This window comes from Amblyomma mixtum, chromosome 3 (genome assembly GCF_055824585.1).
Source record: "Amblyomma mixtum isolate Tamu chromosome 3, ASM5582458v1, whole genome shotgun sequence".
In the NCBI taxonomy this organism is placed as follows: Eukaryota; Metazoa; Arthropoda; class Arachnida; order Ixodida; family Ixodidae; genus Amblyomma; species Amblyomma mixtum.
This window is the reverse complement of record NC_143014.1, coordinates 139489465-139625054: the sequence shown is the minus strand read 5'-3', so window position 1 is coordinate 139625054 and position 135590 is coordinate 139489465. Positions and strand designations below refer to the sequence as shown.

Genomic DNA, 135590 nt, shown 5'->3' with positions numbered 1-135590 from the left:
AATGGTCAGGGCGGATGGGCGGTGGGGCAGATTGAACCGCGCGTGAAGCTTCCGTTTAGTGCGCCGAGGATGCCTCATACTTTTGGAGTGACTGGCATCGACTGGCCTCAATTGAGAATTGCGCTATCGGATTTGATATGACGCACAACGCCCTGAAGACAACCCGCGACGCGGAACCTTTGGAAATGTGGTCCCCCTTGAGTATACTCGGAAATGCCCATACGAAATAATCTTGCCTTTTGCTTATCTGATAAGGCTATATAGGACAAATGCATTGTGCACAGTCAAGTACAGGCGACACCGCCATCTTACCCCAGGGAGTGCGAAGTTGCTGAGAGGTGATCTATACGATTCTGACTTTGTAAGTTGAAGGGGCCCTGAGCCTGGATGATTGTTTATAGGCACAGAATAGTTAGAAGTGTAGTTGGTCACAGTACAGAGATTAGAAAGCAAGGAAAGGGGGCGCAATTAAAAAAAAAAATCCTGGGTGACTCATTTATAGCGCGTGCTCATATTTGTTTAACGCGCTGGGCTGCCTGTCGATCGTTGGATCCTCAAGACAAGTCAGCTAAACACTCTTACGCGAGTAGAATGCAATCAGTGAGAAATATTTGTTTTCACCGGTTATCTGGAATGAACCTAAATAGACCTTCCGAGTCAAGTTAAGGTTTTCTCTCAAGGAAAACATCACGCAAGAAAAGTAGGTTCAAATAAACTGAGGTCGTCATAAATACTTGACCCCTGCTGCAGTCTCATTCAGGAACGTCCACTGGTTACTTAATTCATTCGATGGTACATTTGACCTGAGCCCAATGAAAGCTGCACCGTTTGCCAAACGTCAAAGTACAAGGACATTTACACTTTTATGTCCAACATTCTCGGATAAAAGTTTTTAATATTGGAAAATTGTGAGATACTTTTGCTGAAATACTGAAGGTAATAGTCCATTCGTCTGTTATGTAGAAAAATCTTTTAAAGTGTTTCCATCGATCGCATCGAACAGTTAAGACTTCCATAGAAAACCAATAGAGAACGCTTCTGACTATACCAAAACGTTAATTGAAAAAAGATTCAAGATTGCCGTCGGTTGATCTGCAGTTATATTGATTGTTATAGTGAAACATTACATTAGATTTAAAAAATTGCGTCCATGAATGGTTTCTAGCACAAAAAAGCTTTTGTCCAGGATTTTCGGGTATGAAATTTGTGCACTGAAGGTAGGTTGGTATGCGCAGTTTAAAGTTCACGAGATGCATGCCGTCTTCAAGGGGCGGCGCAGTGTTGCCCTTTGAATTAATTTCGACCGGCTAGGACCCCCTAACGTGCGCTAGCATTTTACAGCTCACGGATATTTTTGATGATATCCTCCATCGAAGTGTGGCCGCCGCGTCTGAGATTCGACTCACGACATCTGGTTCGGCGTCATGATGCTTTAGCCACTCCGCCACTGTGGTGGGCAGCTTAGATGCTGAGGCGGTGAAATAATTAGAAAAAAGGGCAAGCAGTGAACGTCTCTTTCTTTCTGACGTGTTTTTCGTGCTTTTCAAACTATGGCGTTGCTGGTGCAGCGTTTGCTTGTCTTGGCATAAAGCTGGCGTAAAACCCGTAAGCAAAGAGCGCAAGGGCTAAAGGAGACAATTCTAGAAGTTGGCTCAGGCGTCGGGTTTTAATCGAGCCAAGGTAACCAGTTGCTAGGACCCCGGCTGGCTTCTTATTGCAGCCGCTTCCTTGGCATGTGCCTCAGCGTTGCAGGATTTCTTTGTTTTTTTTTTGTTCAATTCTATCTCTGTGCTCTAGTTTCACTCCTCTCTTGCCTCATGGGGTAACCAACCGGCCTGACTGAATACGGTGATCAACCGCATTGGCGCTATCAGCAAAGAAGCTGCATTTTGAACCTCGAGTCACACTCCATTGTGCAAAATTGTGAGCTCACAGGAGCACACTTGCATTTTAATGGTATAATTAAACTGAGCGAGTGCTTTGGAAACATCTTGCGCTATTTGCAGAGGTGCTTGCGAAAGCAAGTGGTAGACGCTTTCGTTTCATGCTTTCCCCCGTGCGTGACCACGAAACGCGATCGTTTGCACCTTTTCGCCATTGGCAAGGCCACTTCGCGGGCGTGCGCAGACAGGCATAGCGATATGGGTTTGCGTGGGTGTGTGTGCGTATGGGTGTACGTGTGCGTGCGTGCGTGCGTGCGTGCGTGTGGGGTGATGGGGTTAATTTTGTCCTCTGTTTGCAGTCAAAAATGGCCAAATTTTTGCGTATGTAATGTTGTTCCAAAGAAAACAAATGCTCTGGCTGTCATGTTCTAACAGTACCTTTTTAGAGAACTCAGAGAAACATTTTAATATCGTGTGGTGCTTTTGACGCTAACTGAGATCTCCTTCTGTCGTCTTTGTAGCCTTTGAGAAGAGACGAGAGAGAGTGGAAAAGCGCATAACAGCTTTAGGTGAATTGAGGCTTTAGGCACTGGACGCCTGCCTTGATGCCTTGGATGTGTCCTTAGAACAAAAACTGTTCAAAATGCAGAAGCGAGAAACAGCGCTTGAGAGAGTGCTTGGTATCGCGAGCAAACATCAGTCGCTGCCGTACGCCATTCAGTGAGAGACTCGAATGGAACGTAACAAGGCAGGCAAGTAAGGTGTTAGACAACTGTTCGCGAAACTCTTTCATAACTATGCACTTCATTTTCGTCGCCTAAATAGGGTATCGAAGAAACTGTACGACATCACAGGAAGCTTTTTTTTTTTTGCAAAACTTTGCGAGCTGAGCGAGAAAGAAGGAGCTTGATTTTAGAGGCTGGAGAGAGAGAGAGATAGAGAGAGAGAGAAAGCTTTTACTTAGCTTAGATTAATTAGCAGGAGCCAGGTGGTCGGGCCCCTAGCCCAGGGCTGCGCTGGCGGCAGCTGATTTGTGGACTAGCTGGATGATAGAAGTTGGAATAATTTGCTTGGTTAAATTCCGCAGGCTGCTTCCGGAGTTACAGGAAATGCTTGTAAATAGAAAAACAAGGAAGACAGGCAGAGAAAGAGAGAGAGGGAAATACGGAAACAAAAAACGAGTACAAGAAAATCCTATTCACTACTGATTTTGTTAAATCTGCGACAGTCACGTTTTCTTTTATACGTACTTCTTACCGCAGTAGCTTGCTGCACAGAAAATGTTCCTGATGCTTCCGCCCTTAACTAGTGTTACCGCATTTGCTTATGCCTCAGGAGCTTAACTGAAAAACAAACTTTAAGAGACGCGCTAGTCGCCTGCTATGGAGCGCAGTCCAACAAAGCATGCTCATCAACGAAAATTATTCATCCGGCGAAAGCGTGAGAATCGTGCCGCGAGCCAGATTTCAGCAACCGGTGCAAGAACTGCCGCCCCTGCCACCTATGCTCCGTCCCAGACGTTCGCGGAGGGCGGGGATTGTTCTCGAAGAGCGGTGCGTGGCGGAGCGCGTTACTCGCTTATCGCGATGCGCTACCGCCGACGCATGTAGGCGCTGCTATATAAACCCGGCGCGGCGCCCATGCGCGCCCCTCTGCATCGTCAGGTGTGCGCGTTGTTGCTTGCGCGAGCGAGAGCCGCGCTCGACTCCGACCGCCCAAAATGCCCGCGTGGCCCGGCGCGCCGCATCCGCGTCGAAACGGCCGAAGCGAATGCGTGCCAAGCGGCCGCGCCGACGTCCGGTATGAGACGCGCCGGTGTCGCCGGCCGCTCCTGACTTAGTGCGCCGGACGAAGCACGTCCGCCGCCGGTCGCAGGTGCTTGCGCCGAGTGCGCCCGGTTTCCGAGAGGATGATAACGCCTGAAGATTGCGGCAGGCATCCAGCCAGCCGTCTCGGAGGAGGTGATGAGAGGGAGAACGGGCAGGGGTTGGCTTCCAGCGTAGCGAGCACTTCGATTTCGTCATTTATGGCGTCAACCTTTCTTGAAGATAAGATGTCTGTGCACATGCAAGTGCGAAGCGCGTGAAACGACGGCTGGCCTAACGTCCGTCTCTATTTGCATACCGACCGCGTTGAGCCGAGTGTGTATGGCGAGGGACGCTCGCAAAAACTTCCGCTTCGCAGTGTTAACGTTATAAACGTCACTACGCTGCTTTGCAGCCACCGTCTTACTCTTTCACTCACCCTTGCTTCGCACAAAAGCACAAAGTGCGAGAATTCGAGGGTGGCTCGCTTCGTTTTCCTGCACTACTGCAGGTGCAGGGCCGCTGGACCAGAAAGTGGCGGAGGATGGTTTTTTAGTAGATAACACTGAACTCACAAAGTCAGGGGTCACTGTTGATAATAGCTCAGGATTACGAGCCAGGGTTCCATACAGGTTCAGTTATCATGAAAGAGAGCTTACTCCTCCTCTGTACACGCGATCCCAATGCGTCTGCACCGGGAAGGCTGAACAGTCCTGTAAAGACAACTTCACTGAAAAACAAACACTACAGGGAGGCGTCCAGCTAAAATTTATACCTGCTTTCTGGCAGCAGAAATAGAAAAGGAAAGTTCACACTGCAGTGGGGCAAATAAATAAAAAAAAAGACATTGTGCATTCGGGCACAGAAGTACAGCTATTTCAACTGTTTTTTTTTTCTCCTTACCTAACTGACTAGAGTACAGAAAAGTTTATCCTGCTTCAGAAACAGAGTAGAAACAAAAAAAAATAAATACTGAGGCTAAACGCTCGGAGAAAAGGAATAAGGACGATTGCGTTCACTCCAGTTGTCCGAACGAAACTTTCCTGAAGTTTCATGTCTGTAAGCGGGGTCAGTGCGTCCTGAAAAGCGAAGAAAAGAGAAAAAATTGGAACGCAACACACATGTTGGATACGGCGCAGTGCTTGTAGTTCATTTGCACCTGTTTCGAATTTTTTGCAATGTAATTGAACTACTCATGATGGTTTCAGGTGGGTTCATTTAGCTGTCATTCATTCTGCCCCCTCATCTGCGGGAAGAAATCACACGGAACGTTACAGCCACTGTGATCTTGGTTTGGTTTATTGGGGTTTAACGTCGCAAAGCAACTCAAGCTATGAGGGACGCCGTAGTGAAGGGCTCCGGAAATTTCGACCACTTGGGGTTCTTTAACGTGCACTGACATCGCACAGTACACGGGCCTCTAGAATTTCGCCTCCATCGAAATTCGACCACCGCGGCTGGTATCGAACCCGCGTCTTTCGGGTTAGCAGCCGAGCGCCGTAACCACTGAGCCACCGCGACGGAGCACTGTGATCTTCAGAAGAATTATGTAGCCACAGAGGTATGAACACAGTTAGCAGACAAAACAAAAGAAAACAGAGCATGGTATTTGAAGCTGTTCCTGCTGCGAGGATGCGTGTTCTAAGAGATAATATGTGAATATTTTTGCGGTTCATCGGTGAGTAAGCCTGACCCGCCCATTAATAACGCGCAACTTACGCCGCCCTTCTTCCCAGAGTTCAATTTCGTGGAATCAGGAAGCGAGGTAAACGCATCCTGCCAGGCGCAACAAATTACCCCGGCCACAGCGTTTGTACACGACCCGTTCATTTCTACTCGTGAGCTGAACTTGAAGTGTGCACCGGTCCCGTTGACTCTGGTTTAATCAGTGAGGATTACATCCACCCTTTACGAACGTGGCCGCGAGACCACTAGGCACGTAGCCCTGAATGCAGCGCCCTACATGGGTCGAAACTTTCCACTTGTTACTTGTTGCCAAGGGACTCAAACTAAACTCTTCGGCAATTTATCCGTGGCGGACTGGGCTCACTTTTTTCGGCCTCTTAAATCCACTTCGCGCTGTGCCGCGACAGCAGGTCTGTGAGCCAAGGAACTCATTGACAATTCGAGTGCAGAATGGAGATCGCCGCAATCACTGGGCCGCAATGGTTTATGCATAGCTAGTCAGCCTGCATGAATCACAGTGCCTCTCTGTTCGAGCGAGCGATTTATTGCGAATAGCGTTAATGGAGATATTTTGCTTAGCGAAGATATACTAGCGAAACGTGGAGGCTAACAAAGAGGCTTCAGCTTAAGTTAAGGACAACGCAGCGAACTATGAAAAAAAAAAAAAATGATAGGTGTAACGGTAAGAGATCGGAAGCAGGCGGAGTGGGTGAGAGAACAAACGCGCGTTAATGATATCCGCGTTGAAATCAAGAGGAAGAAGTGGGCTTGGGCAGGGCATGTAATGCGAAGGCAAGATAACCGATGGTCCTTAAGGGTAACGGAGTGGATTCCAAAAGAAGGCAAACGTAGCAGGGGGCGGCAGAAAATTAGGTGGGCGGATGAGATCAAGAAATTTGCGGGAATATGGTGGCCGCGGCTGGCGAAGGACAGGGTTAATTGGAGAGACATGGGAGAGGCCTTTGCCCTGCAGTGGGCGTAGTCAGGCTGATGATGATGATGACTAGCGAATAGTCGTATAGCGGCCCAGCCACTGCGCGTGCACAAGAAGGCGCCCGGTAATCCGCTATACGTCTACGAAAGCGTACGTTTCCGATTAGCTAAAGCTCTCTAATATCGTTAATGAGGCCCTCTGCGTGCAGCTTCGACAGTGCTAAATGTTCCGCTCTTTATCTAGTTTGAACAGCAGCGTGAATACGCCTCCCTTAAATGCAATTTTTCTTGGGCTATAGCTCGCTCAAGAACACTTACTAAATTGTGTCCCGTGAATTGTATAGCAGGACAGGCGGCCGTCTGCCCGCATAGCAAAACGTTTACTGCTACGCAAGCCCTTCCTCTGAGAGCGTGGATAATGCGAAACCGCCACTGCACGTTTAACTTGTTCCTGTGCGAGCGGAGCTAGTTAATCTAGAATGGGTATTATAGCGTCGTACAGCGCCCTGGCTTTCTTCGCCTCATCCTTGAACGACACTAAGGTTAAAATAAGATTGAAATAAGCATAACTAAGGTTATGCTAGAGCGAGTGTGTGTCAGGGGAGCACCAGCCTTCCGCCCGCGGTCGTTCGCTTCCTGCGAGCCTGCTCGCGCTATCCGAGAGAGGCCTTAGCAGTGATTTTGTCGCATTTTTTTTTTTTTTGAAAGCCCATGCATGCGACAGCGTCCACAAAAATACACAGCACCGTCGCGCTCGCACAGCGTTCGTGAGGGAACAGTTAAAGTTTCGTTTAAGGAAAAGGGAGGCGGGGGCAGCGAAACCGGAAACAGTGTATTCAGCGATTCTCGTCGTTGCGCAGGCATAAAATATCACCCTTTAGGCACTCCCGAAGTTTTCCCTCTTCAAGTACGCACTAGACAATAAAAACGAATGCATGCATGTCGTATAAGAGCGCAAAAATGAGTAGCCCGTAATAGCAGGCTAATCTTTAAAACGGTTCACCGAGGGCCTGCGACCTCTCAAGACTTTCGGGAGATTTAAGGACAGACAGTACGCGTTTACCAAACGAGCGGAGCGGACAGTAATTGCAATTACCCCTTTGAAGCTCCCCAAGGGCCCAGCCCCGCGGTAATAAAACGCCGTCCTTTTATTGCCCACGTCTTTAGAGGAAGCCAGCGCTGGAACTTTCTTCGCAGGCGAGACAGCGCTAGAAAGAGAGCGGGACAAGCACCGCGTGATCGTGCCGAACGCGCTCGGGCTACCGTTCGAATGCGCCCAGGTCTTGCCCATACGGAGCGCGGTCACTGGACCAACGACTGCCTTGCGATGAGTGAGCGTCGCGCTGCCTATCGCCGTATCGCCCTATCTTCGTGGGGAAAGGTACACGTACGGGCTCCGCGGGCATCCTCCGTGTAGCTTCCAACCCGCGCGTATACAATCCCACCCCTCTCGCCTGCCACCGCCCCCCCCCCCCCCCCCGCCTCCCCCGCATCTGTGTTTTCTGCTACAGACCGCCTTCTCCGCAAATAAATTATATTTATTTATACAAATACCTCACAGGTTCCACACTTGGAACATTGTGTGAGGGGAGGGGTTACAATATTAAGCAGACAAAAGATGGTACAAAGTGGAAAGAACAAAGGTAAACAATATTAAATACATTGGACTGCAAACAATTATTACACCGTACTTGAAAAAAAAACCGTAATATATTGACACAGAGGAAAAACAGCAGACAAATAGCGGCACTGCATGGATTTGACAACACATACGAACACAATTTATGTACAATATCATGGATGCATGAAGGTGGTCAATTCGTTTTTGAAGATTAATGGGTCACGTATGGTAGCAATGCAATCCGGAAGGCCATTCCAACACTTGATAGCACGTGGCAAAGCAGAAGAATTAAACGCGAGTGTTCGGCCGAATAGACGTTGGAAGCTAAGGTTATTATGTAGGCGACGTGAAGTGCGCATTGGGCGTGTAAGTGGCAGTGTGGACGCGTGACGACTGTATATTAGTTTCTGTAGTAAGCAAAGAAGTGCGATATCCCTTCGTGTCTGTAAACTTGTTAGCGATAAAGATAACTTGATGCTTGTTACGCTTGAATGACGGTTATAGTCGTGAGAAATAAAACGCGCTGCACGGTTCTGAATTGCTTCGAGTGAATGAATTAAATAAGCCTGATGTGGTGACCAGATGGCTGATGCATATTCTAGTTGGGGACGGACAAATGTTAAGTATGCTAGCTTGCGGGTAGAAACAGGTGCGCTATGAAGATTTCTTTTCAGGTAGCCAAGCGTGCGCGATGCTTTGGCAGTTATGCATTGAATATGTTCCGCCCAAGAAAGATTAGAAGTCAGATAAACGCCAAGGTATTTATAGGAAGACGTGCGGGATAGTGAGACACTGTTAAGGGAATAAGTGAATAGCGAGTTTGAATGCTTCCGGCTAACTGTCATGATTTTACAAATGCCCGAGAGAAACGGCCGCATTGTAAACGCGAAAAGTTTGGTCGTGATGCCAGCCGTTTGGAACGGCTAGGCGTTACTTTTAATCTTTTTTTTTTCATGAAAAGCATGAAAGATAAAGGCGGGGAAAAAAAAGACAAAAGCGAGACAGAAGAGAGACGACACGCCGGGGCTCCGTTTCGAAGCCGGCGCGACCTCATCGCGGGCTCATTCCTCGCCCTTTCCAAATCGCTTTCGATCTCGCCGCAGAGTCGCGTGGCTCGTTTCCTGGTAGCACCGATGTAGCGCTGTGCGGCTTCCAGTTATTCCCCTTCCGCAAGCAGCGAGACTTTCCAGCGGGGTCAGCCTCGGTTTTACCTCATTATTTCATCCTTGTCATCGGCGGAGAACGCAGGGGGGGGGGGGGGGGGGGGGGGGGGGTGATTGCGTGGCTTAGTGTTACAGGAGAAAAAAATAGGAAGAGAAAGAGCGCGCCGGCGACTCCTTCCTCCTCCACGTTAGTTTTCCTGTTGTTTCCGTTCGCAGGTCCCATCTTACGTGCTTTGCAAAGAACGCCCACTGTCCGTGCGTCCCTATACACCAATGCGTCACAGGCGGATGCACCCGTTATGGTGGCAGGGCGGCATATAGTGCTATCATTCTTCGCCAGTTTTAAAGTTCACTGCATTTTACTTCAGATTTTATCATTGGCTCCAGTGGCCCCATTGTCAAAAGATCGGCCAATCGATGCAGCACAAGACAGTCGATGGCAGGAAGGGTAATCGAATGAGTCGTATACTGTATATCGACTTATAGAACTTCAGGTGGTATCGATAGCTACACAGGTATCGAATCAATCACTAGATGTCCTGACGCAGGTTTCGCTGACACTTGAAAGAAATTGTGGGGAAGGCCTATCTCTGCATTTTCACCTGTAGTACGCTACAACTCAATTTCAAAAGCGGCAAACGCCATTTAAAGCAGCCCCTCCAGCCAATGGCGTTAACCTATTCTCCCCTTTGATCGATCCCCTTGGGCCTGCTAGTGTGAAATCGCGGGGGGTGGCAGATTAATGGGGAATAACCACCGGTTAATCGGATTAACCGCGGCGTCATGATAATCGGTCGACGCCATTGGCTAAAGGACCTCCTTTGAGGGCTGTTTACCGCTTCGTTCTTGAGTTGTATACTACTATAGGCACATTAAATCGCGAGAAATTCATGGCGTTTTTGTTTTGAATCGCGAATACTTCAGAATGTGCTACAATGTGCGCGCCTTAAAGAACGTTGCTGTAAAAAGATCTGCCAGGTAAATGCAATGTGACCAGACATACAGGAAACGTACTGGGATCCATACTTAAATTAATTTTGTCATATTTAAAAAGCATTTTTTTCTATTTATTCCCGTCTTTGACTTGAAGGTAAGCGAAGTTGCAGTTTACGATAAACGCCACATAAACTTTGACAACCGAGCGGTGGCAAAATTGCGGCGCTAGTATGACCTTTTGGTCTGCGTGCTAACATGTTGTGCCCTTATTGCATATCTTTTTTCAAGTTTCGTGCACTAAATTGTTTTCAGTCGCTCACGATGTCCGTATCCTATATGAAATTTCTAAGGAGACAGACACGTGTTATCTCGACAACTGCAGGTCGTCGACAATGAAACGCCGGTGTCAACAGCAGATGTCGTTGTCGCCACGCGCCTATCATCCGCGCTGACAGCGCGGAGTCAAGGAGGAGAGCTAGACGTGGTAAGTGTGGGGACAGGACGGGGCGAGAGCTGTCTGAAGTTTCCGCGGCGCGAAGTCAACGCATGCACGTGTTCAGGCCGGCAACTGGACGCTGGCGCTCTGCTTTTCGGTCTGTAATCATCGATTTTGCCTCAGGCTCGAATGGGGAAACATAGACGCTGACTTGTATCAATTTGGACCATATCGACAGCAGGCGCTGGAAACAAACAAAAAAAAAACTGTCGTGGGCTGTATTCAGTGCACAGCTGGTAGCGGTTGTCGTGACTTTAATTCAAATTCTTAGTCAACGTGTGTGTTACACAAGCGTATAGTGCCCGAACAACGCAGACAACCGGAGGGCAGGCGGCGGTAATCGCAGCTGGTGATTGGTGCGGGCGCAGTGTCCTTTTCTTTTCTTGCATAGGTATTTTTTTTTTTCAAGCGAACAGGTTGCGAGAATGAAGCGGCGCCCTTCTCATTAGGGCTACATCACGTCGCCAATCTTTGAGGTCCCCGAGGGCGGCAATTTGCAAGACAGAACGTTGACTCGTTCTACGCAGTTTTTGCTGCCCGGCGCCACAAAACACAATCAGTGGGATCGGACGAAACTGTTGATATCCACTCACGTCGCCGAGGCGGCCGTTCCCTCGGGCTTATCCATGCTGAGCAGTTGAAGGATAGCATTGACAAAGATAAGACGAATAAAATGGAATGAAACTAGAGCGATAGGAAGACCACCATAAGCCATTCTATCTTCGCGTCTGGCTATTAAGAAATCTTGCAATGTCGGCACGTATTTATCTATCGCGGCACTGACGTCCGCGCAAATGTGAACCTGCCTGCTAACCCACTTATCTGTACAGGTTCCTTCTAAGCGAAAGGAAGCACTGAAAATAAGGCAGAAAGGTGGACCGTCTGAGACATTCAAGATGATTGACTGCTTCATCCCATTTTGATTCGCTCATCTCCCCAGCCTTAATATTTGAGTACTCGCTTCCCTACCCGTACGCCGTGGTCAAGTTGATCGACGGATCATCTCTGTCTCTGTTAAAAGCTTCCAAGTGAGCCTTCACAGCTGCCTTCGCATCAGAGCATCTAGGAGAAGTAGGAATCACTTTATTTCGCTCCTATATTAAGCGTACAGGATGTCCATAGCTTCGTGCACCAAAGCTAGTTCATCGTCCCTTTGAGGCGACGCCAGCCGGCACGCCGAGAGGGAAGAGAAAGGTTGATGCGCAGAGCGCTTCTTGAGCTAGTTGTCCCCTCAGTATCAGTACGAGACATCGAACATATTTGTACCCCGCCGCGGTGTCTGAGTGGTTACGGTGCTCGGCTGCTGGCCCGAAAGACGCGGGTTGGATCCCGGCCGCGGCGGCTGAATTTCGATGGAGGCGAAATTCTGGAGGCCCGTGTACTGTGCGATGTCAGTGCACGTTAAAGAACCCCAGGAGGTCGAAATTTTCGGAGCCCTTCACTACGGCGCCTCTCATAGCCTGAGTTGCTTTGGGGCGTTAAACCCCAATAAACCAGTAACATATTTGTTCCCGCTCAAGTTGGGAGAATGCAGTCCTTGACCAGAATAATGTGCTGACTGTGACCCGAGTGCGATGCATCGGTATCTCTTTGGGTACAAATAACTCAGAGGTCAATAACACAACCAAACTCGTCTTTCGTAAGCCATCGCGGTGTTTGCGCGATATGTATGCGTACTTAGGGCGATCAGCATGATCTGAATAATCAAATCAGGCCCCAAGTTATTTCGTGTACGTTCAGGACAAGCGCAATCCGTGGATAGGCCGGTGAAATCAGACACAAAAGTTCCAACCCAAAACCTACAAAAGTTTCGACGCCGAAAAGCTTAGCACGGAAGTTGTGGAGGGAAAAGAAGCTGCCACATTCTCCGGGGTTAGTGAAGCCCACTTTCATCAAGGTATACAAGGCATCCCAGCAAGGCTATTGTGTCCTTCGTGGTGTCAGCGCTAGGCTTATGTGCGCCTCAACATTCCACGGATTGCGAACAAAACCAGCCTCCCCTGATCACCGGCACACACAAAGATTATGCTGCCTTTCCCAAATGATTGTACGTGGAAAGATTTCACATGATTGCAGACAGTTTGGTTTCCTCCACCACCTCCTTAGGAGCACGTGATCACTGTCGTAAAACTGGTCATAGTCATCTGAAAGGTTTTCACAAGGCTTCGCAGATAATTCCCAACATACCATACATCATGCCGCTGTTAATTACGGCAGGAAAGAGCCACTTTAAAATGGGCAGCCTTTGATGATTGCAACGCATCCCGATCAAAGCCATACCCTGCGTAGCCCGCCACATCCCTATAACACGGACGTCAAGAGAAATCGGCATCAGAAGTTAGAGAAATTTATCACACTGCAGTGAAAGAAGTCATGACATCAATTTCGATGGGCTTTGGGGTAAGTGCGGCATTGCCGCTAAGGACGTCGCCAATGCAACTGCTGCTGTCTCTATTACGTTGACAAGAGAGCGGTATACTGTGAGGCAGCTTCGCATGCCTGCACGGAATGCCGAGGTGGCTTGTGACACTCCGGGGTAGTGGAGACGTCGTTTATGCAGCCTTTACCTCTAAAGGACTGAAAATACAATTACTGACCGGGCCCTACCGTTGCAAGAAAAACTGTCATGTCACCTGTGACTGTGAGTATAGCGTTCATGAATTCATATTTCTTTTAGATTAGGACGGTGCAACCGCCAGCGTGCAGCACTAAGGAACCAAACATGGCCTCTGCCATTGTTCCCTCTTCCACATTTGACCCGTGTATCCTTGTGCGGCAGGGTAGAGGGCCGACACAAGATGCGGCCTTTTACTGCCGGCAACATCCCAGGATCATTTGCTTCATTATTCTTTGGCCAAGAAGGATCCCAGACCAAACAAATATCTTGAGATTTGCCCCTATCAAGGGCGTGTAGACACTCTGTGCTTGAGTTTTCTGAACACCCAACCTTGTTTTCCTTTTCTATTATTCTATATCCATACGGCTGCCGAGCAGACTTAGGCTAGTTAACCTTCGCTGCCTTACCATTACCTTCTCTGTCTGCACTCCTTAAACTGCCACTCGGCTGCTGCATTTTATTCGTTTTTCCAACCGCCCTCTTTTCATGCGCCTAGAGTCGCGGAAGTAGCAATGAAACGGGGGCGCTCCGAGAGGCATATAGCTCTTAAGTAACATCATCATCATCATCATCATCATCAGCCTGACTACACCCACTGCAGGGCAAAGGCCTCTCCCATGTCTCTCCAATTAACCCTGTCCTTTGTCATGAGTGAATATAAAAAACCTCGCCACCTTTCTTTTCATTAAATTGCTCTCTCTAATCGACCATGCCAAACGAAAGTATGACTTCTGCTCCCAAAACAAGGGCCCAAGCACCGAGAGAATTTAATTTCGGTGTTCGTTCAATTGAAGCACCCATCGTTTCACAAATCTGAGCCAACCGAGGGGATATGAGGGCACGTTAACGGTACCCACCATTTGTTGAGAATTCGCACAAAAAAAAAAATCCAATGCATTTTTTTTTGCAATTGATCGCGGAGGTCGGTAAACTCACCGCGAATAATCCAATGGCGGAATCGTAAAATAAGCAAGTAAAGCATCACGCTCAGCAAACAACACACAGGACTGCAGTTCTTTTTGTTCACTGAAAAAGTGGTAACCGTTAACGACGTCATGGAATTGCGTTCGCCGAACTTTCTGTTTCCTTTTCCCCGCCGGTGGGCCCCGTCCGGGGACGTGGCGGGGGCGGTGGCGTGCGCACCGCGGCCTGGTGCCCGTGGTTTTCCTCTCCGGGCGCGGGCCGTCTGCGCGTGGTGCGCCCGGCCCTTCGCGGGGGCTGGCCCGTCGCTTGTGCGTTTATGAGAGCGCGGGGTTGCCGCGCGCACGGGTTCCCGTTGCCCCCCCCTCGCAGCGGCGCTCTCTTAAGCGGCGACAAGGCGCGCAGAAAAGCTTGACGTCAGTGGCTTTTGCACACGGGACGCCGTTGCCCCTCGCGCCTCGCGCGCGCCGACCGTCCGGCCGGCGAGCCGCCCCGTTCAGCTCAGCGCGGCGAGGGATTGAATCCAGTCCGCAGGCGGCCGCGCTCTCTCCTCCGACGCCCCCGAGAAGCGAGTCCCCCTCCGGGAGGAGCGACGGCAGTAGCGCGCACCCGCACGCACGCACCACCGGCGGCGCGAAAAAGAAGAGCGGCGGAAACTTTTTAGGAGACCCGGCGTGCAATCGATTTGACGCCGTTCGAGTTGCGAGCGCAGCGACAACCCTTTGAAGCCACTCCTCACTCCCGAGATTAACTTATTTTCTCTCCTTGAGCGGCGGAGAGGCGCGGCGATCGAACGAGAAGGTGCGCGGTTCGGCGAAAACAAACAAGGAACAGAGTAAATACACGTCGGCCCGAGAAGTGCGGTGTAGGCAACTGACTCGCCTGCCGGACATCGAAACAAGCACAGGCGGTCCAGCACCAGGAGTCTCCGGCGAGAATAATCGACTGACAATAGAGAGCGCAAGGGCGGACTCCTAAACAAGACTCCGGAAAGAGAACAGAAAAAAAGACTTCGGCGCCATGGTCGAGTCGGTGATAACGGTGAAGCTCCAGCGTGGAGATGGCACCTCGTGGGGCTTCCGGCTCTCCGGTGGCAAAGACTTTGGATACCCGCTCTCCATTCAACGGGTAAGTGGGACTTCGCTCTCCGCGGATCCGAACATCATTCGGAGGCCGCCTTCCGGCTGACCGACGGTGCGTTCCGAGAAACCGAGGCAGTCTGTGTTGCCTGAAATCAACCAGGAGCCGAGAGGGATCCCCGCGGCCGAGCCTGGCGTTCGTCTTTCCCGCCGTGCACGGCGGACCGACCGCTTGGCTCGGACAGCGGGCGCTAAATTCGGAACGCCCTTGTGCAATTTCTCAGAGGACGCGTGTGCCCTCTGCGCGCTTAACAGACGGGAACATGAGAAAAAAAAAAAAGAAAGTACGCGAGGATGGTGTGTCCTGCTCTATGGTTCTTGGGAGCGTCGCAACACGAGTTCAAATGACGCGTCTGACATTTGAGCCTGGTTTGCGGCAATTGTTACTTTTCGTCTAGACCACGCGGAAGAATAACGTTCTGTGGTTAGAGCTACCAACCTCATGCCACCGAAAAAAGCAAAGATGTAATATGTGTGGCATCCGTATCAGATGTTAAAGCGCCAGGTTTGCTCGTTGTGTAACGATGCCTGCTGATTAGCATTCCTTTACCGAGCTTGGAGAGCAGAAAGATGTTTCGACATCGATCTACACATTGGCTACTCCCAGCTAGATTCGGACTCCGTTTCATCGAATACATTCTTGCAGTCTTTGTCACAGACATATTATGTAAACTGAATGAATGCTTCTTGTAGGAATCCATTGTCACATATTACTAAACTACCGTGGGCGAGGGCGCCTCCATTTCGGTCACTTAGCATGAAGGGCATATGTTTAGGGCTCTGAACAAAGACTGCAATGTATGGCACTCTAGATATGTCGCGACAGATCTGCTTGGCGATTTCGTTAGTCATTGAGGAACAATGAAGATATTCCACATTCAAATGGCAAGAAAAGTTGTTGCGAGGCAAGTGCTGGTGCAAAATCAGAGACTTGCACGCGAGAAGGAGCCTGCAAACGATGGTTTTGCTTTTAGAAAGTAGCAACTTATGAAGTCGACGAGCAAACACGTTCCTAATGGAGTCCGCATTGAAACCGAATGGAATTCGCATCAGGAGGCACATTCAGAGGTCAGAATATATAAAAAAAAAAATGGGATCGGAAAGAAGTGGTAAAAGAGGAGGCAGACCTGCAGCGTCACGAGCAAAACACCATGCTTAATAATCAGCAAGGTTTTCTCTGCTTCTCTTTTCTGTTAACCCATCGTAGTCGCTTCTTTTCGGTAACACTGTTGTTTGGGCCTCAGCCAGCCCATCTCGAGGAACCTTCTTATGGGCGTGTCCTCTTAATGAAGCTCCTTATTCGTCCGCTTCAAATTAGCCGGCGGAAAGCTCCCATCTTTTTGATAAGGTACACTCCAACAAGAAATGGAAGCTCCACATAGGATGATAATACATATTCTGTTATTTCAAAGATAACTCAGGCCAAATATATACATTTACGAGGAGGTTGCAGAGCAAGGCGGTCCCGCGAAAGTATTTCCTATCCGTTTGTCCTGGCGCATCGCCAAGGGGAGCTTTCCACGCCACCTTGTGAGTGATTTACGGCCGTTGAATACTGCAGTTTTCCGTCATGGAAACGCAACACGGATATGCATTCTCCCCTCAACTCGCTTTCCGCGAAATGTGCGGTACTGCACGTCAAGTGCCAAATGATTTCATCTCGCTGGTATTGGTCTTCTGAGGTTGCTGAAAATAGCGGGGATGAAAACTGCTATCGTCAACCTTGGACAGATGGCGTGGTCCAGATCTCTTCCGGAGCATAAACAGCTTCCATAAAGCAAGCCGTGGTGCACTCGGCGATGCGTGCAGGTGACGTCACGTTAATGAAAGCCACTTTATATCTGCTCGGTGCTTGAAAACTTCTGTACATAGAAATTGTCTGCTGGCTCACATTAAGCTCACATGCTTCATTCATTACCTGCAAGGACTGAAGTCCGAATTGAGTTTCGAGTTTTCTAGTTCCCAGTGACTCAGGGAGGGTGAATGCCCCGCTAAATAGAGAAAGGAGGGTCGGAGGTATGTGTTTAATCCATACCACCTCGTACCCTAGCGCATGCTGGCGCTTTCTATTTTCGCCGTCGTTGCTGAAGTCGGAATCGCATGTCGGAATCGGAATCAGAAACTTTCCAGGCCACTACGCCAGTGACTGGATCCTGTGGCGAGGCTCTTTAGTAATGCCCTTGAGATTCTAGAGGCGCACGAGAATAGAACAGAGGGACCCTCCCTTGAGAGTGGAGAACGCCGTAGCCTCCGCAGCAGCACAATCAGGCGGCTTGACGACTACTCGGTCGTGCATGCACTGGTCTGGCAGCTTATGACAACGATTCATTCATTGCTCATTTGCGCGCCTCTGAATACTTTGTGCCAGTTGGGCGAACCGACAGAATACAACTCCCACATCCGTGCCCCTGATACCACGCTGAGCACTCTGTGAAAAAAAAGAAAAAGGAATCACACGTCAGGCATGTGGGATGTGCTCGTATGAGGCGCACGGCTGGGAGAGCGGATTGACGCGCAATGTTATGGAGTACATCTGCGATATGATAAGAAAACAATTCACAGAGAACAATTAGCGCGCCGAGATATAGAGGCGCAAAGAGAAGTGGCTGGAAGGTGCAGGCGAGGCAGCTTCGATCAGGCCAGCATGTTTCTTCGCAGAATGATATTTTATGCTCCGGTGAAGATAAGGGAGCATAGCTCGAGTCCTGGGGACCGATAAAGACTGCGATTAGAGTGCTCGGAAAGGTTTGTGTGCCCTTTGGCCCAGTTTCGACGCTCTGTATCTGGGCGCTCCGCATTCGCTTGATGGACGCAATCGCCAGGAACCGAACCACCCATGCTCGACAAGAAGCTGAGGGAGGTTTTTTTACGCCGCGAGTCCGCGAAGGTGGTAGCGCTGCAGCCGAAGGACGCCAGAAGTGCGCTGTCGATTTTGCGGTTAAGCGACGTTGGCTTTGCCCATAAGATTTCCTTTTGTGTTAACGACTCTATGACACGTCAAATTAGTTCATATTGGAAGCGACCAATCAGAACTTGGCCCTATTGGGCATTGTTCCCTCGCGTCCCTTAACTTTATTCTACTGAAGACAAATCTTATTTTGTTTTTTGGGGGGACATTTAAAGCGAAAAGGAAACAAGAGTGGAACACGGAAATTTGCAGTGGTATATGTACTAAAATCGGCAGTGTTTTCAAGCCTGAATATAAATTATGCAGTGGAAAATAAAAGGCAATTGATAACTTGACTACAGCTACAGCAGCTGCCCCATTTTATGCCTACAACAGACAGTTTAGTCTTCTCTCGACATTGAAAAGTAGCGGATGCTTTCTGCCAACATCGCTGCGTGATACGCCGGGTGTAAGTGCTTGGCAGCCTCGAAGGCAGCGGGCAGTGTCAATAGGCGACTTGAAACAGGCTAACTAGGCATCTGATTTACCTCAACAAATTTACCTCAACACATCACCAGCGCAAGCCTCGCTGCAGTGGACAAACAATACTTTAGCAGTGCTTCCGAAGGAAACCAACTCAGAAAAGAGAAAAACAATAGTCAAAAGTAAAAATACATGTCGGCAATATGATAGGTTAATTTCCCCGAGCGTTATCTAACTAAGCATGATAACAACGCTGCCGACATGTAGCCTTGAATTTTTGTTTTTCTCTCGTACGCGTTATGACCAGTTCATGCCAACGAACCAGAATTCCCTTTGTTAAATAGATTTTAAGCCAGTCAGTAAAATGCCACTTTGAATTGCTATCTTCTATCATCCCCCGCCTGCAGCACGATCGTTTGGTTACTAAATAATTTATTGCTCGAAGAGCATTCCTTTTTTCTCTTTAGGTCGGCCATAGTGAGCGCCACGAGCAGGTTAGCATCATAGATCGGGTCCATGGCGTTTCGTGTAGTGGTCTGCCAACCGGCAGGACCATACGCGCTTAAAATAGCCTGTTGCGGGATGAAAGTGAAAGGACTCTCCTCTCGGTTTCTGTGTCAAGCAAAACGGGAAAGGTCGGGAAACAACCGGAGGACATGACCGTCCCCTTTCCGCTTCTGTACAACCACGCACACAACTTTGAGGCAGCGTTCGAAGTTCTTGCCGCTTATCACCGACTAGGGTCGATAAAAAAAAATAATGACGATATGCAACAGCCCTTACAATACATCGAGCTCCGTACTTATTTCAAGTGGTGTCATATCTTTTATTTTTCCCAAAGGGATGATAAAAAAAAAAGGGTTGAGAAAGAGAGCTATTACGCCGAGCAACTTAGTCACGGTTTTCGTCACGGTTTCTGCTTCGCTTAGTTCAGCATAGAGCCCAGCTGCGAGTACGGGTTTTCGAAGCTCACTGCTGTGTGTTTCTCATATTCTCTTAGCTCGTGCTTATTGTGAATCATTGGCCCCTTTATTTCATAAGTTAGAGGGCAGATGACTTCCTTGATTCTCAGATCGTACCGCAGCGGTGGCCTAGTGGTCTCAGCATACGCCTCGCATGCGGGAGGTGTGGGGCTCGATCCCCAGTGCCGCCAGGTGCCCACCGGTGATACAATGGGTGCAAGCTGATACTCCAGCCGACCTGGTATTCTCCTCTTAATCTTAACGAACAAACGTAGCGTTGATACAGGACACAGAAAGATGAGAACAGGACGGGGCTACAACTTACAACTGGTTATCGATTTCATTCAGTTGTAAGTTGTAGCCCCGTCCTGTTCTCATTTTCCTGTGTCCTGTTTCAACGCTACGTTTGTTCGTTCAGATTATGTATGACCAACTGGCCCCACAGTGTACTCTGTTATTCTCCTCTTATCTTGGGTAAAATGACTGTACAATGGGTCTCTGACCTCACCCTATGTAAAGAAAAATATCTTGTGCCATGGCGCTTTTTGGCCAAAGCTGCCCTTGTGCTATAAAAATTCCTCCTCATCATCATCATTTTCAAATCATTGGGTGCAAGTCACCGACGCAGGAGGGGCAGCAATGAAAGGGAAAGTGTAGAATGATGCCCCACTGCAGCATAGCCAAAGTCAGCCCTCATGGCGTATTCCAATCGGCGATCTGAAGCAGAACGCGGAATCCGCGAAGAAGGACAGGATCTGTCTCGTCCAATAAGGACTCTGGACTTGAATCCAAAAGCCGATTTAAACAGCACACACACATTTCCACATTTTTTCCACATTTTTCGCGTACAGTCAAAGGTCAAAGGTAAAGTACGTTTGAAAAGCAACAAATACGATGAAGGCATAATATATTGCATGTTGTCATTCGCTGCTTCTATAATAACGCTTTGTCAGGAAACTGCACGCTTAACGCAAACAATCTCGTCCTTCTTTTTGTTTCCTGACCGATGGATTCGGTGTGCGCTTTCACCGAGCTAATTCGTGGGAGAGCAAAAAAAAATAAAGATTAATTAATACACATGGGCTCTGGAGTATGTCCGGGAGTATTACTTCATCATTCGCGCTGACGGCAAAGCAGGCCGGGAGTTTTCAAGCCGGCTTAGGACCTATTGGCGCCGAAGGTTGTACGCCACTGATGACGCAGCAGCCTGTGTCGCCAGTTCGTCCTTTTGCTCGGTCCGAGGAAAACACAAGCAGTGCGCCGATAGCAATATCCATCGGCTCAGTGAGTCACAAAGAAGGAGGAAAATAAATAGTGCGCTAGCTTAAAAGCGCCGCTTTCACTCAATCCCCCCCGAGTGGAGCTTCATGGAAACCGGTTTCAAGATGCGCGAAAAAGGGAGCCCACACGCGACCACTGCACTTCACCGTACGCCTGTACATACCAAATAGGTAAAAAAAAAAAAAAGACAACGCATGACAGGCGTGGCGAAACGTTCGCGAAGTACTTGGAGGAAAGCGTTTCGCAAGAAAAATATCGCTAAGAAAAAGCAAAGAAACGGAAAAGACGACGCCGGAAAGCAATAAAGTTCGATGCAGGGAAGCAAATGAGCAAAGACAAGCTATCTGCGAGCCGCTCGCATCCGAACTGCCATGTGCATGACGTGGAAGACATTCTTAGCGCTCGGGCATACGTTGAAAGCGGTTGCAACATCACTGCGGAGTCATCACCACTGCCAGTCAGCGAACGCTTCTCGGTTAATTTGCATGCAGACTTCGCGTCGGGAAACGAGGAGCCGAAAATAAGTTGAAATCCGCGCCATTGGTGTGCAGACGTCCTGTAGTCTTCCCTTTTATTTTCTCGGAACGTAGTGAAAACGACATTATTCCGGAATGGAGGCAATCGTGTATAGGAATAACCAGGGAAAGCCTAGCGATGATACGACGATAGACACCTTCCTGACGAACGCTATCAGATTGATTTTGAGTTTATCCTTCGGCGTATCGCTATTGCTTGAGTTAGCGGAACGGCGAGCGTTCCACTGGTTTGAGTGCATTTCTCTAGCGGATGCGGCGTTTCAGTGTAAACGTGTGCGCAAACTGACCAGACCCGCGCTTTCGATTAGCTTTCGCGATTGCCGTCGAAGAAGCGATGGAAGAACTTTTCTTCTTCCAACGCGCGTTGGTTTGTGGTCAAGAAAAACGTAGTGCAGCCAATCAAGAGGCATAGCTCATTCCGCTTTCGCCGCGGTCGACTGGCGTCCGCGGAAGAATGCGCGAAGCGGCAGGAAGCCCAACCGTCAGGGCTGTGCTCGCTCGTGGCGCCGAATACGAGGGCCTCCGGGAATACAACTGCGCCATCGCGGATCTTCGCGCATTCCCCAACAGGGGTCCGCTTCCAAGTTGGCGCGGCAGCTGCGGCAGTGCAAAAGGGCACGTCGCAAAACACGGAGCGGGCGCGGGACGCCGCTGCCTCGTCCCTGTTTATTTTCGGGCGGGCCTCCGCCGAGTGGCGCGACCCTTCAACGCGGCCTTCTCCTCTGTCTCTGTCGGCTCGGCACCAGAACACACGCACAGACAAGCAAACGCAAAATAAAAGCGTGCGCTGAAGATCCCCTTCTCTCCCGCCGCGTCGCATGTGACAACGTCGTAGCGCATGCGCCACCCGCAGCCAGCGAGCACTATATCAATGTCGACTACGGGTTTGGATCCAAATGGGTGTTGGATTGTCAGCGACTCTTCAATAAGCAAGAATATTTGTTTCCGTGCCAGAGAGAGAGCGAGAGATATCAAGAGCGAGAAAAGATAACAATTAAGTTAGGAATTAATAAAAAGAGGGGGGGGGGGGGGGGGGGGCGTTGGAGAGGCAAGACAGACACGAGAAAGCTGGCAAGGGGGACGTGTAAACATAGCGGGAGAGCTTCACAAACACCCCGAAAATACCAGCAGAGTTTAGCGGCCACGCTGTGTTTTCTACTTGCGTCCGTGCGGACCTCATAAAATTTGTCTTTTTCAGAGCTGTAAGCCCAGCACAAGTCGTTGATTACAGTGTCAAAAGATAAAGGGCTGCCTGTTGAGTAAACAAAATTGTGGGCAGTCACGATTGGCGAAGCTCTGCTATATGAAGCGCTTGGCGCCGAGGAGGTACTACGTCCAGCACTTGTGTCGATTGCGCTTTGTGAAATAACGGAAAGCAGCGCTGACCTTGAATGTGTTTCCGTTGCATCGCTACGACTTGAGAGGATCCAATTATGTGGGTGTTAAAGAATAACAATTAACAGCACTGAAGATTCGCTAAATGTTGCAGTGTCATTAGGACTGAGAAATACAGCCCCGGAAATGCACCGGAGTCCGAAAACGCATATTTTGGGCTGGACTGCAGTCCTAAGCAGCAAAATGAGGGCAGAGTGCTGCAAGATCTGGTTTTTCGCCTGTGTTCGTGCGTCCCTCCGCTGTCTTATGCTTGCTTAACATTTCCCATATAGTTATATAATCCTTTCATTTTTCATATCACCGTCAAGCTTTTGATGTGCGCAGTTTGAAAACGAGAAACACCTCTAAGCAATACCGAAGGGTAAAAGATTCCGCACGTATACTTAAAGTTACCGCTTTTGACCATTTTATTTTAACATTGTCTCGATGGAACAGCCACGAAGCCCAAAAAGCGAAAAACGAAACAACATTATGAAAGAAGTGTTCGCTGTCAACTTTCATTACTAAAGGCATTAAACCGATATTTCACTCGTTAACAACGCCCGGAAATATGACGTCATTTTGCGTAGGCTATGTATCAGCTTGCTTTGCTAGTTTTGGGCCGCCTTCGCGTTGGTATACCAGCCATGTTTGCTTCGCCTGAACTCACTAAGCCTAGGCACCGACGGCGCCGCGTCCCTCAAGCGCAGGCTCCTTCCGTTCGAGGTCGCCACTTCGCACGAGGCTTAGCGCATACATGCGCGTAATGAGGCCTAATCTGCCGGCGGACGGCTCCAAATGGCCAGTGCGCGGTTCCCACAGGAGACACCCTGATGTGCGGCTATCTCTGAGCAAGGTTCGAGAAGGAAGAGAGCGGAGACTTCTTTTTTTGTTTTGGGTTCCTCAAAGTGCTGTCTCGAAAGGAACGAACCGAACAGTTTCCAGGCGTAACGTTTAGCTTTGGACGTAGTGAAGCGAAAGGCAATGTGACTTCGTGGTGGAAGTTATCCAGCTTCGCCTCTCTGCGTATGTCACAACGTGCAAGCAATACGCTCGTCCTTTGCGCAAATGCTTCGGAGTAACGAAACACTCGCACCTGGGACGCATATTAATGTTCTCTCTGCTTTCGACGTGCTTAGCAGCTACTTTTTCTCGATTTCCACGCACATACTTTTCCTCGTGATGGAAGAGACCGTGACATCAAGTACGTCGTTTCCTTTCCAAGCGTATTAGTTTCCACTGCGAGTGCCAGCCGGGATTGCGTCGTGTATCCGATAACCAGCGGAATTCCGCGCCCGTCTGTCTGAGAAGCTGCGCGCAACGTGGGTTCGGGTGTCCATCCGCGAGAACCGCGCGCACTGCCCAGTGTGGGCGCGCACGAACGGCTGCAATGCGTAACATGAGAAAACTTTCAGGGTCGCGGCAATTATTGCTAATTAGGCGGCGCTGCGCGCATTGCGATGCGCGATGCGGCGCGCGGCCACATTAATGAAGCCCGCGGCGCCAATAGGCGCTTTTGTTCGCACGATTACGCGTGCTAGGCACGGGACGCGCGGCGACGTCGGCGGCGGAGTCGTTGCGCCGCCGGGGTGGAAGCTTGGCAGAAAAAAAAAGAAAGAAAATGTTGCATTTCTTTCGCTGTTGAGGGCGCAGAGTAACGTGTGTATCAGTTGTGACTATGAAAAGAATATCATAGTTATTAAGAGAACATAAATTCAGTGGTCAGCGCGTGTCCGTTCTCCTTCCTGTATATAGTTTCGAGCAAATTAATCAAACCCGGTTCTCTGTGTGTCCTTCCGCACGCCCCAACATCAATCATTCCCGAGCATACGTCGCAGGGATATGGTTTGTCGCGCAGGGATCATTTGTCGCATACGGAGCTGGGAACTCTCAAATGGACCACAATGCCTCGTGTCGCGTGGATAAAAAATAAAGAAAAAAAATCCCACTTGTTTGTGAAAACCCGCTAACCGAATAAACCAGAAGGAGAGCTAGGTGGTTAATGTAAATTAACAGAAACCTACTGAAGCTTCCAAAGAATTCTCCCCAACTTAGCCTACACCGCGTCCGCGGATCAAGGGACTTGCAGTGGTGTGTAGTATGCAAAGCGACTGTAGCCACGGTTTTCTTTGCGCTCACTTGTTTACACACTCTGTTTATACACGAAGCCCTGATTGATTAACAAGGCGTCCCCTTTGCTTTGCTTCCCACGACGAAAGGGATGTTAAACGCCGCGGAAGGCGACCCCACCTCGCTCTACTTTCTCGCGCTTCTAAAGTTTTTCATTTTTTGCTCGCTCTTTCGGTTTTGCTGCACGCTAATCGGTCCCGTTAACACGCGTGCCCCGTATGAGCGTAGGCAGCCGTGCGCTGGTAGCGTATAAAACTGCGCAGATCGAAGAGAAAAATCGTTACGCGAGGGGGACAAAAAAAGGAAAAGATAAACGTCTCGGCTCGCGCTGAGACGTTTGCAGGGCCGGCGAGAACGTGGCTTCGAGAGGAGCTGGGAGACTATTCCGGGCGCCCCTAAATATAAGAGGGCCCCCGCGCCTTATACACAGCTGCGAGGGCACCTTTCGAGAGGGCCAGGCGTCGTCTGGGAATTTCTTGGGCTACGTGGAGACGCCCGTAGTTCACTTTATATTTCCATCCTAGAGTAAAGTGGAGATACTGGGCTAGAATTAGCGCGTGCCAAACGCACAGGCAGTGTGTGCTTGTAAAATTTGGCCTCGGTTCGTGTGTAACTTCAGTTTAAGAAGAAACGCAACTATGGCAATCGATGACGCCAAATCGCTCCTCCAGTGGTGAATAAAAGACGCGAAAAGTCCTCTGCCAATAACGAAGCAGGGGTCATCAGCGCTGGAGTGCTGCCTTCAACCTCCGATCAAGTTACGGTGTATAAACAAGGATTTGATAATATACTGAGGCAACTAATAATGTACACAGGTCTTTCAACGCATGCATTAAAGGCGACTTGTTTCATCCCCAGGACGCACCGGAAAGGAACGAAAAACGTGAGCGCGATTCCTCTCTTCGGTTTATCTGATTAAATTGGGTGGCAAAATGCGAAGGCTGTCGTCTCAAGAATTCTAACAATCTTCGTATATTCCATAATTCGGCCTTGAATGCCGAATTTAGGAATTTATTCGCGCTGCAAGAAAAAAAAAATGAAATATGGCCTTTCTAAATATGGGCCATTAGCTGAAAACCTTGATACCAGCACGAGATTCGAAATGCCTGTCGTGAGCGCTGATGTTCCGGTTCTAGCCGATATAATTACATAGCCAAGCGTGCGAAGCCCATTGCGAGACCTGCCACGCGCGTTTCACAGAGGATGACGTCCTAATAATGCGTGTGTGATATCGTATCTAAATTGGCCAGCGCTAATCGCGGTTTTCGCTGCTGGTCAGTTAAAAAAAAAACGGAAAGAAAGATAACAAAAAAGGCGAGCAGAACAAACAAGAGGGGTTGACTGGTACCTGCTTCGCTGAGACCTGCGTGCCGAGGAGGGACCCCGCGGTACGCTTCGCGTGATTAGTTTCGTAATTACGCCGACGGAACTGTGCGATTGACGAGAGATACCGCAGAGCACGTTCTCGTTTTGCCAAACGAGAAAAGAGATGGAAAAACGTGACTAGCGCTGTCAGTGTGGCGCGCCTATGCTCCCGCTTGATAATATCAGCATTTCCCCTAAAAGGTACCTTTATGAACTTAATTAAAGCATGGAAGTTAATTAGGCATTAGATGGATACAATTAACGCAGAGCTTAATCTACGGCTGGTAGAAGATAGAGCTCACTTTTTAAGACAGCTGTCACCATTCTTTAGTAAATGTGTGTACCCTGAAAAATTGAGCCAACGTTATGAACGCATCCACGTCCACGCGTATGCACACACGCACACGTTCTGGATATTGTACGATATGCAAAGAATTTCGTGCGTAGGAAGCGTTGTCCAAGTTTTTCTGAAGGCAGAGAAGGTTCACTGGAAGCCTAGTCTAAAAACGTCAAAAGAAGTGCGAAACATACAACTATAAATCGTAGCGCCCAGAAAGCCGGCTCAATACGGCACCTATATTCCCCAAAGAGATGTCCGCCACTACAGGAATGAGCCGAGCAGCGTGCCAAGTGAGAAAAGATGCCCTTGAGGGCTCTGTCGTGCCCTTGATGCAGTCATCGATGACAGGCCGTGCAGCGTTGCAGACCTACAGCGCACTGGCTGTACTGCTAGGCAAATGTCAGCGTGCACGGCCTTGGTATAGTATACGTGCACCAAAATTCTCCATGAGCCGTCACGGTGTCTCAGTGGCTGTGGCCTTCGGGTGTTGAGCACGAGTTTGCGGGAACCAATCCCGGTCACGGCAGTCGCATTTACGTGAATGCGGAAAGAAAAAAAAAACAGTTGTTTACTGATAATCTTTCTCGGGTTAAAATTGGCCCAGTGGCCGTAATTATTCCAGAACTTCCCAATACAACGTGCGTCGTAGCACAGTCTTGCTTTGGTACGTAAAAATCTATTGTCCATCAGTTAAAAAAACTCCGAGCGTTGACGACACTGACGTGCACACGTTTGATGAAAGGACACACCTCACGCACAAGAAAAATGAATTTTTGGCGAAAGAGGGGAGCACGCGTAGAGATGCTTCAAAGAGATCCTCCACGGTGATTTTCGAGGACTACTAGTGAGTAAAATACCTATACCAACAGGTTATAAGGCTGCACACGGCGCGAATGTTTCTCAACAGTAGCAATCATCACTGTTTTTATGCCTCAAGTCTCGCAGTTTATGGTTGCCCCCCGTATAGTGCAACATTGGGCGTTGGTTGCGGTTGATACTAAGTTGAGGTTGATAGTGACGTGCTCTTATCCACCTCAAAAACAAGTACAGAAAGTAAAATTGCACAATAACAGGCAGGTGTTAAACTTATGATCCAAGCGTCTGCGTATGCAACATAAATCACTTGCCATTTGCTAAAAAGATAACCTTTCAGACATGCAGACGACGCCTTTCGCCAATGCAGAGATTTCCGCGTATTCAGTGCTCGCTTCACTGCTTTCCCGTATTTCTCCGCCTGAGCAGTAGTAGTTACCTTTGAGTATTCACAGTCAATGTTTTGCGTAATGCTTTCCTTGTCACGTGGTAATCCTGCTTTGATGCTCGTGACGCCTACGATTCTTCATGCACTTTCAGGTTACTTTCTTTCGTTACCTTAATTTACTTTCTACCGAGTTTTGAGAACTTGTTTCCGCTACTTTTTCTTCTGTAAGAAATGTCAACAAAAGCACGTTTCCTTGCGATGCAAGAAAAATCATTTCCGGCAAGCGTACCTATGCCTTCGTAACCGCAAGGCAGTTAAAGGTGTCTAGCTTACAAAATTTACGAACGCAAATGTCTGCACTGTCTGACTTTTTTGTATGCATGTAGATGATTTCTACAAAGTGGTAATTGCGATCGCTGCTTCGAACATGCACTAACTGGGTTTTAACATTTCGCGAGCAGACGACAGGTGCTCTGTGATCTTTATAAGGTTCGTGGCAGATACGAGTGCGCCAGCACTTACCAGCGAAATAAGAAATTTCAAGCAGCAGTTACAGTGTGGGAGAGTGAAATGAGAGAGTAAAGGCCTCTGAGCCTGTGCAAGAAAACAAACAGATTCCGGCAGCAACAGGCGACACCTTTCTCGAGTATCCCTCATGAGTCTCGCGAGGCGTCCGATCGATTCAGCCGTTATGCTGTCAAGAAAGCTAAGAAGGCCCAGCGGTGTCCTTAGAGGCCGTGGCTGAGCTGTCACGAAGTTGCGGAAGTCGATATACCTAAGAGCAGGGGTAAAAAGGGAGCAGAAATGACAGGAAACCACGAACACGGGCCGGCTTCTTCGCTAAGCAGGCTTTCCTCCCGACTCGGCGAGCTCCGACGATATCTTACACTTCATATCCCGCTGGCTTAAACGATTATGATAGTGCCGTTTTGTTTCTTCCAAAAAGAGATCGATAAACCTGTCTGCAGGTTACGGACTTCGGTGTTTATACGGTTTAGAACAAGAAGCAATGAAAATGAAGGAGTCAACGGCAGGAGAGAAAAGGAAGGAAGATTAAAAAAATAGAAAGGAATAAAAAGCATCATCGAGAGCGTTGCCATCCGGCATCTGCCGCCGTGGCGATACAAGGCGACGGCCGCGGCGGCGTGGCGTCTGTAGGAAATGATACAGCGCGGGCCCAGGCGGAAACGCGGCCAGAATGCTTATGCGTGCCGCCGTCGCCGCCGTGTGTATGCACGCGCATACGCGAACGGTTTCAGCTGACGTCCGTCGAGCACGCGTAATGGTCTCTTCACGAGCGACAACAACTCGCCACGAGGAAACAATCTCTCACCGGCTGAAAGACGCGCCGCTTTCGCTACTGGAATGTGAATCACTGCGCGAACCCGCGCGTGCGCGTCCCAGAGAGAGACAGAAAAAAAGAAACTGAAGAAAAAGAGAAAGAAAACAAGCTCCGACTGCGAGGGCGTCTCGCGTTACGCTGCGAGGGGAGAAAGAGGATGGAAAACACGGTGGAAACACTGGTTGCACTATGGCTGTTTAGTCACAGCCCGCCGCCGCGCTGTCACGGTCTCCATTTATGGTGTTAGGAAGCGGACCCGATCCGAAGGCTTCGCGTCTTCGGATTCGGATTCACGTTCCCGCCGGAGAAGACGGGAAACGACGCGAGGCTGCGGCGGATATCCTTCGCAAAAGGGACGGGAAGGACGTGGCCGCTCGAAATGACGAAAACCTTCGGGTGATCCCTTGGTAGACGGTTTTACGCTTTGCGCTCGTTACAGACAATGAGGCACGACGGTGCATGAATTTGGTTTTTTTTTTTTTTTGGTGCCGACCATCATCCGCCTGGACCGCCGTGACAACGGTGAAGCAGAACACCCACACTGATGACACGACAAAGTGCACCTAATTATCATATCGTAAAAAAAAAAATCAATGAAGTACACTCCGCGCGCATAAACCCCGTGCATGCTTGTTAAAGGCCAGTCGCTGACTAACGAATTTCTAGTGCTAATTTCTCCTCATTTGTGTTTTTCCGAGCACGGAAATTATGTACTAAATGCAACCCAACTATATAGCCCGACATTCCGCCTATAGCTTAGCCCTTCACGGTACAAGAGTTGGAAAGAAAACACTAATAGGTGACTCGCCGTAAGTTCGCGTGGCGTTTGTGGCCAGGAGGGCCGATAAAAACATATAAAGCAAAAACACACGCGTTCGTGCACACACCGTTAAAAGCTAATGCCCTGCACGACGCAGCCAAATTCGTGCAACTGTCAAGCTGTCCGTTGCAATGCAAGCTGAACGGCCCCAACGGGCGCGTAGCCAGAATTTGTTCTCGTTAATAAATAAGCCTGTCGGCATGCGCCTCTCTCTTGCGAGTAGTAGCCAAGGAACACGTGCAAAACTAAGACGGAGAAATATCCTGTTTTTGCTGCCCTTTATAGCTTATTGGCATACTATAGAAAACCGACCCTCTAGAACTCTGCGCATCTCCTCCTTTCTCTGAGTGCATGTAAGAACTAAGAGAAAGTGACGGTTGGGATATATATGCATCCTGATCTCAGATGCACGTCCATTCTAGCAATGTGCAAAGCACTGCATTGCTGCTAATATATCACCAGCATACACTTTCGCAAATAAATCCAGGCGAAACAAGCCTGGATTTTTTTTCGTTAAATTAGTTTATGCCTAAGAGAAATTTGCGCAGTAAGTACAATAAACTTAACGGGCTCGTTATGCTCGCGTCATTTTCAAGCACCGGAGCGAAAATTCGAAGCCTGTCCCGGTTTCATGCAGACAGGTATAAAAAGATTACTAGAGTCCCGAGAGCAAGGAAAGCATGTTCGAAACAACCGCGCCCTAAAGTCGCGGCATTGAAGCAGGCCTCGTTTTTCTAAAGCTGCATTCCAAACGTTGGCACGCAGGAGTCAAGCATGTAATGACGACACACTGCGTTCGTTTCGTGCTCCAGGTTGCCAGATAAATTACCCAAGCAGTCAACTTCTCCACATCGTCACCGTCAAGTTCTAGGTATTAATACTTAAGTAATTAACGTAAGAGTTCATATACTGCAACCGGCAATTGCAAGCAGGAGATGGCTGTCATCGCAACAATATTGACACTAAGTGGCAAAATTTTTTTCAACGAAGTGAAAATAAGCGCCCATTTAACTTAAGAGGGTCGCGAACGGGAGCGTTCTTCGTTAATTGCGCACCCCGTGATAAGAACAATTTTCACGGGAGAAATCATGACCTTAGGAAAGGAATCCTCGGAACGAACCCCACTGGTTTGGCTAGAACTCGCACAGCCCTCAGTTTTATCAACTGCGCATAACAGAAGCTAAATCAGCATTTTGCAAGGAACAGGCATTCAGGACGTTCCATACCGAAATTGCGCGTAGCGCTTTGCGCCCAGGAATCCGGAAGTTAACGTTTGGCTTAGACTGCTCCTCGTAAACGTGTGTTCTCACGGTACCGACATAAACTTCGGGCATTAGTGCAGAGAATTCCCTGCGGCATTTCCATAAACCAGGCTAGGGTCGTTAAACCTGAATGTCTACCGGTATAGCTGTAACGTCTGCGTGCAACTTCAGTAATAATAATTTCAAATGACATTTCCTGGGAAACGAACACACCTGGAAACCAGAATCTGTCCTGCGAAAGGAAAAAAGAGGGTAACGAATAGCCTGCCTGTTGTCCATCTATACACTTTATCTACATTTCAAGACCATAAACTTCGTAATCTAAGCCACATAGAGTATCTCAGGTGGTCACGCGCCTCCCTATAGCCGCATCTGTATTGTGTGGTCTACAAGCTTGGCCGGCTAGGCACAGCATTTCTTTTTCTTTGTGTTCATTTTTCTGCAATAGGCGAGCGGGCTAATATCGCAGTCACTGCAAAAAACAATAATCAGCGCTCATTTTTAACGCTACGCGTCGCGTCTGGTCGTCTCGGACGGTATAGACCGCCTTCCAAGCGTCTGTCCACAGCTCATTCTTATGAGAACGTGAGGAGCCACGTACTGTGTTCCGCGCATTAATTTGGAAGTAATCATGTTCCTCCAGGGACGCAGCTCAACGACTCGAGGCAGTGCTCCGGCAGCTCGCAATGCTCGTCCAGGACGCTGACCTGACTTTATAACTACGAAAGCGAGACGCCAGAGGCGTGCCGGACACTCTCGCTGGCCGAGGCGAAACCTGGAAACACGCTACGTCGATCCAGTCTTTACTGCGCTTGCAGCAGATTTGGATGAGAGTGGAATACCGGGGCCCTGGCGTTCAAAGTTTCTTACCCCTTATTATTTTTTTTCTGGCGCCCATCACGCGAAAACAGTGAGGTGTGCCCGGACGCTCTCCTCTCTATATTGCCTCACAGAAGCCCCCCTCTCAAGACAAGTGGTGTTTACGCCTTGGCTTAAGCTTGTGAAAGCCCGCTAAAGAGAGACAGGTTGAGAAAAAAAATGCCTCTGGCCTTCAATCCCGCAAGAGCATAGGGCTCCTACAGAAGCCATGACCTCGTTAGGCCTACAGCCAATAACGTTATGAGGATTTCCAGGTGGCCACGGCAGTAGTGAACCTAAAAAAAAAAGAGAAAACCAACAGCTGTGCAAAGAAACCATCGCCGGCCACGCCTACAGGACGCACGTGCACGCGCTCCGCTCAACGCCGGGTGCGATAGGGAGAGGGCTTCGAGCATGGTTCCAGTATCGCGATTTTAAATTAACACATTACGACGTCACAGCTCGCGGGTGCAGAGCGAGGCCGCCCGACGCGGAAAGGAGCCGGCACGCTCGGATTGAGCCGCCGCACGAGCTGTCGAACGCACGCCGAAAAGGCCGCGACCTCCCGCTGCTCGGCCGATGAATGACGCCGCGCCGCAGCCAAGGCCGCCATGCAAATTAAGGCGCTGATAGGATGACGCTTGACGACGCACTCCCAGCTCCGTCGCACTGTCTCGCTGGAGACGCCATCATGAGAGCTCTTTCCCCTCTCTCTCACCTCCTCCTCCTCTATCCTTCTTTATGCTTTCCTACTCAATGTAGTGCGTCAGTCCATCTGTCGTGCCCACACAGTGCGCAAGTGAAGGTAGCGGAACTGCAGCCGTGTTACCTCTCCCGCGTTAGCGCGCCGAGGAAGGAGGTAACACAGAGAAGCCCGGTGCGCGGGCCCTATTACCAGCTCTTAGCCGCGGACGCGGCGCTCGCGTGCGGACCGAACTTAGTAAATTGGCTACGTTTATAGATGTTGGTACATGGCGCGGAACTCCAGTGGCGTGTTTCGGACAGCACTGCTTCGCTCCCACGCACGCTTGTTGATGTTCCTGTAGCTGGTTTTCTTTTTTGAGGCTTGAGTGCGAAACGCCCAGCTTTATGAGCCTTCATCGGCACAGTCGACGCAGAGCCCTGCTCTCTACTTCATTTTATCCAGGTTTCAGCCGCGGGAACCTTTGCGCCAAATCACTAACAAAGGTCAGGACCTAAGCTATACAGCCATAAACGCTTTTAAAAGAAAAAGGATGAAGAAGGGAAGGCTCAATCCTATTTAGAGAATGGGAACGTCGTGGAACGGTGCACGTCGAAAGTTCAGTAAGAACAAAGAGGGGCTCGTGGAATCAAGGCTAAAGTGCTTTTTCGACTGCTGGAGCTGTCCTAATTAGGTCTGCCCAAATTTTCTTCATTAGGTTGGGCCGAACTGTCGAAAAGTGGGCGCACCTTTACCGAAAGGAACTCGATGGGGTCAGCGCACCTCTGACCTCGTTCTTCTGACGATCGCTTTGTGTTTCCGCCTGCGGAAAAGCAAAGAGGCCGAACAGTTTTACAGAATGAATACTTCTTATGACCGGAAGCAGTCGGTGGATCGCTTAATGAGGATACCAGAGGCTGGATAGAGAGAGTAGACGGCGTCGGCAGTGCAATCGAGAGGCAGGATTAAGGAGGGAAGAAAAAAAAATGCTACAAAAATTCTGGGTATGTACAGTCTTTCAAAAAAGTATGCAGGTGTGAACGCACGTCGTCATAGCAGACTCCCTGAGTCATGGCGACTCGGCATGTGTCTTGTTATTCTCGATACTTCGAATTTCTGGCCAATGAACTAAAGAGTCGCCTTTATATTACCACGGCTCCAGAGCGCCGGAAACACCTAGTCATGACGCTTGGTCACAAGGCTTGACGACTGCTACTGTCATGCCCAATGGCCTGCATTTTTTTTGCAGACTACATATTCATTTACACTTCTAGGAACTGTTGGTTCCTCACTGCGCATACGCTGCAAAAGGAAATTTTATACGATCCAAGTCTCGGCGTAGGAAGCATGCAGCATGCATATCTGCTCCTCTCTGTTTAAGGATATCTGTAAAAGCCGACAGCTTGAGCAAATCTAGTAATGTCCCACTCATTGCGCTAAGATACATGAAGGACGTCAGCCATCCGAGCACCTACACGGACTTCTCGAGATCTTCCGTATTCGGCTACCGTTAGGTGACGTCACACAGCTAAGCAGAGGAACTCTATAGCGTCACACTAACTACAGTTTCCAGGCACACACTCACACCGGATTGACGGAGCGCCACGTCCGCTTGACTGAAAATAAGATTTGATTGCAATGCACGTAGGAGAATTGACGCTGCACAGCAAGAAATGTTGTGAGTCACTGCACCAACGCTTGACGCCCTTGCCCCTAAACAGCTCAGCATATGTGCACAGAACCCAACTGTAGAGCACGACTCCTTTCCAGCTTCCTCATCCCGGCATGACTTCCTTGTACAGCCACGCGCTTAGCAGAAAGATTCACCAGTGTTAATTTCTAAGAAATCTCACTGTTATAGTAGGCTGTGTAGGGAGGCCATGGCGGACAGTTACGTACGAACTTAGGTAACAAAAATCATTTTCGGCTACCATTTTGACTTCAATCGGAAATTCTTTATCTTCAATTTCTTAAATGTTGAAATGTTGAATGTATAGGAAATCCGGCTTCGTTTGTGCTGCGTATTGTTGTCGTTAACCGGCTACTCGCTTTTGATGGGAATCGCTCAACGTACTCATCAGGATTAGATTGAATGGTTGGTTTGGTTGGTCTATGGGGTTTAACGTCCCAAAGCGACTCAGGCTATGAGAGACGCCGTAGTGAAGGGCTCCGGAAATTTCGACCACCTGAGGTTCTTTAACGTGCACTGACATCGCATAGTACACTGGCCTCTTGAATTTTTCCTCCAAAGAAATTCAACCGCCGCGGCCGGGATCGAACCCGCGTCTTTCGGGTCAGCAGCCGAGCACCATAACCACTGAACCACCGCGGCGGCTAGATTTAATGGTCTTTCCTGAACAGGGAAACAGTGTGTTTCATTCTCTTTCTGGGTGGCATCAACAGCTAAAAATCCGAACACGCGATTTCAAGCTTACGGGAATGGATGGTGAGAAAAAAAAAACAAACGAAAACCTGCAAGAAAAGAGGTGCCGCGAAAGTGCTACAGGCGCGCAGGATAATACTGACTTTTCGAGCAAGAATGTGGATTGCGGCGAAGCGTAATCCGGCGATAAATGCCGCGGGCCTGTAGCTTTAGGTCGTCTGGAGTGCGGGGCTACGTTTTTTTCTTGCACGGGTCCCAGGCGTGGAGCGATCGCGAGAAGGGCTTTGCGGAACGTCCACTCACGGCCACTGGTGTGCGCGCGTGCCTTGTATGCACAAGGCTGACGGACCACCGGCAGAGCCTGGGAGAGTACGCCGACACCAATTAGCTCGGCCATCTGGGTCGTTCATGTCGTGCAAATCACTTCATTAGTCGAACGCGCTGCGCGCAATCCATCTCTCCTTTTCATCCTGTCTGCCTGTCTTCTTTCGCCTCAAGTTCTTAGCGGCCGGGAGGGAGAGGGAAAAAAATAAATGAGCTCGCGAGAAAGCTGAGGTCAGAATTCTCGTTCAAGAAAGTGTTGCTCTCCTAAGGCCGCAGCTTGCCCCACGTACAGAGACCGATGCAGGAAAGGTCCGCTCAACTTTTGCCTATTGCTCCTTTTTCAAACGAGTTCCGGTCCCTGATTTCATGATTTCTCTGCACGTACTCCTTGTTTCAATCAATGTATTGCATTTTATGTCCATTAAAAAAAAAAACACGGTGGAAACTGAGGTAAAAGCTGCAGTAAGCAGCTTGAAGGTCCTCAACCTCAGTGCAGTTCAACTTACTTTGTTACGTTGCAAACTGCACTCATCTTGATGGACGCTGTCTTGCAGTTATTGCACACAGTGACAACGCACAGTAGTTACGCGCTTCAAATCATGCCACATTACATAAAGGAAAGAGAGAGGGAAGTGAAGTCTTAGGAAAAAAAATATTGCTGTGCCCAAACGGATTTCTATTCTGCTAAAATCGGCACTAAATGAGACATATAAGCGAAATATACAGATCGAACAACGAATGGGAGTTCCTTGAGACCTGCACAGAGGATGATATCAGCACTGAGTGGTCTAAGCTAGCCTCATTGCGATTGTCCCAAGCTGCGAAGAGGCCTCTCTAGACCAATGCGGGGCACGTTGAAGAACGCCTGCTGTGATCGAAGTCAATACTCCGCTACGTACCCCTCTTCACCGCGTTTTGTTCCCACAGTCCGGTGACCAGAAACACATGGTCCGACGTTATATGCAGGGTCTGGTCTACTGCCAGTTTGCACGGCAACAGCCGGCCGCTCATTACGCTATTTTTTTTATCAATATACACCTCGGTCGTTAGAGGTAAACACTGAGCCAGCGCAATGAGTAATATTTGTAGCCAGCTCCAAACAAAAAAGGATCGTCGTAAAAGGAGAACACGAAGAGGAATCAAAGAAGCTCGACGCAATGCTGCGAACAAAATTCGCGGCCACATTGTGGGCTGACGATGAAAAGTTTTCCCGATCTACGTGACAGAGTGAAGGAGCTCGCCTGGGCGGCGCAGTAAAAGGGCAATCAAAGCCTTCGCGAAGGAAGAAGGAAGCTTAGCGCCACGCAAGGCCACAGCACCTGTAGCGCACAGCGCAAGCTTCGGCGCTAAGCCACACGCAGCGAACCTGTAACTAGGGCGCCATATGCATATACTGCGGCCCCGCGCGGGCAATTGGAACTTTCTTTATTCAACCTGACCCGTTGTTAGCCGTCGTAGGAGTCGAGTGGGAGCGAGCACGCGCAGTGGCCGATGGCGTCATATATCTTCCAATTAACACGTCCGTGCCGGACCCCACGACGGCGCTGCCGGCGGCCGACACCAGCGTCGCGCTGCGCGGAAAGCGCGCGGCGCTATCAGTCTGAATCAGCGCGCCATACGGTGCCGCCGCCCGCAGGAGCCTGCATTAGAGCTGGCGGCGGCCGACCGGTCCCGTTGGAAGAAAAATGCGTCTCGGGAAGGGTATAGTGCCTTTACCCGCCTGTTTCTGGCCGAGAAAACAGCATCTGGTTCTACCCGTGTTGCACAACCATTGTAGTCTGGGCTAGTAAAAAAAAAAAAAAATTACGGATTGCCTGCACTAACCAATAATGCGAATGCACATCGAGTCCTTGTCTTGTAAAAGACACCTGCAGTGGCCTTTTCTTTTCTTTGCTTTCTTCAACCTCCTAAGTTCACGCGCACTGCAATCCACAACTGCAAGTGAAGCTGGCATTATTATTTAAATATTTCTCGCGTCATTCAGTGCGCCTGGAAGTGGAAACCCTCTGCTGAACCAGATTTGTTTGGTTGATGTTGTATCGGCGACAAAAAGCGCTCGCCGTCAGGCCCACTGCAAGTTATTAAATTATTAAATTACTTATTAAATTAATTATTAAATTTAAAGTATTAAATTACTGGCCAAAAATTATGTTCCAATAACACACGGATAAGCTGCATGCATCAGCCCTGAATTAGTGTCATAAATAAGTTTCGGACACTTTCCCGAATAGGCTGAGTGAAGACACCAAACATATACATTGCGCGAAGTACGAATACGCAGCAATACAGCAGATAGGAACCATAAAAAATTCTCACCCACCTCAAGTACAGCAAACGCGGCTATAAAATCCAAGAAATGGTCAGACGAAGGTATCACACTGCGAAGCATTAAAGCCTAAGGAAGGCCAAGCACTGAAAGTATGAAAATCATCGGCGGTCATTACGTGTACGGTGTAAAACGTTAAACCGCTACACCTAGCGTATGTTTATTGACGGTTAAGTTTCTTCTCCATGTTTTGCGGCCCACGAGGGATAAAAGGGGCGAGTCTGAGCGCTTTGCACTTGAGGATTTTGTTGCGTTTGTAAAAGCGTCCTGAACAAGTTAAATTCACATGAGCAGACTTTTGGCTCTGAAATGAGCTGGCCACTTGAAATACCGACATTTGGATGAATTTTTTTTCTGCGTTTTGTAGAATCTATCTTGGGTGTTTCGTTGGTCTCTTGACACGGCACTTGGTTCTGCACAGAGTGACAAATTGCGACTTCTTTTTTGGCTTTCGCCTTCAGAGGCTCACAGTTTACGGGTTCAGCTCGACATTCCCTCTGACAACGGGGCGGAAAGTTTGGGCAGCCCCCTTTGTGCACATAAACTCAAGTGCAGATCGATCTGCAACGCAGCTGCGTGCACACGTTTTTATAACAGCCTTGTAGGCGCTGCCGCAATGGTCTCTCAGAGTTGCTAAAAATTTGTTCGTTCTGCGTCAAGATCTCAAAGCGCTTCTCTGATTGCACTCAGAACTTTAATATACGCTGCGTTACTTTCAAGTTGGTTGTAAACATCACGGATAAGGCAATATACTGTTAAATATGTCCGATATCAACAGCTTATGCGCTAAATATGCTGAAGCCCGACGCCAGAAAACCGCGCAAACGCTAGCGTTTTGAAAAGCGGGATGGAAATCTACACTCACGAGCAAAAGCTGAATACTACTCGCCGGTATAGCGCAGCTGTGCTCCTCGGTTGCTGCTCTCGTATCCTTGCGAATTTCGCTCCCGATAGTACATTAACGCAAGCAAGGAGCACTCGACCATCACCGCGGACCTCTTGTTATAAAATATTCTAAGGGCCGATTGGGGTGCACGGTAAATGTTACGCGTGCGTTCGGTGCAGCTTACTGTTTCGGCAGTGAATTCATACGACGTACCTTTTACGTGAGAAATAAAATAAACGCCATTCCCTGAAGTTTACTGTGGAAGAGCACAGCATAGGGATAAACAGCACTTTCCGCTAAGTGAATGCTTTGCTACGATATTTTTACCGCAAAGAATTGCTATCCCCTTTCTCCCCTTCCGCATCTCGATTCGATGGCTGTTCAAGAGAAAAACGTAGAAAATAGCCCCCACTTCCCGTAGAAGAATGACATATTGCAAGGGCGGCCCCGCCGATGTGGCCCGTTAGGTGCGAGGCGCCAGGTCAGTGGGCTTCAAATGCCGCGCTCGACTTCGGAGGCTGTTAGCTGCAGGGCGAGTTCGATACGCTTCCAGAGTAACGACTGCGTGATGCATGGGTCACACTCGGTTGGCAACCTTGGACTTGCAAAGCGGCGTATTACACGCGTGAGAGGATCTCTACGGCGTGCGACCACCCGTGCGCGCACGCTCCGGCTTCTGCTGCTTCAGCGGAAGAGGAACATGGCGGCGCAATGCTAATGAGTGTCACGCTTCGCATTGAAAACCTCACTTCCGACGAAGGTATGAGTCACGCGCCGCCACATCAGGAAATGAGGTGCAGTATCTGCGCTGAAACGGAGATGCTCTTTCCCTTGGCGGGGCTGTCGCAAGCTTCGATCTTGCATATCTGTCGAGGTAATGACGCCGTGGGGTAGCGCCCTTGCTTTGTTACGTGCAATTCTCCCACCTTTCTTGGCGGTTGCTAAGACGTGTTGCGCATACGCCCACGTAGCGAAGCACATGATCGTCAGAAATCAGCTGGCCTGTACTCGTACAGCTGAGCTCAATAGCGCGAAGTGTTCTAAGAACACTTCGAGCACAATTCTTTGAGCGGAGTGTATGCTGCACGCTAGGGTGATAGAGGACTCAAAGCTCGATACGTTTGCCCGACGCGTGTATAATTTTTCATTTGAAACGAGAAGACTGTACCTTACAATTGCCTCTGCCGTTCACTCGAAAACTTCGCGCACTGTACCACACATTTTCTCACTTCTTATTTTTTGCCCGCGCAGCGTCACAACCGCCGGGGGCTTTCCACCACTGGCGAAATTGCGAACAGGAGAAGGGGAGGAGAGCCCGTCAGCCAACGCGCTCTCTCCGCAGACAGTGTGTACGAATTCTCTAATCGCGGGGCATCAACAACTCGCTACAGAGCTCAGCCCAGCTCAGCTCGCTCAGTCCAAACAAGTGCGAAGCCTGGAATTGCGCAATGCACGTACGGCCGTACAAGGATCGTCGGCGCGTGTGCGGCGTCCCCGGAGGCAAGCAGTCAGGCAGCAACCGCGCGCTTTCCGGCCGGGGGCCCGCGGCGGGTGCGGCGCGTGGCCTCCTGTCCCCCCATCTCTTATCCCTCCTGTCGCTGCCGCTAGAATGTAAACCACCACAGGCGGTGGGGGAGGGGGGTGGGGGGTGTCAGCAGGGGCTGATCAAAGAAGCCCACACAGGGGCTATACACTGAAGAAGACCACGACGGACATACATAGAGGCAGGAACGAGAAACCGCAAAGGTGGGTGAGAGGAAGAGGGGGCAGTGAGCGAAGAACGCGAATCACGTCGATCCCCGCAGGAAGAAAGACTGAACTCGCGTTCCTGGCCCCCTTATCTCTCAGCCCTCTGTTTCTCTTTTTATGTTCCTTCCTTCTCCTACCGTCGGCACGGCGACACCATTCGAGGCGTTCACCAGGGCGGGAAGGCGTTGGGGCAACAACTGCTCGGCGCCGGAAAACCGCTCCAGAGAACGCTTTTCTTCGTTTTCGTTTTCTTCTTTTCGTGGCCTCCACCGAGAGGGACCCCGTCGTCCCCAGAAATTCTCCCGCGGCCTGGTTAATTTCAGCCCGTCAAAGATGACGCAATTCTCGGACGCTTTTCGAGCGTGTAACGGTGCTGAAAAAGACGCGTAAGGGCATGCCTAGAGTTTTTTTTTTTTTTTTCAGAGTCTTAACACACATAAGTCTATAGATACCGTCCATACGTCGCATTCTTCCAAGAGTGAGGGCAAAATATTTCTGCAGTGCTTCATGGCTGTAGGTAACTGGTAATATTTCAACATTTGGCGTCACAGAAATGTTGCAGTATTACAGTGGCCAAGAATAGCACAGAGCTTGCTCTCATACGTATTTTTTTCGTGTGTGTGTGATGACAGCACTCATTATGCGGGCCCGCACTACTGTGCATAGCGCGCGACAAATGGAACATGCTAAAAGTGCGCCCGCTCTTCTGGTATTATTGTCGTCTGTTGGGCAGATTCCCGCTCATCTGGTCATCTCAAAAACGCCGTAGACAAGGCTCGCCCCGTTAGCTACTCAAGAGCAATAAAAGGACGTACGGCAGGGGTCACAGCATAGCAAGTAGAGCTCAACGTCTCGTTATAAAGGGGACAAGTAGGGACCTTGTGCAGCCCTCGTTGCTGCACGATATGAAGCTCCTCCGACAGTGGCCTCAGCGATCGTCGGGTCTGATGCCCTGCCAAGCACTGCCCCGTTCCTGGAGGGCGTCGTGTCTCGACGATAGGCTATCACTTTGCCATACGCGCAGTCCTTACATCCTTACTTGACGCTTTTCAATTTTAATTCGGTTCTCTTTTTCTCTTTAAAATTTTCCTGTTTAACCTTTTCGTCTTTTCTTTTACACTCCCCCTCTGTCTTTGTTGGTGTTGACCCGGAGCGGCGTTTGCGCCAGAACCATGCCTTTAGGCGTAGGCTATCACAAATTTGTAGCGTTGTTCTGAGATAACGACGGCAGAGTGATTAACAACCTGTAGAGGACTGCTTGTATTGTGCAGAGTTTATTTCCCACGACTGTTTATTTATACGCCAAATATTCTAAATTTCTCTCAGTCACTGCTGCCGCTGGTGGAGCTGAAATGTAGAAAGGAGTTGGTAGCGGCGCGCTGATCCAGAGCTTTTTACTAGAAAAGGGGGAGAAATTGTGTCGGCCAGTATAAAGTAAGGCAGCGAACGCTACTCTGATACAACCCGTACTTATAAACAGAGGAAAGAAAAACTAAAGAAAAGAAAGAACACGTATGAAGCCGGAAATAAGGAGGACGTTATCGACTGACCCCACCGAAAGAGTCCGGAACCAGGGCTCCCAGAAACATACCTAAGCGAAATCTCATGCGTGGACGGCAAAAAGGCCTGTATCGAACGCACGGAGCCAGACCGCTAGTCGGACGGCAATGTTATTATTATCGTCGCCGACCCCTCTCTCCGGAAAGCCACACCTGGCGAGTCTTCTAGATTCGGTCAGCGTCGCGGAATGCCGCTCCCCGATGGTTTCGTCCGATGAACCTGAGTGGAAGGCTCGTCCGACCGTGCGGCGAAGGAGGGTCAGGCGGGACAGGACGGGGCTTCGGCTGCAAACAGGCAGGCAGAAATGCCGATCAGGATCTCGCTTTCTCGTGATGCCTTCTCCTTAATGCCGCGCGTCCCCAAAAGAAAGCGCGTCCGGTCTTTTCCACTCTCTTCCTTCTACTTCGTGTCGAACCACTGAACACGAGCACGTGGCTGTTCCAAGAAAAGCACTTTCTATTAGCATATACAGGTGAAAGTGAAGACGCTTCTAAAGCGGAGCCTGTAGTGAGCTCTTTAGACACAGGAATGTGGAAAGCAGAGGAAGCGAAATTGCATTGAGAGGCTGCTACCCATAGTTGAGCTCTGCGTGCTCTCTATGAGGCATCTTTTGTACTTTTGATGAAGTGTCTTCCGGAGGGCTAGTTGGTGCATTTCCTTCAGTTTCAAACGTGCGAAACAACGAGGGCACAGCAAGAGAACATGCACACACAGCGCACACAATTTCTGCGCTGTGCCTTTCCTGTATCCTCGTTGTTTCTCGCTGTTTGAAAATGTACTTGTTATGGGTGTAGCGCAGCAAAAAAAAAAAAAAAAAGCAGCCGTTCTTACAGCCGAGAAGAAAGCACGCACAAAATGTGAGCTCGACTCTTGCAGGACACTTAGGTTGATCAAACGCACACACACAAAAATATTTGAACAAGAATCTCAAGCTGGCTATTGTTGTGCGCATTTCTCATCTCTCGTTGATGAGGCTGCGTGGAGCCGACAAATCGTCTAATCGGATACAAACTGGCCTGAAAAAAAAAAAAAAGAGCCCCTGTGACACGATGATTCCCATGCCCTCGCTTTTCATACACGTATACCACGAAACCATATGAAGAAACGGGACCTTTCTTCCTTTCGAGCGACGCCATGATATCCGAGTCATATGCATAACGTAAAAAGGAGCGTTTAATATCCTAACAGTTCAAACCACATAATGCTTTCTTGTTAAACGGAGCACTGAGAACAAAAAGCCGATTCGCGCTGGCCGACGTGTCGACAGGAACGATGGGCTGCAGGCTTCTCAAACTGGCCTTGGACAAATTCCTTCTGGGCTGTAATCTCATCTTTGCCAACGGCATGCCCTGCCCGTACACGCGTGTCTCGGGTTCTTTGCTCGGCTGTTCCGGTCGACAGGGCGGGTTTCAGGGGGTGATTCACGCGCGCCCCGGTATCGCAGGAAGCTGGTGGCCGCCTGCTGACACTGCAGCCGCGCTCCTTGTTTGCTCTGCACGCCGACGCATGAGCACTTCGGGAGCTCAGCTGCCGAGGATCTCAGCGTCATCGCTTACAGGAGAACCCCCCTCATATGCGTCACTCGCTTGTACTTGCCATCGATCCGCGTGGTGCGCTACAGCCCAATATAGTGAAGACACGGGCCGTGGGGGACAGCACAACAAATAGATTAGGGATAATTTAGTCCTGAAGGCGCTTAACAGTCCCCGAAATCGCGGTTTGCAAGTGGGTGTTTATGCAGTTAAGGAACTTGGGATTGTGATGAGCACGGCTGGTAACCGAGCACCCTTTCTCATAGTGCAACGCAGAGTGTCGTCGTCTCGACGCGGTTTGGGATATTTCAAGTTCTCAGTGGAGGATTTCCTACCCAACTCGCCGCAATAATGGCATGATTAAAACAACCACTAAGGCTTGCCCGAAAAAGGTTGCAAAAAAATTACATGATTCTCCAGAAGTACTGGGGCACACTGACCTAAGTCCATGCTCAAAGAAGGAACGAACTGTGGAAAGCGTACTCATTGTTCAGCGGGGGCAGTGATATGCGCGCCAGTGATAAAAGGCGGGCCGTATAGGCAGAAACACACACACAAAAAATAACCTCCTTTTGTTGGCTTTAGTCGCTTGCTATCTGTTAAGTGAAGGAGCTGGCAAAACAGGACAAGAGGTCGGAACGTTGAAGATTTCGATGCCCCGATGAACTGTGCTATGGTGCACTCATAGACATTCGTTCATCGATGTACATGCGCTCGTATAGGTATCATATGTACCGCTGAAAAATTTGCACCGGATTTCTGGTTGCATTTATTCACGAGTGTCATAAAGGAGAAACGAGAAGAGTTGAACGCGCCAGGGTTGGAAGTGGGAATTCTGACATGGCGACTGGCGTAACTTGGTCACCTGTCAGTGCATTAGACTAGAACTTGGGCTTTTCTATTCTTTTTTTTTGTATGTGTATGAACTCGTGGCAGTTGGGGTATTTTGCCGCATGCGGTCGGCACAAACGCAGCCGACTCGAAGAAGGCTGGACGACGACTGGTTGCTTACGTGACAACCTTACAGCTTCAGGGCTCACGAGTTGAGTTACGCGGTCTAGTTTATTCTTTTTCATGGCAATCAGACGAAGCTAACGGTGGGGACGCACAAAGAACGAGACACACACGGCGCTAGCTTCAAACTTCCAACTTGGATCTGAAAGCCAGCGCCGTGTGTGCCTCTTTCTGTGTCTGTCCCCGTTCTTTGTTTTATTACTTCTTCGGAGCCTTGAATGAACGGTACATTTTTAAGGACCGCTTTGAAAGTCATGCACGGAAAGAGAATTCAAGCTGAAAAACTCTGAAGGAACAAGAGGTGTGCGGTGACGTGCTTTAAATGGTGCGGGAAATGTAAGTGATTTGAGTGCGGGTTTTATTAATCGAAAGCTCGGGAAGCGATGCTTTTACTTTGAAACTATGCCTAAATTAAGCAACCGAATGTGCAAGTGCCACTCTTGTGTATTGTTAGTTCGGGTGCTTCAGTTGCTGCCGGTGAAATTCCGTTGCGCTTGAGGTTTACGAAACAAGCGTGACAATGCGAGGGATTAACAGAGACGAGCCATTACATTTGATACGCAATGCCTCATCCTTGTTAATCCTTCCTTCATCCCACTTGCTTTGTAAACGTCAAGCGCAAAGGAATTTAAACTGCAATGACATACCGAGTAGCTCGCCATATAGCTTTCATTTAGTTGAGTCGTGAGAAACTACTGTAAAAAATGGCAGAGAATACCTTGTGGCAATCGGAGTGGCATATTGCCGTTGTCCAAGTTTTATGTTACATTTTCGCTCTTTATCTGCCCCTTCACTCTTTTCCGAAAAGCGGCACGCGCGGGCACATTGTTTTTTACATACGTTGGTCGTCGCTATAGTCAGTCTAAAGCACTTTTTCGCATTCCAAGCTGTGCATCTTCTTACGCATTGTCTGTCAGCTCCCTTCGTCCTGTGTCTCAGCTGCGCTGAGACTTTACCTGTTCATCTTGCGCATGTCGGGGATGAGCGCCTGCTAAACTGACCGTGAAGGCTCGCGCCATTGCCATAACGACATTTTGATGACAGCGCCGAGCCTAGACCCCATTTTCTCGCGACGAGCAGAAATGAGCGCGAATAATGGAAACTGGCTGTGAGAATTCGGGGAATTCCCCCGTAGCGCGACGCGACCTGTACAAATAAATGCGCCGTGTCTAGGCAAAGACAAGAGACCTTGCGCTCCGAGTGGGTATACGGGTCGTTTAAACCAACATGGCTGGCGGAACAGTTCAAGGCTCCAAATATTTGTGCAACGTTCAAGGGAGTGTCTGCACGGAGGGTTGCAGCGCTCATCGAACGCTCGAGAAAGCTCGGACGAAGCTGTGGGCAGCGTGGGCGGAAGGTGGGGGCGGGGGCTGCGGTAATTTGCGAAGAGTGTGGGAAAACAGTAAGACGTGTGGGTGTTGCCACGAACTGCGGGAACAAGGGCGAGGATCAGGGCGTGTCTGATAGACTTGCACCGGGGGTCAGCGGCGATGCCAGGTGGTGGTGGCTCAATATCCGCTCTCTTGTGTACACGTTTGCTGGTCCACTGTTCCCTCTTATTCCCAGAGCAAGGCTGCAATTGACTAGCCGTGAAGCACGAAATACGAACGGCCGCTATCGGGAGCTGCTCTCTGATCTCATATCGAGCGGACATGCCACCTGGCATCCTGGCTGTATACAACGCTCGGCGGGAATATCAGATGCTCTCCTGCGCGTCGGTTGTCGTGACGTATTACGTAGCTTGACTAAAGTTTTCGAGCCGATGCGTCGAGGCAGAGTTCTTTACTGGGCTAGAACGATTTGACGCAATCACATGTGCGTGGTGTCGCGGCACGTGTAAGAAGTGAACGAGACGACACGAAACGTTAGCAGCGCTTACAAGCTCTTGTGAGAGTTTCCGTTGCGTCACTTTCTCTTGCTGTCTCGCCTCCGCGCTGTTTTTCTTAATGGGACCTGGCCCCAACTAGCTCACCCCAAAGTGGTGTTCAGCGAACGTCACCCGCTAGACTTCAGAGCAAGTGCTCCTTGCTTCCTGAAAGTCACGGTGAACCAAGATCAGCCACGGTGTGATGAGGTGACGCTTAGTATCGTAAGTTAATATTTTGTTTGCGTAATTCTACGCCGTAACTTAGCTTATCGATCGTACACTTTCAGGGGAAAACTGCTTCGCATGCTAAACTGTGCATTATAAGCTCACATCGTTGAGGCAGGACCACATTGATTACGAACTTTGCTGCATGCGCATGTGTTGCGACCGCATCCGTTTTCTGCATTCCCCAAGCTGCGCTACTGGTGGCAATTAATCGGGTAAGAGAGGACCGAAGGTAAAAATGGGAAGTGTTACTGTTGGAACGCCTTTGGCCTTTGAATCTCGTCTTACGAGTACTGCGAGTTGCAATGACAGAAAGAAAAAGATGCTGATTCTGGACTAAACGAAAATCCTAAATTTGTAGTGCCCCGAGGAGCAAAATATTCGGTCTCTCCTCAGATCGTCCAGCTTCCGTCCAGTTAAGAATGAAAGCGCATGTTGGAGTCGCCAATGGCTGGCATCTCGGCACGTGGCACTCGCAGTGAGCAGCCCCTGACACACTTGCTCGCACCGAATGTGAATGCGCCACTCAAACATTGCATTGCTGCATGAATAGCAATCGGCCACGACAAAACGCACGGCTCTAGAATGACGAGTGTTGGTACGCTGAAACGTGGCCGTCAGTCCGTTGGATTTGGGCTTTGCGCGTTAGCACTGAGCAGGCAGTCAAGAAAAAAAATCGTGAAAACGAAAATGCTACGATAAACACTCAGTAACTTGGTAGCGATAGCGTACGGAGCCTTGGATTACGCATAGTGCAAAAGCTAGTTGATTAAAAAACATGACAAAAAAAAAAAGAGAGAACGAAACAAACTATAGAAAGGGCAGGGACATGTGAGGAATATATTCTGGCCATTTACTGCGCATGTTTGAGAAACAAATTACTGCAAAATAAATGCCGACGTAAGCCGACGTTATACGCGTGCGTGATGTACGGGGCCTACAGGCGAGCTGTCGTAACATAGGGAAGGAAACGTTGAGTACGGGAGGAAGGCGGTAAAAACTAATGACGTCAACAGACGCTGCGCTTGCCCGGAATAAAAGTGCTCAAGAGGAATATGTTGGCGACAAAACAATAAAATAAGAGAGAGAACTTTGAGTACTTGAAAAAATACGCACAATTTCAAACAAACCTCCAGACACCTTATTTTTCTACGCTACATAAACCTGCATTCATTTGACCTCGGATTTTTTTATGCTAGAGACAGCGCAGGAATGATTTCCGCCGCTGCCTGGGCAGCTCAAAAGAGACTATGCAGTTGGTAGCATGCTGGGGGCGGTGTACCTCATATATGCGGCTCTTACCTTCAACTAAAGGAAATAAAGAATCGTTGTTTGGTAACACTACTTTTCGCCTATTGCTTGCCAGGAACCTTGGTTTGGGGTTAGTACTGACAAGAATCCAAGGAAAAAAAAAGGTAAAAAATGACTTCCTGCATCACAATAAAGAGAAAAGGTGCAACATCAGTTCTTCCCATGGTTTGAAGAACGGTAGTGTAATGTCGAATCTTATCCCACGCGATGTTGGGAAAACGGTAGTTGTTATACCCCCGTTCCTTCCCCCTCTTATCTTTTCCTGTGTAACAATCGAGGAGCCCGGGCCCCACAGGAAAGGTATTTCTTTCTTTCAAACTGTCGGGTGCATTAGCACTAAAATGTTGGAGTGGCCTGTCCACATTGGGCGGGATCAGCCACTTCATTTCTAATCCAATAAACATTTATCTCTCTTAATATACCGGGTGTTTCACCTAAGACTTTCTGCAATTTTTAAAAATAAGCTATTTTGAATTAGATGCGCGCTTTTTCTGGCATAGAAATGCCAGTTGTGTAGTGCATCATAATGCAGCTAAGACGTGCTAACTAGCAGGCTTGTTAACCAATATTTAATAGTTAACTTTTAAACTATTACCGTTGGGCTCCTTAATTATTGAGAGGCATGTAGCCCACCGTAAGTAATGTCCATACCCGTTTTTAGAATTTCGAGAACGCGATTATCCTCGGCGCTGTGGCCCAACAAATTTTGGCTATTTCGACGAGTTAGGTTCACTGGAGAGGTTGCTTTGCCTGCAAGCTTATCAAACCGCATGTATTTTGGCGCGATGTAGGCGAAATTTGTTGGGCCACAGCGCCGAGGATAATCGCGTTCTCGAAATTCTAAAAACGGATATTGACATTACTTTCGATGGGCTACATGCCTCTCAATAATTAAGGAGCCCAACGATAATAGTTTAAAAGTTAACTATTAAATATTGGTTAACAAGCCTGCTAGTTAGCACGTCTTAGCTGCATTATGATGTACTACACCACTGACAATGATATGCCAGAAACGCGCGCATCTAATTCAAATAACTTATTTTTAAAAATTGCAGAAAGTCTTAGGTGAAACACCCGGTATTACACGCCGCTTTCGACCTGGCAAAGCTGTAGCCCTCCTTCAAAACATCAATACTTCGCGCTCGGTTCTGTACCCGCCTTCGTCCAGAGACAAACAAAACCCTGTGCAGCCCGGTGCGTTCTCTTTCTGAACTTGCCTCCTCGTCTCGCACTCTACCTGGCAACGGGAAGACCGCGTCGTGTTAATGGGGCGCATCCCTCCGGCCGTTTAAAGACGCCCCTAACGATTATTGCCGGCTCTCTTTCTCTGCCGGCGCTCGCCACTTCGCGAGAACCATGGGAAAGAAGCGAGAGCAGCCGTAGCGGAGCTCCTTGTCTCATTCTGCCTGGCTGGCAGCCGCACGCGGAATTCCACGCGCGCGGCCACCGGTCGCCCAGTGACGCGTGCTCTCGCCAAGGGGCGGTGCTCGTTTCGGAAATTCCGCGCCGGTGATCTCAGCCGCTCGGCGAGCCGTTCGCGGCACAGCAGGGGCAGATATCGGTCAAGTGCGCCCCCCCCCCCCCCCCCCCTCTCCTCACCCCTCCATCTGCAAAGAAGCAGTACGCGGGAGCAGTGGGCCGTAATTGATACTGTGGCGTCGTTTCTCGAGTGCGCCATATGGCTCTCCGCGGTGTGCGCGGGCGCCCCGCGACGACGCGATGTAGTGCGCCGCGAAAAGAGTGGTTCGGCGCGCAGTCCGTACTCGTCGGGTGCGGTGCCGCACGGGAGCTTTTGTTCTTTGCCTGATTTCCGCCACGCTGGGCACTTTGAAGAGCGCTTTAGTGCGTTCCACTAGCCAGGGGCTTCAGTGCTGGTTCGCCCGTCTATGCGAGATGGCGTCAGACATGTGCAGCCTGTCGGAGGACTCTCAGAGGGCCTCAAGGATGGCTGTTCAGCTAACTAGCTTATAGGAACGGGTTCCTTGTGACGCGTTACTAAACCTGCTGCACGAAAAGTTGAATATTGCCTGCCCTCTTGTAGGCTTATCGGTGGGCCCTTACTCACACGCGTCAGTGAGAAAGCCAGCCAGTGATAAGGAAGTCTCGCCACTGACGTGAAGAGGCGTGGTCATTTTTTTTCAGTGCGCCGCAACAGTGCAACGAAACTTTTCCTCGTGACCTTTGGAATATCCGTTGATCATATGGCCTGCAAGAGCCGCCATTTAATTATTTCGCCATGAATAAACATGAATTTCTATTAGCACGTTCGCCTTTCCTAGGTAATGTTGCAAAAATAATATCGGTGCTATACCATTAACGCAATGTTCGTACGATCGCTTTCTATATGCCCAACTTAGCACGGCTGGATGGTCTATTGTTAATGGTGGACATACCAAGTCCAGCTTTCTTTTACAAAAAAACTGAATGTTGGAATATTGTAAGGTACTATTATGAAAATGTTGAAGGTGATGGTCCATTCTTCCGATCCGTAACAAAATCTTTCTATTAAAGCTTTTCCATCGCTTCCATTCAGCAGTTAAGAGTGCCGTAGAAAACCAATGGGGAAGGTTTTGGACGATAGAAAAAATGTTAATAGCAAGAAAGTGCAAGTCTACCGAGGTGAGATCTGCGGATATATTGATTTTTACGGTGAAATCTTACAACAAATGAAAAAAACTGCATTCATAAACTCCCGTTCCCGTTGAAAAATCTTTTTGTCCAGAATTGCGGGGCATGCCGTGCCAAAAAACATGGCACAGAAGAACTTCGGTCGATAGATTCATGCGTGTTCAGTGGGAATGAGCAAATTGCACTCACGTAGGCGGAAGTGACTCTCACCTTTAATGACAGAAGATGATCAAAAATGCTCAGTACGATATTTAACGGGGCGTTTTAGAGCGGAACAATACTGTTTCATTGTATACACTCAAGCATGTCACGTTAAGAGCTACCATTTTTGTCGAGGTAGAGCGTCAATTACCTTGAAACGCCGCAACGAGGAAAATTAAGGCCGTAGTTGTCATCTATATTTTATGTAAAATCTGACCACATGCGCGCTGACAAGCGCAGACATTATGGGCATATCCCAACGTTGATTGAACTAGGCAATAATTCTGTAAGATGCGTGTATACATTAATGAGGATGCCTTTAGGAAACAATCTCAGTCACTCTCTCAAAGCCACGTTATTGAACCTTGAGGACATAACAATGTATGCACTTAAATGCCAGTTCTCCAGCAACCGACATAGGTGCCACGCCTGCTTAAGTTAAAGTGTGCTGCGTTATCGCGCCCAGGTCAACCCCGGCAGCTTGGCGGAGAAGGGCGGCCTGCAGACCGGCGATGCGCTCATCAGCATCCAGGGCAAGTCGACCGACCAGCTGCGTCACAAGGAGGCCCAGGACGCCATTATGCGTGCCGGGAACTACCTCGAGCTCCAAGTCACGAGGTGAGGGCGGACGCCTATCTTGATCGGGGCTCCCAGTTCGCGACGCTTCCTCAACAGTTCCTTGGTGTGCCGACAGACCACAATGAGGGAATTATTTGCAAAGCGTGGTAGTTGAGAGCTGGCAATGCCGCCGCTAATGGACCATGTGAATCCTTACTATCTAGTGCTGCACCAGTGTGAGTTCCTTACTCTTCAGTTTCAGTGGGTGTTTCCGCGCACAGTAAAGTGTGACCAGCTGGACATTATTATTGCGGTTTCTTCACGCGTTCTTGGGCCACTGGTGTGGTGCCATTTCTCCAGTAAAACCACCTGATATTCCAGTATACGTAAAGACCCCTCTGCGCCCGAACTTGTCATTACTGTAGATAGCAGTGTGTTAATTGGCAAAACTCAACTCGCATTGTCGCTATTCGACCACTCGCAGTCGCATTGTATTCGCATTCGGGAAGAGCGACAGCATTCGTCAGCAAGACGCAGCTTTTTTCAAAGGAAGAGTCGATTATAAGGATTTCCAGCCTCTTCGGCGGTACGCGTTGCATATCTGGCTAGGTAGCTCGTTTCGGCTCAGGCGAAGTGCTCACATTATTCGTGCTCAATGTATGGAGGTCTCTAATCAGGCAGAACATCGACAGAAGCTGCAACTCTGGGCCCCGTGCAGTTGGGATTCCAGAACACACCTCTTATGCCAAGTCCCTAATAATAGTATCGAGTCTTGAGACCAGGCGTGGTTGCCCGCGTACTACCTGTTACGATAAATATGAAACGACTGACAGAAATACGGCTAATATCTGGAAAAAACGCAGCGAGAGGACAAAAGGCTCCCAACCGCGCGTTCCAAAAGGTTCCCAAAAGGTTGTTGCCTGGGCCAAACTGGGAAGCGTTTACCATAGGGTCGGGAGATGGAGAGGCAGGGGTAAATGCCTTCAACGAAGAGGAGAAATTTCAACCAGCGTATCTGCTAAAATTGTGAAATTTCTGCTTTGCGTAGAGACTGAAATTGAGGAGTGAAAGTCCCTAGGAAAAGCAGGACAGGAAACGAAAGAAAAAAAAAACAGTGAGAAAAATAAAACGGCACTAATGGTTTCTTATAATCGAGTCCTTTCCAACCCGATCCCATATTACAACAATCAGTTGTCGTGCCAGTTATTTCTTGCTTTCTACACGCATAAACAACAGCGATCGTTCGTTGCGTTTTCCGCTCAGGAGAAACAGACGCGTACGCCGTGCACGACGTTCCCGTATTGTGTGCTCCGTATGCTGCTGAACCCGACATGTGCGTTTCACCGCCACGGTTTGGCGAGAGGACACGCGGATACGGCTCTGCAAATGTATCATCTGAAGGCGTGCGCCTCGTGAAGCAGCGAGAAAGAAAGTGAAAAATAATCGCATGGCAGCGGAAGACTACGCGACAGCGTGCCGAGTGTCTGGTCAATTTCTGTCCCTGTCTCTTGCGTCTGGACTGCCTCCACAGTGAGGCGTCTTCGGACGCAGCAAAATAGGCGGCCACCTAAGAACCGCATAATAAAAAGCAGAAAGCTCCGAGGAAACGGTTCATTAACGCTCCCGGAGACCGATTTTGGCGTGTGTGGGTGTGTGGGCACGCGCGCGCGAACTGGAGGGTTAGACCTCGGCTTCTAGAGTCGGAACGATGTGCCTTGAAGAGATTCATTTTAGTCTTGCAGTGCTTGGCTAAACCCCCTACTGACTTTTCATTGCAGTGCGCGTCACCCTCACGCACATTTGGAGGTTGGTAGGGATGCGTGGTATTTCAGCCAGTTCGGCTTAACAAGTCGTCATCTTGTCAGAAGGTCATGTGTACTGTTATGGCTAATTTGTCTTTTGCTGTGAGGTGGAACCAGACACGGAGAGAGAAATATTTACTGAAACGAAACTGGAGTGATAGAGCGTAAAGAATGCTTCTCGTTTCACTTTTATATACGGGTAGCCGAAGTGGCTGCGAATATAGCGTTCGTGACTCTAGAATACAGTATATGCCTATAATGGTTTATGGGGGTTTAACGTCCCAAAGCAACTCAGGCTTGATGTGTTGCGAAATATTTTGAATTACTTTGAAGAAATAAAAGCGAACATGCTACGTTAACAGTCAACGCCTGCGAAAAGCTTGCTGTTCGAACGCTACGCCAAACGCCAATACAAGCAGAGGACCGAAATTCCACACAGACTAGCGAATATTTTTCTACATTAATGCTGTACCCCTCGTTTTTGCAAATCTCTTGTTGTGGACGAGAAGAAAAGGGTGCGTAGGAGGCGCGTAGCAGCAGCACCAGTAGCTGCGTGCGAAATTGGAAAGACGCAATTAAAAATCCAATTTGAAGATACGAAAATTAAAATCATACCGCTTGTATGATCGCCTGTCAATTATTTTACCTGTCTTCTTCAGTGTCGGATCTTTATGAAATTCATTACAAAAGTAGCCCTGAAGCTGATACAAGACACCGTGGTGTCAAAAGCAATCGGCCTTTATTCGGAATACCAATCTTCAATGCTTATCGAAATGGAGCCCCAAATAAGGCGGTCTTAATTATGTATGCTTGATTAAAAATGCCTTTCAAAACGAGCTAGAACCGCACTTGTCAGCATGTGCATGGCAGAGTTTTAGTGATACGGAAGCTTTAGCGAAAGGTGACACTTGCAGGGGCGCCAGCATGACGTGGAAGCCAAAGGTGACGCCTGTGGGGTCGATGCCGAAGCCGGGACCGATGAGCAACGGTGGACCAGCCCCGGTGACGAAGACATCGCTGGCTGCCAACAAGCAGGTGAGCCCGCCGCAGGGGCCCTTGCAGTGCCGCCGTTTCTTCGAATTGGGTTGGAGAAGCGTGAAGACACAAGAGGCAATTAATCTTAGACAAGAAGTAACAAATGCAACAAATAGTGAACATGTCCCGTCTAAAGACACTGGGAAAAATGCCGAGTCATACTTGCAGCGCGAACTAAATCTGTTCACTCGAAGGTATCGAATGAATGCTACATAGAGACGCAGGGATGGATGACCCTGTGAATGAATGAATAAATGAACTACAAACGGTCTCTTCCGCTTCAGTGTCCTCCTCATTTCAGACGCCAGGAGAGACGATAGGCGTGACAAGGACAGAGAAATGCCAAACGACTACCATAGCCAAAGAATACTGGAAACGAATTAAAGGAGTATAGACACCGAATTTCTAGTTGTGTATTTTCTTCTGTCCTTCGTGGCATTCTCCTACGACCGCTAAACAATATTTAATTGAATTTCATTTCTCACACGTTTCTGTTTTATTTCAACAGCCGGGCAGTGGTTATGATGTCACAAGTGACTATAGGTCACATGGGGCATGATGAAAACTGCAATCTTATAGCTGTTTCGTCGTTTTAATTCAATACAACGCTAAAGTCAGCCTGTCTCAAAAGCCGGAATCACGAGTGTAGGAGCGCTATCATGGGTGCGAGTGCTGAATGCTAGCAAAAGAAGAAGAAAAAGGTGCCAGTCCGCCTCAGTTTCGCTGTAGTTCGAAAACGGCCAGTGGTGCTTACAAAGAGGTGTGTCAATGTTGCATCTGCGGCTTTCTCTTCTCCACGCAGCCCTACAAGCCGATAGGCACGGGACACAACACGGCTGCCAAGCCATTCGGGGGCACGATGCAAGCCGTGGTGCACAACCAGTACAATTCACCGATGCCCGTGTACTCCATGAACAACATCGCCGACACGCTGTCCGCCCAGACCGAGGTGCTCACGTCCGGCGCCGTTGGGTGAGCGCACTGTTCACGTCTTGCAGGCACCGCTGCGTCTTGTTGGACCTCGAAGGCCCCCAAGCAGAATTCTGAGCGCCTTTGAAAGGGATTTCAATACCTCGCAGGCTATGCAATCTATGTACATCACATTCTGCTGCTGACTTCACGTGACGTGTGCGCGCGTTGTGTGAACTGGATCTCATTTTCACGAGGCGTCAAGGTGCCATGTGCCAGCCTACAGTTCGATGTTAACCAAGATACCTTCAGTGTGCATTGATAAACTGGCTCATGCGTCTGAGGGGTTTTCTGCTCAGCATAAATTCCTGTCACAGACGGAACACCTGTAGTCAGTTAGCAGGGAGCTGAGACATGAGGCCTAAGGAGCGTCACGAAGGAAGACAGCGCACACATGATGCCAAACATATGCAGTCACACTTGCGCTCAATATGGCTGCACCAAATCTCCAAACCTCTAGACAGTGATATTGGTACATCATAACCGTTACTAATAGTTAAAAGCAAGAAGGATACGGCTGCTCCGAGAAGCAGCGGGAGCGTTTCTTCGCAGGCAGCAGTTAATGTTCCAAGCTGTAAATGCATTAGCAGTGTTTTATCGTTAGGCGCGATTTCGAACACTGCTGTGGTGGACATATTACCTTTGTTCAACACGTACTGCCTAATCATTAGCCGCCGATACGTAGTTGCAAAGCTGAACAATAAATGACAACCGAGCAGCAAGGTGGTGCTCACAGCGTTTGTACAACGTTGTCTCCCCCATATCTTTTGGTCCTTTATATTCTGCTCTGCGTCATTTCGGCCTGTGTCTTCTGGTGTTTTACACAACACGTGTTTGTTAGACAACAAAAATTACCGAACAACATAGTGGCGACTGAGATCCTGGCATGACATGGTCACTTCTAACGGAAAAAAAAAGGGAAATTCGTAAGGAGGCGGGCAGCCCAAGAAAAAAACTAAAAATTTCCCTGCCTGCAATGCCTATGGCACAGTGAAACGATTTTACAATGTATAACGAGGCGCAATGTATTAAGAAAGTTTCGCACATTAGACAAAAAAAAAAGGAAAGGAAAACGTGCCATACCATACCAAAAGCTGCGAAGGGAGCGCGTATCTTCAATTACACGCCTCCGCTCGCCGTACTCATTTATTCTAGCTAACGTCTTCATAATGCAGCAAGCGTGAAGATAACTTGCTCACGCGACGGTTTGCAGCGGCAACTACCCATTCCGTTGTCTACCATGGCGCTTCGCAATTATCTCCAGGAAGAAGAACGCGCTGCTTGAATTCAGTTACGCAACGAGAAAAAATCTGTGGCTAGACTCTAAAAAGCCATACTGCATGTGCCTGCCGGTGCACCACGTTGAGGGGCTCCTTGCCACCTCTCCTTCCGCTGCAGCATCAACTTCATGAAGGGAGACAAGCCGCTGAACAAGGACTCGGCCGTGTACCGCATGGTCCTGGAGGAAGACAAGCACCCAAAAGGTGATGAGAGCGACCTGGTCAGTGTGGCCGAAACGCGGACGCAATCGCTCGCCTTCCGCAAGCTGCTGGCCGCGCTCGGCGATGACGATGACTGCCTGCGCTCCTCGCATGACGTCACAGGTTTGTGCGTTCCACGCATGAATTCCCCGTCCTCTTAACATGAGCCTTGCATGCTTCTCCGGAAGGCAGGAACTCGGCACTGCCTGCTATTGAGAGTTCTCACTGGGCTTCAGTAAAAAGTAATAAGGGCTCCAGATGAGTTCCTGCTAGTTCATTCGAATACTGGAAATGCAGGCGGCAGTTGTGAAACACCCTCGTGAAGATTAGAAAACTGCCTGCCTACTTTAGAGATACGGCCACTGAGTGAAGCGCTAAAGAGCATAGTCAATACTGACACAAACTTGTGATTGAAAATTCGCGGAAAGGACAACAGCGTATTCTTCATCCTGGTAGTCGTAATTTTCTTCTTTATATTATGGTGTCCATGTTCAGTGCCATACTTAGGGGTAAGAGAGCGTAATTTTATCACGGCGGGCACCTGTGCGGCTTCAGTAGAAAGGCCTACTGGCATGAATTTTTTATTTAAAATATAGGCACTGCCGTAACACTTCTGAAACATTTACCAAAATATACATTTATGTCAGGTCCTGTCATATTTGCAGCGTTAGCGTGATGTAATGCTCACCGTAATAACGTCTCCTTTTCGTTTTCATTACGGTAGTTACACTGAGATTCATGTACATAATATTGGAAAAAGACTTATTTGCGGACCGCCACGCAAACTAAATAAGCTTTAAAACCTTGGCTAATCGCATTTGTGGGTTTCATATCGACTTGCAAGGAGTTACTAGGACAGCGCAAACGTGTTCGGATGGCTCGCAGTCTCTTATCTGCTGTATGTACCTGAGGAATAAGGAGCAGTGCAAGACTTCCTCGAACTAGCCGAAGTGCGCTGTATTATAGTCATGTCTCACTTGCGATGCTTGCTGCCTTGCGTCTTCAACGATGCTGCTTTTTCTATTCTTTATTAAGAAAAAGAAGTTCTGAAATGCAGCTTGAGCGACCGACTGACTCAAGTCCCCGGGAGAAAAATTAAAAGAGTCATCATGCGGGTAATTTTTGGTGTGGCGAGCATGTAGTTTGCTTCACCTGTACGGCTCAAAACGTATGCCCGCATGACTTGCATCTCTTTGTGCTGCATGACTTCCTTAGACTTTTATGTGTCTCTCTGGAGGCGAAAAATAACTCGGCTTGCAACGCACGCTGTTTGCAAAAGCTTCAAATCTTGAGTAAACTCCCAGACAAAACCCCACTAGTTAAAACAAAATATTAATGCAGACTGAAGCACTGCAACGGAGGCTCCGGGAAGGCTGCTCCGGGCTTTCAAAAATAAACTTTCGTTGTCCCTGTGGACCCTGCTTCCTGGATGCTTGGATGGAGAGCTTCATTCTGTAACGGCTTTGCTTCTTAGTTTGTGTGTTTCAACTGATCATAAAAAAAAAAATGGCCGTGGTGCGTTTGTGCTCATGCGTGGATGAGCGAGATTATTCACTTCTGTGTGTGGTGTTCCGTAGCTGATAACACCAGTAGAGACTGAACGTTCTTGAAAAGCCGCGTGGCAGGCCAAAGGTAAGTGGTTAATAGTTACTTTTAGAGATTAGACTTCGAAACAAGATTTTTTTTCCCACTTGCGCCCCTGTGACGTATGCAGTCTTTGCGGTTATAGTGTGTCGAACGGGAAAAGAGTGGCGAATTCTCAAACTGCTAGACGACGCACAAGAATTTGTGGTTTTATTGCCTTTACTGGTGGCAGTCTAAGTTTGTCACTTGCTGAAGTCGTTGCTGTGCAATTTTGTTTAAAGTGCGCTTTTCATTTAAGCTTATAATGGAGAGGCTGTGTGCGGTTCTCGGTGCAGCCGAGAGAATCCTAATGTAAGTAACTTGATGCTGTAATCGACAGCCGAAACGAAAAAGAAATATATAATTACGAACATCTGACGTTTAAGGTTTGAGGGACCTACGAAAAATATTTAAACTTGCACAGCCAAGCTCTTTGACCCGCCATGCGCCATTGCCATGCCACTGTACCGTTTTTACATGATGAATTGCAGCTAACCAGCCTCACAACAATGTTGCGTTGGGCTCACCGGTGTTGCAAACACGTGATGACTGAAGGCGAAACTGCTGTCAGTCTAGACGATGAAGTCAAGGCGCACAGAAACAACACCTCTCGGACAGTTCATCTGAAGGCTGCTCATTACCTCGCTTTGGCTGCGCCTCTCGGTAGCCTACTTTGGTCGGGGCTGGTTAGGAGTGGACATGGCCGTCTCTTGACGCCAGGAGTGCGCGCGAGGGGGACTATAAACTCTAACGCGGGCCAAGGTTCTGGTTTTGGTTTTATGGGGTTTAACGTCCCAAAGCGACTAAGGCTATGAGAGACGCCGTAGTGGAGGGCTCCGGAAATTTCGACCACATGGGATTCTTTAACGTGCACTGACATCGCACAGTACACGGGCCTCGAATTTCTCCTCCAAAGAAATTCAACCGCCGCGGCCGGGATCGAACCCGCGTCTTTCGGGACAGCAGCCGAGCACCATAGCCACTGAGCCACCGCGGCGGCTTGACGCGTGCTAAGGGGAGTATGTTTTAGTGTAGTCGTAACGTGCATGTTTTCTGCTCACGTCAGTAGCCGGCAGTCCGAAAGTTAAGCAGTGGCATGCATTTGATGGTGTGTTCGAGCAGCCGTTGGGAACTGAAGTCCGACTCTCACTCGCTCTTTAAGGTACCGTGCGCTAACCGAACATTTCGCATTTATGTCTTCTACCGCTGTAGTTCAAAACCAACTTTAAAAAATCCGCCCATGCAAAGTAGGCCGGTAGCAGTATAGCGCTAAGCGCGGAAGCTGAAAGGACGACGTACGCATGAACGAGCGCATGTTTAGAGTAAACCTCAGGAGTACGTGTAATTCAGGGTGCGGCGCAGGTCGCACCCTGGATTACTCTGGCACTGAGCTAAGTCAATGACCAGAAACAAAAAAAAAGGTAAGCGAGGATGAAAGGCACGTGCCCTGTTTGGATTAGCCGCATAAGCAGTCACTAGATGCGCAATAAGCGAAGCCTACAAATTGGCTTCTTCAGTGTTTAGTTGTGCTGGCGTAGCAGAAGAGCGACGCACGCACTACAGTCTGCAGTTTCGAGATTATTCTCGCTCTAGAACAAAGTGCCGACGTCAGAGAGCTAATACTGATATCTCATACTCATGAAATTGGTTCTCCCCTGCTCAGAAAGGAGCGTTGCCCCGTGATTGCTAGTTGACGTGCTCAGAACTTCCTCGGAACCACCGATGCCATCCTTGCCGATTCGGCTGAATTTTAATCTTCCTTGCACCTCCTCATTTTTTACTTCTTGTAGATACAAAGTATGTTTAATATCTTTAACAGCACTAAGCCGACCGGCTTTACAGGTGACCATCGCACCCCATAAAAGCTTGTCGGTGCCACGCGTTCGATAGGCCTAACCTACTTGTGCCTTTTGGCGTGCTGTCCTCGCTGCAGATTACGGGAGTGGCGGCAGCAGCAGCCCAGCGCTGGGTGGGCCTCCGCCCGCTGCGGTCACCGCCAGCAGCCCGACACCGGCACCGATGGTCAACCTGCGTCACGTGGAGGCCCCCAAGACGGCTCCCGCGCCACCGCCGGGGCAGCCCAACACCACCGTGGGCGCCCCCAACACGTGCGCCGACTGCGGAAGGCTCATCGTGTACGTCCTGCCTGTGTGCGAGTGCGAGCCACGCCCGCGGACGTTGTAGATACGGAACACACACACACACACACACACACACACACACACACACACACACACACACACACACACACACACACACACACACACACACACAACACACACACACACACACACACACACACACACACATATATATATATATATATATATATATCTATATATATATATATATATATATATATATATATATAAACGCACATGAATAGGCAGCGGACAAGAGCAGGGCTTCACGCGCGGCACGCATCAAACAGAGGGCGGTGGTGCCTCCTGCCGCCTTTACGCTTGTCACTCGAGGGATCGTCCTCCCGGCGCGTGTCGCTGCCCCCTCCCCTGTCTCCTGCCACGCTTCCTACTGCCGGAGCCTCTGCTTTTTCCGTCGATGCATCCCCCTCCTACCCCCCCCCCCCCACACACACACACACAGACAAACACTTACACCGACCGCGCCAGATTCATGAATTAAAGAAAGCGCGTGGTGGCCGCCGGCAAGTGATTTCGAGAGACGTCCGGCATCGAGAGCGTTTTAGAAAGGCGGCGGCTGCGCTCGCGAAATCATCGCCGCCAACTTTCGAAAAGAGAGTCGGCACCAACTCAGAGCTCGCCACGATAACGGAGAGGTTAGCACGTTGAGAGGTGCTGATAAAGGAATTAATCTGCGCCTTGGACACCGCAGGAGGCGAGGGATTGTGGAAGGCCGTCTGTTCCGCGTATCAGAGGAGACCGAACGAAACGTGCGAGACGCGGAAAGAATTAACTTCTGGTACGAGTTTTCTACTACTGATTTCGACTCCAGTAAGCGATGCCTGCGCCAGTAGTCAGTGTTCATATTGAATTTTTCGAAAACAGAGAGTGCTAAGCTTAGGAATCAATTTGAAATAACGATGAGGTATACACCTAAAAAAATCTGTCGCTGCAGCACGTTAAATTGGCCAGCGAACGTTTTGCTAGCACTTCGTTTGCCACATCTCTTCCGCAAACAGTGCTATATTGAAATATATTTAATTGTTCGCTTGAAGCAGTGTCTGTGGACGAGCACCGCGGCAGCCTGCTAAACTTAAAAAACAAACCGTTTCACTCTGATACAGTTGTGCGTAGTTTGCCATTTAGAAAGGAAATGATTGCTTTTTGAGCTTGTGAACAGAACTTAGGGTGCGTCATTGTTTTCTTCATCTTTTTTTTTTTTCAGAGGCGTCTTTGTTCGCATCAAGGATCGAGCCCTGCACGCCGAATGCTTCCGTTGCGCCACCTGCGGAACTTCTCTCAAGAACATAGGTATGCGTTAACGCTTCTCAGTAAGAATTCCTTCATATCTTTTCTCGCAGCTGCAGTTTTTTTAAGCGAGTTCTGTAGCCTTTCCTTTTAAAACAACTGTCCACTCATGAATTTAAGACGTTTCATTGCAGAAACTGTCGCAGGGCGTAACGATAAAACAAGCACTTTAAATGCAATTTCTGTTTTTCACCTCAACCTTTTCTAGTCATAAAAAGAAATGGGGCAGTTCAGAAAGACTGTGAAGTTTCCTTTTCGCCATAAAAAGCTATTATGGTCAGGATCATCATCATCAGGTTATAAAGGATGCTCCACATTCTTAAAGCGACATCTCCAGGAGAAAAAAAATAGCTTGAGTCTAAATGGCCATGGTGTGTCATGATCTTGGTGCCTAAGGAAAATAAACAAATTGTTACGCTACAGAGCTATGTTGGCATTAACATGAATGCCAAAGTGGACGGCTTCGAGCAATATTGGATCGCCTAGGCTTCTTCAATATGTACTCGAATCTTGGTACGCGGGCGTATTCCAAATAGCTTCCCCCCTTGGAATGTGATTGACATGACCTGGCATCTCACCTAGCTGCTTCCTCATGCTGAACAGTTCAATGCTGTAGTGGTAAACTTTAGCTTGCTTAATTCTGACGCTTGGACCAACCTGTTTCGAGTCGGACAAGTAGTTCGAAAATGCAGTGAGAGCCTTAGAGCTTTTGTATCATTCATAGCCACGTTGTACACAGAAGCTACACCCCAAACACACTCGTAAGCCTAGAAGATGATCTTAAAGGGACACTGAGATCAAATTGAAATCGGCCTATACTGATAGATTAATACTAAAGAAAAAGGCGCAAGTTTCGCTGAAAACAAAGCTTGTATAAGCTAGTGAAGTCCGAAAAACGAAATGCAGCCATCGTTATCGCCGGCCAATTTCGCAAGCAAACTGGGGTGCGTCGTCACCATTTTCAACGCAAATCCCAGGGGCTAGGCTACACCACCATTCTTTTCAAAACGAGGATCACGGAGTCCTGTTTGGTGTGCACCTCATGAGTTTAAATCGTGTGTCAGGAAAAAAATTAAATTCGCTTTCCTCTCCAGTAAATGCGTCTTAGGGTGATATAGAAAAGTCAACATACCCGGAAAGAGTCATGGAATCGATTTCTGCCGAGAACAAGAATTTAGTGTGCTCGTCTTCAGTGTCCTTTTAAAGGCATTGAATATAGTCAATACGCGAAAGTGAGCTTTGTAGCTGCCACCTCCGAACTGTGATTAACGGAGAGAGTGTCTCCTTAAACGTGAGTGACTGGCTTTGTCATTTGTTTGAAATCTAGGTTACTTCAACATCAAGGACAAGCTGTACTGCGACATCCACGCAAAGCAGGCGGCCCGCCACATTGCGCCTGGGAGCAACCTGGAGCCCGTGCCCGTTCCTCCGTAAGTAGTTTGCGCGAACGCAGTGCATTACGTTAACGTCGGCGACAAACTGGGTGAGATAGAAAACTGCGGGCGCTGATGGAATGGGGGCCGATAAAAAGATACGTCCAGCGCTCGCCCTAGCCGCACTCTTTTGCTTTAGAGATCACAAACAAAAAGGGCAAAAAAAAAGCTCACTGGGAGGTAAAATTGGCTTTCTTTAAATGCCCATTTTTTTTAGATTCTACCCGCTATTTTTTTCCTAGAAAACATGCCTATACCAAAACCGGAGTAGGGCGGGGCGTAAGCTGAGTGCTAACTTTCTAGTGGTTGCTACAGAATCTTTGCCCACTGCGATAGCTGGCTGCGTTGCGCCTTTGTTACGCTTGCTGGTTGTACAATTAATGCGTAGAGAGCTCTACGTGGCTTGCTTAATCGGCACACTGTATGCCTGAGAAAACCAGGTATACGAAGTTGAGAATGAATCAAGCAATTGCTCCTCCATGTCACTCCTTGCATTTTTGCGAGGTTCTTTCCTTTGTTAGCTTGAGTTCGAGAAGGATAAAGCAACAGCGCAGAATCATGGCGCAGTATGATTCGGCGCTGACTAGAGAGGCATAAATACCGACGATAATATTTATTTCCCTGCGAGGGCATGTTTGTAACGATTCCTTTTCCCCAACTATTACTCTGCCTGTTTGCCACTGGTCAGCCTCGCCTTTGGGAAAGAAGCTTACGAAAGGCGCTATGAATCATAGTTTTACTACTATTCATAGCAAAAGCACGAACCACGTCGCAAAGGCGACAGATGCGTACGGTAGAAGGAAGGAATAAAACAATAAGCTAAAGAATCGTTAGAAAATGCGGCTCCAAGGTTGACCAGTTGTGACAATACCAAGTAGGCAGAGTACCGTTAAGAAAAATGTACTATGGACGAAACGCGAATAAAAATAGAGCAAAGCAAGCGCTGACTCCCAGATAAATTTATATCTAAGGACAAGGACCGTTCAGGTTGGGAGCTTCTGTTTTATTCAAGCACAAGAAAGAGACTTCTGACGAGCTTGCGAAAACGTTTCATATCAATAGCCAATCAATATTAGTCATTCTTTCGTAGCTCTGCACAAAAAAGAATTGACTTTATAGACGCCAGCTGAACAATTATGTGAGCATGTGGCAGTGAAAGTGGGTTACCTTCTGACAGCACATTCTGTTGTGCGCGTGGGGCTACATTATTTCTATTTTTCTTTTTGAAACGCCCCAAGTAATGTATCTCGCGTTGTAATTCAAAGATATTCTCTCCTCTCGCTCTTTTCTTGCGTCTTTCCTATCGTTTCGTACATGACAACATTTGTTTTTCCATTATACAGTACCAACTCGTCCAGTCTTCGAGCCTGTTGGTACATGAGCAGAGGTCATACAAAAGCTGGTCGCTACAGAATTCCCTAATGCAGGGACAGGGGGAGGATCGAGTTGGGACGGATCCGTGTGTCTTCCACTTAACGACTCACCTGCTTGAGACGAATCAATGCCATAGCTGCACTGGCGTTCTTGTTTCATTGCAAAGAACGTTTAGAAGGCATCTTCTCTTCCCATTTGGGAAAAAAAAGATAGGAATAACTGCGCCAATCTTCCCGTGTTTTTTCTTTTTCCATGTACTTCATTCCCCAACACCTGTGGTGTCTTCCATGTTTCTGCTGTGGCAGTCTTTATTCGAACCGATTTCTACGTTTTTTTAGACACGCACAGCTGTCTAGCTTCAATTGACGAATGAAGCGCGTTACCTTAAAGTGTTACGCGCCCTGTCTGCTGTCGGGCCCGTGTCGGGCTCTTTGCAGTTATGTACGAGCACGAGTACCTTGTCCATTGCTCCTGCAGAATGGGTTGAAAGCTGGGCGTCAGAAAAATCGCTCCCCAATCATTCAGAACAGTGACGCTTCTGTGATTTCGCGCACAAATTTCATGGTCTTAGTAAAGGACATGGGTTGACTCCGCGCCCAGATTTCATGGTCTTAGTAAAGGACATGGGTTGACTTCTCCTAAGTGATGTCCGGCATAATAAATTCGGCTAGAAGTTTCGAGGAGCAATTTCAAAACCAAAAAAGCTTTTATAGCGATACCGGTTTATGTTATCGGCAAACGATAACTCTGTCTGACTGAGGTCACGTGTTTTCTGTCCTGCCCTGTATCTACACACCGCTATGAGGTGTCGATGAATTAAACTACTCCCGTTTGAGTAGCGGGAAATTCAGCGTCTTCATAGTGCGACTGCGGGCGCTACTTCATGACTTCGCTGCCAGACGCGAGTGTCCTGAGCGAACCGTCCTCGGTGCCCGCTGTGCAGGGGCGGCCACATCCCGCAGGGAGTGCCTCTGGCTCCTGCTCCCGCGCCTGCCCCGGCGCCGGCCGTCGTGCCCGTGGCACCAAGGGCTCCCGCCGGAGCTGTCTCGCCGCAGGGCCCGCTCTACACCCCGCCGGCTCCCAAGTACACGCCTGCCGCCGCTCCGTACACGCCGACCCAGGCGGCGCCGGCGCACTCGCCGGTCGCGGCGGCCCCGCTGGCCGACCAGCCACCGCCGCCCCCCGACAGCCCCGGCATCTGCTATGACTCCCCCGTTGCCATGGGCGTGAGTAACCTCCGCAAAGTCTTCCAGAACTAGGAAATCGCGCAGGCTCGCGCGTCGCCGCTTCCGCTCACCGCGGCCGCGGCACCGACGGGAGGCCAAGCCCAGCGCGCGCTCGGTTCAGGACTCGCGCGTCTCGAGCGCGGCACCATTCTATCGTGGCCGGTGGGCAAGGTACGGAACGGCTGCCTCCGTCGGTCAGCAGCGGCTGTGTCGAGGCGTGGTGTGATTGTGCTGCTTAGGGATGCTTTCGCCCAATTTTCTGCGTAGGTACTCCCTGTGCCATGTACCCGTCAGAGCTCAGATTAGGCCGGGGCATTATGAAGAGCACGTTCTCATTCTCAGTCTTTTCTTCTTTTGAGCTTGTGGCTGTAGCTGATCTTTCTTGTGGTGACCTCACTCTATGCTAAGAGAATGCTTCTGCTTCACATACTCTCTCTCCATGCTCGGAAAAGACACGTATTTGTTCGCAATGTTACGGGCGGCTTGCCTCTTCATTCGTTGCTTGTCACCTGTCGCAAAGCGGCAACATTTCATCAGTAAATCACTCAGTATACCGTCGCAAAAGAAACAGCCCCAGCTTTGGACGCGAGGTCCCTCCCCTTATGAGTCACGACTAGAGCAGGCAGTAGTCGAAGAACAGTCAGAGGGGGTGAAGATAGCACGGCCTATTTTTTTCTTAAAAGCAAATGTTTGCAGACATCGTTGAGCGATAACCACTCATCGCAGTGTTGTTGTTCTGCCAGTGCTTGCTTACAGCGCGGCGAGAGTGCTTCCGTTTATGGCGGTTACAGTGTGGTGCACCTTTGCCGTCGTCGAAACCGCGAGCCACGAGACTAAAACACGCCGCTTTCTGTCAAATCCGAAGCAGCAATGGCGTCATTGGTATGAGGAACGGTAGGCCAAAAGCGATCAGGATCAACGTCTAACTCATTACACGTATTCACTTTTTGCTTCGGAACGCTATATTGCCGTTTTCTTGGCACATTTCTTTCCTGTCTTTTTTTATGTGATGTTGAACTGTACACGCCGCACATGTCTCTGTTCTAGACATTTAGGCGATGTGTGTGATAATGCCTTCTTTTTTTACATTTCTGTAGAGTAGAAAATTTTGTTCTGCCGTACGTTTAATATGCCAGTCGAATGTTAAATGTTTGCATTTTTCTCAGGATTCTTGCAATGTCAAGTGTCAGAAGAGTACCTGGAAAATACTCAAAGTTCATTGTTGTTCTCTAACTTATCCAGCATACTAATATTTCAAAGGAACAAGAATGTTGCCATAGAGTGGTGTCTACTGTGAAATCACGTGTTAGAAAGCACAGACTTTATGCTAAATCGAATAAGAAGCAGAACTCGTATTCATTTCTCAGTTCCGCAATATTTAAATGTTCTTTTGAGTTTTGTGTGGTGGATAGAGGTGGCACAGCCTGACAAGTTCGTGCAATCAGAGTTCTAGTCTTTTGTGTTGATTGCTGACCACCACTCTACACGTGTGTGGAAAAGAATGTGCGCTAGAAAAGAGCAAATCCCCTCACGGTTTTCTAAGAAAGCCCGGCATCCGACTGCTTGGCACCTGTTTGTCTCGTGTATGTCCACTGTATGCTGTTCGTTTCAGCGTTGCAATAGTCGCGTCAGCTTTTCTACTCGAATGTTTTGTGTAGCGGACACATTTTTCTTTGATGAGCGTCGCGGACTTATCTACGCGAAGTGTGTATACCGTGGTAATAACTTGCTGGACCGCACTATGATGCCCAAAGAGGAGTGTTAAGAACGAACATTTTCGCTGTGTTGTCCATCGTGTGTTGAAATGCTTTTCAAATAAAGTGCAGAGAAACCAACAAAAACCAGTTTGGCCACCTTGGGTTCTGTTTACTTTCCTGGCCGTCACGTGCACGATCAAGACTAACCACGTATAACCGATGCACGACGGGATGAGCAGCCGGAAATGCCCCGCTCTTAACGCTCCTCACGGCCTCACGATGATGCCTCTGGTCGCGATCTTGCAGCGCGCGGTGTCTCTGCACAGGCGCGCTCGTGGGATGCACGCGGCTATTGCGCCCGACACTCCGTGGTCTGCTCGGATCGTGTAGTCGTAGTGTATAGTGTGCACGGCTTCCACAGAGACGCGCTGCTCCTTGCTGCCTGGCTGTGGGCTGGCCACGCCGCCGCCTGACTGTGTGCCTGAGCCTAACCCGTGTTTCTATCGTGCAGTGTGCCCAGACTCTCCTGCTGCTGCCGCCGCTCATTTTCGTTCGCTGTTTATACAAAAGAGCTCGCCACTGCTGTTTTCCTTGTATACTTGCTTGGAAGTATGGAGCCTTGTAACAAGCAGGCAGACAGGCAGCGCCACCGGATGTGTACGGGGCGAAGTACGGTACAAACACACGAATGGGGTATTCCGTACGTGCCGCTGCTCTTCAGTTCACGGATTTCTCGCTCCTGCTTCATTTTTAGCACGTTATGACTGTTGCCAAATGTGGCAATGCGGTAAAGCGCACTTTTAATAGATTCCTGATAATCCCCATGGGCAGCAAAAATTTTTCGTGCCGCTGAAACTGGGCGGACGTCCACTAAGGAAATGCTTCAATTTATGGCGTAGTAACGTTAACAAGAGAGATGTGCTCGTTTATTTTTTTAATTATATGTCTAAACCATTCAGCGCGTATTTGGTGGCAACTAATATTAACTAATATTAACTTCAGGATTCCCTGCTTTCTCTGCAATTTTTATTTTATTTTATTTATTTATTTCCTCAAAGGTCTCGGTTGAGACATTACATTCCGAAAACTTATCCTTCTAGTGCGCAATATCCGCATCCTTTCTATGAGATGGGGACCACATTATTAAGAAAATATCGCATATATTGGCTTTGTTCCGTCACGATACAATCTCAACATCTTAAAATAGATGGAAGATACAAACCGGGTGGACCTATTGCATGTCGATACATGTACTCGTACACATGCATGTAAAAAATTACTCACACAGACGCGCGCGCACGCAACACACGCACACGCACATATGCAGGGATGCTCATCGTTTGCGGATGCAGTTTCTATAAACAGCACAACCGCCGTGGCAGGGCACTGAAAGTAGCGGAGTAGATCGTGACTCTCAGCCTCTGGAATTCGCAGTAGGAATACGTGACTGCGGCGGATGACAGCGCGATTGCAAATATGCCGTGCAACCGCGTGGTTTGTGGTTTTAAGCGAAACTAACTTTGAGGGAACGCGACATGTCCGCTTATATCGCCATGTGGTCGCAGCAGACATTTCAACCGTGCCGTTAGCTAGTAGTTGATCGTTGCTCACCCCTACATCCCGGTCGGTAGCCGCGGCTTCACCCGTACGGGGGGCAGCAGCGGATGCGGTGGGCCAAATATTTTCTGAGAAGCTGCATGTGTAGATATACGAATTTACCAGGCGCGCAGGACGGCGAACGCGGAAAGAGAACAAAAACGAACAAATGTATCGCCGCATGTACTGCGAGCGCTCCTACACACTGCGGAGTGAATTGCAACGGCAATGCTTTACGCGTGGTGTGTGTACTGCATGCGAGCTTATGTTGACTTGCACATTTGAACACCCCTGCATCTTGCTGAGTTTGTCGCTTTGGTCTCTTTTTTTTTCTGCGGCACTTCCGCTGTTCCCTGGACAGCGGTCTGATTTCCGCCAGGCGCCAACGCATTCGCCCGTGGCGGGTTCTAAGCCACTGACTCCGCAGGTAAGGCGTTCCAATTGGCAGCCAATCAGATTGCGAACCAATGAAAAAGTTAATCAACATAAAGTTTGCTTTTTACAATAACATAATTGCCTCACAAGTAAAGAGAAAATCGTAAACAGAACAACCATATCAAAGCTCAGTTATGCATGACTTTACGTGCTACATACATGCACCGGAGATATGCTACATAAAATCTAAGGGTATGTGTGTGTTACGAATAATTTATCCGCATAGGAAGGCGGCGTAAAAGACAAGTCACGTGGAAAAAACTATGACATAATACGACAGCACCACGGGACGGTATGTCCCTACAGTTTGAATCACTTCACAAGCGAACTCTGTCTCTCTCTTTCTCTCTCTCTCACACACACACGCGCGCACGCACTCTCTCTCTCTCTTTCCCTTTCTTTTTGGTCCTTTGGCTAAAACTTATTTAACATGCTTACATAAGGGAACCAGGTGACAGGTGAGTGTAAGGTGATAGTACCGTGCAGAAAAGGGTAGTGCAACATTGCTTGCATTGCATAATAGCGAGAATGGCTCCATTCTTCGGCGTGCTCGAATATAAAACGGTTATAATTTGAGATTTTTTGTATTTTTTAATGACAATGTCATCTTCAGTAGCACTGTAAATAACGCATCAGAATATGAACATGTCTCAGCAAGGATACGGAGCCAATTGCAATCGCGCGCAGGACATTTGCTTCTAAATAAGGAGCTAAGTATTACTGTAACGCGGACACGCATCTTGAAAAGTTTTGTTTTTTGTAGCCGTGGCTGACCGTTTATCTTACCTTTCTCCGGAACGGCTGAGGGAGACCAGTTCCAGCTAATGCATGGTATCTACTTGCTGAGCCTGTATACAACAGACTTCAAAAACGACAAATAGAAATGTGGTTATGCCCCACAAGCAGCTAGGACTAATCTTCTGAGGAGGTAGCGATAAGGACAACAAAAGGAAGCAAGAGAAGGTATCTGCACTGCGCACTCTGTTACTGACGCTGCGTTTCCTGTGTGCTTACCTGACAGTCGGCGAAGACGACCCCGCCTTTCAGTGGCGTGACACCGCTGCATCCGGTGACGGCTCCCGTGGGTGACGCGCACCGTCCAGTACCAGGTAAGGGAAGACGAGAGCTGCATAGACGCTCAAGAAAAAAAAAAGGAAACATGAGAAGTTGCAAAATAGCCTTCGCTTGCTCGGCTTGTGTTCGGCTGTTGTCGGGAGTGAGCGCTCACAGTTGTGACGTTTCTTGCCCACTCGAAGCTGTGTGAATGTGTACTGAGTTGGTAATCGCTGCACGAATGCAGGAACACTGTACAAAAGAAAATCCCCTAGTACATCCAGTACAACTTGCGTGTTCTAATATGTATATGATGGGAGAGGTCTGCAGCAACGCCGGTATTTTCCAAGGTTACTCTAGTGTTATCAACCTGTAAATTTGCGAGCCCCAAACTCGTTACTTACTGCTGATGCTACCAGAAAAACAACTAGCCTCTGTTATTGGGCCTCAGTAGCCCCTTCGAATAAGTCAGTAGGTCAGTTGGTTGGTCGGTAGACCTCTCAGTTTGTGTTTTAAGGAGGCGACGAGCCGTTTTCAAAACAACTGACCTGTATACTTTATTGCTTCTTATTATTCTAGGCAAAAGCTGATGGCAGAAACTTATAGAAGGATGAGGAGATTGGGCTGGCCTTGAAAGATCCCGCGGCCGAATATTACGCATCTTATCGTGTACACCCTGATCTTCGAATGTGGCGCATAGAAAGATAGATCGTAAGCATCTAGAATGATGAGAGTCCGTATAAACCTCTCATTATCCACTGATTTCTTGGTGCCTCGTGGCATTAAGCTAAAATGCAGTTTGTTTGAGTCTGTGAATATCTTCGCATATTAACCCTTGAAATTTCACAAACATCTTAATGTGGAAAAAAATTGAATGGACTACATAGATAATTTGTAGTGTCTGCTCTGAGATGTACGCTATGCCTTACTAATGCAAAATAAAAGAAAAATAAAACAATGAATCTACAGGCCTGAAGGTAGCCGCTGGTATTTGCTCAGGGTATCATGTTTTTATTCTTTCGCACTGAGCTTACTTTCTTGAAAAAACTATAGTTTCCACCTATATTACACACGAATATGTGTGGCATCTCGATTTCGAAATCTTTTTTTCTGATGTGATGAGTTGTACAGCGTGCTGAAGCACTGAGTCTCAGTTCGTACACAATAATGTAGCGCCATGAAGACATTACTTGCTTTTTATTTCTCATAGCTCCCACTGTTCATTTGTTTTACTTTAGCCCAATCTAACCTCTGTTCATCGTAATAGCTGTGCGTTAGAATATGAGAATACTATTAGCTATGCTTACAGTATTTTCAGCCATATAACGGCATTTAACTACGCGTGGCTGTATTGATCAAAAGTACTGAAGCGCGATGTAAAAACCAGACCTAAATGTGCTAAATGTTCTGCTAAATGCGCAATAGAGCTAAGCTGTATGAAACGTTGAATGTTTGTGATGTGGCTGTCAGCGGTCACCTTCTAGTTGTGCATGTTTTTGTCGAGAAAAAAGTTATGCTTGAATGTAAGACAGAAAAGCAGCAGTTCGAAAAGAAACCCTATTTTAACAGAGCAGATCATTTATTGAGATTAACTTCCTAATCTAAAGCCATTTTAATTACCTTACGTCTAATTGCAACCCAGTTTAATTTAGCATGCTACTGCCATTTTCTGTTTCGTACAATTTTATAACGGTGTGGCGTTGAGTGTGACCCGGTGTGAAGGCTAACAGCACGTTTGTCTGAGGCGGCGTTTGTAGTGACTGATGGGGTGGTTTGCAGTGTCTCTAACAACATGCATGGCCTGATGCACGCAGCAAACACAGAGTCCACGACGCCTTACACAAACGGCATCGGCAACGGACATGCGCATGAAGAACCAGAGCTCGAAGACATCCTGGAATGTTAGTAGCCATTTTTTTTCACCCTTTCGTTGTAAGTGCCTGCCAGTAAGGCATGCGCTGATGTCTGCGCAGTCGTGTAAAGTACAGCACAAGGTCAGAATTTTGTTAAGCTGTTTATTTCACTCACCTCTTAACGTTGGAATCTGTTGTGGAATTCGGTGCCCTGAAAGCGCTGCAGCGAAATTGCAAGCAAGAAGGCTGTGATGCTAAATTAAGAAGGGAGGATGATAAAAACGGTAATCTGGGCAAGCTTTAAATAGGTCTCTAGTTCCTCCAGAAACGTAGCCAGTCGGATAGCGTAATCCCGTTCTCTTAGCCTCAGAAGCATGTAAAAGGATGGTTGGATGGCTGTATTTTTTGCTTAGTATTTTTTTACCATTTATTTCAACCTTAAAAAGAATATCGAAACTAACCTCTCATAAATACAGACTCCAATGACGTTTAGGATAATGCGACTTCTAATGCTAAAATTTCGGTTAAGTAGCGCCCCTTATAGCCGCAACAAGTAGAATTTTCATGAGGAGGGATAATGATAAAATTAGAGGAGTCTGTATACTTCGGTGCCGTAGCGCAGAGGGCTAGCGCTTATTTTTTGGATGTGCAGTTCGAATCCCCCTAGTTGGTTAGATTTTTTCTTTTGCGGTTTACGCGCAAGATTAACACCATTAATATTATTTACAACAACCAGTGGTTGTGCTTTACCTTTTAGGTCAAATATTGAGACGCCCCTGAACCGAAATAGCCGTTTAAAAGGCAGCGAGTCGAGCTGTGTGGCAAAATCAGAACTCGTGGGGCTGCCCCACGGCGAAAGACGGCGAAAGACACGGCGAAAAAGAAAAAAAGGGCTCAATGGAACTGCTGTGCCGCGCAGAGTTAGTGAATATCAGCTGTGGCAGTATGAAAATTTAAGTTGTGCGGTAAACATGAGTGGCATTCGGCCGCGAGACGGCACTGCGTTCCAGCGCTTGCTCTCGGGGCGAGGGCGTTAAGATGTGAATAAGATAACCATTCTTGGTCTCGCATTCTCGGGACCCTAACACGATGGACTGTGACCATGGCGGCTAGCGGGGTGGTGGTAGCGGGTTTTATGCGTGGGAGGGTGGTCTACTTGGTGGTTAACGTGACCTGGCTCGGGATCATGGGTGAATATCGCGAACGATCAGGTTTGGCCGCCTCATTTGGCAATTCAGACTACTGTCAAAAGCCCCAGTTTCGGCTGCATGTCATACTACAGCCGTGCGCATACCTGCGATAAGTTCTGGCTTGCATCGTTTACACCTTCCCGAGTCTTCCTCTCCCGACTGCTTCCTGACCCCTCCTGTCCCCAGCTGCGGCACTCCCTATGCCAGTCTGGAGCTACGCATTCTCTCCTGTCCCGTCGCCTTGTCCTGCCCTTTCACTACCTTCAGTTCACTCCTCTCCTTATAGAGTACTTGCCTGTCGTCGGCGCATCTGTAAGGCCAGTTGGCCCTGGTCAGCCAGGCGCAGGATGTATTGAGCTCTTGTTCTACGCGCTAATAAAAGGACGCTCTCCCTCTCTCTTGCATTTTATACGCTCAGGAAATTTTGGTACATATATCAGTATCATCAACAACAAAACAGTGAAATACACGTTCTCGGCCTCAGGAAAAAAATCCAAAGCGACTAGCGTAGTGTTTCTTAGCACGTGCAGAGTCTTAATTCACGTTATTTTAGCTGAAAAGAATAATCTGGCAACTGTCGATGAAAGGGCAAAAAGTTACGTTATAACACGGGCATGTACCATGGCACTGCTCGGCACAGGGGAAAGGTTATAGAAAAAACTACAGAAACAGTAAATGCTTTCCTTAGCGTTCATTCATTCTTTTTTGTGTGCATCGCGTGCAAGATCCCTCGTATTTGACTAAACGCTAAACGGCTGCATATGTGGTTGTGAGACGTATCTGTTGCTCTTTAGCCTTACCGAGCGATGTTGTTCTTCTTAGTGGCTTTATTGATAAATAAAGACTAATAAAATACAAAAAGGAAGGAAACGACTTTTGCTGGCCGCGGCATCTGCTCTCGTCCTGAAGCAACTGAGCCGCGACCAGCGGAATGAAGGGATCAGTGAGAGGACAGAGCGCAGAAAGAGGAGAGGAGTACAATGGGCAATGACATGAAAGAATAATATAAAAATCTGTACAGGGGAGGACCGCGCCCGCCGCGACTGTGTTCCGAACGAAAGAACGCAACCGGTGGTCGTCCACTTTCACTCATAATTCGCGTTTCTGAAGAGGTTGTAGTGTTCGTCTTATTAATAAACATGTCGTCATATTTAAAGCAGCAGTAGATAAAAAAAAAAACACATGGAGAATAAAAACAACTCAGACTGATTAGTCGGGTTAAGAAAACGTTTTCTTTCGCCGCTATGATCATCGTAGAAGTTTTGTGTCCCATCTCATAAGAGCCGTCCCCAGAGGGAAGAGAGTTGAGTGGACATTACTCGTTTACTTTTGCAGTTTGTGGGCGTCTGTCTCATCGTGCCACTGTATTATAGGGGCTATTATAAGCCCATGCTTTCACACTTTCCGATGAGTGTGCACTGCACTCACTCAATCACCAATCCACGAACCAACCAACTTCTAACACCCACCTACCCCCTAGTACCCGGAGCGCCTGCAACACTTCCACTTTACTTGAGTAAAACCTACCCATACGTTGGAGGCGGCATGACTGATACCAGGAACACCTCATAGAAGCTATAGCTTCAAGCCGAGAATTCTACTGCACACTGTAGACTTCCAGTTGTTTCTGTCTCGCTGGAAAAAAAAAAAGAGGCAAAACAAAAAAAAGTTCGCGTCTAACTTCTCAGTTAGACGGCATACTGTTGGGGTCGAATATCCAATATCCGTGGTATTGGCGACGGGGGCCGAACAGGGCCGTCATCCGGCACCACATTGGGCGGCGAGGCGGAAGGTTTTCCCCTTGGGTTACCCCCAATCTTAAGCGACGCCTTATCGAACTTATGGAGTTTCGTATTCCGCTTGACGAAGCCGGTCACAGCTGTGGCTATTTTTTAATTGTATCGAACTTGGCTATCGGAAGATAGACCTCCAGGATGATTAAGCTCTGACCTTGTGGACGACACTGCAGGGTCTTCCTTTAGAAATTAAGTAACGTTCGAGCCTAGTGTTGCGGAACAAGAAAGAAAGCAAGAAATGAAAATGCGTTTTCCAGCGCTGTTATTGACTGAGTTTCCGAGGTTGTAGCTTCCAGAGGCTTTTGCGCTGAAAAATTGGCGTTCTGCTAGAGTCGTTATATTGGGACCGGTCAGAGGGGCCAGATGAGAAAAACTGATTTGAGGAATTTGCGACACGTGGCAAACGTTCACAGCCTACGTCAAATACTGCTTCCCCCAAAGAGAATAAAGATGGGATGGGGTGACCCTTCTCCATAAACACACCTTGACGCCGTCCCAATGACAATTTTTTCTTCTTTTTGTCACACCATAAGCTACAACTACTTGCTGTGGTTTACCTGCAAACTCCGTCCATTCGAACCTTTGAAGCTCATCGAATTCTAAATTCGTCGAATTCTAATTCGTAAATTCTAAAGTGACTTTCTCTTTAACCTCCAGAGAGGCTCGTGGCACGTGGAGACTTCCCCTTGGGAACTGTCAAAAGAAACTCGATGTGGTGTGACTGTTCCTTAACAGTTGACCTCATGTCCAACATTTTTTTTTTTTCTAGCTATGCATATAGCCTGCGAAAACACTGGGGTATAGGCCTTTCCATTTGGCGAGGAGGATGCCGAAGCACCTCCTCTCTGGGCTGTTATAAACCCGCTCCGCTGACGCTTCCGCTGTGCTTACGTCAGGTGCAGACAACAGCCGAATGAGCAATGTGGCGACGTGTAGACATCCTTTATTGGAAAGGTGCAATTTAGATTGAGGCGGCATGCGCGCGCTAGTAGCGATGTCGGTAGCGCCAGCTTGGGTGCGCCGAAGTAACACCAATAAGCCAGCGCCGCCAAGCATGAAACGTTTCAAACAGGCACTGACGTCGCGGTCATTTTGAATTTCGCGCTTTCGTGTGTCCAGAGTACAGAAAAAAGTGACTTTCAGCAAATTTCAGACACTAAAATCGCTATCGAGGCGTTTTCTTCGGCCATTCTGCGTGTTTATAGTCCCATGTTAGAGCATGTTTTTCATTTAAATGCTCTTTTATTGTCACTGCAGTGGTTTAAACATCAAATACTCCTGTTTGAAGCAACTCCTGATGATATAACAGCGTTAACTTTTCGGGTAGCACCACGTTCCTTTATATTCTTTAATTCTGTAGTGTCAAATTGCATAGCGCGTTCTGCATCGGCTTGCTGCTTCACATTTTTCCCCGTGAGACATGCGGTCCGCACTGTAATTATGACGTATTTGTACCTTTTCTCTTCAGTGTATAAATCAGTTTGAACAGCATTTTGGGATCGGCCAACATGCACTTGTTCTCGTTGCTGCAGTGGGAATGGACCAACGCATGCAGTACTTGTGCGAGTGTGATAATTGCCTGTGGTGTGTGTTTAAATAAAGCACAAATAAAGCACAGCATGCATGTGCTCCTGCCGGTGAATAAGCTCTCGTTTCCTTAGAAATTTCTCATGGCTTTGGCCATAATTTTTCAGATGTTAGCACCGGTGAACAAAAACTCAACAGTTTTACTACGCCTGCTTTATCAGAGACGGCAAATAAAATCTCGGGATCTCTCATTTTACATGGGAAGATAATCGCCAGACGACCAGTTTGAATAATCAAACAGATAGCACGCATCCAGATGTTCCTGGAAGAAAAAGACGGCGCCACTTCAGCATGCTAACATCGCCTCACATATGTCTGAAAAAGAAACAAAACAAAACAAACTAAGGTTCGTAGCATGATAATCGTGCTCACTGGCTCGTATGTGGTTTTTCTTGACCTTGAAGAGTGGTTTAATTGACTATTCGTCATTCTCAAGGGAACTGCTGCGTTTACTCTAAAAACAAGTTATTGTAACAAAACAAGTATTAATTTTTATAAAGCACCGCAATCAGCGCGTCCAACTTAGGCTGTACTCAGAGTCGTTATTCAGGCGCAAAGTAAGCAAAAAGTTTTAATGCTCTGCATAGTACAATATCAAACCTTATTTGTGTTTCCGAAAACTCCTTACGAAGCACACGCGACTGATACACACGGAGGAGCTGTGATGGTAGATTCAATAGTATGTGTGCATAAAATAATAAAAGAACATGCCTCTCATTAAAGCCACATGTATCCCGCGGCGTTGCTAGCCTTATAGCAGATGGCTTCTGGTGGTCGCCATTGGACATAAAACGTCCAATGTCTTCGCTCCAGGGCATAGAATCTTACACTAGCATGCTCTCGCGACTCTTCTTTCTTCGCTTGTCTTTCATCTTTCTTCCACCTGGCTCTGTCCCTTTTTCTCTACTTTCCTCCTACCTCTCCTGTCTTTCTTTCTCCTGCCCTCCTTTTATCGCGACGCCCTCACGCCCATTGACTTTGGTGCCACTTGGACGACCTGGGATCTCATCTGTGTCGGCCGGCAAGGAGGTGCCAAGTTCACCTGGCCGCCCGCACAGGCCGGTGGCCCCACTCCCTTGTCCAGCGGCGTGCTCGAGTCTAACGCCACTCCGAGCGTGCCCACGTACCGACCCCCGCCGGGCACCCAGCGGGTGGCTGCGCCCTCGACCCCAAAGTGGGGCGGCCCGAGCCAGGCGCCGGGCGGGCCCTTCCGGCCCTCGTCCCCTTCCGCGTCCCCCTACTCGCCCGTGTCGAGCCCGGCCTCGTCGCGGCCGCCTTCGTTCGTGTCCTCTTCGCCGAGCCCGCTGTCGGGCTTCGGTGGGCAGCCGGGCGTCAAGGTGCCACCGCCCACGGCACCCAAGCCGGTGGCACGCGCGCCATCGGCCAAGATGGGCAACGGTGGGCCCTGGGGTCCGCCCGCGCCCGCGCTGTCGACTGGCGCCTCATCGGCACCTTTTACGGGCCCCTCAGGTCTCTCCCAAGGAGCCGGGTCCCGGCCGGCGCCCAAGAGGGGCCGCGGAAAGCTGACGCAGGCCATCGGCGGCAAGATACCCATCTGCTCCAGCTGTGGATCGCCCATCAGGTGTGTGACGCCCCGGCGGCGAGCTGCGCTATGCGAGAGCGCCGCCATCTGATACTGAGCTTCGGTTGCTGGTTTTTCGGATGCTTGGGATGCTTACTTCATTTGCTGGACAACGCTGAAATTTGTAGCCCGTGAATTGATAGGCATCGAACGTTTTGTCAGTGAAAGTGAGCCTTTACGAACTGAAGCTTGATTTAGTCATCTACGCGAAAGTCTTACGTTGAGCTACAGGCATATAAAAGTACTACCATGGCTCTGTTTCTTAGGGAGAGTGACATGCTTATGTTTCCGTATTCATGCACCATATGCCTGCTTCAGACTCTATTCTGCTCGGACTGAAGATTATTAATACATCCAGTCCAAGCATGGAGGTCGCAGCTACCGGCTGGAATCCCTGCATCTGTTTCGGCTATCTATGCTGCAATGCTGTCATCGTGTTCGTATTTGGGAGTTGGACTGCGAGAGCTGCAATCTGACGTGGCACCTCTTGCAGGGGCCCTTTCGTCACTGCCCTGGGGCGCAACTGGTGCCCGGAGCACTTTTTGTGCTCCAACGGAAGCTGCCGCAAGTCCCTTCAGGACATCGGCTTCGTCGAGGAGCAGGGAAAACTGTATTGCGAGCATTGCTACGAGTGCTACATGGCGCCCATCTGCAGGAAATGCGGGCATCGCATCAAGGGCGTAAGTATCCGGAGCGTTTTAAGTCTCTCGTGAAAAGTAATTGAATTTGCCACACGAGAGGGATGCTGGGTCAGCCCATTCCTGTAATTGAAAATGCGTTAAGAGCTGTTTCCCAACGTTTCTTGTCCACGGTTTTCACGCAGAAATTTAAATTTTCCGCAATTTTCGCAATTTTAGGCCTCACAAGAAATAAAAGAAAGGCACACATCCGGGCATCATTAGTAACGTCATAAATTTCGGTCTTAACATTATGCAGAGACGTAATCTATAAGCCGAAATTGCACCTTAGTTACTTCGGCGCTCTAATGATTACGATCGGATAAGAGTAAAGATGAACATTTCCAGCCATATTCGGGCTCACCTACAATCCACCACCATCACCTACTCACCCACAACCGCTTTTACTATCACGATAATAATAATAATAATAATAATAATAATAATAATAATAATAATAATAATAATAATAATAATAATAATAATAATAATAATAATAATAATAATAATAATAATAATAATAATAATAATAATAATAATCTCTGGCGGCTAGCTTGATCGAAAACCCATTCTGCACGAGACAGATTTAGCGGGAGCAAATCCGATCGCTGAATTTTCGCACTCTCCGCGAAACTTCTCTTGCCTTCATCCCCAACAAATTTTAAAGCGCTGCAATTAGGCTGTTGAAGCGCTAAATTTCAGTTTAGCGCATTTGCAGTTTGGGGCAGTGTAGTTTTATACTTCATCATAAACCAAAGTGGTGCTCAAATAGTCGCCACAGTCTCAGGTTTATAGGGCAAGCATTTGAGCATCTAACTTTGAACGCGCTGGAAGCGTCTTTTTTTATATCCTGTCCGTGCACTTTTGTGTGCTATTTACTTAACCACGATAGAAATTACCGCTTGTTTACTAGTCCCGTATCTTACACATATCTGACCGCAGGATTGTCTGAATGCCCTCGAGCAGACCTGGCACCCAGAGTGCTTCGTGTGCACATACTGCAAGACGGCTTTTGGAAACAGCTCATTCTACCTCGAAGACGGAATGCCCTACTGCGAGAAGGGTGAGTAAACCGCTTTGCCCTCAAGGCCTCAAAAATTACTGCCTGGTTCATCTCAACTACCGAAATCTCATATATTCTAATAGGATTCTTCAGGACTGCAAGCTTGTTTATCTGACTGGTGAAAAGCCTTGTACCGCATGAAGTTGAGCGCCTGCTTAAGCTTACAGGAAGTTGGCCAAAAAAGAATGATTTTCAACGCAATTTTTATCAAATAGCTTTTCTTTTAAATGTCTAGAGGAGATGACCACGATTTCTTCTTTTTTTTGTCTTGTGGTCTATTTCAGAGAACAGAATAACGCTGACGGGATTCTAATGCGCTGTTTTACCACGCAGAAATGGCACTGCGCCTTCAAGTAGCGCAACAGTGATTTCGGAGGACTATTTTACAAGAGTGTTTCCAAAAGGCTACACTGACATGAATCAGGAGTTTATGAAAGCTTGTCAGTGGCGCCTCGATTATTTCTTTTCTCATGCGATTGAACGTGGTTCAGGAGGGACAAAAATCCTTCATGTCGCGCAAGCTATAATTGTTTGAATGAGAGAGCGTGCGTCTTTTTCTAATTTTTTGTGTGCTTATTTTCTAAAGCATGGAACGCGAATTTCTCTAGGACGCCTGGAAAAGGAAACAGCCTACTTTATCTATTCACTACACTGAAACTAGCCAAGCTGCGGGCGTGAAGAAAATTTGCTTTCTCGATTTCTGCTGCAAGGTTGGACTTTCCCGTTCCGCCGATTAAGTTTGGTCCATCAATTGTGTGCTGTCGTAGCATCCGGAAGTTAGCTGCACCGGTGGATGCTTGATTACAATCTCGAGGACAAAAAAAAAATAACAAGGTCGTTCCGGGTAATTTGGGTGAGGGTCCGGGTGAGGGTCCAATAGAGTAGGCCTGGAATCACGAAGCAAAATTTGACATTTATTAGCGCAGATAACGTCTAGAGCGTCAGGTAGGGGTTACTCAGTATAGCTTCCCATGGGTGTCGATCACGCGAGCTCATCTGGTTAGTAAAAACCGCGACAAGGACTTCAAGGCGCTGAAAGTTTGGAATGCAAGGTTCCTGGAAAGAACGGGCTCACCAACCCCAGGTCATTCTTCACGAAACTTGGTGCGGGGCTCTCTTTATTTCTGAAACCAAGCTAGCGGCCCGCTCTTAATTCTTGCGTAGTAGTGCTCCACATTGAAACTGCACAGGAGGAGAGAAAATTCAGGGGCCACTTTGACTGTCTAAAGTGCGTACAGGCGAAAGCGTTTTCCGCACCACTTTCGCTGCTTCTGTGGCACTGGTGGCGTCACATATAATTGAGTACTAACTACTAAGTGATGACAAATCACTAATTAATGATTAATTACTGATTAATGTCTGAATACTAATTCACTTCTAATTAATGGCGCTTAAGTTTCGCCTTTACGAGTGGAACGCGACAGCGTGTTGTAGCGCTGCCAGAGAGTCCACGGCAACGTTACTAGAAGCTAGTCTAGTAACGTTGGTCCACGGAACACCACCGCCCGTTCGGCGCGATGCCTTGCCCTTTGAACGCAACGCTTTTTGAGGAAAGGAAATGGCGCAGTAATTCTCTGTCATCTCGGTGGACACCTGAACCGCACCGTAGAGGCAGGGAGGAAGTGGGAGTGAAAGAACGCAAAGAGGGCTTGTAATGAAGAAAATGAAAATTGTATTTGAGGAAAGAAAATTACCCAGTAACTGTCTCGCATATCTCGATGGACAGCCGTCGAAATTCAGGGGGGCGCTTTTTTGACCTAAAGTGTGGCCACTGATGTGTGGTTAAAATGTTAAGCTTCGCCTCTAAGAGTGGAACGCGAGAGCGTCTTGCAACGCTGCCAGGGAATGCATAGAACGCCATCGCCCATTCGGTTCTACGCCTCGCTCGTCGGTAAATTAGTTTTTGAGGAACGGAAATGTATCTGTCTCTCATACCTCGGTAGACACCTAAACCTCTCCAGGAGGAAAGGGAGGAGGCTGGGAGTGAGCGAAGACACCGTATTCACTAGACGCGCCTTTGTTCATTCCAAACCATCGCGCTGGCATGGCGGAGTGGATAGCATGCTCGTCTCGCACGCCGAAGACCGGGGTTCGATTCCCGAGCTCTACCAGTTTCCTACTCGGTTTTCTTTATTTATATGACCTGACTCGTAAAGTTAATTAAGCTAATTGGGTAATTAAGCAATTAACTAAGTTCCGTCCCACTTGGAGCATCACTATACGATCCTTTCAATTGGTTGCATGGTTACTAGCCAAAGTACAATTGGCCCCGTTTGAAATTCGCGCACTGTGACGTCACGACCGTCTCGACCAATTGAAAAGCGTGACATTTCTGTCGACAACTGCTGCTTACAACGATGAGACATTAAAGTCTTTCGCCTTAAAATATGTAGATGAAGGTAGATGAGGACGCCCCACGGGTGGCCGTTTAATACACGCAGATCAACTGCCTCGATGTACAAAGCGATGAAAAAAATAATAATGCTAGAAAGAAATTAACAGAAAACTGGGGCAAAATCAAATAGTGATCAAGAAAGCGTAATAAAAAATAAGAATGTTTCCTTATATTGTTGCTTTCACGCACAGCGTCCCTGTCACCCATCCTGTGCAATTGACGGTCGCTGTATCCGCTTGCAAGTCACCCGAGACGACGAAGGTCTGTCACTGTGACCATGAGTGGAGCACCCTCTTGGAAACTGTGCTTAATCCCAGCTGAACGCATCTACGCGCAGAACGGACTACCGTGACGTTTATTTTTCTTGAGAAAGCACAGGAACGACGCTTCATTACTTGCCTGAGCGGACCTCAATGATATATAAGCACGAGCGAGGCCGGGAAGCGCGTTAGTAGCGCGAGCTTGTCCTTTATCGCATTTTTCATGAAGCATTCACACCGTAAACAAATGGCAAAATGAGCACCGCTTTCTGAGAGGAACAAAGGGAAGCAATACGTACTTAAGATACTGTATGCCTACCTTGCTCCCTCGGAATAGTTTCGCTGCTTTCCGGCTTCCTGATCGACTCGCACAAGGACAGCTCGAAGTTTATGGCGACTTCATCAATATGCCTTGTATCTGGTTCCTCAATAACCTTTACAATTTTTTCTACCTTCTTTCGTCCGTTTTACTTGATGTTCATTCGTTTCCGCCTCACTTTATTGATTCTTGTCTCCTGAGAAGAGAATGAACCTGAGACCTCGCTCATCCAGCTTTCACGGCGACAATCCAAGGCCAGAGACCGGGTGCTGTTGTTTAGACTGAACAAAGACGGTAACTGTGAGCATGTGCGTGCGATATGCTATTCTCTTAACTTTGGTTTGGAGAAGCTACATCCAAACACGGACGTACCCAGACTACACTTTGAAGCGTGCTCTTTCTTTCGGAGGGGATTTTCTTTGAAGTGTGGATTTGATCAACCGCTGCTGCAACTAGTATAACATCCAGGGGTCATGTGCTGTGTGTGCACGTTGACCTCTCGCGGTGAGAAACACCGGAGGGGCTGCAGTTTCGTGCTACTAAGAAATAGTCTGCGCAGAACAACATACGAAAATAAAAGGGTTCCTTTGAGTTAGCCCATTTTGAGTAGTTTACAAAACAAATTTGGCCTACTAAAGAACTCAGAGCAAACTTCCATCACTTCTGCAACTCTGTGCCAATGACCCGGAAATATAATATTTACGCCCGATTGCAGACTGGAACGAGCTCTTCACCACCAAGTGCGTCGGGTGCGGCTTCCCGATCGAGGCCGGAGATCGCTGGGTTGAGGCGCTCAACAACAATTACCACTCGCAATGTTTCAAGTGCACGGTAAGTCATGCGCGCTGTCCAGCAAACACCGAAAATACTTGGGGGGAGGGGGGGGGGGAGGCTGATACCAAATATGAGCTGATGAACACAACTTAGAGCAGTCATGGCACAGCTTAATACAAAGTCAAAAACCGGCATCTGAGCGTACATAGTAGTTTCGCCACAAGTCGATGGAATAAAGTGTTTTATTCTTCCCCACCGAATGGCTTCTTTGACTGATCGTAAGGGAAGTGCGAGTCAGTTTTATTACCTTGCTGCGTGTAGTAGAAGCCAATCAATGACAATGAATGGCATTTTGACCGATTCACACTCCTTACAGAAGGAAATTAAAAGCGAACGTTTGTAGTGAGTGCGCTCGACCGCCGCAGAGCTTATTTCTTCTGAATTTTGAGTGAACCGCAGCTAGCCTGCTAATGAAAAACAAGTGAGCGGTTATCCGCACCCACTCCTACTGCTCTGATCAGCGCTGAAGATTGCATTATGTTCGCAGACTGCAAACGGCACTGCGATTGGCGTAGGGCCCGCAGCATACCTCTTAAAGAGACACTGCCGACAGATTGAAGCGGGCCTTTATCGATTTATTGACGCATTGTATGGACAAAGAGGCTGAATTCACTGAAAACGAAGCTATTAAAAGCGAGAAAAGACCGAGCAATGAAAACCAGTCATCGCCGTCACAGGCCGTTTTTCAGAAGGAAACGGCGCTAACCTGAACTGCCGTATATTTTTTATTTTTGGACATGTGAGGCTATACAGCACCGCTCATCTCTTTTCGGTCACGATCACGGAGTATGCGGTGCACGCGACGTCATCTCCAAAGTCGCGAGTTTGAATTAGAGCGGCGAGAAAAATGTTCGAACTTTAACTTCAAATTTCTCAGACATAAATGCATCCTTTCCTGTCAAACAAAAGGCGACGGAGCCACAAAAAATCAAACTATCGGATTTCGCTCAGAATAAAAATTCGGTGAAGTATTCCTCAATGAAGACAGCGCAAATGCCCTGGGATTATTTTGCCTGTCGGAGGAACCGAAGGAAAATTGGCCGGTGTAATTTTAAAACTCCATACATTTCTTTCGTTGCATCCCTTCGTCTGCTGTGAGGTTTCTGCGTGTTTACCGAAACCGTACAAAACTATATTCGTCTTTAGAAATTACCAATATATATATATATATATCAAAACATTCAGCCATTTCTCTGTAGCCCCGCCGCGGTGGCTCAGTGGTTACGGCACTCGGCTGCTGACCCGAAAGACGCGGGTTCGATCCCGGCCGCGGTGAGCGAATTTCGATGGAGGCGAAATTCTAGAGGCCCGTGTACTGTGCGATGTCAGTGCACGTTAAAGAACCCCAGGTGGTAGAAATTTCCGGAGCCCTTCACTACGGCGTCTCTCATAGCCTGAGATGCTTTTAGGACGTTAAACCCCAATAAAGCAAAAGCATTTTTCTGTTACCTAGCAGTGTTTTTTTTTCTTTTTCTGGGAAAGAGCTTCGAGCGCGGTAAACTCATTGCCGTTCACGATCACGCACCGGAGAACTTAAAGCTTTAACTGAGCGCTAATAGAGTTTTGCCGACCTAATACAGGCACGTCGATTTCAGAGGTCCTCCCTTGTTGCAAGCTTGGGTGGCTCTTCACAGTTTCCTGAAGCCTGAGTGTAACCTTTTCGTTCTTGACCTTGTGCAGATCTGCCAGAAAAACCTCGAAGGACAGAGCTTCTTTGCCAAAGGAGGACGACCCTTCTGCAAGGCGCACGCCCGCTAAGCCGGCCCTTAATTCCCATGCGGCGGGATGGACTCAGCGTCTATGGGGCATTCGTTGGGGCATTCGGAGTCATGAAACACAAGATAGAGGGAAAGGAAGACGATATCGATAGCTAGCCTTATATATTTACGCGAAGCTGAAAATCTTTGTCCTTATTTTTTTCCGCCTCACACAATACTGCTGGGAAGCCGGGAGCCAAGGTTTCACAAGGACGAGACAACGAGAAAGCGAGGCTGTTCAAGCGTGTGGAACGGGGTCGATTGCAGTAGTCTAGCCGGCTATCACTGTGCAAGGTTATTGGTTTTGCGGAGCGGCGCTATTTCGCCGAAGCTGGAAGCTCACGCAAAAAATGAAGGAATGAAGTCTGAATGTACGCCCCGTTTCGCATATATTCGTGGCGATATATTATACATTGATGAAAGTACGAAATCCGTCTGGCATTCAGTGTTACTTTCTCGAAAATCGCAAAAGACTGCGGAAACTGAAACGCCACTCATTCAGGAGCACTTCAGCCAAAGAGAGTTTGCATGACGTTTGCTGCTCCTTCGGGACGTATTATACGCCCGTAAGCTAACGGATGCGGGCTAGTAAACGTGTGCAATTAAACAGCATAAGCATACAAGCCGCGAAACAACCAAATCTTTCCGAAAGGTACTTTCCCGACATATCGCTAATATGAAGACTTTGGTGCTGTTAAGCACTTTTTTTATTCTCTTTAGATTTACGAAAGACTTCAAGCCTTACGTTCTCGCAGAGTGACGCAGAAGTAAAAGGGCGGAAAGACTTTCACAATGTTGTGTCATGGTCAGTGCCTTGTGACGAGGAAACAAGGATACGAAACCATCTGGTTAGCGATTGATGTTGAGCTCGAGTAGATGTGTGCCATCAGAGCTAGCGTAGCTAGCAAGGAAACAAAGATGAGAAGACTTCTAAAGCAACGCAATCGCTTGCCGCGCGTGCACGAGGAACACAAGAGCGAGCGGCTGGAAGTACTAATCGACGCCACGGGAAGAAAAAGTCAAATGAACCGCACAAACGACAAGTGTTGGAAGCGAGAAACTGAGCCACCCGCGACGCCCTTTTCTTTCTTCCCATCAAGTGCAATTTAATTGGACGCAACCTTTCGCGCTAACAGCTATAAAGAGCGCTTAACTACAGCGCGGGCGTCGGGTTCGTTGTGTTGAGCTATACACCAGTTCATACCTTTCTTTTCTGCTAACGTCAAGTGTGCTGCATTTTCCCGTTTTCGTTTTCACTGGGTCTCGTACCCGATGGAAGTTCTAGTCGTCTTATTTGTTACTTTGTTGTAGGCATAAGTTTATTGTATTGCACCATCGTATTGTGGCGCTGGAAGAGCGTCGAAAAAGGGCGAAATACTTATATGTGCCAGCTTACTATGCCATGTTGTCTTTGTGCCATACCTTCACGGGCGGCACACATTCTTTTTTTTTTTACTCGCCTCTGTTGTGAAGTCTCAATGCTGAAGTGTGTACAACGAATAAAGCTAATGCCAACAACTGTTAGAAATGTCGTGGTCGTATTTTATTTCGCCTTCACTTTCAGGTATACTGCAGTCTCCAATAAGGAGTTATAATTAACATTCGCTGGAATGGTTGTAAGATTACGCGAGAAAATAATTAGCATTTCCTTTCACGTCAACTGTAATCTTCGGCCAAGGGGCACGAACAAGAGATATTTCTCTTGTAATATATAGGGCAAATAATTCACGAAAATGCGCACTGGCAGGATCCTAGCGGCGTATTCACGAGCAATAATTGATGATTTAAAAAGATGTCGTCCAGCAGACTACAGAAAGAGAAGCAGGAAAAATGCATAATGTGTCTAGCTGCACGTTTTAATCACTGTCGCCAAGTGCTGCACAACACTCGACTCAAGAAACCGAGCTTAATTTAAAAATTCAAGCGGCGTTCATAAAGTTTTCCCTCCCACTGTGCAACTGAGGGAATTGGAAGTTCGGAATTTTGGAAAGTAAGCGATGGAAAACCAAGGTGCCTGGTTTAGAATAAAGTTTGTAGTGTTCTCTTTTCCAAGAGCGCATCACTTATTAATATGCTCCCTACCTGTCGTGACGCATTATGCGCTCATTAAAAAGTAGCCTGAGGGGAAATTCTAAACTTTCATTTTAAGGTGAGATCTTTCAACTTCACTAATTGTTTAAAATGTTACAACCCAGGAGGCAAAAGTTATCGAACACTCCTCATAATTGAGTGAGCGAAGAAAAGGTCGTTTAGGGCGACCAACGTTCAGGTTGCCTAGGATAGGCGACCTGGTCGTTTACGCAGGAGCCGGGAAGTGCGTAGAGTGGCTCCTGTGGGGTGCAGCATTTGGGCGACGTCTCTTATTAGGCCAGACCAGAGAAGGGGGCGAAGATCCGGTGGTGGAGCAGCCATTGAAAGGGACATGGGAAGGATAGAGAAGTGGGAGGAAGAATAGTGATTGCTGGGCACAAAGACAAGTACCGGACCCGTGTTTTGTTTTTGTCCGCATAACCATCACAGACCTGATAATGGGGAATTCCAGGTCGGTTAATAAGTGAGCCACTGGATCACACGGGAGAGAAAGTGCTTGAGCTTGGCGAATGTGTGTTCCTCGTCGGCCTCAGCTGGCGGAGGTGAGTGAAAGAATGCGGAGGTCCAATCGAATGTTTTTAGGGCGCTGTCTGTGGTGCCTTCGGTTGATGGCGCGTTCTTCTCGAGAGCTGCATTCCTGGGGCCTTGGTTCAGTGCAACCTGTGGACCGATTTGCACGAGCAGGGCTATAAAGGGCGAGAGGAAGTGTCGTAGGGTCCCAAATGTTCCCGCGGAGGAGCCTCTGCTTCGTTGTACTATGCCGTAGAAAAGGCGCTCCCCATTTTTCGATGTGGGAGTTCTTGGGAGATGTATTTTTGTTTTCTTATTTTGGCATTTGTGAGGGCTAAAATGAACCTTTGAGCAATTTACTCCGTCAGTGCTGCCCAGCAGCTGTTACCCTCCTGATGATCTCCCTTTGTTCGGCACGGATTTTGGCTCGACAGGGTCTGTGTTCTATAGGCAAGAAAAGATAAATAATGACTTCGTATTTAATGCGACAGTTGCTAGTGATTTTAAGGGTACAGTCACAAATTCGTGCGCCTTGAATAACTGAGAGGAGTGCGAGTACACCATTTCAACGTCCCCCTTCATTACTCCTGTGTTTTTGGGGCCTTTCTTCATACTATTCATTTCTCTAAATACAGTGCTCTAAGCTACAACCAGCGTCGCTTTATTACACTGCGAGCGCTGGTATTTCTTTCCAGCAAATTGCAAGGCACTGCACGGCAACTTGCTAGTCACAAAATCTCCAAAGGCCAAGGAAAGCGTATACGGTGAGGAACTACATAAGTACTTGTCGTCTACGATACATTTTCTCTTCACGAAAATACGTATCAGTGTGACCTGCATACTTTCACGTCACAGAAACGTAATTTCTCGATCTATACTCACTTGATGTATGGACTTATCGTCCCTGAAAACAGCGTGATCCTACTGGCCAGCAACTCAGCCTTTTAGCGCAAGGTATCGTGAATTCACGACGTGCCGTTTGCACGAAGTATACTCATTTCTGCACCAAGCTTGCATAAAAAGTTTGATGTCAACATGTCCTTAGTGTCCACTGCTTTCCGATCAGAATTTTCGGCGTCACTGTGAGCAAGGTGTGCGAAGAAAAAAAAAGGGGCAGGCATATGCGACTTGCAGCCAGCGTCCAATAATTCCTCGTCTCTCATTTTCTGATGAATGTTGCTGGGGAAATAGGAAGATATTTGTTGTATACAAAAGTGTTTACTCCCCAGCGACTTTGAGTTGATTTGAGGCCTTTGAGTTGGTCTCTCATACAGCTCGGACTAGCTGCACAAAATAGAACTATAGTCGGATACAACTTAAGCCTGCAGTGAAGCCTTGAGCACATTTAGGACCGCCTCACAGAATTCTTCCACGACAAAAATGTATTCCGGTTTTAAAACTTTTCTTGTTTCTTAAACAAGAAGCTAATCACAAGAAAAAAGTTATAAGCTCTAAAATTTCGATACATGGCTTGTTTAATAAAGTCAAACATTAAAAAAGCTGATTTCGTTTACTGTTGTGACTGGCCAGCGGGACAATACAGGACATCGCGGACCGTGGTCCAGTGTTGCCACCTGCTGTATTTTAGGTTGTATCCTATTATAGTGATTTTTATTTTGAATAGTTGACATACCGATTTTTTTTTATATATTTTAGCGGCGCTAATAAATTTTCAGATTGGTGCTTGATGCCGGTACATTATCTACAGCTAGCAGAATGCAGAGGTAATGAACTTATTCGTTGATGCTTTCATGATTTGGCCTATAAAAAGTTAAATGATAGTAACGATTAATTTCGTTTGCTGATCTCGGAGAGATTAAGTTTTTATAGAAATCAAGCAGGCGACGAACGCGAAATACAATAAAAAAAAGTCAACCATGCTTTATGGTGATGAACGGGAAATGCTTTCAAAAAAACGTCACCTATGCTATAGTGCGGCGCGGGTTAAATGCAGCATATAGTTCCAAACTTAATAAAAAAATGTGTCCATGAAAAAAAGAGATACAATTCTGCAAGAAGCAGAAAAGGCGTAGAATCGTGAAGAAATATGTGCACCAGGAGTTTTAACTGGCAGACGAAAGCTGCTTAGTCGAGTTCTTGTCACCGCTGTCGGACAAGCAGTGCACGAAAGTACTGAGCGGCTATTATAACCTTCAATACGACTGCGCCAGCTAGAGTGGTCACTGCGGCTGAAAGAAATTTAAAATGTTTTTATTGCAGGGTGTGGCTGAAAAGAAGGCAACCCTGAAAAAAAAAAAAAAGCGGCCATTTCAGTTTTCAGCCTGATTCGTCACATTTTAGCAAAGCTATGCGCGCACCGACTTGTGACGTGAGCCCTCAAGCCCCATAGATACGTTGGAGGTCGTAGTAAGCGCGATGGGGCTTGTCGCAAGGGGCAACGCGAATACGGTATGCGTCATCGAACTCTGCTACCAATAAAGAAAGCAGGCATTATGATGCATGAAAACGGTATTCAGCTCCGAAAACGCGTCAACTGCACAAGAACCTCGCTGAATTTCGAAACAAGCCACACGCCGCCACTTCCTCGACGCCCGCAATGAGCTTCGAGAAGAAAAGGAGATTATTATTCATTATTCAAATAGTGTGGCACAAATCCAACTGAAAAAAAAAATTGTAACTAGCGGCTTCTCTCGCAGGGAGTCATAGATAGCTGCGCACCGTCATCCTGCGGAAGTGAAGGCACGACTAATGGACAAATGATTCGACGACAACTCAACATCCGGCTGCAAATGCGCCAACTGTATTAGAAGCAGAAAACAGCGAGCGCGTGCCTTCGTAGGACGCACGCGTGGTCAGAGCTATCTCGCCGTCATAAGATGTATTGCTTGCGCGCATGAATACGCCGAACCAAGGGAAAAAAGCACTTCCTCGAAAGGTGCATTACTTAGGCACTGTCGCATAGGGGTCAGCATTCCGGGCAGAGACCACATCTGCTAGGAATCCAGCCGAAGTGCCAAGGGGCTCGAATACGCGGCAACGCCACAATAGGCTAGAAAGCATAGCGTGACTGCAGTAAGTAAGGCGTGTAGCCCGTAATAAATTATATTGGTCTCAAACACCACCCAGCGCCCGATCGAACTCAGGGAAAGATACAACGCGCGTCTTCGTCCGTCGTCGGAGCCCCCATAGAAATGCAGCAAGTTACCTCTACGGTCTGTGGACAACGCAGACACGACACTTGCGACTACACAATGAAGCACTGACGTATCTGGCTATCTCTGGGACGTAGTTAGCAAAAAAGTGTACGCGAGGGACGGTTGTTAGGAAGCTTGCGGCGCTCTTCACTGAGATTATTTTACGACGACTGAGCACGAGTCTTTACGGCAGTTGATGGGGAAGAATTGAAGCAACACTCCTCTTGCTTCCATTGCGAATGTAGAGCCATGCGCCCGCTTGGATGCAACGGGCGAGATTTTAAAATGCACTCACTTAAGAACGTTTTTCAATGCAATTCAAACTTTTGCGGCCATTTCGGCTCAAAAAAAAAAAAAATAACAACTTCATGGCTGTGAATGGGTAATATACAGCTCAACCCTGTAAAGCCTGTTGTATCACTGCTGATATGGAGCGTAAAACTGTGAATAATTTTCATATCTGCCCGCAAAGCTACCTGAATTTCTAATATGCTTAGAGAAACGGTGTTTTCCGAAGTAATTATCAAAGCAGGGCCAATGTGACCCTTGCAGGAGATGCGGGAGGCTTGCTGAAATATTAATTCAAGTGAAAGCTGACCGTTAAGCCAAAGCAGCCTAAAATTTCCATGGACTTAATTGCTGTAATGTTGCTGGTAAAAGAGTTCTGAACTTTCATCAAGATTTATTGCAAGGTGTGAGTATTCGCGCGCGGTCTTATTGTTCTTAGTCGTGCAGAAATTGTCGTAATCTGCAACTTAAAATTATGCAGTAAACCCAAATTTCTGAATAAATCTTTCAATTTTTCCTATTCCTGCAGTGGGTAGTGTACTAGTGACGAAATACCGGATAACTTTTAGACAACGTTTACGTCACCTGGACACTGCAAGGTTAGCAGCGTGCTCATACAGTATATCATCCACAAAACAGTGACTATTTATTGACGGGTTTGTTCTTTGTTTCCTTGTACAATAAAATAAACTGAACTTCACATAGTGTTCCAGTTTTTCGCGAAAAATTAAGTCGAGATCCCGCTGCGTGATAGAAGCGCGGTCCGTCGGAAAACATGCAAGACCGGCACGCAACCACACAACCGCAGTGTGGTCATCTTTTCAGTTTTTTTTTTGCAGCACTCGTTTCTCATGCTGTTCGTGAGAGTGATAGCTTTTTTCTGTTCAATGTAAGTAATGTCACTTCAGTTCTCATGGTTTTAAGCGTGAAATGCTTTGAGCTCTTATTCTCGGGGAATTAACTCAGGCGAACATCGACCTAAACACACGCGGAGCCGACGCTGGAACTGAGATGAGTACTGGAATCGAGACTAAGTTTAAACTAGAGCTGAGACTGTCCGAAAGATTTCGAAATTTACTGTCCGAATGATATTTTAGAGGAAAAAAAAAGTAACTTCCATCCAGCGCTGCGTACCGTATTCGAAACAGCGGTGCGAATAAAACAGCTTCATTTACCGGCGCCTCAGACCACGCAGACAAGCGGTTCGGGGTGTGCGAAGACACCGGGGCCCCCGACTTTCCCTTCACCGGTGCTAGTAAAGAAAAGGTGCCCGAGCATGTGCGCGCGAGGATCGTCAGACGTGCGTCGGGGAGGGCGTGCCTGTGAGCTTTAGCGCCACGACAAACCTGTCACGAATGTGACTGGACATTGCTGCGGACAATGCGCTCCGTCGGCTAGGAACCAAACCAGAACGAACTATTTTATGTTCGCGGGTTAAGACAGAGTCGAGAAGAACATTCGTACGATTAAAGTCACGACGTTGGGCTGCAATCCTAGTGGGCTTAATCGGACAGTCTCGACTGTCTGCAGCACGCTGTGTGACTAATTTTGTGACTAATGCAAATAAACAAACCATTAAGCTCTATCTCAAACTCTCCCATCTTCACCGTTGTCATCCCAAGGGACATAGCAGACCAGCTTCCTTGCCGAAAGATTTAGTTTTCAGCTAACTATTATCATCCGCGCCAATTTGTTTCCGGAATGACGCTGCTCAGACTTTCTTTATGGATTCGTTTTTTTTTTCTTTCGAGAAATATGTGGCTCCTAGAAGGCATGGGTGAAGCCTCTATGTTGCTAAGATTAGAAAAAAAAAGGAAATAGAGACAGCAGGTGAATTCAATAAGAGCAATAATGTAAGAACTCAGATAATTACAGCAAAAAACTGCCCTGAATGGCTCCAGAATGAATCACCTAGTGTCCCAGATGGCTGTTCACTAAACTTCACTAAGGGAGGGGTTATTGCTGTGTAGTTGGACTCCAGCTACGGTTGCTTACATTTGAGCCTGTGATCTCAGAAGCAACATAGCAACGACGGCACTGCCACTGGTCCCCACTGAAAATAAAGCGATGGAGGAGGATGGTCGAGTTATATACCAAAGCGTATCAGAGCCTTGAATGACAAGCCAGTTTGAAAAACAGGGGATGCAGGTAAAGCGTAATAGAATTCAGAGGCACGAAAAAGAAGTCACCCAAGCCAACATCCACGACTTGGAGTCGAACCAGCGGAAGCGGGAACTAGGCTATCGCCACTTGTTTGTTTTAAACATGGTATATATTACAGTGAAGCAATGTTCTACGTACATGAACTATATACAAACCATGTCTTTTCTGCGCTTGGTTTAGGTGTGTCTTAGCTGATTTGCGATTGCTTTCTTCTTGGTTTGTACTAGGCCATCACTGCAGCCGAACACGCCTTGTGATAATGATGATGATGATAAACTGCACCACACTCTCGCGCTATGCCTTGCAGAGCGTCGTCTTCATCAACTTCCATCCGCTCCGTTAGGCAGCACTGCCCACTCGTCGTCGTCTTCTACGTAACACAAATCCGTGCTTTCGAAGTGATTCGAATGTAGTAAACATTCTCTGTAGTTTCTTTTTTATGGTATACGGAATATGAACATCTCCGGAAAAAGGTGGCACCAGGTTCTAACTTCGTTCAGTATTTTCGAGAAAAATATCGGATCCGATTTACGCAACATCTGGGCGAACGCGAGGGAGAGACAGGATTACTTGCAGATCCGAAATGTGCTTAAACATTTGCTATTTGCTACGAGAGACTTCTTTCCTAAGACATGAAGGCAAAGCGCTTGTGAGACGACTTGTTTTCCTGCCTGTGAAACCCATTACCACCGTACCTTCTCTCTGTCGCAAAGAAGCTTCATTTCTTGATTTCTGAAATACCTGTCCTGTGTTCTAGTTGCCTCGCATTCCGTTTCTATTTTTAGCTCTTATTTTTCGGATATTTATCTACGGAGTCGCTGTATCGGTCACATGTACCAATGATCCAAAAACATGTGCATCAGAAGCAGGAACACGGAACTGATTAGAGGGGCGCAATTTGCTCAGTGGCTGTTTCTCACGCTGCATTGCTGTGCAAAACAAAAACAGAAATTGTGCTTTACTGGGTTCCTTCCTGCCCCTTGCCTACTACGCTGCCGAAGAAAGGGGATTTCTTGTTTGTCACACTTCAGAAGCTGGCAACCAATGCGTTGGACCGCTAAGCTTTCACCGTTTCCGCGTTGCTGCCACTCACGTGCCGGCGTGTTAGCAGTTATTCGCGACGATGGCTACGTAAATACCCTTGCAAATGGCAGTCACAACGCATCAACTGGCACTACGGTGTGGTGCAGAATGAGTGACCTCTGAGCCAGCTATAAATTTTTCCACGTAATAGCAAGGAGGCCAGCATGAATTAGATCACCCGTTTTCGCAGATTTCCGCGTGAAATTACGTGCCGCCAGGCATTCGATTCACTCAATGCGAAGTTCAGAAAGTGTGTTATCGACTCGCAAGTGCTGTCACCGCTGCCCTATTGTGGCACTGATCGACATACATGACATAGTTCACACCTGTCCTCTGCCCCGCCGCGGTGGCTCAGTGGTTACGGCGCCCGGCTGCTGCCCCGAAAGACGCGGGTTCGATCCCGGCCGCGGTGGGCGATTTACGATGAAGGCGAAATTCTAGAGGCCCGTGTACTGTGCGATGTCAGTGCACGTTAAATAACCCTAGGTGGTCGAAAATTACGGGGCCCTTCACTACGGCGTCCATCATAGCCTGAGTTGCTTTGGGACGTTAAACCCCAATAAACCAAACCAAACCACACCTGTCCTCTGCAGAATACGCTGCGTTGTATTCATGCGATACGCACGGAAGGGATTGACTTGTCTGTAAGGTAAGTACAATAATCGTGAATAATTAGGCAAAGAGCAGGCCAGCGTCAATACGAACCTTTTCTACAGTAACCATTTCCCCTATTGAATAAGTCATCGCTTCGGTGTGCACTTCGGTGGCATTTCAGCGTGTGGTGTGCATTTCTGCCCGGGCTGCTATGTTGGCGCTAATGTTGGCCGAAAGGAATTGTAACCTCGACATGCCTACAGGATTGTGAACTCAGATTTTAAGCAGTATAGGCTAGTTGCTTCCTGATGTTGGCAAGAAGAACGCAACTTTCATGGACAGCTTGGAGGAGTAAAGGGTGCAAAAATGCTGGCGTGATCTGCGACTTTGTCTTCGCCATGTCACTGCTTGACACGTTCGTGCCGCGTTCAAACATCTCCCAAATGGCAAACCACAAGAACCTACTGGCTGACCAAGGGTTACTGGCGGTTATTTGCGGACGGCGGCTCAGCAATATATTGTGCATGCCGTTAAATTTAACAATGACACCAGTTTGCAATGCTAGGAGGTGAATAAAACATACCAAATTTGCTTTTTTCATGCTTTGGCTTTAATACGCGGCTCGTAGTATACGGCATCCCGTTACAAAGCATAGTCTCTATGCTAACGTGCCTGCGAGCACTGGCGATTAATGCATAAGATCTTGCTTCAACCGTAGTCTTTTACGGGGCGAAAAAAAAAAAGCCTGTCTAAGATTAAGCACGTCGAAGCTTTTCATTCTTAGTAGTAAGGACCCGCTACGGTGACGCATTCCTTCCTTGTGCTGGGACTTCGTTCAGTCCTTCCTCGTGGGTACGGGTTAGCACGGCTGAACAGAGCAAAAAAAAAAAAAGAATAGTACCATTCGGTTTGTCCCAGGTCGCTTGCTTTTGGCAAATAAGTTTATGGGAACTCTTGGCGACGAAGACGATTACACGGTTTGAGCCTCTCTCTACTCGTAGCGACGAGTTAAGAGCTTAACATCTCACTTGCGCCTGGTCCGTTGGTCCGCAGGGTTAGGCGAGCATCCGATTGGCTATGAAAGGCTCACGCTGAGTCTCTTACAAGTGTCCCCTGATCGGTGGTTACTTGTGACGGCGTCTTCGTCTTCGCTTGTTTTTGGCGACCTTCGTCTGCGGCTGCACCTCTTCGTCCGTGTCATGGCTCGGTGACACCGGTTCAGTCTCGGAGACCACCGGTGGGCGCCCTCCGCCCTCCCGGCGCTCGGGTCCGCTCTCTGGTTGGTCCACTGTCTCGTTGTCGCTGCTGGCCACAACCGTTCCTCCTTGCTTTGCCACAGGTGCTGCGACGTCTGCCTGCTGCTCAGGCTTGTGCTTATTGGCGGGCTGGCGGTCTTTTTTCTTGCCTGCATTGTCACCGAGCCGGACCTTGGCGGCCTTGCTGCCCTGCGCTGGGTTGCCGGAGAGGATTTTTGTGGGGTCGATCTCCGGCAAGTTGAAGAGAGCTGCGGCAACGGCGTTCTTCCCAGGCTCGCCTTCTAATGCCTTCTTCAGCTCTGTCGGCTGGGTACCCTGGTTCTCTTCTCCCTGGAAGTCATCCGCTGGGCGGAATGCTGACGTGACGAGCTTGCGCGACGACGCAGTCTTCTCAGAAGCCTTGCTGCAGTGCTCCTCTGTTGGCTTCTGGCTGCACGTATCGCTGAGTTCGCTGAACGCCACCGCGTGAGCCACGGAGACCGGGCGTCGCCCCAGGTTCCGGCCGGGGCTTTGACACTGGGCTATCGTTTTGCGCAGGAATGGCGCAAGTGGTTCGCCGCTCGGCATGAGCGCTGTGACCACTTTGCTGTTGACAGAGCAAACTGGCTTCCGCCTCCTCCATTTCGCCCCGATGTGGACCGTGGCTTGCACTACACAGACGGTATTGCACGTGTCGGCGCTGTCGCTTACTTGAGCTGATGGCTGGCCCGCAGCAGGAGCAGGAGGGGCTGCCTTCGCCTTCAGTTTTTGCGACCGGCCCGCCATGGTTCCCTGGTCTGGAGGAGCCGCCGCGCTGCCGTTGCTCTGCGCCTCCGTAGCTCGCGCTGGCTCGAGCCGGGAGCGCTTTCTTTTGCGTCGTCTTCTTGGCCAAGAGCAGCAATTATGCATACCTAAAAGACGTGATGCGTCATCGCTCAAGCTTCCAGTAACTGAAAAATATACCTTTTCGCTTTTTTTTAATTGCTAGACGTGCTTGGAAAGAGCTATATCGGCCTCATTCTTGTCTCTTATTTTGCCTCCTATTCATAAAATTTGTCGTGTACCCTCTACGCTGCATTGGCCGTTGAAGTAAAAACCGTGAATCACAGAGCAATAATTCTGCCCTTCCCTACTCGTTCTAACTGGATAGCGAACAAACTGAATTTGACTTTCCGTGTAGGCATAAATCTGGGAACTAGCGACAGTGAGCAAGTCTTTCGGAAGAAAACCCGCTAAATGGCTAGACGACCTAAATTATGAGTGAAGCTACCACCTGGGGAAGTCAGTATTATGGCAATAAGCCCGAAACCTGGAATCCGGCTGAGGAGTGTTTTGTGGCAAGAGACACCCATAAGTTAGCATATTCCTCTCATCCGTCTGTGTCTTAAGAATGGTGAAGTACCTAGAAAATAGCTGTACTTTTCATCTTGCTGAGGTCCCGTACTTCTTATGCCAGGATTGTTGTGCCTCCTTCTTGGCCATCTCTCTTAATCTCTGGCTTTCTTTCCCTCTTTGTCCTCAGAGTAGTTCAAACAGTGCAAGACGCAACAGCAGACTAAGAAAAGATGACTAAACATGCGTATACGTAATGTACAGAACCGCGTTGTTCACATTCTTCCTTTCCATGGGGCTGGTGTCCCATAATACCTGTTTTGTTTTTGAAGTATCACTTTTTAGGGACTAATTATCGCTGCGCATAGACTAACTTGAACCATTGCAGGCTTTGCCGTGCAATATCAGGGAACCCGACTATCATCCGGCTGAGCATTCAAAATAGAATAGTCAAGAATGAATTAAAAAACAGAATACTCCTAGGTACTAAGAAGCAAATAAAAAAGTAAAAGACGCTAAACAGAAAAAGAACACTATAATGAAAGACGATTAGGCAAGGTGTCGTCCCAAGTAGTAGTAGCAGCAGTAAAGTAGTATTAGCGTAGCAATAGTATAGAAGTAATGATAGTATTAGTAGTAGTTCAGTAGTAGTAGTAGTAGAAGTAGTAGTAGTAGTAGTAGTAGTAGTAGTAGTAGTAGTGGTAGTAGTAGTAGTAGTAGTAGTAGTAGCAGAAGTAGCAGCAGTAGAATCATGCGCAGCAGTAGTAGAAGAAGAAGAAGTAGTAGTAGTAGTAGTAGTAGCAGTAGCAGTAGCCTGAGGACATCGTCATCATCATCAGTAGCAGTAACTCGAAGAAGAAAGAGAAGAGGCCAAAAGAAGTGCTCTGAGAGGCGACAACATTTTTGTCAAAAACGCCCTGGGACCTTGGAAGGCGAAGAACAAGCGACGAGACCGCGAGACCGGCGATCTACCTTGCCTTTGGTTCTCGCCGCCTGCCTGCTCGCCTGCCTGCTTCGTTTCCTGGTGGTGTCGGGCGTTTCTTTTTGGTGAGGCCGTTCCACTTTCAGGGGTTTTTGGTCAGGTTTCAGTGCAGCTCCGCAGATTTGGGTAATGTGAGGTTGCCGTCACGCTGTTTGTACGCATGTTTTTCACCTCCCCGGGAGGGGGCTCGGCAGCTTGGTTCGCCAGCCTGCCGGTCGAAAGCTTGCCTCTGATTTCATTGGGAAAGAATGGTGTCGATGCAATACTGGTGGCGCTTGTACCATTAGGTGATGGAATACTGAAAGTGAAGAATCCTAAAACGATCCAGCAACAACTCAAGAGTCTGACGAATCACTATCTAGACATCTCTGAAGTGCGACTTTTCGGGTGGCGTGGTATTGTTTGCAAATCGGCAAACATTTAGTGTGTGTCCATTGTAATACATTCACTTTTATTCAGGTTAAGGCCTTCATTCCTGAACAGCTTGCGTGCACTAAATGCATTGCACGTGGAGTGGACCCGACATCTGCCACTCAAGAAATTTTGGAGGAATTCCAGGATGCAGGAGTGGGGGTTATTTCTGTATACCGCGGCTCGCGCGAGGTGGCTGGAGTGCGTGTAGCTACGGAGTCAGTTATAACAACTTTTGCTGGTTACACATGCCTCTCGGAGTTGAAAATTTGGCCAATTGTCTAACGCGTGGATCCGTTGAATCCTCGTCCGCTGCAATGCGCCAACTGTTGGTGATTCGGGCACAGTGGTAGAGCCTGTAAGTCGACGATTAGATGCCGGGTATGTGGTTAAGGCCACTCTTCCGACAGCTGCACCACTGGACAACCAAGCTGTTGCTTATGCAATACCGTCCACAGCGCCGATAATGCCACTAGTGAAAAACGGCTACAGGAGCAAAGTTTATTGGAATTAATTGAGCAGAATCGCTGTTCTCTAGCAAAGGCTCATGCAATCTTTAACCGCAAAAAACGTACTTACGCCAGCCTTGTGCGTTTGTCTGCTCCTGACCTCGAAGCCACATTGTCTGCATTAGTTTTGTCAACCGTCGGAAAAGCACTTTCAGTTGTGGTCGAGCGTAAGCTCAGCACCTTCACTCAGGCGTTGTCTGATATTGTTGCGAGTCAGGTTGTTTGTCATCCTCAGCCTGCAGTGCCGCCAGCATCAGCTTCACTTCAAGCCTGTGCTGAAAGTTTAATTGGACCGTCATCTTCCAAAACACCGACTCACGTGCCACCTCTCGATAGCATCACGGTCAGTCTTTCTCCGAACAGTGTTTGCACTACTGATGTGGAAATGACTAGCCCTATGGAGAAGCGTCTTGCTTCCACCTCTCCCTCTAGGTCCCCCGTCCCCAAGGTCAAGACTAAAAAAGGGCCTTATAAAGTCTCTTCCAAGTCTGATATGCTAGAAGAGGCTGTTGCAGCCTCTTTTCTCGAATAGTCATCATGGCTGGTGTAAAGGTTCTTCAATGGAATTCCTGCTCTATTGTATCTTCTCTTCCAGATTTAAAACTTCATTTAGCTTCCCATAACCCAGACATAGTGCTCTTAAAAGAAACTTGGCTCCCCTCTGTAAAGTCACTTTCATTAAATAGGTTTCGTGTTTTTCGAGCGGACCACATAAATGGTAGAAACTGCGGGTTAGTGACTGATTTCTTTAAAACTGTGTCACCGGGCATCAATAAATAAAAAAGTAATGCTTTTTGACTGCAAGCTGTTAGCTGTAGACCTTACTGTACAACACTGCGCCACTGTCACAGTCGCTAACGCATATTTTCCAGCAGGAGTATGCAGAACTGACTATCTAGACAGCTTACTTGCCAACTCTAATAGAGTCATCATTGCTCGGGACTTCAAATCACATCACGTTGTCTGGGTACCTACACTGACTCACATGGTCATATGTTATGGGCAATGCTGTCGGCAAATGATGTGCGCTGCTGCGATTCTCGGGCCATAACCTTCATCCGTAGAAGTTCGCGTTCAGTTCTCAATTTGTCCTTGGCAGCAGGTGTGGTAGGTATAGGGGCATGGTCAACAGTTGACAGTGGTACATCTAGTGACAACTTGGCAATTGCTTTCACCACCTTGATGAGCTCACTTCGTGATCATGCTTCTGCCCGAAAGCTAGTTAATGTTGTAGCCCACAAATCTTTTTTGCGCGCCTCCCTTACATCTGATCCTAGTTCCTGTAGGAACGACAGGGCTCAGCGAGTGTTTTCTCTAGTTTTGAAGGCTATGAGAGTTCCCAGTTCATTGTGTGGCCTGCTGTTTGTAATAAATCACCATGCCCATGGTGGAAAGACGCGTGTGAGACAGCCTTCCGCCGCAAGAAAGCAGCATGGAGGAGCCTTTCGCATAACCAGAGCCCTGCAAATTGGATCAACTGCAAATTTTTCTCGACCTCGTTTAACAGAACTATAGCAAAAGCAAAACATGACTACAATCAAAATTTGAATACCTATTTGTCAGACCCACACAATAGGAAGGCTTTGTATCATTTTATAGAACGGAATGTAAAATCCTCAGCCATGCAGTTAACCAGCTTAGTTGTGCTGTCTCCACATGAGGCGAAACATGAGTTAGAGCGGATCGCACAAGGGCTCACATTGCATTTTAAGCAGCAGCATAGAGTCCGTCTGTTCACCCCCTACCCCTGCTCAGACTATGTTGTGATTGAAAAATCAGAGCTACTAACTACAGTTTCTTCGATGCAATCCTCAGCTCCGGGTTGGGATAGTGTAACAGTCGGTATGTTGAAATCTTAGCTCGAGTTCACTCAGGAATTCCTCGACCTGGTCAATGCATCATTGGAATTTGCATGGCTGCCGCATTCCTGGAAGGTGGCGAAAATAGTACTACTCTTAAAAGATTCAAAGAAAGGATCCCGTATTGATAATTATCGGCCAATAGCTCTAACATACAATTTGGTAAAGCTCATCGAAAGAATTGTGCACAGCCGCTTATCAAAGCATGTTTCAGAAATCAGCGCAGTGAGTCCTACCCAGATTGGCTTTCTCCGCGGATGCTCAATATAGTCTGCCCATGTCGATTTAGAGAGCAGAATCCGCCTTGCTATGCGCAACAACAAAGTATCAGCGTTAGTGACGCTTGACATTGCTAAAGCATACGACAGTGTCGAACATTCGATCCTTCTCACCAAATTGTCATTACTACACCCGCCGTACTACATTTATGCGTGGATCCGTGAATTTTTAGCAGGACGGCAGTTCTTTTGCACTGACGGCTCCTTCACTTCAGACACCTATGCCCAGACCCTAAGTGTGCCAGTAGGTTTTGCGCTTTCGCCACTTCTTTTGAATATGCTGATGTGCGACATTCCCGTACGCCCTGACGTTACAGTTTATATTTACGCAGACTGCATAGCCTTCTTTGCCTCTGTAACAGACATTCATGCCCTGTATCGTTATCTCCAGCCTTGCCTCAATGCTCTCGAGCTCTGGCTCGATGACATTAATTTCGTATTAAGCGTGCAGAAACGTAGTGTGTTGGTTTTTCAATCTAACATGCCTTTATATATCTCGTTACACTATCGCTTGGAGAACATACCACAGGTGGGATCTCTGAGGTATCTAGGCGTTATTTATGATGCCAGTATGGATCGGCGGCCCCACATCAAGACTGCCGTTGAGAAAGGTGAGCGTGCACTCGGTAGGCTAGCACGAATAAGTAATAGGAAATTTGGCATGCTCTGGGACGCGCTCCTACTTCTTTACAAAGCCTATGTCAGACTCATTTTGGAATTTGGCTGCATCCTCTTTTCTGGCTCCCCTAAATACAAGCTTCATCCGTTGCTGCTGTGAGAAAGGCGCGCACTGCGCCTTTGCATAGGTCTTTCTCAATCAGTTTCCACCACAGTTCTGTACCGGGAGGCTCGTGTTCCCGACCTTAACTCTCGCTTCCACTTTTTAACTGTCAGGACTTTGTTTCGGGCATTTGTGGCTACACCTATTTTTGTCTCCCACCCGGCCCTCTCTCTTCACTTGCCCAGGTTCCACCTCCCTGAAGTTGTTTTTACTCAGAACCTTTTATCGCACATTGATGTGGATCTCAGAGTTGCATGTAGATTTGGTTACGCAACGTCCTCTGTGAATATTGCTTTTGATTATATTTTCTCACCTAATGCGAAGCATCTGCCTGCCAGGGCACTAACAGCTTTCCCCTTTTATCACCTTGTGAATTTCCCACACCACAGTGTGATTGCTACAGATGCGTCCGGAAGGCAGCGGTTGGTACTTTGAAATTTCAGAGTCTCTTTCTTGGAGCTTTTCGGTTCTAGTCCCGGATTACGCAACCATATTTCTAGTGGAGTTTTTGGCTCTTGGGCTGGCTGCTTTGAAAATTCCGTCCAATGTTTCCCAGGTGATATTCCTCTCAGATTGTCTCTGTGTTTTATTGGCGCTGGAGTCCACACGGTACGCTCTTTTCAGCCGCTCGCTAAAGTCTTTTATTCCTGGATGGGTGAAAGAGGAGCGCTTCGTTTGGATTCCAGGCCACTGCGGTAGTTTTCAAAACGATGCAGGAGACTTCTTGGCAAAATTAGCTGTCAATGCACCTGACGCCTGTAGCGTCCCTAATCTCATCCTTTCCGGAGTGTCTCGTTTTCAGCGTTTTCAGTACATAACCCCCATGTGCAACGATCCCTTGCTCTCTACCGCCGACTACCAACATATGATGTACCCATGGAAGGTTCGTGCGTGTAAATCCCGGCAGTGTGAGGTAACGATGACTCTCATGCGGTGCAGGATCCCCCGCTTAAATTTTTACTTATGCAGATACAGGTTCAGTCCCACAAACATTTTCGCAGCTTGTGGAGACATAGGAACATTCGAGCATTTCTTACCCTCTTGCCGGAAGTTTGCATATCAGAGAAGGACTCATCTAGAAATTCCCGTTAAAGGTTGGGACTCACTTTGTCGGTCCGGCTTCTCCTCTCCTTCGGTGCTAGCGCCAGAGGTTTCGCATTGCATAAAGTTTGCGAATACCTCTCCAATTACATAATAGCTACCGGCAGATTTCCTTGCTAATGATATCCAAAATTTCTGCATTTAAAAAAGCCCTTTCAGCAATTTTTATGTACTCAATTTTCTAATCTTCTCTACTGTTTAATTTATTATTATTATTAATATTTAATTTCCTCTCCTATCATATCTCAAACTGCTCCAGCAAAGGAAATAACCCCTTGAAAAAAAATTTATTTCCTTTATTTATTATTTACACAATACTGCAGACGTTTCTTAGGTCCAAGTAGGGAGGGAGGGCACAATGATATAATCACCAAAATCAATACAAGAGCATGAAATCATCGGTAAAACAAGCGCAACAAATAAAATTGAAGAATATTCCAAATACAGTTTACAAAATATATCATGAAGTGCCTTGCCAAAGTCAACAGCCGGCATCACTCTCACTGGTAAGGCATTCCACTGGGTAATCGTTCTCGAAAAATATGAGAACTTAGAAGCGCTAGTGCGAAGCACGGTGTTATCCTATGGTTGTGGTGATGACGTGTTCTGCGCGTTTCTAAAAACAGTACATAGGGGGCGACAGAAATGCCTACAAGGGTGGAAGAGCGGGCTAGTTGGTAGTTCATCTTGAGGAAAAAAACAGCGCACTCCTAAGACACGGACAAAGAAAGGCAAGACGATACAGACGATACAGAAATGCCTAGTTTGCCATGAATTAATTAGTGGAGGAAGGATAGGTGCGCAATGTTAGGTCTCACGTGGATATGTATGATATATGATTTCTTGTCATTAATAAAGATGGGGAATCAGTTCTTGTGTACTTATTCAATATAAAGCGCACTGCGTGCGCCTGCACTCTTTCTCCCTCGTGGTACTAAATGATAGTGGCCACGCTCTGTCACAGGTTCGGCATGATAACATGTTTTCCAACTCCCTGCGCCTTCTATACGTACCTCAGGATAGGATCGACGCAAGGCGTCGTCTTTTAGGTTGTTCCGGCAAGTCGACGCAACCAACACGAAATCTCATCGCAGGATTGTGACACGCATAGCAAAGGAGCGGCTAAACAGAGCACTGGGGCTAGAAATCTTGGTATTATCAATGTGCGTGTGGAACATTTATGATGCGGCGCATTAGCAGGAGAGCATTATAAGGACGCAATTCAAAGGCAACAAATTCAGGTGTGATCTGTCACGCCTTCCAGCAGGCAAACGTGCGGCCTTAACACGAGCGCAGCCTTACGGCTGCGCTTGGGTGGATGCTGATGAGTAATCACTGCCTTATTACGAGCTACAAAAATTTATCCAACGCGAGTACTCTAGCTTTTGTACCATTCGCGCACAACATGAAAGGTACTTACCAGTATTTCACAGCTATTTTGAGTATTGCGCAAGAAAAATCCTATTAGATTTTTAGCTTGTTCTGCATAGCTATTAAAGATTTAGGCCTTGACACCCAGCAAGACCGCAGTGGTGTATGCTTACTTGAATAGCTTATACAAAGTGGGAAGAAAGCCAAGGCTATTTTTTTTTCTTTTACGATGCAGGAATGCATTTAACGTCTACATACACAGCCACTGCTTCCGTCATTTCCGCGGTTTTCTGTCCTAGCATAATAAGTAGATATAAAACACTATCATCAAGATGGGATGAAAAGAAGATGAAGAAGAGGAAAAAGAAGCAGAAATGAACATGCGCTTTTGTGGGGGCTTTTGGAAGAAGAAAAGAAGTTTTCAGTAAAAGAAGATAGATATTCGAAGAAAATCAAGCGCCAAACATTTACACGGAAAGTAAAGCGCCAGGCGCAGACTACCAGGGTTGTATTTGTTTTCTGGAAGTTTTTAAATGCTATGCATAAAACAAACTCTTCTGCCTTGAAACCTACTTTGGTTTCAGCCGCCACACATCCGCATTCTGTGTTTGTGTGTGCCTGTAGTTCTTTACAAGTATCTGAAGAGATAGATTTTAGTGATTTCGGAGCACCGTAATTTTTCTGGTTTCAAAATGAGAGAATTGTGAGTAGTTCAGGGTTGGTCACCGTGAACAACAAGCGACGGTGTGCAGATGACACAGATGGATGCCATGCTGCCCTACAGTTAAGTGTCCTCTGCAAATGTGAACTGCTACTAGCGAGCACAAGTGCTGCTTCAAAGAACACTGGTGAAGGCCAGCATCCTGTTACTTGTGGTAGAAGTAAGCGCTGCCGTCTCCTAGCTGCCCTCGCTAAGAAGAATCTCATCTCACTGAGGCCTTCGCCAACTACCTATCCTGCCATGCCCTACTCTGAAAGGCGGCTTAACTATTTTGTTCTGGATGTACCATCTAGTCTAAACGCCTGTTACCGCCATCCGGGCATTGTAAGCATGTACACTAACCTGTCTGATATTAAGAGTCGTTTGCACGGACTGTGCAGCCTCTCGCCCTTGACTCTATGTTAAGCATGTGGACCACCGCGGTGACTAAGTGTCAATGAAGTTCTGTCGCAGAGAACGCAGCAGTGGTTTTGAACTCGGCCGTGGCTGCTGCATATATCGGTGGAGGGAAAGGGGAAGAAGGCACGTGTGCTGCGAATTCTGTGCCCATGAAACAGCCTCGGGTGGTCTAACCTAATCTGGAGCTCACCAGTGCAGTGTGACTGACATTCATTGTTGTGACTGTTTGAAAAAAAAAACAATTAAAATCATACCGCCAGCAGTGCAGCTGATAATCGTAGGGGGACTAAAGACGAATAAAAAAAAAAGTTGGAGGCTTATCAAGGTTAAGCCCCAGTGGATGCGAAGCAGCCTTCGTTTTGCATTCTTATTATTAACGTCCTTAGCGTTTGGAGGCATCTTGACCGCATACACGCCCGGCGCAAAGACGCTGGCGCGGTTGCGGGCACAGAGACTGACGCGACGGCGGGCGCGCGCCGCTTCATCCCTGGCGTGACGTCACATATCACGTGATGCAGCGATGGTGGCGCCGCCGCCGCGTAGCGCGACGGCACGAACCGAAGCGTGGAGGCCTCCGCCGGGCGACGTCCGACGGCGCGATATGAGGCCCCATCTGCAGCCGGTGTGACGTCATCATGTGACGTCACATCATGTGATCTCACTTCAAGGTCAATGGTGGCCACCACCGTGGTGGCCACCGCCGGGCGTCGCGCGAAGGCCCGAAACCTACGTTAATATGCTTCGCATAAAAACAGTTCCCTGCCCGCACCGCCTGTGGCACAATGGCAGAGTGTGACTGAGAGTTCGCAGCTTTAGTTTCGGTTTGGTTTATGGGGTTTAACGTCCCAAAGCGACTAAGGCTATGAGAGACGCCGTAGTGAAGGGCTCCGGAAATTTGGACCACCTGGGGTTCTTTAACGTGCACTGACATCGCACAGCACACGGGCGTCTAGAATTTCGCCTTGATCAAAATTCGGCCGCCGCGGCCGGGATCGCACCCGCGTCTTTCGGGTCAGCAGTCGAGCGCCGTAACCACTGTGCCACCGCGGCGGGGCACAGCTTTAGTTTCGTAAGTAAAAATCAACCAGTTACTATACAAAATTTGCGATGGGAGACTCGGACGCTCGTATAGGAGCCCTAGTTGTCTTCGTTTTTCGTATATCTGATTTTAACGCTAAGACTGCCTCATCCATCCTGGCCATATCCTTTTTTCCCATTTCCTGCTGCCCTTTATCCAATAGTCAGGGCTTCATATCAGTCTATGACCTCCTCCTTTCGTCTATGTCACCTGGGAAAAAAGGAAAAAAAAATACGGGACACGAAATCAGCGTGGCAGAAAAGCACCAATCAATGTGCCACACTTCCATTCTTCCCTTTGTAAAGTAGCTGTCGCATAGCTGTTGAATTTAAAATAACTTGACCAGTGGTCATTGCAGAACAAGGAAGCACTGCAGGTGGCTAAACAGCTTCACGATCGATCGTGGCCTGCGGCTGCCTTTGTCAATGTCGCCGGCCCGAGCAAAGGCAATAATTTTGCCACCCCAACGCTATGTCATGGCGTCCTGACTTTACCACTTGTGTGTGCCGTTTCTCCCAGTGATAAATGTGGCCACTTCCACTTTAAGGGTGGCGGCAGCTCCCCAGAATAGAGCTCGGAAAGAGAACGCATGACACGGCCGCGCAGTTAATTCATTATTCGAAATTTATTTCTTTCCATGCCGAGAAAAATGCGGCCATATTTCTTGTGTTATGCCACTTCACAGAAGCAACTCTAAAGGAAGGCTCGTGATAGCGTGATGAAACGATAAGAACGTTTCCAACAAACAGTTTTTTGCTGTACCTTGTATTAAATACCATAAAAGGCACACAGACCTAAAGTGTCGGCGAACGTTAATAGGTCGTCGGGATTTTAAGGAAAAAATTGCTTCACCGCATTTTTGTCTTTTCGAAGGCGCCTTAAAGCGGTTATCAGCCATAATACAGTCTAGATGAACACGTTACTTTTGAAGAACATCACGTGTGTACATGTTACGAAATAAAAACATTATTTGATGGAAAAATATCGTGAACATCAAGCAGATGCGGTGACTCCCCAAATACTTTTACGTACTTCGAGTGGTAACAACATCGTCAAGAAGTAGGAGATGGGGATAGGCTTATGCTCAGCGGCGGACATAACGTGGGCTGTTGATTACGATGGTGACAATGCTAACTAATGAATGAATTGTTTGAAATGAGAAGCCGGCTCCTATATTTCGAGGCACAACACGGTTAATTGCAACCAGCGTCACGACAAGTCCCCACGGAGCCTAGGGGTTTAGAAAAGAGTACGCACTTGCACGTTCAGGCACCTCCGCTCTTCACATCCCACTCCGCATATTACTTCAGCGCGTTCTACTCCCGGCGGTCACTGCGCAGTGCTGCGACTTAGTCATTTAGCCCCTGGTTGCTCAAGGCCCACAGGGGTGGTTTACTTCATCGCATGGGCGTCTGTCCGCTTCACCAGCGTCAATACTGTGGGAGGTCAACGGGGCAGGTGCATCAAACATCACTGACTCTAGAGGGACCTGTAATCGACGACACAAGCCGGTTTCTCGGAAAGTGCCGAGGTCAGATAGCGCTTCCACGCGAAGATATATTGACGCTACGACACGAAATAGGGAAGCGAGTGGGCGTGGTGGCGTCAGAGTCCACAACCGCCGCTATGTGCGTTGACCGGTGGGGCGTGAATCGTGAATGTTTTTGTGGGAGTGGGCAGTGTCGCGTGCGGGTTCTAGTTATAGCTTTTGGTCTGCGCCGATTGCGTTATTTTTATCCGAAGCTTAGCTGAAAGGTCCTCCAATTTCCTGCGGATGGCCTGCGTGGCCTTCGCTGGAAAGTAGCCATTTATCACTGCCGTGTCGGGCAATGCAGTTAATCATGGTTTAAGTAAAGCAGCGTTCCTGCCATGGTTGCCTGCGACTGTCATTGCTTTTCTGCAGTGACCTGCTTCGGCTTGCGGCACACAGTGAGAACTGGTCCTAAAAATGACAGCAAGAAGAGGGCGGCCTTCGCCTTTTTCTACGTTGCGTGAAAAGTTGGTGCTGGGCCAAAGTAAAATAAAACTTGACGAGTCGGTTTTACTAGTGGTATGTTCGCCCATTTACTTACTGTGAAGACGACAACTAGGTCGACAACTAGAACTGCAAAGCATGGAACAGAATAAAAAAAATGCGTCCCATTCTTTGTGCTCCTGTATACACGCAATAACAAATTGTTAAAACGCAGATATCCTTACCTGGCTCCAAAATCAAGAAGTTGGTTTTGATATGAGCCAGGGAGTAGAGTCTTGAGTATAGCTTTGAGTGTATTAGGAAGAAGCTGTGCTTTTTTCTCCTGGAGGGTCAGCGGGCAGTTCTTTTTTTCTATATGGACACTTAGCAAGTGGTAATAATTACAAATACATCCGCGCGAACGCAGCTATATGCGGCTAAAAAAAAAAGAGAAATATGGAGCTTTTCAGATTTTTGCTGCTGGAGAAAGACTCGAGCTGGTACAGGCTTAACCCTGGACTGTCACATGAAAGTTGCTGTAGTGTGGCGCTGATCTCTGGGAAAAGGCTCTATTTATCAGCTACGAAGATCGGTTAAGCGATGCGCCACTGCCCTACGATGGCAGGTGCTGCAAGCCACGGGCCTTGTGCGCCCAGGTTGCTTGCTCTTCCCGAGTGACCGACCATTAATTTAACTGCCACCAGCTACGGTGGGTAGTTTGCTCACTATCCAGCGGGCAGGTTGTGATGACGCCTAGGTTGCTCTCTGGGGACGATCTGCCAGAGCCACGCCCGAATTTTTTGTCGACAACGCCGACATCAGATTTTCTGGTTAACGGGACCGTTAACGCTATCGCGTTAAGACTTAGCTGAAATAGACCAGATGGCAGTGGAGCTGTTATTAGCACCTCGACGCAGATGGAAGGCAGTGGGCTGGAGCTACTGCCAAACGCTGAGGTAGCCGAGGTTGCCGCAGTCTCGACTGTGTCTCCCTCCACACTCTCCCCACTTTCGCCAACCGCCGCGCTAGAGAGAACCAGCGTCGGCGGAGGGAAGATTGCGACTTGCACGTTGCCCTGCCAATCGTGACACCGACCGGCGTCGGGCCCATGCCAACCGTCACCGCCAGCTGAAAGCCGTCGCTGCGTGGGAGTGGGAGGCTTCACTGAAGGTTGTGGCCCGTCGAAGGTTGCTGCTGATGCTTAGCTGCCGCCGGCGCTCTGCAAAACAGGTAGCAGCACAGCGACAGCTTTCGCTGAGCTTAACGCGTTACGCAGCAGAGCAAAAAACACTGCCAATATCTTACTCTTTGAAAAAGGCCAGCGCAAACATTGGCGTTTTTTCTTCTTTATCACTCGTCCTTCAATTCTACAGTTCCTGCGCACAAAAGTATTTTACATAGTTGCCGTCTTAATTGCATGTCAGCGGGAGTACATACCGGAAGTAAAATTGATTCGTCAAATTCTTATATCACACGCCTTTTCCTCCTCCCATGCCTCCCCCAGTGCTTCGACCGTCACAATCGGAACTTAGAAAGTATTACGGGATAGCACTGCGGAACATTTTTGAACCCACTAGAGATGTAATGCTAGGCTTTTTTTCTTTTAAATCCGCTCCCCTTTTATGCCTGGAGGCAGCAATGCTAGGTTTTTTGATGAAATGGCTACATGACAACGGTGCACAGAATTGTAACTCGGAAGGTTGTATATAGTGAGTAGCAGTAACTAAAAGTGAACGAGAATGCCACCTTCGTAGGTTCTGAACATTTCTATAATGCGACTTGTCTTAGCACCGACGAATACAAGTTCTCTCGTCGAAATATTCAAACGGGACTAAAGATCCGTCCTTGTTCGGTTATGGTTCTCAACACTTCATCAGCCGCTGCCATATCTTTAATAACCATCGCAAAGCATTTTTTAGGGCTTGAGGACTCACTCCGTCAGGACGGTCCCGTGCACCTGGAGCATGTCCTTGGACCCTGGAGTGATTCAGCTTCCGCAGCGAGAGGGACAAAGGCATTATTAGTTTTTCTTAGGGACACGAGTTTGGCGGACACCCTTTGATAACCATGTGTGTTTGTGAGTGCGTGAGTTTCGAGTATGCTTGATTTCGCCTTTCACTCTTTCTTTTTCCCCTTTCCTCTCTTTTTCACCCTCTTCTTCTTCTCTTATCTTCTCATCTTTCACCCTCACCTGGACGAGCATGCTAGGCTAACAACCAGGCAGACTTCTCCTGTATTCATTAGACTCCTTCCTCCTCTTCATGGAACACTAACTGCGAGCATTACCTGCTGGTACGACAGCCATGAGTCAAGCAAGGCTACTCTTATTCACGATAACACAGCGCCTCTGCTGGAACAGGAACTCAACAGTACCATATGGCTCGTGGAGCGCTAGAAGTAGATATCTTTAAGCACAACTCATACAAAGCGCATTGAAGCAAAACTGCGCAAAAGGAAAGGTTTCATGACTGACTGTGTGTCCTGATAGAGTCGGATCTACTGGTGCCAGGAAATCAAGTTGCTCCCCTGCAGATGCTACCATCTACAAGCTGTTTTGAGGTTTTTTTTATGTTATGTTGAGCCAAAGCTTTTGTCATGCCGTGAACAGTGCGGCACATTCCCTTTACAAACAAAGCCTCGAATTAGCATTGACTACTAGGTATTCCATTTTCCGATTTCACAACATTTCTATTTTGCGCCTGTTTTTGGGGTGCCTGATTTTGAGGAGACATCATATATCCCCCTTTTTCAGCGCTCTGTGCTCTATTCAACACCAAACACGCCGTGCCAGCGTTCACTGATGTGCATTCATTAAACTCGGCACATCGTCCTCTTGTCCAACATAGCCAGCCGTTCGTGCTTAATATTGGAAGATAAAGTTCTCAAGACTAGACACAAAACATTCTGCTGACAACGACCGTATGGGCTGGAAATCCTAACCGCCATGAAAGGGTTCCGCAATGAGTACAGCAGAAACTTTAACAAGTGGTGGAAGGAAAGCCTCAGACAGCTCACCAACGTTTCGAGAAGTTGGCTTGCATTTGTGCTGGCCAGGTTTCACTAACAAATCTTGTCGGAACATTGGTCAGGCAACAGAGATTTTCCTTCCGCGCAATGCACAAGTTTTGGCTGTTCTTTCTCCTGCTACCCATTGATATGAAGGTATTCTTGATATGATAAGAGGGTACCCGTTAGTACGAGGGTATTCTTGCGAACACGCCGCAACCGTAAAAATTCAGGGGGGCGCTTTGTTGACCTAAAGTGCGATGAGGCGAAAGCCTTAAGCGTGGCGTTGCTGCTTGTGTCACTGATGTGTGGTTAAGATGTTAAGCTTGGCCTCTAAGAGTGGAACGCGACAGCGCCTTGCAACGCTGCCAGAGAGTCCACAGAACGCCATCGCCCGTTCGGCTCTACGCCTTGATTGTCGGTAAATTGGTTTTGAGGAAATGAAATGTATCTGTCTCTCATATCTCGGTGGACACCTGAACCTCGCCGTAAGGGAAGGGACGAAGATGGGAGTGAACGAAGACACCGTATTCAATAGACGCGCCTTTGTTCATTCCAATCCATCGAGCTGGCATGGCTGAGTGGTTAGCGTGCTCGTCTCGCACTCTGGAGACCCTGGTGCCATTCTCGAACCCGACCAATTTCCTGCTCGGCTTTATTTATTTTACTTGGAGCATCGCTATATCATCCCTTTAATTGTTTGCATGCTTACTAGCCAAAGTACAATTGACCCCCTTTGAAATTCGCGCACTGTGACGTCACGACCACTTCGACCAATTGAAAAGCATGACATTTCTGTCGAAAACTCCTCCTTACAACGATGAGGCATTAAAGGCTTCCGCCTTAAAAAGTGAAAATGATTACGTGTTCTGCGGATGTTTAAAGATGAAGGCGTATAGCAATCAGCAGGACGCTACGTACCACACAAATGGTGCTGTCGGATACTTTTGTTTTAAGATGTCAGCAACTAGAGCTCTGTGACGACTATACATATCGTCTCTGGAGCTCGCCGACACACACTTACCCATTTCTCCACTCAGTCGACCCACATCTCAAATCTAGACGACTATCCAGGCTTCCACGCCATTTGAAAAACGTTTATCATCCTCTCCGTCTGAACGCCGCATTTACAAATATCTTGTGGTACAGTTTAGGACAAGTAAACAGTCCGCACTGCAACAACTGAGGCTCATTAGAAACAGCCGAACATATTCCGTTTGAATGCCCAGCGTATGCCAACATTGTATGGAGCAACTCACCCAAGTGCCTCTAACAGTGCCTCTAACGCGCCTCTAATACCTCTAACGCGTCTAACAAGTGCCTCTAACGCGCGTTAGGTCTATTAGCCTGCATTAGGCACCAGAGACGAGCAATCAACTTTTTATCTGCCTACTTAAATGACGTTGGCCTACTCGACAAACTAATTTCTACGTAGATCTCACCAGTATGCGTTCTTCATTGTTCATCCAGTGAACTTTGTCATCGCCTTCGTAGGAGATTGCACTTCACTTAATATTTCATAGCCCTACTCGTTGATGCAATTCGGCCCAAATTCAATGCCATTTTTTTTATTCTTTTCATTTTTTAGTTGTTCTTCTTTTCTTTCTTTACTCTATATGCCTGGGCGCCTTTCTCCTTCCGTTTTTCTATCACCAATCCCTTTCCTCACTTAGAATAGCATATGTCAGGAAAAAGTTTTCAAGCCGGCTAAAATCTCGGCTTTTCGATAAAGGGCTTCTCTGTCTCAAGGCCTAATCTTCAGTTATGTGTCAGCGAAAAGACAGGCTTCCGCAGAGCATTGCACACTGTACGTGGACGACAAGAAGAAATTTCCTTTCTTATGAAATGGCGGACAGGCGTCTGTCCTACGGTGAACTGGGAGCTTAATGCCACGAGCCTACCTACGCCCACGGTTGGCTTTTAGTCCGCTTGACGGACAGTCGTGGCTCGACGAGTTATATTCAGACTTACGGTTGTGTACACCCTGGAACGTACACTTTGCACGCCCAGAAGACAGACGGATGTGAGGTCCAGTAAACAACATATATATATGCCCAAACACATCCACGTGTCCTTGCGTACACTACATACACATTCGCAAACACGCAAGCATGAACTCGCTCAGAGTTCATAACACAAAAGCAACGACAAAGAGCGGCGAGAAAAGCCGTTCTTTGCACCCTGCCAGACAACTGCATTCTGCATTCTCTCCGCAGCCTTGCGAATGCGCAGGTGTAGGTAAGGCCCAGGAAGAAACATGAGACTGTTTTGGCAGAAAGCTTTGAAGACGCAGTCGCTAGATGCGTAGGCCCTGTCGTGATTTGACTGTAAAAGTTGTGCGTCCGGACACGAACGGGTTGCCTCTTTATGGTGGAAATAAAAGCGACTAGCTTTAAGATCTAATTTATTTTTCATGGCGCTTTCCCTTCTTTTTCTTATGGCTACTCTTCACTGTGAACTCGCGCGAAACGCACCAATTGCTTTTCTCGGAGGGAGCTGCTGGATCTCGGTTAGTTTTGCAGGTGGGACTCTGTGCGAGGCCATCTGAATTTCAGCGAGGACGGAGTCCACCGCACACATCTGTGAATTTCAAAGAGACCGTGAAAGCCCGAATTACCAAGGTCATTTTTTTTTTACTATCTGCATGAACCTTTTTGATCACATTCTACGCGCACGAGCGAACAATCACACATATGGCCTTCTCAGCCTTGCATTTCGTTTCACTTTCGTTTTGAGCCAAGAGACGACGTGCAGATGCTAATCTACATTCACGAAGCGAATACTGATACCCTCTGTACTTTGAGAGTTCTTCTTGCTTAGAGATCCCCAGGCACATACACAAAGGAATAGACGGAGCAGAGATTCAAGGCGCTTATATTGAAAAAAAAGGAAGCAGCAGAGATGCAGGCAAGCCAAAGAAGAAGGAGATAAAACAAGATATAAATAAAACACAAGGGATAGAAAGTATCTGTTCGCATGAGTGGTGAATTCACACAAAAGAACGTGTCTTTACAAGCTACAAGCAAGCGTTTCGGAAACACGAAAGTAGGGCGCGCAGTTGATGCCGCTCGTTTGTTCTGGACCCTTCTGTTTAGTTTCTTTTTTTTTCTGTTGTCCATCTTGTCGGGAACACATAAAAGGGCGCCGTTTCTAAAGAAACCTCGGTCATTTTTCTGGACTTACAAAAATATATTACTTCATGTGTGTATTTAGACTAACCATAGGTCCTAATTTACAAAAAGGGACCGGCGAATATTTCAATTATATGATATGCCCATCAAAAGATTCTCCATCCGACATTTACTTCGGTCCAAATTGAAACATTCGAACATGCCAAATTATTAGACTTCGAGCCACGCGGCAGCGCAAGTCCATTCATTCATTCATTCATTCATTCATTCATTCATTCATTCATTCATTCATTCATTCATTCATTCATTCATTCATTCATTCATTCATTCATTCATTCATTCATTCATTCATTCATTCATATGGTACGAAGTCCATCGCTTGCGGAATATCGTCATCGTCATCACTGTATTTGTTCTCGAACAGAAAAAGAAACGAGCGTTCAGTCCCTGTAGCATGTGCCGAAATGGTGCTGAGACCGGAAACCGCTGCCCGAATGTAAAGGGGATTCAGTGGGTCTTGCTACATCGTACAAAGTGAGAAGAGGTGCTCATCGAGATGTTAAAGAGTTACTGCGCCACATGTCCAACATTCTCAGACAAAATTATCGAAAATTGAAAAATTTTAAGATACTGCTATAAAAATATTGAACGTAATGGTTCATTATTTTTATCTTTCTTTCTTGTGTTTCCTTTTTTTAAAATCTTTCATTTAAAGTGTTTCCATCGATCGCGTCGAACAGTTAAGACTGCCATAGAAAACCAAAGGAGAACGCTTTTGACGATAGCAAAAACGTCTATAGAAAAAGAAAATGCAAGACTGCCGTCGCATGGCCTGCGGATATATTAATTGTTATAGTGAAATATTCCATTTTATGAAAACATTGCGTTCATAAACGGCTTCCCGCTCAAAAATGCTTTTGTCCAGAATTGCTGCGTATGTCTTTTCCTCTAAAACCACTTTTCAATTTTCATTGTTTGGGCAAAAACATTACTCACCACCCGATCAGTAGGGCTTGGAAGGGACTTGTTTGTAGGGCTTGTTTTTTCTGCCCTGCCCATGCAGAAGTGATAAGAGGATATAAAGGAGAAAAGGGAGTGTACATGGAATTGAAGCCAATAAGCGAAAAGCATGCGTTAAACTCACAGTCCATTGTCGAAGTCTGATGCTGTCAAGAAACGAAGGAGTTCCTGAAAGGTCTTTCATCATCATCAGCCTGACTACACCCACTGCAGGGCAAAGGCCTCTCCCATGTCTCTCCAATTAACCCTGTCCTTTGTCAGTTGCCGCCACTGTATCCCTGCAAACTTCTTAATCTCATCCCCCCACCTAACTTTCTGCCGTCCCCTGCTACGTTTGCTTTCTCTTGGAATCCACTCCGTTACCCTTAAGGACCAGCGGTTATCTTGCTTTCGCATTACATGCCCTGCCCAAGCCCATTTCTTCCTCTTGATTTCAACTAAGATGTCATTAACCCGCGTTTGTTCCCTCACCCACTCCGCCCTCTTCCGATCTCTTAACGTTACACCTATCATTTTCCTTTCCATAGCTCGCTGCGTTGTTCTTAACTTAAGCTGAACCCTCTTTGTTAGCCTCCACGTTTCTGCCCCATAGGTGAGTACCGGTAGGATACAGCTGTTGTATACTTTTCTCTTCAGGGATATTGGTAAGCTACCATTCATGATCTGAGAGAACATACCATATGCGCTCCACCCCATTCGTATTCTTCTAGTTATTTCCCTCTCATGATCCGGATCTGCGGTCACTACCTGCCCTAAGTAGACATATTCTCTTACTACTTCCAGCACCTCGCTACCAATTGCGAACTGCTGTTCCCTTGCTAGGCTGTTGAACATTACTTTGGTTTTCTGCATGTTAATTCTTAGCCCCACCGTTCTGCTCTGCCTGTCTAACTGATTGATCATGCTTTGCAGTTCTTGTCCTGAGTGGCTTAGCAAGGCAATGTCATCAGCGAATCGCAAATTACTCAGGTATTCTCCATTAACTCTTATCCCCAACTGTTCCCATTCTAGTCCCCGGAATACCTCCTGTAAGCAGGCAGTGAAGAGCATTGGCGAGATCGTGTCTCCCTGCCTGACCCCTTTCCGTATTGGAATTTTATTGCTGACTTTATGGAGAACTATAGTAGCTGTGCAGTCGCTATAAATCTTTACCACCGATGATCACAGATCACAGCGGCCACTGTCCAAGAATCCTCATCTGCGTCAGCGGGTGCTGATCAAGACGCTCCAGCGCACGGCATAGAAACTGCACTCTGTGCAGGCCATGCACAGAGAATGCGTGCTAAGTCTCATTGCACCAGCAGATGGTGCATGCGGGGCTATGTTCCATGCTAATAACAAAGTAAGAGTTGTCCTTGCATGCGACACAAAGCTGTGGGCAACATAGCAAAGTTGCTTCGCGTCGTGGTAAGCCGAGTGGAAGTCGAAGCCGCAGGTCAAGGTCCAGGTATTAAGGCGAAAGCCTTTAATGTCTCATCGTTGTAAGCAGCAGTTGTCGACAGAAATGTCATGCTTTTCAATTGGTCGAAACGGTCATGACGTCACAGTGCGCGAATTTCAAACGGGGCCAACTGCACTTTGGCTAGTAACCATGCAACCAATTGAAGGGATCATGTAGTGATGCTCCAAGTAAGTGGGACTAAGCTTAGTGAATTGCGTAATTACCGAATTAGACTAATTAACTCTTCTAGTCAGGCCATATAAATAAATAAAAACGAGTAGGAAATTGGTCGAGCTCGGGAATCGAACCCCGGTCTTCGGGGTGCGAGACGAGCATGCTATCCACTCCGCCATGCCAGCTCGATGGTTTGGAATGAACAAAGGCGCGTCTAGTGAATACGGTGTCTTCGCTCACTCCAATCCTCCTCCCTTCCCTTCCGGCGAGGTTTAGTGTCCACCGAGGTATGAGAGACAGATTTCCTTTCCTCAAAAACCAATTTACTGACGAGCGAGGCGTAGAATCGAATGGGCGATGGCGTTTTGTGGACTCCCTGGCAGCATTGCAAGACGCTGTCGCGTTCCACTTAGAGGCGAAGCTTAGCATCTTAACCACACATCAGTGACCGCACTTTAGGCAAGAAAATTCCCCCTGAATTTTGACGGGTGTCCACCGAGATATGTGAGACCGTTACTGCGGAATTTCCTTTCCTGAAATACAATTTTCATTTTCTTCATTACAGCCCATCTTTATGTTTCTTCTTTCACTACCACTTCCTCCCTTCCTCTACGGTGCAGTTCAGGTGTCCACCGAGATGACAGAGAATTACTGCGCCATTTCCTTTACTCAAAAAGCGCTGCGTTCAAAGGGAAACGCATCGCGCCGAACGGGTGGTGGCGTTCTGTGGACTCCCTGGCAGCACTACAACACGCTGTCGCGTTCCACTCCTAAAGGCGAAGCTTAAGCGTCATTAAGTAGCAGTTAATTAGTATTCAGGGATTAATCAGTAATTAACCATTAATTGGTGATTTGTCATCACTTAGTAATTAGTACTCAATTACATGTGACGCCACCAGTGCCACACAAGCAGTCAAAATGGTGCGGAAAACGCTTTCGCCTCTACGCACTTTAGACAGCCAAAGTGCCCCCTGATTTTTTGTGCATGTTAGTTCGAAACTGGTCGGAGCACAGTGCAACTAATACCGTGCGTGCTCTTTTCTCCAGCCAAAGCCACGCCATGATATTGCGTATCAAGATGGTGGTAAACGCATAGTCTGCTGCTCAAGTATCGGTCCAGCTGTTCCACGAGGTTGCCGGCTACTCAGAAAGCGAGCAACCTGTTTTCGATTACCTCTTTAAGAGAACAGATGGGCTTGTGGAAGCACCACTGTAAACATTTGTATTCTGCATTAGTCAAGGTTGCTCAACGTTTCTTTTTATTCCAGCCGCTCATACACAAAACAAAAGACCCCTCAGCATCACATAGTATGCAGTAAACAACAGCGCGGGAGCTGCTTCTCGCAGAACATTTTGAGCAACCTGTGTTGGTTGAAAACATCCTCTCTTCGATAAGCAGCTTTCGGCCCAACCAGTGCGACACGCTGATAAAATGCCTCAGAATTTGTAAGCATATTTTTACAGCCTTTATATGAAGCAATGACGCTCATATAAGCATGACATATGCCCCGGCGTCTTAGTGTCTATGGCGTTCCGCTGCTGGGCCAAGGCGGTGGCATTGAATTCTGTCTGCGGTGGCCGTTGTACGATGGAGGTGAAGTACAAAAACGCCCGTATGCTGCGCGATGTCAGGGCACGTTTAAGAACCCAAGATCGCGTGAATTAATCTGGAGCCTCCTCTTACGACCTCTCTCATAGCCAAGTTTAAGGTTAAACCTCACATACCATACCATACCATACCATACCATACCATACCATACCATACCATACCATACCATACCATACCATACCATACCATACCATACCATACCATACCATACCATACCATACCATACCATACCATACCATACCATACCATGCCATAATATAAGCATGGGTACTGTCCAACTGTTTTAATTGGTAGTTGTAGCCATCACAATATGGAAATATTAGAGGTTAGGATCTGTCATTAGTGAAAACAGCGCGAAAGAAGACGCCAGAATGCGAAACGAGGAAGGGACAGGAAAGAGCGCTTTCCTGTTTTCACTAATGTCAGAATGGACCAACTAGCCCAGCAAAAAGTTCTGCTAGATTACCTTTCTTATACAGTGGGCCCTTTGTTATGTGTTTTTTCTCCTACGGCACAACTGGATTCTGTTTTCACTAATGTCAGAATGGACCAACTAGCCCAGCAAAAAGTTCTGCTAGTTAGGATCTGTACTGGTTGTGATCTATTGTACAATAAATATCGCAATTTCCCTGCCAGTAATTAAAGTTTTAACATGTTGAGCTTCGAAATTCACTTTTCCTACGGGGTAAGCCATCCTTGAAGTATTCGAGCTATTTGATTCGAGATTGTTTATCGTATGCCACGGTTCGCTTCGAACTCGCTTCGGTCCCAGTATTGAGTATTCTCCCATGGCAAAAATTGGACCGCCGATATGGCATTTGATTTCAGTGTAAAACACTAGCTTTTCAAGTTGGTTGCCGGGTGCGGCTTCAGAGCAGCGAGCTCGTAGACGGAACATGTGCATCAACTGGTCGGGCAAGTTATTTTTGTCTGATGTCACTCCCATAGATATGAATGCAACAAAACTTTATGCACTTCTTGTATGATACAGGAAGCGCTCACTTGGAGAAAGTTTATAGACCAGTAGTGACCTCTGACGTAAGCTAGACGGGGCCGCGCACTTTTCGCCAAGCGGAGAGTTGGCAGCCTTTGGGGTTCATAGAAAAGCACGCAAACCAAACTTTTCAATGAAACGTTTGAATTAAACATTGCAGATCAATTTCTTTATTTCACAGCGCATCCATGAAGTCAGCCCTTCCTAAATAGTTGGCAAGTACATTCTAGTGCAGAAGGTGAAAATATGCAGCGCCATTTCGAAGCTAATGTCCTTTTAAAGCTCAGTAACAATGTGTGGTTTTAAAACGCTGAACATAGGATTAACAATATTAAGTCACTCAGTCATCTCGAAGTCGACCCATGAAAAAGCGACTGCACACGAAGTTTTTGGGGTATTTCTAAATAATAGGTGCAGGCAGCAATTTATGGTTGCAATGAAGCGCTAATTTATAGAAAAAGATTATGTCAAGAGTGCAGCCGACCCCACTGCTCACTACGGTCGAGAAAGACGTCAACACTTGCCTCATATACGATGTCTTTCATTTGTCGTTATTTTTATTTATCGATGCTTTTTTTCTGTCATCCTTACGTTTTAGCCGCATCACAGAGGCAGTCAGAATTTGAAGTGATCAAGAAGATGAGCATTTGGCAGCGCCGTGCCGTGGTTCATTGAACAAGTCACAAATGATATTTGTAAGCGCGATTATTTCACCGCAGTCAAGATGCTCAATGCTCACACTTTACTGCTGTGATATGCGGTACCAATCGTCAGCAGCATCTAACACACAACACACAGAAAGAAAAAGCCCAGAAAAATGATCCAGATCAATGCCGATCAAAGTGGAAGTCTGTTAGTAGTCCGTAGCTCTGATGGCTTAAATACCTCGAACGATCCCCAATTTACTAACTTTTTTTTTGCCACGTTTTGGTGCTATCATGTAAGTTGTAACAGCGAAGCATGCGAGACTACTCGGCAGATCGTTACGTCTCTAATGTTCATACATACGTCAATATATTCTACACAAGGGTTGGGGATTTCGGGCGATTAGAGACCCATCCTTTGTTATTGTTACGCTCGCGCACTGAGCGCGTGAGAACCACTCCTTTTCCATTGGGTCTTTTCCAGCGAGCTAGCTGTTTGTTTTTCGCGGAAAGCTCCTCGTAAAGCTAAAAAGTGCTGCTCGAAAAGCTAAAAAGTGAAAACAAAAGGTAAGTTTTTGCGTTCATGGTAACTTTAATGACTGCGATGCAAACGACCTTATACTCTCGAACAAATATCTTAACTGTAACATAGAACAAGTGGTACCCACCTATGCTTAAAATATCCGCAAATTCTACGCTTTTTCAGCAGCACTGCGAGATAATACCGTCAAGCAGACTGCGCACTTTGGTACATCACTTCACTGTTCACACATTCACGTAAAAGAGGGGCCGAAGTGACTATTTATAATGAGAAAAAGAAATGTACAGGCGATTATATGACGTGTTGCCACACATCAGTGTTAGCAGTATTGGTGGTACACTTCGCTTTCTGATTGATCGCCATCCCGTTGAGTCTTTCAATTTTATTTCATCGTTGCTTTTTCGTGCTACAGCTGCGTGGGCTTCTGGAGGGAGAGGCGGGTGGAGGGGTAGATGGGTTGACGGGTGGTGTTTGGAGGCTTGTATGGGAAAGATCTATTTGTACCGGTGGGTGCTTGGAGGTACACTTACCGGAAGCTACTTAGAAGGAGCCACCTTGCAGGCAGGGAGGGTGCCCTGAAGGAGCCACGATCGGCACCCATCCTCTAAGGACGCTGGGGGGGGGGGGGGGGGGGGGGGGGAGGGAAGCTTCACACAGACCACAGCTTTTTCGCCGAAAGGGAACTATACTACTAACGCAATAACAATGCAAAAACAAGCTCAAGAGCCTGTGCGCTGTCTTCAGAACGGAGATGAATGAATTTCGCGACGAACCAACGGCCGCGAGTGATTTGCCGCTGCATCTTGAACAGCATAAATAAAGGAGAGTCAAAGCTCGAGTGTGTGACCGCCCCTGAAACACACACTTCTCGTGTAGTCCCAACAATTTTCTAACCAGATAAATTCAAACTGTGCGCACTGCTGATTTATTTGCTGCAAGATGTCACGACATTAGGGCAGCGAAAGCTGAGGTAAGGCAGAGGGGCCGGCTTTATCCTTCCCACGGTATAGCTATGTCACCTTGGCCGAAAATAAGCCTAAAACAGCCAACGCTGCGACAGTTTCCTCTTATCCTCGCCGCACCCCTCGCGCATCACGCAGGTATGAAGAGAGGAATGGAACAGCCAACGCATCGTATACTACCGGTGTAGACGTTTTCAAACGTGAAATGCTTTTAGGTCTCATCCTGGGATAACCTAAACGAACATCGCGTGTCACGAAACTGTAGTGAAGCCGACGCCGAGGCTCAACTTCAAAGTGAAACCAGAACTGTCTGAAACTCTGAAAATTTTCCATCCGAATAGCGTCCATCCGAAAAAAAAAAATCTTTCTTATCACAGCGCCCCAAAAGCTGCGCGAGTGGAGCCGCTCCGTTTCGCAACGCCTCAAACTACTTGGCTAAAATTTGAGTTAGAAGAGCGTTTTTTTTCGCCATAGCATTGCCAGCAGTGTAAGCTAATACGTGTTAACTAGCAGGATAGTTAACTAACATTGAATAGCTAACTTTTCAACTATTACTGTTAGGCTCCTTAATTATTGAAATGCGTGTGACTCAACGTAAGTAATATCCATACCGGTTTTTGAGAATTTTGAAAACGGCGCTGTAGCGGAAGAAATTTTGCCTATATCGCGCCAAAATGCATGTGCTTTTGAGAAGCTTTCAGGCAAAGCAACCTCTCCAGTGCACGTAACTCGTTAAAGTAGCCAAAATTTGTTGGGCCACAGCGCCGACGGTAACCGTATTTTCGAAATTCTAAAAACTGACGTGAATGTTGCTTACGGTGGGCTACATGTCTCTCAATAATTAGGGGCCATACAGTAATAGTTAAAAAGTTCACTATACAATATTTGTTATCCAACCTGCTGGTTAGCACGTTTTAACTGTAGTGTGATGTACTACACCGCGGACAACGCTATGCGGAAAAAAGCGCTGTTCTAACTCAAAAAGCTTGTTTTCAAAAAATGTGTAGTCTTAGATGAAACACCCTGCATAGCACTTGCTAGCGACTAAACTGTCGCCGCCGTCATCCTTCATTCGTTCGTTCTCATCATCGAAATGCTTGGTGGCAGTGGAGTGACCGCTGGGCCCGTAAAATTTCGCCGGATCTCGCCAATGGCAGCTTCACTTAGACCCACACGAAGATTATAAGGCGGACAAGGTGGCCAAATACGTGTTAAGACCGAATAGCTGGCGATCGGTGAGACATGTCAAGCAGAGAAAGCACCAAGGAATGGGCGTGCCTTCCAGCATGATAAAGAGAAGCTGAACCCGACAGCACGTAAAGCACCGAATTAACTAGACCTAAGCTTACCGGCTTAGCGCATTAAAGAGCGAAAGCACAGTGGCATTAGCGGCCGAGTGGTCTGCAGTGACAAGCCCATTTTGACGTTTCGCAGGCGGCTGCCCAGTTAGGCGTCTCACAGGCTGTTTTTGGCGTCTATACGCTCACATGCATATACGGCATTCTTCCGCTTGCGGTCTTCGGTTAGATCGCGTTCCCGGCTCACTCCACGGGCTCCAGGGCCTGCTTCCACGAAGCAAGTGGTCTACTAACCGTTGTTGTCTTATTAGGAGTCTAAACTCTAAGTTGGTTTTGCGGAAAGCAACGGCGCATAACTGGTGCACTGGGTCAGTGGACACCTCTATCGCGCTTTGAGGTACGTGGCGATGATTGCCACTTGAAGCGTTACGCTTAACGCGTTACACGGCTGCCATTGTACCCCCTAAATTACAACTACTAAATGGCCTGTACAAAGCTCTTACATAGAGTTTTTGCTGTAAAACTAGGGGAACACTTAAGTTCGCCTTAAGAGTATGACGCTATAGCGAAAGGGTCCCTACACCCGCTTGGGGGTCCCCTGACGCGCCCTTCCAGAAAAATCGACACTCTCGTTGCCTTCACAAGCCCCTTTTTTACCCATCATACTGCATGTATTAATTGGGGACTTGGGGGCGCTTATTAGTAACCGTAATTAACTAAGTGTTCCTGTAATGTATGGCTTGCATTTGTAATGTAATTTAAGGCCTGCATTTATCCCACTGAACAACGTTCCCAAGTTGTTTCGGTGTAGCATGCCTGGCTACCGACCCACAGGGAGGCGGTTCGATACCGTTTCACCATCTTTTAGTGCAGTAGTACTGCTAGGCGCATTTTCTGATACAGGGCATACTTACGTAATCACTTCCCTGAAGCCTGCTTTATGGCAGGTGGCCCACCTACCCAGCGGGTTGTGGGCAACATGCCAGGTGTACACACCTGGCAGTCCTTCACCTGGGTGAAAGCCTGGCTGAAGTCCTGCAAGGTAAATGCTTTTAGTGGAAGGCCTTCTTGCTAAATGGCTTCCGAGTAAAGGTCTTTAGGTCAAATGCCTTTAGCACCTAAGGACCTTAAGTGCCCACCGCAACCAGTGCTACTCCAAGATAGAACGCGCTTAGCCACGCTAAACTATCTGCTAATTTTTTTTTCTTTTCAGCGAAACTGCTTTTCTACGTCACTATCCTCTCGACCAATGAGAATTTTCCATTCGCGTTGACGCTGGGTTTTTGCGCCGAACAGTATATTTAAAGCTATTGCGTTAAAATCCACGAGATGCCGAGCGCGGAAAAAGAGGCGGCTGATGGCGGCAACTTCTCAAGCCAAGAAATCAGCCAAGGAGACCCATTGCGCTGGCCTAATACAAGGGCAGACGCGAGCAAAGACACGGACACGCTCAGCGGCCAGATGCCCTGGGCGATACCCCAGTGCGGCTGCCAACTGTGGGCCGTTGTGGAATGTGCTACACCTTGCCTGCAGTGCTTTTTATGCGTACACCAACCCTCCATGACGAGATAAACTGCTAATTCTTTCTTCGTTTTTTTTTTGTCGCTTTTCGAGGCACGAAGAAACACGTAGTATTAGTGGCGCCTCAGAGCTTTTCGCGGCGCTTGAGAGGACGACCATTGACAAAGATCAGATGGCCGTGAAAGAAGCATTTTAAGCAATCCATTCGGTTTGTGCGCTGGTTATATTAACAAACGAATTGCGGAGACACTCCCCTTGCTCTTTCAAAAACCTTGCGCTTAGCTTACGGCAGCTAGGTTTGTGCTTGTCCTTTGAAATTGACTGCATGCCGCATTGATCGCTGTCTTTCTTCTCTGCGCACAGAATACGATAGTAAACAAGCGCTGAGGAAAATATGAAGGAGGGATATTTATATACACTAGCTGTTTTTTTTAGAAGGTCTAAAATATCTAAGGGAAGGCAACCAGGAGATGGTCGTCTCCGGGAGTGAACGAGCGGCGTCTTTCCTTAGTGCACGCAGACTGCGTGTTGTAATGCGTTAGCGTTAAAAGCCTCGTGTCGCAGAGAAACCGGCGTCGGCGTTAGCAGGGCAATAAAAGGCCTAAATGACAAAGTCATGACATCACAACCATCTGACCTTGCGCGGGTAATTCAAACACTCCAGTGCGGTCACACTCTTGCTCCCCGTCTATACAGGGCGTTTTACCAAAGACTTTAAATTTTTAAAAATAAGCTATTTGAGATAGAAGAGCTGTTATTTTGATATTACATTATCAGCCGTGTAGATGATCAGAATACAGCTAAGATGGGCTAACAACCAGCTTGTTAACTAATATTGAATATTTAACTTTTTAACTATTACTGCTAGGCTCCTTAATTTCTGACAGGAGTGTAGCGGACCGTAAGTAATAGCCATATCAGTTTTTCGAACTCCGAAAACGCGGTTACCCCCTCGCCGCCATCGTCCAATAGATTTTGGCTGCCTCGATGTGTCAAGTGCACTGGAAAGGTTGCTTTGTCTGCAAGCATTTCGAAAGTACGTGTAGTCTGGCGTGATACAGCCAAAATTTGTTGGGCCACAGCGCCGACGGAAGCCGCATTTTCGAATAAATATATATATTGAGAAAACTTGCTTCGGCTCGGTTAGAAATATGCGCAAAAAATATACGAAGACGTTTGTAGCTTAGAACAATTTAATGACGTTTCGGCCGCGGGACTGGCCTTCGGCGGAAAAAAGCGCGAATGATATGTTGATATCGCCAACCTATATAGGTATATGACGCTCTTAAGTATATACACAAATTTCTGTTGTTCTGTTTCACAACATGACAGGTGTGACCCCGGTGATCAGTCGATACCGCCTTTCCGCTCCAACGAAGCTCATATGCTGTCGCATAAAAGTGCTGTAGAAGCCACCTACGCGTTCACCTGCTGTTGCGCACGAACTCAGTTACCAAACATAAAGCATGAGAGTTTGGCGCGCCCAAAATCTCTTTTACTGGGAAATCAGTAAAATCCAGGACATCATGACGGTAGCGGGCATGACGTTATTTTTATGCGCCAGCCACTGGGACGCTTTCGCGACTCTGCTACGCGATGCACCTTTCTCTGACCGAGACAGTTGTGTTTTATTTTTATCCTTTCAGAGGCAGCCCAGCATTCCTAATAAATTGTTTTTTTTGTTCCCAAATATTCAGTGCAAGTCTAAAGAAAGCCGGTGAAATTCTGCAATGAGAAACATCCCCTGTGCGGTTCCTACAGGTACACAAATAAAGTACGACAGGGGTCGCAAAAGTATAACATGGTTCCAACTAGTAAAATTCACGGCAGCAGTTGCTAGATTTTATCAAGCAGAATAGCTCCGCCAAGACTGCCTCTGCCACACTCTGATATACAGAGTACAGCACTTCTTGGTTTCAGATATTCGCACTCATGGTGCCTGGATGAAGTACGTGCGGTCGCAGTTTCCTTGAAAAGCGGCGCACTAGTACAGCCTCCTTGTGATGCTCTACCGCTGTCCCTTCGAGACATTGCTACAGCAGCATCATAGGTGACGCAACCAGCAGATAACGGTCATTTCTCTCTCAACACGCCCGATGTCACATATGAACTTATGCTCTGCCTGCTAACCTCTCCAGTCCCAGCTTTCAGGACAGCGTAAAAAAATTGGCTGTCGTTTATCTCTGGTCAAACCTGGAGGATTGCGAAAGCAACATCTGCACGTAGCCATATAGTTGCGTGTGCTACATTGCCCACAGTCTCGTCGTTTCGCGGGCTCTTGCACGACCATACTGCTCATGCTCGAGGAGCAAGTGACGTCACTACGCACAGCTAGCGTGCCGGAGGCCCCGGCAGGCTTGCTGTGCGCCGCTACTGCGCATCGTAGAGGAGAGAGAGAGAGGGGCGATGGAGAGCGCGCGGCAGCGGCGGCGGCCCCGGCACGCTAGCTATGCGCTGCTACTGCGCATGCGCAACTGGTGAGCGCGGCGGCGGCACCTCTGAGTCACCCGCGCAGAGATGGCGGCGGCGTGCCAGCTGTGCGCCATGTGACGTCACTGCTCCTCTCGCATGCGCCGTATGGCCTTTCCTCGGCTCCACGAAATGGCTCGGCGACTAGCGTAGTGTTGCTTTCGCAACAAAAAGAAGCTAACAATCGAACATCGAGACGGTTTTTTTTATGAAACGACTTGTGAGGAATTAATGAATATCACGAAGAAATGACTTTTTTCCTTGGGAGCTCCGATAGATTTCCATGTATTTGATATCTTGCTTTTACGAAGTAAAATTTTTTTCACAAAAGGATAAAACGAATCCCAAGCGAACCCTAACGGTCGTTTCGCGCTGAGTGGATCGAGTTTTAACGCAGCTCAACGTTCCCGTACACAGTTTACGCAGAAAGCTGCAAGTACTGCACAGAATCCGCTCCGTCGAACAGCGCATAAACCACAGGGAAACTTTTCCGCCTCCAGCGGGGCCCGCGCATGTCGCGTTTATCCGGGCGATTTCTAGGCGTCGGCTTCTTCGCGATAAAATTTTGACGTGGCGTGTACCTACCTTTGTAAAAATTGGCCTGCAGCCGGCTACTCTATGTTGCGCCTCGAGAGTTGCCAAGCTAATCGGAATATCTCCGTTCTAACATCCTCAGCACACTGGCAGCTGTGAGAGCGCTGGTCTTACCAGGTGAGATGCCGTGTGCAAGTATAGTTTCGTTTCAAAACGGCGTGGTTCCGTGGTTTCTCTGTTTGGCAGTGTGTTTGATGCGCTTTACTGTATCGACTTTTAGCTCGTTCCACAAGGCCAAGATTAGTGCCGGCGGTGCAAAAGTAGAGCAGAAGACAATTTACTACTGGAGGCCGAATGGCGATAAAATGAGAGTAGTAGGATCGGGCGCGGATTAATGTCAGATAGTGAGCGATATTGACGTAGTTCTGAGCACATTGCTTCTTTGTTGTCGAGAATTGTAAACAGTCATTAACGTCGTTGCTCGCTGCTTGAAAAAAAAAAAACTAGAATGAAGCTAAGATCAAGAAATGCTGGGCATTTGGCTCGTAGGAACCCCATTGTACAAAAGCTGCACGGCTTGGATTTACGGGGACATTGTTAACGAAGACAAACAAGAACGGTTAAGCGCATTGCACTTAATCTGTATTGTCTGTCTTCGTTAACAGTGCCCGTGGAAATCCGAGAAACGCAGCTCTTGTACGAAGCTGAGATCCATTGTTTTCTAAGGATTTTAGAGCCTTTTTCAAACGGGTTTTCGTTAGCCATCGGTCTGGCGTATCCTTCTCCAGAAGACAATACTATCATGCAGTGAAGTGTCGTGGCCAGCGGTCGTTCGTCGTGCGTGGAAGCCACCTGGAAACACGTACTCACACCGAAATCGTCGCCTTGTGTACTCTTTTGCAGCAGCCCTTATCCGCTTCAGCGGATAAAAAAAAACGGGGCTAAATATTCTTGGTAGGTCTGTCACCTGATAGCATGTACCTCTAAGACTCCTTTTCCGAACGCTGAAGCCAGTGCCGCCAGCGGAGAAAACAGGCACTCATGGCGAGGCTGATATACCAGGTGTTTCCCGGAGAAGACTTTAAAAATGTTAAAAAACAGGCTGTTTGGTGTAAAAATAAGTCTTCTGAGGCATAGTATCACCAGTGATGGCGTACATCGGAAAGCTGGCGAATTGTCTTAAGTAGTAAGCTGGTTAGCTAATTTCTGCTAATTAACTTTTTAACTATCCCAGCTATGGAACTCGTTGGAATTAGAGATTTGTATCCGGTCGTTAGTAAAAGCCATATCCGTTTTTAGAATTTCGAAAACTCTATTACCCTCGGCGCTGGGGCTCGACAAAATTTGGCTACATTGTATCAAAATATATAAGCTTTCGAAAACATGCACGTAAAGCCTTTTTCGAGTGCACGTAACTATAGTCAAAAAAGCCAAATTTTGTCGAGCCACCGCGCCGGGGGTAATCGCGTTTTCTAAATTCTAAACACTGATATAGCTATTACTAACGATCAGCTACAAATATCTGATTGCAACTAGGCCCCTAGCACTAATAGTTAAAAAGTTAATTATTAAACATTAGTTACCACCAACACTGGTAATACTATGCTGAAAAAGCCATATTTTTAGCTCAAAAAACATGTTTTTGAAAATTACTTAAAGTCTTCCCTGAAACACCTGGTATTCATTTTGTGTACCTATTTTCCGCCGCCTCGGAGACGCTCGAAGTGAGTGTTAAAAGGTAGCGATTGGAGGTCGCGGACAGAATCGAAAAACTTCGGAAAAAAAATCTTTCCTTTTTCTATTTTTTTGGCATGACATCGTTAGTTAAAATAAAACAGTCATCATCTAATGGCCACGAAAAGCATAATCAACAAATGTTCCAGTGAACGTTGAAAGTGCGATAGACGCCAAGGTAAACAAAAAAAAAAATCGCGGAAAAAGTGCGCTTCATTTAGTATTATGGTTCAGTTGTAAATTAATTTGTTCTTCAGCCATGGCGTTATCCTTTCTTGTGAGCTCATAAGAGTGGCTTAAACGACAGAGGGGTGTAACCAAGCAGGAACCAAGGCGTTATCAGAAAGTGGCACCTTCTGCGCCGAAAAGATATCGTTTTCCATGGTTTCCACAGAAAATTCCGGGAATGGGGCGTCCGTCCCCATTTTAAATCTCGCTCTAACTCTGTACGCTCATTCATAGCCTCATCATGCCAATGAGTACAGAGAAACGTATCTCTCACATATAACACACACCAGCAATTAGAAATTTTTGGGAAGCCAATGCACCAGGCAATAGCTTTGATGAACCAGCACAAAACGACTATGGACAAATAGAAGGACGACGTGGTCGGAATCGATCAACTAAGGACTTTAATTTGAGAGGTTTTGGTTTGGTTTGGTTTGGTTTGGTTTATTGGGGTTTAACGTACCGAAGCAACTCAGGCTGGGACGCCGTAGTGAAGGGCTCCGGAAATTTCGACCACCTTGGGTTCTTTAACGTGCACTGACTTCGCACAGTACACGGGCCTCTAGAATTTCGCCTTCATCGAAATTCGGCCGCTACGGCCGGGATCGAACCCGCGTCTTTCGGGTCAGCAGCTGAGCGCCGTAACCACTAAGTCACCGCGGCGGGGCCACCGTAATTCGAGAGGAAACGGGGACAACATATTCATACAGTTTTCAGTCCGGACCCGTGACGTAAAAAGCTAGGCAAGCCCCATTTTTAATATGAAAGCGTATCTGGAAATACCAAAAGAGACAAAAACATCGCGACAACCAGAATTTGTTTTTTTGCGCAGACCAAAAAAGAAAAAAGAAAAGACAGGCACTAGCCTGCAAGTCCTGCAAAGTTGTTTGTTTTATGCATCAAGGAAAAAAAAAAAGCTCGCTAGTTCAGTGATTTCATCCATGTCGTCCTTCTACTTGTCCGTTGTCTTTTTGCGCTGGTTCATCAAAGATGATGGAAGACCAACTAGCCCAACAGCGATTGTTACCTGCCAATATCACATGTATGTAAACAAGAACTTCTAAATATATATTTTCGTTGCCAAAGCGAAACTGAAAGTTGAAGTTGACTTGCTTCGATAAATTACTGGATTCTAACAACAAATGTGTTACTTCCACTAATAACGGAGGCTTACAAGCTAGAAATGGCTTAAAAAAAGAACGAAGTGCAGGTGTCGCCCCCACTGGTCGATTTTGTCAGAAAACAGCGTGTGCCGTCACAGTTTTCCGGGCGAGGATCCCGGAGGCATGACTACACCGCCATTAACTTCAAGCGGCAATCACGGAGCCCATTCTAGCGTAGACGTCGAAAGTTGCTTTCGGGAGAAACGTTAACACAGCCAAAAAGAGGCACGGAATCGAATTTAACAATGAACAAGAACTAACCTATCCTCGGTGTTAACAGGGCAGTGAGGACAACTGCATCTAATAATTGTTTTCAGTAAAAATTGATTAGGCCATTTCCAACTTAAAAAGGCACCATTTTCGGTGGGAGTGGTATTTTTGTGATTAGAACGCCGTACCCTGTCCATACAGACCAACATATATTTCTCCCCTGTTCCCCATAACGACTATCGATACGGATGCCATCACATCAAGCCTTAACCTGTGGAGTGCACTACCTCAAGCGGTTTTCCAGTGGAAGTCCAGTCTTAGCTTGCATGTTAAATTGTGCGCATAAGATTACCTGGAAATCTGGAGTGGCAAACTCCGTAAACATTCCTGTGCTCTTTGAAGCCAGACGTCAAGCCGGATCAAAAGCAAAAGCGCTAGGAATTTGAGCACGAGCTCGCGTGATGAATCTAGGCCGCGGTAGCCTCATTTCTATTCGCAAGAAATGGAAAAACAGTTATGCATTTATATAAAGGTGCACGTTAAAAATAGGCGGGTGGTCGCCATAAGTACGGGGGGTCTCCACTACGGCATGTCCTTTAACCTATGGTACAAGTTTGGACATCTAAGAGCCCCTTAACGACTAACGAGGATCTTCAAGAAACGGGCATAAGCCGGTCGTTTCGCATGCCGGGCTTGAAGCTCATTAACTGATAGCACGTATGGTTTCGCTCGCAAAGCACGAAGTATATTTATTGTCTTGAAAGCAGTTGTCCGAGCACAAGAACAGGCGTGGAAGATTCGGAATACAAGACTCTATGTAGGCTACGACTGAAGTTTCGGCGCAAAGCTTTGACTCAGGGCTACGACGCAAGCTCCGATTCAAAATTAGAAGCAGAAAGCGGACACTGAGAGCAAGAGTCATGACACGCTGGTATGACAAACATGCACAGGTCACTTCACAAGGCCGTACTTTCAAATCTGCAATTACGTTAGAGAATAATACTAATTTTAAGAGAATAAGCATTCGAGTTGGAGCCCTGGACATTCCGACCCCTGTACTGGTATGAGCAGTTAGGTGGGCGAGTTGTAATGAATTCATTTTTTTTTAACCAGCACTCGAAAGAGGACAGTGCTTCGGGGTGTTTTCTGGGTCGTCTACTTTTTTTTTTTCCGTAAAGCGTGTGCTGTGTAGCACATTCAAATGGCAAGAGCTGCTCTACTCGTGGTAGAGAACGAAATTCATAGACGATACGGACATTGTGAGCACCCTAACAGCCGGAAGCTGTCGTCACAAGACCGTCGTCTCTTTGAGCAGTATCTGCTTTGAACTAAAAACAGCCAAGCACAGGGGCTGAGCGTAATCCACTTCACTCATCGAAAAGGGTAACATGAGACGTTTGGCTACTCGCGCACAGCGGTTTGCGTTAACCTCCCCCGCGATTCGCGGTCGTTGCCTTCGTCGCGGCTGTTTCCGAATTGGGGACCACGCGTCACCGTACACGACGAGTCAATGCACTGCGGGCCTGAAAAGTCTCTTAGTTCTCAGGATTAAATGGCTTCCCTCCAAGTATAGACGCAGACAGCATTGTGATCGTAACCTGCGCACGGCACCGGTATTGAGAAAGTCATGATATACTGGTGAAAAAAAAAAAAAAATCCCCATCAGCGATGCATGTATAGCAGCCGCCCCTCGAATAGCAGCGGCGGTAAACGCAATTTCTGTTTTTGCGCACCTCACCGGTGCTGCCATTTTGGGACGGATTTCGATCCGCTAAGGCAAATTTCAGTGATTTTCAAACTCGGGAAGCCCGCTGAAAAAAAGCCTAACAAAAAACGCAATTTTAATTGCCTATGCTATTTTTTACGAAGCCAAAACGATATAACAACTGCGAAAAGTCGAACTTTTTGATGACTTGTTCAGGAACAAGAGGCAGCGATGCAAATATCGCCGCACAAAACAGCATAATGGAAAGGAACTGCGAAGAAAAAAGAAAAGCCGAAGCCTTTCATGGATAAGGCACAATCTGCCGTAGCCCTTTTTGAGCACGAGAAAAGCCCTGCTAGGATATATTTACGAAATTCAATAAAAAATTCCTCCAGTTGCCCACGCAGTGAGGCTGTCGTTTTCTTCCTTCTTTTCAATTACAGCATGGAGCGCTTCAGTGCTTTTGTCAAACATCTTGCTTGCCTCAGCAGGTGCTAGAGCAGTGTTTCTATTTCTTTTTTCTGCCGCGGTCAATGCCGACACAAGCCCTGTGAATTTTCGGCACTGTGACGGTAATAGTAAATATGGTCGATCACTACACAAATAAATTAAGGGACGCAGCAGTCATGGCAAGAGGAAGTTTTTTCAGGACAATTGGAACTTTCGATAGAGCCTGAGTAAACAAAATTACAAGCTTAAATATAAATATTTAGCCACAACGCCTTTTCCTTATAGTTTTTAAGGGACAAGTTTGTTTTTATTTAAAGCCCTCTTATGCCTAGGATTCCTAGAAGTGGTAAAACAACCACCACAACGACATTTAGCTGTGGTGGGAGTAGTTAATAGCCGCCAGGGTCTTTTTACAGGAGGATTGAGAATGGGGGGGGGGGGGTTGCGACGAAAAAAAGGAAATAAATGACGCCAATCAGACCACTTAGTCCAATATTCATAAATACCCATAAATATATCCTTCATAAATATGCTTCTGACAGCCAAGTGAACATTTCAGGAACAACGCTAAGTCCTCAGGATGTAACTTTTCAGCCCTGTCGAACATTACGTAGGAGTGCAGGCTGTTTGGCGTGTTTTAAGGCTACATGCTCAGGTTGAAAGCATTTTTGTGCTTACGCCATGGTTTCTCGACAACTTACTATTGGCTCTTTCATATATCCTTCAGCCCATTTCACGAGTTACGAGCTGTTATTTTGGACAGCGGCTAAATTTGTTAGCTCCTACCATTTATCGATGTAACGCAATAACTTATTTCCAATAACAAATCACCTACTGGAGCAAACCACCTACTGGAAAAAAGCTCTCGGTCCTGAAAACAATGACGACTCCCGCACACATTCCGAAACTAAGCATAAAAATATTTATTGTCGTAATTCACCATCGCTAGTTATTGGGTGATCTTCGCAAACTTACGGCTATGTAATGAAATCTTAGCTGGTGAGGCCAGAGGCCCATTACGAGCGTGCATGGTAGCAGCTTAAATGAATCAGAAGTAATGAACGGCGTGTCATCCAGACTGCAGGACT

The 135590-nt window shown here is 47.6% G+C and overlaps 1 protein-coding gene across 4 annotated transcripts; it reads left to right on the top strand.

Moving 5' to 3' along the window:
- The first annotated feature begins 14484 nt into the window (after positions 1-14484).
- Positions 14485-87301, top strand: Zasp52 (Z band alternatively spliced PDZ-motif protein 52). Of its 4 annotated transcripts, XM_089581306.1 has the most exons (17): positions 14487-15189; positions 51196-51347; positions 54004-54124; positions 54927-55096; positions 56492-56697; positions 60131-60332; positions 61564-61649; positions 62974-63076; positions 65397-65679; positions 69334-69399; positions 70429-70516; positions 72275-72361; positions 78357-78468; positions 78962-79148; positions 80088-80208; positions 83898-84013; positions 85697-87301. In XM_089581306.1, the coding sequence occupies exons 1-17, from the start codon at positions 15082-15084 to the stop codon at positions 85772-85774; spliced, it is 2286 nt and encodes a 761-aa protein (XP_089437432.1). In that variant the 5' UTR covers positions 14487-15081; the 3' UTR covers positions 85775-87301. The 4 variants fall into 4 exon arrangements, with proteins under 4 accessions (XP_089437430.1, XP_089437432.1, XP_089437431.1 ...); XM_089581304.1 differs by lacking the exon at positions 72275-72361 and having other exon boundaries at positions 14485-15189; positions 77913-78468; XM_089581305.1 differs by lacking the exon at positions 72275-72361 and having other exon boundaries at positions 56492-56577; positions 77913-78468.
- The last annotated feature ends 48289 nt before the right edge of the window (positions 87302-135590 follow it).

What these genes read in the sequence shown, in the direction of transcription:
- Zasp52 (XM_089581304.1), top strand. Translation starts at nt 15,082, where the DNA reads ATGGTCGAGTCGGTGATAACGGTGAAGCTCCAGCGTGGAGATGGCACC. An exon ending in ACTCCCCCGTTGCCATGGGC is followed by an intron (nt 65,680 to 69,333) that starts GTGAGTAACCTC and finishes TTCCCTGGACAG; the next exon opens with CGGTCTGATTTCCGCCAGGC. An exon ending in CGCAATGTTTCAAGTGCACG is followed by an intron (nt 84,014 to 85,696) that starts GTAAGTCATGCG and finishes GACCTTGTGCAG; the next exon opens with ATCTGCCAGAAAAACCTCGA.